A 144,179-nucleotide genomic window follows, 5' to 3' on the forward strand; every position below is an offset into this window, starting at 1 on the left:
ATCTGGTTCATTAATGCCCTTTAGGAAGGAAAATCTGCCATCCTTACCTGGTCTGGCTAACATGCATTTGCAGACTCTCAGCAATGTGGTTGACTCTCAACTACTGTCTGAAATTATCTAGCAAGCCACTCAGTTCAGAAACATTTGGGGCTGGGCAACAACTGCTGACCTTGCCAGTGACACCCACGTCCCATGAAAGAATTTTTAAGTCTCTTGTAACTCACTATTGGTTAACTAGCCTCTTTAGAGTTTAGCTGCTAAACATGAAATGGCAATGACAGATACCTCCTGTTTTTTTTTTCATTCTTGGCCATTTCCGAGGACCACGTTGTTGTGGGTCTGAAGTCTTGTAGGTCAAACTAGGTAAGAATGGTAGATTTCCTTCCTTAAAGGATATTATTGTGAAAACCCATCTAGTGATGGCACATGGTTAGCACTGCTGCCTCACAACGCCAGGGACCCCGATTCGATTCTGGCCTCGGGTGACTGTCTGCGTGGAGTTTGCACTTTCTCCCCTTGTCTACATGGGTTTCGTCCGGGTGCTCGGGCTTCCTCCCACAGTCCAAAGATGTGCAGGTTAGGTGGATTGGCCATAGTAAATGTGTGGGTTGTTAAGGGGATAGGGTGGAGAGCTCTTTCGGAGAGTTGGTGCAGACTCTGAGCCAAATGGCCTCTTTCTGCATATTCTATGGTTCTAGTTCACTAATCAATGATAGTTGTCATGGTCACCATTACTGAGACTATTTTATGTTCCAAATTTTAAAATTGAATTTTATTTCCACCAGCTTTGTGGTGGGATTTGATCCCCTGTCCCCAGAGCATTAGCCTGGGCTTCTGTATTACTAGGTCAATGATATTAACACTACCACTAAGCCACTCATAAGTCCAGTGGCATATTCAGCAATCCGATATCTAAGATTGCAGAACTATAAGGCACTGTACATGATTATTCTGGTTTACTAATGGGATTGAAGGGGTGGACCCGCCACTGGGACGTGGTAGCCTTCCACGATGCTTCAAATACCCTGGAGCCAGTGCATGAAGGAGTAGCGTGACTCTGACTTTAAAAAACAGCGGGAAGTTTTCCATGTTGGTAAGCTGCTTGCTATTAGATAGCTAAAATTCAGCAGGAGTCTTCACAAGCTTGGGATTTCCTAAGCCAGTTGTCAACAAGTGCCTAAGCTTTGAACTTGCAAAAGTCCTTGTAGGCTAAGGCGTATGCATTCCATGTCAGGCAAACAGAAAAGATTTTTCTGATAGAAAATTCACATACATTGATGGGTTTCACTTTTGTCACACTGGATTGGTCAAAGCAAAATAAAGCCTGTTTGGAGAATTCATGGTGGCAACGTGGGTATATTCCCAAAGAGATTTAGCATTTTAGATCAGGCTAAATCACATAAAGCTACCGTTTGCCCTGCTTTTCTCCCTGCCCTCGAATTATTGAAGTGTTGATCAAAACAATTTTCTGTTTTGAGACACTGAAGGGGAGAAATCATTCCCCAGCCTTTCAGCAGTTTATTATATGTAGACTCCGCTATAAGGCTCGCCTGCTTTAATACTTGAAGCAGATTTGATGCATCTTATTCAAAATAACAAAGTATTATATTTTTGTAGCGCCAATTGAATGGAAGTGTTTTGGTAATTGAAGTGCATTTTTGAGGTGTGTAACTTGTGACTTTGTTGTTTTCCATAAATTAATTGTATGTAACTTTATAAACGTTGTAAAGCTTCACAAGCTCAAGATTAGTTCTTTTCAAGATATCCATGCAATGGATCTCTTGGCTGAAAAAGCGCAGAACCTTTCATCTTGCACTCAGCAGGACAAACGCAAGAATACCAAATTTAAAAGATCACAACAATCTAAACTACGGGAGAAAAGGGGGCCGAGATACATTGTGTCCCATCGATTGGCTGATTGAATCAAACAATGTGTTCCTGCGGTTGTTTGTAATTGGCAGAGTACAGACCGTGCTCAACCAGCCCTCGCTTGCAAAACACAAAGCAAAATGTCTGTTGTTAGATATCATTCCACGATTGGGCAGCACTTGCTCAACAATCCCGAGTGTGCTGATAGCCACACTAAGCCAATTTAAGGTAATCGGTCAAGCTTGTAAAGTGGCTCATTCATACATAGGTACCCATTTTCTGCAAACAAATGGAAGCCTGGTATTGTCTTTGAATGACCTGAGAGCTTAGGTAGCCTATAGTTTCCCATTGTTTTCTTCATGGCAGTGCCTCGCCCAATCAGAGTCAACTTATCAACCAAGCAATCAGCATCCTTTTCTCCTGGGGTATAAATTATTGAGACTGTTTGAAATTTGGCATTGTCGTGTTGAGTGCAGGGTGAAAAACTTTGGCAGTATGTCTCTTCAACAATGTGAAAATGAGTAGCTGTCTTTCGCCCATCCTGATGTGCCTCCAAAGTTATTCACTCCTTTTGGCCGTGTGTCATGTTCTATCTTGTAATGCAAAAGATTGAGGAAATGCTATGATGTTCTGTGGTAAGATTACATCAAGGTCTGGCTGTGATTGGAGACTGATATAACTGCCTCTTAGCAGCATTCTCTAAACACATTTTGCAAGATATAGACATGTTCTCTGTGGCCAGTGAGCATTAACTCTGTCGATTTGGTTAGCAGCAGTGGCCATGCTATGAAGCTGATCAGATAAGTCAACCTAAAGAATTTCAAACAATGGTAACACAACTTGCATTCAGGTTTTTGAACAACAAGGAAGTCTAGGGTCATAAGAACATAAGAAATAGGAGCAGGAGTAGGCCATCTAGCCCCGCAAGCCTGCCCCGCCATTCAGTAAGATCATGGCTGATCTGATAGTGGTTTAGTTCCACTTACCCGCCCGCTCCCCATAACCCTTAATTCCCTTATTGATCAGAAATCTATCTACCTGTGACTTAAACATATTTAACAAGGTAGCCTCCACTGCTTCAATGGGCAGAGAATTCCAGAGATTCACTAGCTTCTGAGAGAAGAAGTTCCTCCTCAACTCTATCCTAAACTGACTCCCCGTTATTTTGAGGCTGTGTCCTCTAGTTCTTGTTTCCTTTCTAAGTGGAAAGAATCTCGCTGCCTCTACCCTGTCGAGCCCCTTCATTATCTTGTATGTCTCTGTAAGATCTCCCCTCAGCCTTCTAAACTCCAACGAGTACAGGCCCAATCTACTCAATCTCTCCTCATAAGCTAACCCCCTCATGTCCGGTATCAACCTGGTGAACCTTCTTTGTACTCCCTCCAAGGTCAATACATCCTTCCGCAAATAAGGGGACACTACTCCAGTTGCGGCCTCACCAGTACCTTGTACAATTGCAGCAAGACCTCCCTGCTTTTATACTCCATCCCCTTCGCGATAAAGGCCAACATTCCATTTGCCTTCTTGATCACCTGCAGCAAGACCTCCCTGCTTTTATACTCCATCCCCTTCGCGATAAAGGCCAACATTCCATTTGCCTTCTTGATCACCTGCTGCACCTGCAAACTGAGTTTTTGCGATTCATGTACAAGGACCCCCAGGTCCCTCTGCACAGTAGCATGTTGTAATTTTTCACCATTTAAATAATAGTCCATTTTACTATTATTCCTTCCAAAGTGGATAACCTCACACTTGTCAACGTTATACTCCATCTGCCAGATCCTCGCCCACTCACTTAGCCTATCCAAATCTCTCTGCAGACTTTCCGCATCCTCCATGTAATTCGCTTTCCCACTCATCTTTGTATCATCCGCAAACTTTGTTACCCTACACTCGGTCCCCTCCTCCAGATCGTCTATGTATATGGTAAACAGTTGAGGCCCCAGCACCGATCCCTGCGGCACGCCACTAGTCACCAACTGCCAACCAGAAAAGCACCCATTTATTCCAACTCTCTGCTTCCTGTTAGATAGCCAATCCTCAATCCATGCTAACACTTTACCCCCAACTCCGTGTACCCTAATCTTCTGCAGCGACCTTTTGTGAGGCACCTTATCGAACGCCTTCTGGAAATCCAAAAACACCACATCCACCGGTTCCCCTCTGTCAACCGCACTCGTTACATCATCTTAAAAATCCAGTAAATTCGTCAAACACGACTTTCCCTTCATGAATCCATGCTCCGTCTGCTTGATCAAACCATTTTTTTTCCAGGTGTCCTGCTATTTCTTCTTTAATGATGGATTCCAACAATTTCCCAACTACGGACATTAAGCTAACCGGCCTGTAGTTACCCGCCTTTTGTCTACCTCCTTTTTTAAACAGTGGCGTCACATTAGCTGTTTTCCAATCAGCCGGCACTTCCCCAGAGTCCAGCGAATTTTGATAAATTACAACCAACGCATCCGCTATTACTTCTGCCATTTCTTTCAGTACCCTGGGATGCATTCCATCCGGGCCCAGGGACTTGTCTACCTTTAGTCCCATTAGCCTACCAAGCACTACCTCTTTAGTAATAGTAATCGTTTTAAGGACCTCACCCCCTACAGTCCCACGACCATCAATTTTCGCTAAGCTATTTGTGTCCTCTACCGTGAAGACCGACACAAAAAACTTGTTTAAGGCCTCGGCCATTTCCTCGTTTCCCATTATTAAATCCCCCTTCTCGTCTTCTAAGGGTCCAACATTTACTTTAGCTACTCTTCCTTTTTATATATTTGTAAAAACTTTTACTATCAGTTTTTATATTTTGTGCTAGTTTAGTTTCATAATCTACCTTTCCTTTCTTTATCACTTTCTTAGTAGTTCTTTGGTGTTTTTTAAAGCTTTCCCAATCTTCTAATTCCCCACTAGTTTTGGCCACTCTGTACACATCGGTTTTTAATTTAATACTCCCCTTTATTTCCTTAGTTATCCACGGCTGGTTATCCCTTTTCTTACATTCCTTTTTTTATCACAGGAATATATTTTTGCTGAGTTATGTGGGGCAGGTAGGAAAGTGGAATTAAGGCCACAATCAGATCATCCATGCTCCTATTGAGTGGTGGAGCAGACTTGAGGGGCAAAGTGGCCCACTCATGCTTCTATTTCTTATGATCTACTGGTAAAGGATGGTTAAGTGTGAATCATAGTGCTGGTAAGAATGATGCTGCTTTTTAAATGATTGTACCACTCCCAGCACTCTTCACCGAGTCGGGATCTTTGGCCTGTGCATTTCAACATTGAGCGACTATAATATACAATTCGGTCAGGAACCTCCAAGGATTGACCAGTTCTGATCTAGTGAGTTTGTTTTTACAAATGTTCAAAGCTTCTCATCAGTTAGTTATGATTAATGAGTATGGAAAAGCTTTTTGAGCATTAATATCCTAATTAAGAGCAGTCTTTCTAGAAGTTATTCCAGGGCATTATTTTAAAAATCACGTTTGTCCTTTGTTGGAGTAGGACAAGATAATTTTTAAGATGGATAGCTGGAGTTATTCATGCAGAGAGTGATCAACACTTGGATTGGATTTTGAAGCTGTGGTGATGGAAGTGAAAATCTTGGAATTATGTAAGAAATGATTAGATGAGCCGTGTCAGTTATGCATGGATGAAAGAAGATGGGCTATATGGAGTGCCTGATGCCTAAGTATCTTGTGAATTGTAGCATGCTTTACCTTTCATTAGCACTCTGTTCTCCCTTGGGTCACAACAACTTTCAACTTGGTGACTTGATTTCATAAAGATGATCGAATATAAAATGTATAACTCAGGAAGAAATCGAAGGGAAAATTCAGTTCTGGCTGAAGTGGTTGAACATGATGCAACTTTTTTTTGTTTAAGTAAATTCTGAGAGATCCTGCAAATAGAGAGTTGATTAATGTAAATTTTTATATACACAAGATGGAGGAGAGAAACTTACTCTGCAAAGTTACCTCGTGGCCCGGAATCTGTAATTAACATTGGGACAGTTGTAGCAAAATGAAATGGGGAATGTTAACATTGGGATTGGTAAGTGTTAACTGAAGAGTGTCCGCGACAGTCTGATTTGTGGACAGGAACCTGTTTGCCGCCTCATGTCCGTCGTTGTTAATAGAGGTGACAAAGTCATGGATTCAGCAGCAACTGAGCCAAGGTTCGGCAGAGTTTGACAATATTACGGAGGTAGAGGTCAGTGGTCTGGAGGTTGGTGAGGGCATGGGCTCAATAGCTTAGGTCAGGGTCAAATAGGATGCCCAGGTTGCAGACAATGGGGTGTCACAGTGGTTAACACTGCTGCCTCACAGCGCCAGGGACCCAGGTTCAACCCAGGTTTCCCCTCTCAGTCCAAAGATGTGCAGGTCAGGTGGATTGACCATGCTAAATTGCCGCTTCATGTCAGGGGGATTAGCAAGGTAAATATGTGGAGTTATGGGGATAGGGCCTGAGTGGGATTGTTGGTGCAGGCTGGATGGGCCAATGATGCACTGTAGGAATTCTATGATGATCTATGAATTGCCGGGGAGTCAGCAACTAGGAATTGTATTTGTGGTAGCAACTAAAGTCAGTAACTTAATTCTTTCCAATTTTGGAGGAAATTTCTGCTCATCCTATACTAGATGTCGAGCAAGTAGCATGAAGAATCAGAGGCAGTGAAGTAGTGGAAATGGGTAATGAGGTAGAGCTTGGTACAATCAGTGCATATGCAGAACCTGATTCTGTTTTCAGATTACTTCACTGAAAGGCAGATATAAGAAATAGGAAGGGGCCATGAGTGGATTCAAATAAAAAGCTTGCATTCATCTCAGATTCTGCAAGGTTACCGAAATGTGAAAGTTAGTAATTGCAGCACTGTATGTTGTTGTGATGGGAGACTTTAATTTCCCAAACATAGATTGGAATATCCCGAGGGTAAGGGGATTGGATGGGGAGGAGTTCGTTAGGTGTGTTCAGGAGGGTTTCCTGACACAGCATGTGGACAAGCCTACAAGAGGAGAGGCTGTACGTGATCTGATACTGACCAATGAACCTGGACAGATGTCATATCTCTCAGTGGGAGAGCATCTTGGGGATAGCGATCATAACTCTATCTCCTTTATGCTTGCATTGGAAAAAGAGAGGATCAGGCAAGCTAGGAAAGCGTTTATATGGAGTAAGGGGAAATATGAAGACATAAGGCAGCAAATTAGAGGAGTAAATTGGAAGGAGGTATTCTTGGGGAAATGTACTGAAGAGAGGTGGCAGTTTTTCAAGGAATGTCTGTCTAGAGTTCTACAGGACAACGTTCCGAGCAGACAGGGAGGAGTTGGTAGGTTAAAGGAACCGTGGTGCACGAAAGCTGTGCGGGACCTAGTCGAGAAGAAAAGGAAAACGTACAAAAGGTTCAGAGAGCTTGGCGAAGGTAGAAATCTAGATGAGTATATGGCTTGTAGGAAGGGACTAAAGAGGGAAATTAGGAGAGCCAGAAGGGGTCACGAGAAGGCCTTGGCAGGTAGGATTAAGGAAAACCCTAAGGCGTTCTATAAATATGTGAAGAGTAAAAGGATGAGACGTGAAGGAATAGGGCCTATAAAAGGTGAAGGCGGGAAAATCAGTACGGAACCAGTAGAAATGGCAGAGGTGCTTAATGAGTATTTTGCCTCGGTTTTCACAGAGGAGAAGGATCTGGGTGGATGTACTGCGGGCTTGCGGTGGACTGAAAAGATTGAGTATGTGGACTTTAACAAAGAGGTTGTGCTGGAATCTTTGGCATCAAGATAGATAGGTTGCCGGGTCCGGTTGGGATGTACCCCGGCTTACTGTGGGAGGCGAGGGAAGAGATTGCAGAGCCTCTGGCGATGATCTTTGCGTTGTCGATGGAGACGGGAGAGGCATTGGAGGATTGCGGATGTGGTTCCTATTTTCAAGGAGGGGAATAGGGATAGCCCAGGAAATTACCGACCGGTGAGTCTAACCTCAGTGGTTGGTAAGCTGATGGAGAAGATCCTGAGGGACAAGATTTATGAGCATTTAGAGAGGTTTAGTATGCTCAAGAATACTCAGCATGGCTTTGTCAAAGGCAGATCGTGCCTTACGAGCCTGGTGGAGTTCTTCGAAAATGTGACAACACATTGACGAAGGGAGCTTTGGTTTATATGGTAGATGTGGTTTATATGGATTTTAGCAAGGCGTTCGATAAGGTCCCCCATGCAAGGCTTCTAGAAAAAGTGAGAGGGCATGGGATCCAAGGGGCTGCTGCCCTGTAGATCCAGAACTGGCTTGCCCAAAGAGGCAGAGAGTGGGTATAGATGGGTCTTTTTCTAAATGGAGGTCGGTCACCAATGGTGTGCCCCAGGGATCTGTTCTGGGACCCATGCTGTTTGTCATTTTCATAAATGACCTGGATGAGGAAGTGGAGGGATGGGTTGGTAAGTTTGCCGACGACACGAAGGTTGGTGGGGATGTGGATAGTCTGGAGGGATGTCAGAAGTTACAGAGGGACATAGATAGCAAGACTGGGCAGAGAAGTGGCAGATGGACTTCAACCCAGATAAATGCGTAGTGGTCCATTTTGGCAGGTCAAATGGGATGAAGAAGTACAATATAAAGGGAAAGACTCTTAGTACTGTAGAGGATCAGAAGGACCTTGGGGTCCGGGTCCATAGGCCTCTAAAATCGGCCCCGCAGGTGGAGGAGGCAGTTAAGAAGGCGTATGGTGTGCTGGCCTTTATCAATCGAGGGATTGAGTTTAGGAGTCTGGGGATAATGATACAGTATATAAGACCCTCGTCAGACCCCACTTGGAGTACTGTGCTCAGTTCTGGTTGCCTCATTACAGAAAGGATGTGGAAAGGGTGCAGAGGAGATTTACAAGGATGTTGCCTGGATTGAGTGGCATGCCTTATGAGGATAGGCTGAGGGAGCTCGGTCTTTTCTCCTTGGAGAGACGTTGGATGAGAGGAGACCTAATAGAGGTATATAAGATGTTGAGAAGCATAGATCGGGTGGACTCTCAGAAGCTTTTTCCCAGGGTGGAAATGGCTGCTACGAGAGGACACAGGTTTAAGGTGCTGGGGGGTAGGTACAGGGGAAATGTTAGGGGGAAGTTTTTCACACACACGGTGGTGGGCGAGTGGAATCGGCTGGCGTCAGTGGTGGTGGAGGCAAACTTAATAGGGTCTTTTAGGAGACTCCTGGATGAGTACATGGGACTTAATAATAGGATGGAGGGTTATAGGTAGGTCTAAAAGGTAGTGATATGTTCGGCACAACTTGTGGGGCTGAAGGGCCTGTTTTGTGCTGTAGTTTTTCTATGTTTCTATGTATGAGAGCCATGGTTTATTTTTGTCATTAAAAAAAGATTTAAACTGGAGTTGCTCGAGTGTCAGGACTGAACACACACATGTTGATGATACAGAAAAATGCCAATCAGAATAACTAAGTATGAATAAAGACTGGAAACCAAGGTGAAAGATATTCACAAAAGCTTAGAAACTGGAAGTAAATGGGTAATTAGAGAAAGGGATAGTCACTAAACAATGAAGGAGGCAATTTTATAACCGAGGACAAACAAATACTGTTGTTTGTAATATAAATGATCTGGTGGAAAATATAGGTAGTCTGATTAAGTTCGTGGATGAGATAAAAATTGGCGGAGTTGCAGATAGTGACAAGGATTGTCAAAGGATATAGATATATTAAACTCCATCTCCATGGCAGATGGAATTTATGATGTGGAGATGCCGGCGTTGGACTGGGGTAAACACAGTAAGGAGTCTAACAACACCAGGTTAAAGTCCAACAGGCTTATTTGGTAGCAAACGCCACTAGCTTTCGGAGCGCTGCTCCTTCGTCAGGTGAGTGGGAGATCTGCTAGCAAACAGGGCATATAAAGACACAAACTCAAGTTACAGAATAATGAATAATGATTGGAATGCGAGTCTTTACAGCTAATCAAGTCTTAAAGGTACAGACAATGTGAGTGGAGAGAGGGTTAAGCACAGGTTAAAGAGATGTGTATTGTCTCCAGACAGGACAGCCAGTGAGATTTTGCAAGTCCAGGCAAGTCGTGGGGGTTACAGATAGTGTGACATGAACCCAATATCCCGGTTGAGGCCGTCCTCGTGTGCGGAACTTGGCTATCAGTCTCTGCTCAGCGACTCTGCGCTGTCGGGTGTCGTGAAGGCCGCCTTGGAGAACGCTTACCCTGTACGCTGTAAAGACTCGCATTCCAATCATTATTCATTATTCTGTAACTTGAGTTTGTGTCTTTATGTGCCCTGTTTGTTGTTTGTTAGCAGATCTCCCACTCACCTGATGAAGGAGCAGCGCTCCGAAAGCTAGTGGCGTTTGCTACCAAATAAACCTGTTGGACTTTAACCTGGTGTTGTTAGACTCCTTATTAGATGGAATTTATCCAGACAAATGTGAGGTGATGCATTTTGGAAGATCAAATTCAGGTGTGAATTATGCAGTAAATGGTAGAAACCTTAGGAGCATTGACACGCAGAGGGATCTGGGAGTACAGGTCCACGAATCCCTGAAAGTTATAAGACGGGTGGATAAAGTGGTCAAGGAGGCACACAGCATGTTTGCCTTCATCGGCTGGGGCATCAAGTATAAATGTTGGCACGTTATGTTAGCTTACAGCTGTATAAAACTTTAGGCCTCATTTGGAATATTGCACATAGTTCTGGTCACCACACTACTAGAATGATGTGGATGCTTTAGAGAGGGTGCAAAGAAGGTTTACCAGGATGTTGCCTGGTCTGGAGGGTTTTAGGTTTGAGGAGAGGATGGATAAACATGGATTGTTTTCACTGGGAAGATGGAGGCTGAGGGGCGACCTGATAAAAGTCTACAAAGTTGAGAGAGGGTGGAGGCTTTTTCCCAGGTGGAAGGGTCGACTACTTAAGAGCACAGGTTTAAGGTGAGATGGTAAGTTTAGGTGAGATGTGCGGGGAAAGTTTTTCTCACACAAGATGGTGGCTGCCTGGAACGTACTAAGTAAGAAGTTTAACAACACCAGGTTAAAGTCCAACAGGTTTATTTGGTAGCAAAAGCCACACAAGCTTTCGAGGCTCTGAACCCCTTCTTCAGGTGAGTGGGAATTCTGTTCACAAACAGAGCATATAAAGACACAAACTCAATTTACATGAATAATGGTTGGAATGCGAATACTTACAACTAATCAAGTCTTTAAGAAACAAAACAATGTGAGTGGAGAGAGCATCAAGACAGGCTAAAAAGATGTGTATTGTCTCCAGACAAGACAGCCAGTGAAACTCTGCAGGTCCACGCAACTGTGGAACGTACTGCCAGTGGATGTGGTGGAAGCAGGTACGTTAGCAGTGTTCAAGGTGTAACTTGATAGACACATGAACAGAAGGCAAATAGAGGGATAGAAACCGCATATTGTCGCAAACTTGGTGGGCTGAAGGACCTGTTCCTGTGCTGTATTGTTCTTTGTTCTGAAAGCAAAATGCTAAAAAAAAATACTCAGCAAATTAGGCAACATCTGTGAAGAGCATAAAAGAGAATGAATATTTCAGGTCAGTGTTTTTTTCATCAGATCTCAGTTTGGATGAAAGGACATTGATCTGAAATGTTAACTCTATATCTACACAGATGTCTGACTTGCTGCAATGTTTATATAAATGAATGATGGAGCTGTTTAACAATATTTTGCCTCTATTTAGAGAGGGACGTGAAAGAGCTGCAGAAGTACCATAGAGGGAGATTGTTGAAGAGCGAAGGATAAATATTTTAAAAGGTGATCTCAAATAGGCTATGATGCTTAATGATGTCGCCATGCCTTGATGGTCTGTATTCTGGAATACTGCATTCTGGAGGCAAAGGTACTAACAATTCCCAAATAATTTGAAAACAAATTGTACCAATGCATTCGAAGGTATCAAATGTTACACTTCTCTTCAAAAGAAAGGATAATCTAAGTAGCGAAGTTAGATGTTAGAGATAAGTGGTAACATATAAATACGTAAAGTTGAGAAGTTTGGTCAGATGTCTGGGGGAAAGACTTTCTTCTGGTTGAGGAGTTGGTGACAAAGGGTTATGAGAACATAAGACATGTGTTGTATAGCCTACTCCTATTGAGGTTGCTCTGCCATTCTACAAGATAATGGCTAAACATCTACATCAACTCCACTTACCTGTTCTATTTCCATATCCCTCGATTCTATTCATGGAATACCTACAGTGCAGAAGGAGGCCATTCGGCCCATTGAGGCTGAACTGACAACAATCCCACCCATGGTCTACCCCTGTAACCTCACATATTGCCCCTGATACTAAGGGGCAACTTAGCATAACCAATCCAACTAATCTGCACATCTTTGAACTGTGGGAGGAAATCGGAGCACCTGGAGGAAACCCATGCAGACACAGGGAGAATATGCAAACTTCACATACAGTCGCCCAAGGCAGCTATTAAAATCTATCAATCTCCGTCTCTCATATAATCATCAACTTGAGTATCTGCAGTCCTCCAGGCTAGAGAATTTCAAAGATTCACAACCCTCTGCATGGACAAATTTCTCTTTGATACATTAGAGTATTGTTTTTATTGAGCAGACATGAACAGTGGAGCAGCAAAGGGGTTTGGCTGGCCAGCTAGTGCTTAGATATAAAAGGTGATTAAAAAGTTATCGGCATGTTTGCCCTTGTCTTGTGGGGTCTGGAATGCAGAGTTTGTTTTAGTTGTACAAAGCCTTGGTCAGACCCCACCTGGAGTACTGCATTCAGTGTTCAGACCCTCACTTAGGAGATATAATGGCTGTGGAAAGGGTACAGTGCAGATTCACTAGAATTTTATACCAAGCTATGAAAGGTTTAATTATGAGGTCATGTTGCAAAAGCTTGACTTACATTCCTTTTGGTTGAGAAAATTGAGTGGTGAACTAATGACAGTGTTTAAAATACTAAAAGATATTTGATGGAGCAGATGTAGAACTGTCTATTTCCCTGTTGGGCAAATGCAGAAACAAGTGGCACCATTTTAACATTAAGGCTGGGCGGTGGTGATATAAATGAACATTTTCACAAGACACAGAATCTGGAACCCTCTTCCCCTAAGGCTGTAGATGCTGAGAGTCAATTGAAATTTTCAAGATTGAGATCAACAGTTATTTGTTAAGGGTATGAATCATAGAATTCCTACAGTACAGAGGGAGGCCATTTGGCCCATCAGGCCTGCACCAACAACCATCCCACCCAGGACCTATCCCCACGTATTTGCCCCCTGACACGAAGGAGCAATTTTAGCATGGCCAATTCACCTAACCCACCCATTGGAGTGTGGGAGGAAACCGGAGGAAACCCAGGCAGACACTGGGAGAATGTGCAAGCTCCACACAGACGCTGACCCGAGGCCAGAATCGAACCCGGGTCCCTGGCGCTGTGAAGCAGCAAGTGCTTGCCACTGTGCCACCTGATCAATGGACACAAATCAAAGGTAGGTAAATGGATATGAAGTACAGATAACCCACAATCTAGTGGCATGAACAAACTTGAGCTGAATGGTCTCCTCCAGTTCCTGCGTTACCACCCAAGCAATGGCAGTAACCTTCAGGATGGCATTTGGTCATGAATTCCATTAAGGGTTCACCAAAGAGAAAAAAATTCCCAAATGCTGGTGAAGCTCTGATTCTCCACATCCTCATCCCAAAATACTCTTTTAAAAATTGTGGATTAGAAATAAAAACAAATTAATTCAGTCTTGCTTTAAGTTGCATCTCATTGTGTTGAACTATCTTGGCAGCAGTTTATACAGTTCAATTCTGCTGCTGTTATACAGGGAACATTTGGTCCTTAATTTTCACAGACTTGAGACTTTTCCAACTCAGGAATTTGGTGCAATTACTGAAACAGACGGTAAATTAACTTACAGGCAGATTACATACATCTATTTATATAAACTGCTTTTCCTATCCAGGTTTTTTTATACGTACTCTGTTGCAATGATAGTTTCATTTGTGTAGATGTGAAATACAAAAAAATGACAAATCCTGATGGCACTTTTTATTAATTTATCCACTTTGATTTTCCCTGAACCAATTTCTCTATTTGTGTAATATGTAACTGGGATGCAGACACTAAGGGCCTGATTTTACCAAAGATTCGTGCCCGGAAATCATGGTAAATTCGGGCGTCGGGTCTTTAATGCGATCTGCACCCGAATCCGAGCAGGTCGCGGCTTTACCGACACCCAATCGGTGCCCGAATCGGGCGGCCTGACAATTTAATGAACTGCCCACCCAACTCTATCGCCAAATCCCACTTTACCACCACGCGGCCCAATCCGGATCCGCGCTTTTAGCGACCTGCTAAATAAAAGTTGGAAGCTGGCGCTTCCTCAGTGAGTGTTGGCGAGGAGGAAGGTGCATGGCGTCCGAAAGCTCTCCGGTACTTACGGGTGTCTTTTAGTTGCAGCCATTCCTACGTCCCGGGTCGGTGGCGGCTCTGCGAGTGTGTCGGGGGGGGGCGGGGGATGGATCTCTGGTTGTGGGGGGGGGGGACGCAAACCATTCCAGGCACGTAAACCATTCATTATCGTTACTGTTAAAGGATAGGAATTGAAACATTTGAATGTTTCAATTCCTATCCTTCAACAGTAAAAAGCATCTCTTTTCAAACTATTGTTACACTTTAGAAAGTTAATAAACTAATTTTTCTGCATAAACTACCATTACATTCATTTGATCTAAAATATTAAACTTCTGACACTGTTTAAGTATATCCTAGATGTTCCTGGGACTAGAAATTTCTTCTAAAGAACTGTTGCTTCAGGATATATGCTACAAGTACTGGGTTTGTTATATATTTATTTTACAATATGTTGATGGGGAGACATCTCTGTGACAACAGGAATGAACAGACACTCAAAATGATATGGATGTACTTTGTTCTGTGTGGTCGAAGATTCTCAGAAATGCACATTTTATTTTTCACTTGAGCCCTGCAAGTAGACATAATCAGCCCAAAATAACCCAAGCAGCTCACATTCATTACTGAGACAAAAGTAGACAGTTGAAATAGATGCAAGTGTAATCTTTCGACAAAAGCTTTGAGTTTAATAGCGCTATCAGATTGTTAGAACAATATTTTCTCTAACAAGAGCAGGTATAATTATTGCCAACTCCTCCATGTGTCAGAGAGCTGCTCTCTCTGCTTTTTTTTCTTTCCTGCCCGGGCGCGCTGCTTCAGATTTTTTTTGAAGTGTGCATGTGCAGTTCAGAGCTCCGATCGTTCTGGCAGCGCTAAGCCCCGCCCACTGCGCGGATTGGACCAGCGCCGGCAAAAAGCGTATGGGTGCGCTGCAAAGAGGATTCCGGGCTCGGATCTGTATTATGCCCGGATCCCGCCCTTGGACTCCAAATGGCAAAATCGGGCCTGCCCCCAAAGCCCCAGACAAGTAGGATTTGACTTCCTCAAAGCTTCTATGGGCAAGTGATTTACAAACTTTCCACCTTTTAAAATTTTCATAATCGTTTTAGTTTATTTATTAGTGTCACAAATAGTCTTACATTAACACTGCAATGAAATTAATGTGATAATTCCCTAGTCGCCACACTTCCAGCGCCTGTTCAGGTACACTGAGGGAGAATTTAGCCTGGCCAATGCACCTAACCAAAGAACAAAGAACAGTACAGCACAGGAAACAGGCCCTTTGGCCCTCCAAGCCTGTGTCGCTCCTTGGTCCAACTAGACCAATCGTTTGTATCCCTCTATTCCCAGGCTGCTCATGTGACTATCCAGGTAAGTCTTAAACGATGTCAGCGTGCCTGCCTCCACCACCCTACTTGGCAGCGCATTCCAGGCCCCCACCACCCTCTGTGTAAAAAACGTCCCTCTGATGTCTGAGTTATACTTCGCTCCTCTCAGCTTGAGCCCGTGACCCCTCGTGATCGTCACCTCCGACCTGGGAAAAAGCTTCCCACTGTTCACCCTATCTATACCCTTCATAATCTTGTACACCTCTATTAGATCTCCCTTCATTCTCCATCTTTCCAAGGAGAACAACCCCAGTCTACCCAATCTCTCCTCATAGCTAAGACCCTCCATACCAGGCAACATCCTGGTAAACCTTCTCTGCACTCTCTCTAATGCCTCCACGTCCTTCTGGTAGTGCGGCGACCAGAACTGGACGCAGTACTCCAAATGTGGCCTAACCAGCATTCTATACAGCTGCATCATCAGACTCCAGCTTTTATACTCTATACCCCGTCCTATAAAGGCAAGCATACCATATGCCTTCTTCACCACCTTCTCCACCTGTGTTGCCACCTTCAAGGATTTGTGGACTTGCACACCTAGGTCCCTCTGTGTTTCTATACTCCTGATGACTCTGCCATTTATTGTATAACCAGCATGGCTTTTGTGGGAGGAAACCGGAGCACCCGGAGGAAACCCACGCAGACATGGGGAGAACATGCAGACTCCGCACAGACAGTGACCCAAGCCGGGAATCAAACCCAGGCCCTGGCGCTGTGAGGCAGCAATGTTGACCACTATAATAGATGAAGAATCATAACTTGAAATTTAATCTGAATTTCTTTTCTCAGAAGCTGTTTGGTTTTTCTACTGCTTTCTGCTCTCCAGACCTGCCACAATGAAGCGCAATGTTGGGCAACCCCAGATGTGGTCGTGTGGGTGGGCAATGTGAGGAACACTCCCATCCCACAAAATTAAAAAAAACACACTGCTTACGCTGGTTGGAAAGTCACACTAAAATTGCACATCTTCCACCAAAACGTAATTGTTTAAACTGGCCTTTGAAATGACTTTTATGATGGAATCTAAAACATTGGATAATTGGAAGCCTTTGAACTCACTCTCAGGTACAAATTATATTCAGATCTCCAAAGAATTCAGCTTCTTGATGGTGAATTTAACTTGTGCTATTTTAGCCATGCAATTGAATGACATCCTATCGTAGGAGTGGAGAAAACAAAGAGTTCCCATCATGGGCCAATAATATTCAAGAACCTGAGTATCCAAAACATGCTCTTGTGACTTTTCCAGAGGTGATTAATGAGTATGTCCATTGCTACGTCTCTCAAGAGGCGAATCTTATATTTTCTCTCAAACTCCAAATATGTGATCTTTTGAAAGAATTCTTGTTGAACAATGCACCCGTGCAAAGCTTTCTAAAGATGTTGTGCCACATGAAGTTTTTATTCCCAGCTTTTAAATGCAACCTTTAAAAACTCAGCAGGGTTACTGTTCCTTTAATACTCTGTTCAGGAGGAACAGCGATAGGGACAAGGAACTCTTAATTTAATGTGGATTGCTGTATTTAACTCTCATTTTCTCATTCCCCTTGAACTGATCATTCATCGGATGTATTGTGAAGACCTTGGCAGCCAAACGTTTGTGCAATCCGAACTGTAAAATAAATTTGGCACTGTTCGGAGATGGAGGAAACACGCCCGTGACATTCCTGAAGAATAACTAAAAGTAACACAAAACATATGTGGCTGTGTTTCGACAGAGGGATGGGATCCAGAGGGTGTAGGCAGGTTTCAAAACTCAGTAGAATGCTACTGTACTGAACCTTGACCACAGCCTCGGCAACTAATCATTCAAAGGTAGCTACAACTCCAAATTACTAAACTCTTCACTGGATTTTTTAGAAGAATTCTTCCCCATAACTGCAAGACAAGTGGGTCTTTTATTCATGACTTGAATATTATTAAATAAAGTTTGAATTGTTTTAACAGCTCAGTCTTTAATTTGAGAGAACACTCGAGGAGTTTTAGCTTAGTGAGTAAAAGAAGGTAGTACAGGTTTATGCTATCCCACCTCCTTCGTATTGTGGGGCCCTTTTCATTTTTGGACCATCAAGTTCCTACTTTTTTTAAAAAAACAGAAGGTCGGGGAGGGGTTTACTCACCTACTGCTCGCCGAGCCACCTAAAACATCACCCAATTTCTGAGCAGTGGACATCCCGCAATCCATGTCTGTGTGGGTTTCCTCCCACTGTCCAAAGATGTGCAGGTTAGGTGCATTAGCCATGCTAAATTGCCCCGTGGTGTCCAAAGATGTGGCAGTTAGGGAGAATAAGTGGGGTGAATGCGTGGGGTTACTGGGATAGTGTGGGGGGTGGGCCTGGGTATGATGCTCTGTCAGAAAGTCAGTGCAGATTTGATGGGCCAAATGGCCTCCTTCTGCACTGTAAGGATTCTGTGAATCCTGCCCAAAACAGGGTCTACTTCACATCTTTAGACTTGTACCCCACGCCTTTTGTAACAAGAGCACCAGAAGTATGCAGTGTTGGGAAATCACAACATTGGTCAGTCAACATGCATTGCTGATTTGACCCCAGTGGTACCATTTTGGAGCTCCATGCTCCAGCTGTTGGCCCCTGTTAATCCCATGAACTTGGAGATGTTAAGCAGCATGACGGACCCGCTCCACAGAGTTAGCAACTCCTTACAGCTTAGTTGTTCATTCATTTCACTTTTTTCTGGCTGCTTCTACAATTCTACAAATGCTTAATACTTTCTTTCAACTGTTAACGGCCAGAAAGAGTGGTTTGGCATGTGTTGGAAGGCCTTATTACTGAATACAAGACTTCTTTACAAACTAGTTGGCATGAATGCACTAGCAGGCATTCCTTTTGGAATACAGGATGACTGGAGCACTGAGCATAAGGCAAGCAGAGCAGGATAAGCCCCTTGAAGGGTAGGGTGTGGGGGGTGGAGAAGAGGTGTCAGCAGAAGAGCAGAACGAACAATTCTACCTGAACCTCAGTGCGGAACAATATGCGAGATGTCCGTGCTTCAGTAAGGGCACTGTCACTGAACTCTCACCCATTGCAGTCACAACTCCAACCTTGGAGCAAGGCGAGGGTTGTGTTGTCAGTGGCTGTGAAGATAACCCTAGTAATAAACCTTTATGGGTTGAATTTTTACTCGGGGGGTCAGGAACCCAATAGCTGGAACGTTTCTGGGTTCCTACCCCGCACTGTGTCAGTGTCAGCCACTAGTTGGCTCAGAGCTGAGCTCAATGCCCAATTAGGGGCATCAGGCATAGGCGGGAGGTAAGCACAGAGGGATTAAAAGGCAAATGGGCACCCATGACTGACTTTGCAGTTTCCTTCGGAAAGGGATGAGCAGGGAATATAGAGGGGCAGCGGTCATTTGTCTCCGCCACCCCCCGCCCCATCTGGAAGAAGGGGCTGTGCAAACCAAACCAAACAAATATGCGCTGGAGGTAAGGACAAGTGCCGGCGGTCCCTGATTCCTCTCAACTCCAAACTACTCTCCTCACAATTCTGTCTCTTCACTTAAACAACTTGAACGTAAATCTTCCCCTTATTCTAATTATTTCACACTGGTCATGAGCACTAATGGCTCCCTGCTCCCATCAAATCTGCTTCACACTTTCCCCCTGTTGGCCAGTTGAAAATTGTTCACTGCTGCTTCCCCATACTCCTAACAAGCTCTCCAATGAATTCAACAAGCAATTAATTGAACGGGTGCCATTTTCTGTGTCACCCTCTTCCTTACTATGTCTGCAGTCTGCATGCACCATGCCTGAAGGAAAGAAAGTCCAAGCTTCCAAGAAGAGTGGCATGAAAGCCCAGGAGAAGTCACTAATGAAGAGTGGTGAGAAGAGGAGGTGGTCCAGGAAGGAGAGTTACTCCATCTGCATCCACAAAGTGATGAAGCGGTTTCACCCTGACACCAAGACCATGAGCATCATGAACCCGTTCATGAACAATATTTTCGAATGCATCGCGGGTGAGGCTTCCCACCTGGCCCATCACAACAGGCAGCAGACCACCAGCTCCCGGGAGATCCAGACCGCCATGCGCCTGCTGCTGCCCGGGCATCTGGCCAAGCACGCCATGTCTGAGGGGACAAAGATGGTAACCAAGTACACCAGCTCCAAGTAAAACTGTACAATGCACAGAGGAACACACCCTTTGAAAATCCAACCACGTCACTAAGGTCCCAGAAGCCAGGGGTGCCCTCCGAGTGCATGATTTGTAGGGCCCACCCTCACTCTAACTCAACCCCAGAGGGGTGCCAACTGCAATTAAATTGAATTTGGGAGCTTTCATCACATGGCTTGTCCCAGTTGCCACATCTATCTCTGCGACGCACTGCCTTCCTGAACTAATTGGATGATGCTTGAAATGTCAGCCAAACAGCCTCCACCCCCCACCCATTCACAAACTTTTTATATCTAGTAGGGGCAGCACGGTGGCACAGTGGTTAGCACTGCTGCCTCACAGCGCCAGGGACCCGGGTTTGACTCCCAGCTTGGGTCACTGTCTGTGCAGAGTCTGCACGTTCTCCCTGTGTCTGCATGGGTTTCCTCCCACATTCTAAAAGATGTGCTGGTTAGGTGCATTGACCTGAACAGGCGCCGGACTGTGGCGACTAGGGGAATTTCACAGTAACTTCATTGCAGTGTTAATGTAAGCCTCACTTGTGACTAATAAATAAACTTTAAATTTTAAGGGGAAATATTGAAAGAAAATGAAAATAAAATACACCTTTTTATTGTCCTTATGATTTTTCTGCAGGATTGCACTGAGCAGTGTGCTGGGGTCTGATCCTCAAGTTGCTGGAGACTCCAGGCCAGCCTGGGAGGATTGGCAATCCTACCCCCACGGGCAATTGCAAGTTCAGAGCTAGGTATAATAAAAGCAAAATACTGCAGGTGCCAGAGATCTGAAATAAAAACAGGAAGTGCTGGGAAAAAAACTCAGCAGGTCTCTCTCCACAAGAACGGCTGAGTTTTTCCAGCATTTTCTATTTTTTGTTCAGCCTGGCGTGTCTGACTCCTTTCAGGTTGGAGATAGTTACAATGATTCAGTTAGCCACCCACTGTTGTATAAAGGAGTCACTGACACTCTCCATTCAAACAGAGCCAGCTGCGTTGTATTCTCCTGAGGCAGTGTCCAGCAGGTAGAGCCAGCACAGGGTTTGGAAAGCATTGCGGGCTTCCCCATGGTGCTATTGACCGCAAGCACATTGCTTCGCTGGCGCCACTTGTCAGCACTATCCTAGAGCAAAGCTGAAAGAGGTTCCGTCCCCCCAGTATCCAGCCGATGTGTGACTCTCTGCAGGAAATCACGATGGTCTTTGTCAGGTATGCTTTCGTTCTGCCTCAATCCATTGTGCCAGCTGCATCTGAGCCACCACTGTGAACCAGAGAGTGGCCATTGGTTGACTGTGGCTATCCTTGGATCAGGTGGCTGACAATTCCTGTGTGCAGTGTGCATAAAGTGAAAAAAATGTTGATACGTACAATGTGAAAGAGCAGCCCATTGACACGCTGAAATGTCCTACCCATTGCTTCCGCTGGACGAATCCTACATTATTTTTTATTCTTTCCTGGGCATGAGCGTCGCTGGCTGGCCAGCATTTATTGCCCAACACTCTCAAGAGTCTTTGTTCAGAGGGCAGCTGAGAGTCAACCATATTGCTGTGGCTCTGGAGTCACATGTAGGCCAGACCAAATAAGGACGGCAGATTTCCTTCCCTAAAGTAGATTAGTGAACCAGATGGGTTTTTCCAACAATCGACAATGGTTTCATGCTCTTCAGTAGATCCTTAATCCCAGACTTTCTTTAACATAGAACATAGAAAGCCACAGCACAAACAGGCCCTTCGGCCCACAAGTTGCGCCGATCACATCCCCACCTCTAGGCCTATCTATAGCCCTCAATCCCGTTAAATCCCATGTACTCATCCAGAAGTCTCTTAAAAGACCCCAACGAGTTTGCCTCCACCACCACCGAAGAACTTCCGTCTCCATCGACGATGCAAAGATCATCGCCAAAGGCTCCGCAATCTCCTCCCTCGCCTCCCACAGTAACCTGGGGTACATCCCATCCGGTCCCGGCGACTTACCAACCTTGATGCCATTCAATAGTTCCAACACATCCTCTTTCTTTATGTCCACATGCTCGATCCTTTCTGTCCACCGCAAACCAGCAGTACAACCACCCAGATCCCTTTCCACCGTGAATACCGAGGTAAAGTATTCATTAAGCAGCTCCGCCATTTCTAACGGTTCCGCACAAACTTTTCCCCCTTCACCTTTTAAGGGTCCTATGCCTTCACATCTCATCCTTTTACTCTTGACATATTTGTAGAAAGCCTTGGGATTCTCCTTAATCTTACCCGCCAAGGCCTTCTGTACGCCTCTCTTTTCTTATTCACCAGGTTCATCACAACCTTCGTGCACCACGGTTCCCGTACCCTACCAACACCCCCCTGTCTCATCGGAACGTTGTCATGCAGAGCTCCAGACAAACATTCCTTGAAAATCCTCCACTTTCCTTCGGTACTTTTCCCCAAGAATGCCTCCTTCCAATTTACCCGTCTAATTTCCTCCCTGATGACACTGTATTTCCCTTTACTCCAGAGAAACACTTTCCTAGCCTGCCTGATCCTATCTCTTTCCAATGCTATCGTGAAGGAGATAGAATTATGATCGCTATCCCCAAGATGCTCACCCACCGAGAGATCCTCCACCTGTCCAGGTTCATTAGCCAGCACCAGATCAAGTACAGCCTCTCCTCTAGTAGGCTTATCCACATACTGTGTCAGGAAACTCTCCTGGACACACCTAACAAACTCCTCTCCATCCAAACCCCTAGCCCTAGGGATATTCCAATCTATGTTTGGGAAATTAAAATCTCCCATCACGACAACTCTGTTATTCCTACATCTCTCCAGGATCTGTTTCCCCATCTGCTCCTCAACATCTCTGTTACTATTGGGCGGCCTATAGAAAACACCCAGCAACGTTACCGACCCCTTCCTGTTCCTAACCTCCACCCACAGAGACTCCGTAGTCAATCCCTCCACGGCGTCCACCTTCTCTACAGCCGTGACACTATCCCTGATCAACAGTGCCACTCCCCCCCCTCTCTTGCCTCCCTCCCTGTCCTTCCTGAAACATCTAAAACCCGGCACCTGAAGCACCCAGTCCTGTCCCTGAGACATCCAAGTCTCCGTAATGGCCACCACATCACAATTCGAAGCAGCAATCCACGCTCTAAGCTCATCCACTTTATTCACTACGCTCCTGGCATTAAAATAGACACATCTCAGACCTTCAGCCTGAGCACTTCCCTTCTCCATCACTCGTCTAACCTCCCTCTTACCCTGTTTACATTCCTTATCTATTTGCGAGCTAACCTCCTCGCTCTCAGTCCCCTCATTTCGATTCCCTCCCCCCAACCTTTCTAGTTTAAAGTCTCTCCAGTAGCCTTAGCCAACCTTCCCGCCAGGATATTGGTCCCCCTGGGATTCAAGTGCCACCCGTCTTTTTTAAACAGGTCACACCTGCCCCTAAAGAGGTCCCAATGATCCAAGTACCCAAATCCTTGTCCCTTGCTCCAGTCCCTCAGCCACGCATTCATTCTCCACCGATTCCTGTTCTCACTCTCCCGCGGCACAGGCAGCAATCCCGAGATTACTACCTTTGCATTCCTCTTTCTCAGCTGTCTACCTAACTCCCTATATTCTCTTTTCATGACCCCTTCCCTCTTCCTACCTATGTCAGCAGTACCTATATGCATCACGACCTTCGGCTCCTCTCCCTCCCCTTTCAGGATTTCTGGGACTCGACCAGAGACATCCCGGACCCCTGCACCAGGGAGGCAAACCACCATCCGAGAGTCCCGTCTGTGTCCGCAAAAACGCCTATCTGACCCCCTCACCGAAGAGTCCCCAATTAGCACTACCCTCCTTTCCTTACCCTTTTGCACTACTGGGCCAGGCTCAGCTCCAGAGACACTGCCACCGCTGCTTCCCCCAGGTGGGCTGTCCACCCCAGTAGTACTCAGACAGGAGTACTTATTATTAAGGGGCACATCCACCGGGGTGCTCACCATCAACCGAGCTTTCTCCTTCCTCACTGTTACCCAGTTACCCTCCTCCCGTGGTCCCGGTGTGACCACCTGCCGATAGCTCCTGTCAATGACCTCCTCACTATCCCTAACCCGGCGAAGGTCCTCGAGCTGCAATTCCAGTTCCCTAACATGGTCCCTTAGGAACCGCAGCTCAACACACCCAGCACAGATATGGTCGTCCGGGAGGCTAGGAGCCTCCAGGACCTCCCACATCCTACATTGGGAACAACATACTGGCCTCACACTCATAATTGCCCCTTTAAACACACAGGGAAAAAAAAGTGAATGAAAATTTTAAACTTACCTTTCCTCCTCCTGTTTTCTCCAAAGCCCTGCTCTCACTGGGTCTTTTTTTTTAGGTTAGAGGAGGAGGGAGGGTGGGATACTCTACAAGTGTAGAGTATCGGGATTCCTCTCTGTTCCAATTTATTGGGGAAAAAAAAAAAATCTCTCTCTCCCAGACCTCCCTGCGCGACCACTTCCGGGTTTAGATATTTTTAAAGAAAAAACCCGCGAAAAAGTAAGTTAAAAAATAACAGCGCTTACCCGCAGCACTCCTCTCGCGAATCTCTCCCTCTCTGCTGCACTTCCAAGACGCAATAATTCTTTTATTGAATTCAAATTCCACCATCTAGTCAAGCGATTATACCACTAGGCCATCACCTCCCCAATATTCGGCAGCATGGTATCGAGCTGTATGGGGCATCACCTTGCCATCATGAGAGAACAACCCCTGCTACCAACTACTCAGTGAGGAGCATTAGAATAACAACAAGAACGAGAAGGAAGGGGAAGGGAGTCAGCGACCTCGAGAGCCCCTTTCTGCCTCAGAACTACTGACTCCAGTAACCATAACCTCAGCAGGCAAATCAGCACAGGGTGTGGAAGGCATTGCAGGCTCCCCAATGGTGATATTGACTGCAAGCTGGTGCCTTGTGTCAACCCTACCCTATTTACCAACAATCCAACAACTCAGCTTTCCCCTGACATTGGACATCACAACATTTGCATGGCCACTATGCAGAAAAAATGCCAATACATAAAATTTCCAAACCAAATTGAGAAACAAAATCATGCTATATCACGTACAAATGTAAACTAATCAAAGGGATCCAGGGGTACAGATTCATAGCTCCTTGAAAGTGGAGTCACTGGTGGGCAGAGTGGTGAAGAAGGCATTCGGCATGCTTGGTTTCATCGGTCAGAACATTGAATACAGGAGTTGGGACGTCTTGTTAAAGTTGTACAAGACATTGGTAAGGCCATACTTGGAATACTGTGTACAGTTCTGGTCACCCTATTATAGAAAGGATATTATTAAGCTAGAAATAGTGCAGAGAAGATTTACTAGGATGCTGCTGGGACTTGATGGTTTGAGTTATAAGGAGAGGCTGGATAGACTGGGACTTTTTTCATTGGCGCGTAGGAGGCTGAGGGGTGACCTTATAGAGGTCCATAAAATAATGAGGGGCATAGATTAGCTAGATAGTCAATATCTTTTCCAAAAGGTAGGGGAGTCTAAAACTAGAGGGCATAGGTTTAAGGTGAGAGGGGAGAGATACAAAAGGGTCCAGAGAGGCAATTTTTTCACACAGAGGGTGGTGAGTGTCTGGAATAAGCTGCCAGACGTAGTAGTAGAGGCGGGTACAATTTTGTTTTTTAAAAAGCATTTGGACAGTTACATGGGTAAGATGGGCATAGAGGGATATGGGCCAAACATGGGTAATTAGGACCATCTTAGTGTTTAAAAAAAAGGGGCGGCATGGACAAGTTGGGCCGAAGGGCCTGTTTCCATGCTGTAAACCTCTATGACTATGATTCTATGAAAATGACTCTATGAAAATGACTCTATGACCTTCATTCCTTCAGAGGCTGCCTTTCGTGTGCTTTTGTTTGTCCCAGTTTTTCCATGCAGTGCTACCCCAGCGACTACACCCATGGCTGGAGGAAGGCTGCTGACTTTCATTGAAGAAAACTCCAGTTGGACTTGGAGAATGACCTCAAGCAGCTCTGGGTCTAGGGGCTTGGCTGCTGACTGCCCCATCTCTGCACTAATCTGGGCTGGCTGTCGTGACACCAAGAGCACTGGTGGAGTGGCAGAGGAGAGGGGACAGCAGGGTTCAAGCTCCATGGATCAATGGCCGTTCCACAAGGGCTACACCTCGGCAGTCCTGGTAACCTGTTTGAGATAGATTTCTGAATTGCTGTGAGACCTTGCAACCATTGGAACAATGATATCCAAAGCCACGATGGCAGGAGTTTGACCCAGCCCAGCAATGACTGAGCTTACGGGACTGTAGTCATCTTCCACTGTCAGACATTGGGTAACCTTTGCTTGTGCTATAGTGGAAGTTGCAATATCAGATGCTGAATCATGGTTGGGTCCACAAGGTGTACAAAGGGAGTTGCACTGGCACCATGAGCTCCACTCTGCAGTAATTCAAAACATTACCACTTGTATTCTGTCCTGCCAACCTGCCCTCATTGATTTCCATCAATTCTCCATCTCCCAATTTGCCTCATGGCCTTCATCCCATCGCTGTCATTGTTCATAACCATTAAATACAGCACCAGCATCTGAAAATATCCTGTCTGGTAACCCACACCCCCAAAATCCACTTCAGCATCAGTGTCTTCAACCAGCACCCTCCTGCACTTTGAATCTCTCTCCTAAAATCCCACTGCTTTGCCAATTCTCTGCCCATCTTCAAAATACTAAATGACAGCACAAGCAACACTCCCTCAGTCAGCCTCCATGTTGTGCCTGGAGTGGAATGTGAACCGGTGACCGTCTGACTTGGAGGAAAGAATGCTATCGATTGTGTCAGAGTTTTTCAATTGACAAGCACCTATAGCCATCAAGTTTGTCACCCAGTAATCATAGAATCCCTACAGTGCAGAAGAGGCCATTCGGCCCATTGAGTCTGCTCTGACAGTGTATCCCACCCAGACCCTCTCCCATGTCCCACCCCTACAACCCCATACGTTCCCCACAGCTAATCCATGTAACCTACACATCTTGTAGGGACAATTTATCACAGCCAATCCACCTATCACGCACATCTTTGGATTGTGGGAGGAAACCGGAGCACCCAGAGAAACCCACACAGACACGGGAGAACGTGCAAACTCCACGCAGTCACCCAAGGCCGGAATTGAACCCGGGTCCCTGGCGCTGCGAGGCAACAGAGCTAACCACTGCGCCCCCAATGATCATTGACTGAATTCAATAGAAATCAGTGAGGACAGATTGGCAGGACAGAATACAAACACACGGTAATGTTTTGAATGAATGTAGAGTGGGGCTTGTGATGCTCGTTCAATTCCCCTTGTACACATGAATGTCACAGTTGAAACTATCCTCTACACAACCAATACCTGTGGGGAACAGTCAGGACTGAGAACTCTTATCTCCCCAACCCCTACCTCTGGAATGGTACACCATGTCCCCAGTGTCTGACTGTGATCTGCAAAGTTAGCACGGAGCATATATTGGAGTTCCTCCTCTTGCATTTCAACTCCAGTTGGTGCACCTCTCCTTTATCCGTTTAATCCCACCCCCTCTGCATTATCCTTAGAATCTAACAGCATTGAGAGAGAGGCCATCCATTCTTGTGTGGCTCCTACACTGTTAGATCCTATGGATGGAGCAGGGCTGTGGGACTAATGGTGTTCCTCCTATAGCTGTGGGATTCTATATGGAACTAAAGCAATATAGAGAACCAAAAAGACCTTTAGGATTAACAGGCACCTGCTGAATAAAAATGAGGATGTTATAGCCACTGTGGCTCACGGAGGGTTAATGAGTTTGGCATCCAGCTACTCTGCAAAAGCAGCTCAGAGTGGCTTGTATGAAGCAGGGAGAGGAGCTTGCAGGTAGAGATGTGTGTGTGGGAGGGAAGGAAGGAGGGGAGTTTGTAGTTGGAGCTTTCTGGGTGTGTGTGTGTGGCTTGTATAATGCAGGGAGGGAGAGGAGGGTGTGCATTTGGGGTTGTGTGTGTGAGAGAGGGAGGCGAGTTTGCAGCTAGAGCTTTGTATGTGTCAGAGGAACTGTGTGTGGTTTGTATGAAGCAGGGAGAGAAGGGAGCTTGCAGTTAGATCTGTGTGTGTGTGTCAGGGAAGGGAGTTGTGCAGTTGGAGCTGAATTTGTGTGTGTGAAGGGAGGGAGGGAGCTTGAAGTTAGAGCTGTGTGTGTGAGAGAGGGGAGTTTGCAGTTGGAGGTCTGTGTCTGTCTGTGTGTGTGAGGGAGGGGAGTTTGCAGTTAGCTGAATTTCTGCGTGTGAAGGCAGCTGCTGAAAGAGTCAGCCGCCCACATCAGGAAGTGGTCGGATCTCTCTGAGAGGAAGGGGAAGTAAAGGTTCTGACTGAAGCAGTTTTTTTTCTTTTTTCACTCTAAAACCATTCCACCGCCGTTCATGTTGACGGAACAGAGTCCATGAACTGAACACAAACTCCCTTCCCAAAAGACCATTCAATAGTGTTGTGTAGCTACTGCTTTTCTGCAGGTGAGTTGTCTGTTTTGGATGTCTCCTCTCGGGGTGAGGGTAACTTGTTTGTGTTAAAAGTTTCTTTCAGTGAAGCCTGAGGCACAACTTTGTGAATCTGTGATCTGCTCCCATGAAGTTAGCCTAATTGATGTGACAACATCTTGTTCAGTGCTGTCTGGGGAAAGGGTTTATCTTGAGACAGTTGAGAGGAGTTTTCTGTACTGTTAATATTGGGGTAATCTGTTCAAGTGGGAGGAAGCAGTTCAACATTTCCTCCCTTAAGCTGTCACTGTGGCCAGGACAGTGACTCAGGCTGTAACCCTTAAATCTTCAGGTGGGTCAAAGCTCAGCTAGCTGATGACATTGTGTGTTTTTTAAAAAATTCAATATGTTCTCTCTCAACCGCTTGAGAAATATGTTGTTTTAACCCTGTGTGTGCTGGAGGACACACCAGCCCCTGCCAGCTTCCAGCCTGTCTCCTCATTTCCCCACTTTTAAAGTTGCAGTCATTTTATTTTTGAGCTGATCTCTTTTATTTTTGTTTGGAGGATGAGTTTTGGTGCTCGGCAGTCCCTATTTGCTTTGGCACGGGGCATTAGGAAAGAATTATTTCACCAGCGCTGTGAAGTTGGATTGCATTTCTTTGGAAAATGCAGTCTAAGTGGGGAGTGCCGGAGGAGCGGGGAGGATACTGCCACAGGATGTGATAGAAATGGCTGCTTGCTTGTGGTCACCAGTGGGTTGTTGCATAAGTGGAATGTATTAGTCAGTGGGGGGAAAAAAAACATTTTGTTCCTGATGTGTGTTTCAAAAAACAAAGAAAATTCCAGCACAAGAACAAGCCCTTCGGCCCTCCAAGCCTGCACAGACCATGCTGCCCGACTTAACTAAAACCCCCTACCCTTCCGGGGACCATATCCCTCTATTCCCATCCTATTCATGTACTTGTCAAGACGCCCCTTAAAAGTCACTACCATATCCGCTTCCGCTACCTCCCTCGGCAACAAGTTCCAGGCACCCACTACTCTCTGTAAAAAAAATCTGCCTCGTACATCTCCTTTAAACCTTAAACCTATGCTCCCTAGTAATTGACTCTTCCACCCTGGGAAAAAGCTTCTGACTATCCACTCTGTCCATGCCTCTCATAATCTTGTAGACTTCTATCAGGTCGCCCCTCAACCTCTGTCGCTCCAGTGAGAACAAACCAAGTTTCTCCACTCTCTCCTCATGGCTAATGCCCTCCATACCAGGCAACATCCTGGTAAATCTTTTCTGTACCCTCTCCAAAGCCTCCACATCCTTCTGGTAGTGTGGCGACCAGAATTGAACACTATATTCCAAGTGCGGCCTAACTAAGGTTCTATAAAGCTGCAACATGACTTGCCAATTTTTAAACTCAATGCCCCAGCCGATGAAGGCAAGCATGCCGTATGCCTTCTTGACTACCTTCTCCACCTGCATTGCCACTTTCAGTGGCCTGTGTACCTGTACACCCAGATCCCTTTGCCTATCAATACTCTTAAGGGTTCTGCCATTTACTGTATATTTCCTATCTGTATTAGACCTTCCAAAATGCATTACCTCACTTTTGTCCGGATTAAACTCCATCTGCCATCTCTCCGCCCAAGTCTCCAACTGATCTATATCCTGCTGTATCCTCTGATGGTTCTCATCGTCATCCGCAAATCCACCAACCTTTGTGTCATCTGCAAACTTACTAATCAATCCAGTTACATTTTCCTCTAAATCATTTATATATATATTACAAACAGCAAAGGTCCCAGCACTGATCCCTGAGGAACGCCACTTGTCACAACCTCCATTCAGAAACGCACCCTTCCACTGCTACCCTGTGTCTTCTTTGACCGAGGCAGTTTTGCATCCACCTTGCCAGTTCACCTCTGATCCCATGCGACTTCACCTTCTGCACCAGTCTGCCATGAGGGACCTTGTCAAAGGCCTTACTGAAGTCCATGTGGACAACATCCACTGCCCTACCCTCATCAATCATCCTGTTTCTGTTCAATGTTTTATATATTCTGCAACAGCACTTAACCATCCGGTTGGTGGCACAGTCAGTTGAGATTCAGAAAGTTGTGGATTCTGGTACCAGTCTTGAGGTGGCTATGAGGGAGTCTGAATGTCGGAGATGCCATCTTTTGAATGAGATGTTAAGCCAAGGCTCCATCTGCCCTATCGTGGAATCGCTACGGTGCAGAAGGAGGCCATTTGGCCCATCGAGTCTACACAAACAACAATCCCACCCAGGCCCTATCCCCATAATCCCACGTAACCTGCTCATCTCCTGACACAAAGGGGTAATTTAGCATAACCGATCAACCTCACCTGCACGTCTTTGGAGTGTGGGAGGAAACCGGAGCACCCGGAGGAAACCCACACAGACACAGGTGGATGTAAAAAAAAAACCCTGTGACGCTCATTCCAAGAGGAGAAAAGGTGTTCTGCCCAGTGTCCTGGCCAGTATTTACCCCTTAACCATTGTCACAAAGAATCCATCTGGCCGTTTATCTTGTTTGTGGGAGCTTGCTGTGCACAAATTGGCTCCTACGTTTTCACAGTGCTTCAAAAGTGTTTCAGTGAGGTTGTGAAAGGTGCTGTGTAAATAAGGTTGCTGACTCTCTAGTATCGACCTGGAGTTTCCAGGAATTGATGATTCGCCTCCAGGCCACTTCTGAGACCAACCAGAGAGAAAAGAGCATCGGGGCATTAAAATAAGACTACTTGTTTTATGCTTTGCATATCATCACTTATTAATGGGGATAGAAAGGCTTTTGGACTGAGGAGCAAGACTCGCCCTAGTTGGGTAGCCAGGAATCAACTGAATTCCCAATTGACATGGGAAAGGCGAACATGGTGGCCGACTGGCCAAAGGCTGGAGCTGGAGGTCAGGGCACTTGGAGGCCTTGTGATGAAACCTCCAGGAATATGGTCCACCAGAGCTGGCAACCCTATAAACAAATGAAGCCTTTTGAAAGTAAAATCAGAAATAGTGGAAAGGTTTAGTAGCCTAATTGGTATCTGGAAGGGAACAATAAGATCAATCATTGGTGTCATTTGTCTGGACACATCGTTGTCCAGATTCAAGATCACACCCTACATTGACATTTCCGACATTCACTGTATTTATTTGAGTTTCAGTATTCAAGGTTTTGCATTCCCTCAGACATGATTAAGAGTCTACGGTCTGTCCTGGCTGGTTGGTTCCAGTATTCCTGGCAGGGTTTTCCTGTGTCCATTATTACAAGCACTTAATGGCGCATTAGTGGCAAAAAACACTTTGCAGAGAGAGGTTCCACCCTCTCTTTTCCTTCCACAACTTCAGCGAGTGCATTCTCAGCATCTGTCATGTGGGTACACAGCCAGTGCAGCTGTAATTCCAGTCTTCCTGACGTCAGCAACCCAGATTTGGCATTGCCATTCATCTACTGACTGTAGAACATCTCATTGTTAATGCGTGCGTTCAGTCCAGGCACCATTTAATTCTGCTGGGAATTATTTTTACCTCATTGATGCCCGATATTTTGGGATGGGAGAGTTTAAACATTTCCCAAATTGAAACATGCCTCTGTGACTTGATCAATATCTCCAGCCAATAATGAAAGAAGGTTTATCATTTATTAATGTCACAATGTTACATTAACACTGCAATGAAGTTACTGTGAAAATCCTCTAGTCGCCACACTCCGGCGCCTGTTTGGGTACACTGAGGGAGAATTTAGCATGGCCAATGCACCTTACCAGCGCATCTTTTCGGACTGTGGGAGGTAACTGGAGCACCCGGAGGAAACCCGTGCAGACTCCACACACACAGTGACTCAAGCCGGGAATCGAACCGGGGTCCCTGGCATTGTGAAGTGGACAAAATCTGTTTTTTGAGACTTTATTTTCTGCCTGTGAATTCAATGGAAAATTACACTCAGTTCTTTTTGTTTTAGAGACTGCAGTCTTCTGCTGCTTCCAATGCTCACTGCCCTCGTTAGGGGATTGTAAACCCCTCACCACCACCCCCCCTCCCCCTCCCCACCCTCTCTCCCCCCCCCCCCCACCCTCCCCCCGCGTTAAACCTATTGACACTCCCAATGTACATTTTTGTTCACCAAAGCAAGTAATGCTGGAAAGTACTGAGTGCCTCTCAGTGAGACAGTGTTCCCCTTTCCTTTGAGCTGATGGGTTTATCCCAGTTATTAGGGAAAAGCCAAAGTACTTTTATACTTCAAAAGAAATGCTGACAAATGGGTGCCACTGACAAGACCAACATTTATTGCCCATCTCCGGTGCCCTTGACAAGCTAGTGGTCAGCTGCCTTCTTGAACCACTGTAGTCCATGTGGTGAAGACGCTCCCAAGGTGGGTAGCAAGATGTTAGAGCAACAATGAAGGAATGGCAATATATGCCCAAGTTTACTATAGTGAGTGACTTCGTGGGAAGCTTGAAAGTAATGATGTCCCCATGCACCTGCCGCCCTTATCCTTTTTCATGTTCTTTTCTGTTCTGGAATCCCTACAGTGCAGAATGAGACCATTCAGCCCATCAGGTCTGCACCAGCTCTCTGTCAGAGCATTTTACGCAGGCCCATCCCCCACCCTATCCCCATAGCCCCATACATTTAGCATGGCCAATCCCCCTAACCTACGCATCTTAGGACACAAAGGGCCAATTTAGCATGGCCAATCCCCCTAACCTGAGGGGCAATTTAGCATGGCCAATCCCCCTAACCTGAGGGGCAATTTAGCATGGCCAATCCCCCTAACCTGAGGGGCAATTTAGCATGGCCAATCCCCCTAACCTGAGGGGCAATTTAGCATGGCCAATCCACCTAACCTACACCTCCCTTTAGGTGATGAGAGGTAACAGATTTGAGATTCAAGATTAAAACCTAAACCCAAACTTCACTCCTGTTAAGTACACAATATTCTTGTGTTGATGCCATTGAGATACCTGCTATTTCTTTCTTAATTAACACAGCGAAGCATTGGATTCAGTTTTTGTGAGTTGTGCTCTGAAGTAGTTCACTGAGTGCGGTCCATCCCAGTGTTCACAAACTTCTTTTACGTAATGAGAAAGATGGGAACTTTGGCTTGTATTCGTCCATGCATCAATAAGTTGGTCTCCAGTCCCTGTGGAAGAGAAGTGATAATGTGGAATCTATTTGATTTTGCTGCTCGATATTTTGATATCTTCACTCCCCAGCTGTCAGGTCAGCCTGTCCCAGCAGTGGGAATAGCTGGAAAAATAATTGCAAATACTGTATGGCAGATCATTATAAGGTGCAGAGTTTAGGGCTAACCTCATGGTTTGCATGTTGATTTGGTGAGTAGCTGAGCCATACAAACTACAACAATCCCCAGGGTTCAAGTTAATCAATGTCTGGTACGATTGATTGGTTAGGGAAAATCAGTCAGTGTTTCCATTCCTGATCAGTATCTAGAAACCTTGAATGTTGGTTATGGGATGGGTCAAACTTGGCTGTGATAATCTTTGTCGAATATTCACTGCTGAGGTTCCGCGATGACAATCGTAGAAAATGTGGGAACAGGCTTAGGCTACACTGGGCCCCTCATGCCAGCTGTACCATTCAATAAGATCATTGATCTCATTATAGCTTTAACCCCACTCTCCCGCCTGCCTACTTGTAGATTTAAAAAATCTATCCAACTCTCAACTTTGAATTCAATGGCCCAGCCTACACTGCTCTCTATGGAAGAGAATTCCAACGACTAATGGTCTTCTGAGAGAAGAAATTTTCCTCCATCTCCTCCTTTAATCGGGAGATCCCCTGTTTTTAAACTGTGCACCACAGTTCCCCCAGAAAGAGAAACATCCTGTCAGTATCTATCCTGTCAAAGCCCCAACCAAGATGGCTGCCCTTGGACCATTCATACTCTCACAAGATGTCACAGTCTTGGGGAGGGAAGAAAATCGGTCCAAAATGCATAACATAGACTTGAATATATATTTTCCAGGGCTCTGGGTAGAGAACAAGGGAGTGGAACTAATTGGATAGCGCTGTCAAAGAGCTGGCATGAGCGCAAGGGGTTAAATGGTCTCTTTTTACATGGAATAGAAGTTGAGATGAAATGGTGATATTTAGTGCACTATGCATCAATCATTGCAAACTATAAATAGTAAGTATTGATGAAAAGCCAGATGTAAAATAAAAGTATATTTTTCAGGTTTATTCCTGTTGCGAGTGAGGCTAATCTAGGGTCCAGCTGTGAATACAGAGTGCATGGTTAGGATGGCAGGTACAGCCTCACAGCACCTTATATGCCATCCAAAGGTCAGAGACAGTTTTATGGGTAACACGGTAGCACAGTGGTTAGCACTGCTGCCTTGCAGCACAAGGAATCCGGGTTCGATTCCGGCCTAGGGTGACTGTCTGTCTGTGTGGAGTTTGCACATTCTCCCCGTGTCTGCGTGGGTTTCTTCCAGGTGCCCTGGTTTCCTCCCACAGTCCAAAGATGTGCGGGCTAGGTTGATTGGCCATTCTAAATTGCCCCTTAGTGTCCCGGGTTGCATAGGTTAGAGGGGTTAGTGGGTAAATATGTAGGGATATGTGGATAGGGCCTGGGTGGGATTGTGGTTGGTGCAGACTCGATGGGCCGAATGGCCTCTTTCTGCACTGTAGGATTTTCTGATCTATGACCTACCGGGATGTGGGTTGGAAGTATCTCCCACACACAATTGGGCACCTATTTAGGAGTCTTGGCAGAGGGGGGGGAAAAGGGCAATCAGTAGGAAATATTAATTTGAAAAGGTCCCCACAACTGTGACCCAGATGTTTCTGAAAAATATCCAAGAGATAGCTTAGGAAGTGTAGTAAATGTGATGGCCACTTATGTGGTTTGTGAGTTGGATATAAATATTTTATCTAAAGCGATGTAAAGTCCATTAGTGTATGCCTCAGTTGCTACAAGTAACCGATGATTTCATGCTGCTCTGTCTCTGTCAATGCATGGCCGCACTGGTTACTGAATCCTCCGTCTGCTTCAGTTCCAGAACAGAAATGGCTTACCACAGCTTCCTGCTGGAACCAATCAGCTGTCACGCTTGGAATAAAGACAGGACCCGTGAGTATCCATTTTGCAAACACATCAAACTGTCCTGGCCCCCCAGAAATAAAGTAAATGCAATCAGATGGCCTCATTTCGATTGCTACCCAACCTCGGGGAGCTTTTAACATCTGCAGAACTCCGTAGCCCCATGCCCAATACTGCTTGTGGGGCTCCACTGAAAGGATTTGGGGAAAAATAAGTTCTTTTTAAAGGTATTCTAAAAACATTTGCATTTTCAAATTGATTGTCAAAGAGCCACTCGGATGATGGAGAGTTAAAATTGCAATGTGTTAACCCAAAATGTTGTATCACTGTAGACCGTAAGTGAGAAATTAGTTAGCCTGCCTCAGCGCTTGATAAGCATGTCACGCTCACCGTGGCTTTCTGTTGTGAACCGATGGAGCTAAATAACTAAGAGTTTTCAAACACTCACTCTTGCAAAGAAAGTCAGCTCCAATAAAGCTGCAAAGTGGGTCAGGTTTTAAACCGGAAACTGCAAGAGCAAAGTTCAGAAAGAGAATTCAGGGGGCTAGTCGGGAGTCGATTTTAAGTCGGGTAGAACAATGTGGAGTTGCATAGCATGTTTGATATTTTCAATTGTTGCTCAAAATGGGTGGCACAGTGGTTAGCACTGCTGCCTCACAACGCCAGGGACCCGGGTTCAATTCCGGCCTCGGGTCACTGTCTGTTCTTCCCGTGTCTGTGTGGGTTTCCTCCAGGTGCTCTGGTTTCCTCCAAAGATGTGTAGGTTAGGTGGATTAGTGGGGTAAATGCGTAGGATTATGGGGATAGGGCGGGGCAGGGCGTGGATGTGCATGTGATGCTACGTTGGTTCAGGCTCAATGGGCCGAATGGCCTCCTTCTGCACATTGGGGTTCTCTGAAAATCTGGTGACACTGAATGAACTGAGTCTGATTATAACTGTAGATTTGCATGTCCTGAAACGAAACAACTTAACAATTTCATACCTGGTTTATTCTCCCCAAGCATTTTCTCTGTCTGCCTCCGAAAAGGTTAAAGAGAATCCAGTTCAGATAACAAGAATACCTCATAGTTATATCCAGGCAGTGAGATATTGGGCAATATAGTCACAGGCTTAAACTCGGGTCAGTAATGAGGAAAATGGGCGTTGCACAACTGAAGAGAATATCTAAGGCAAGGCCATAATAACAGTGTGGCTCAATGGAACTTGTCACATTAAGTAGAACGAATGTGCAATATGGAGCCCTAGTCACTGGGTTAAAGATAAATTAGCTTTTAGTCCGAGTACATCCATTGCAGGGCCTTTGCTCAACCAGTTTGAAAAATAGTGCTTTCATTGGATATGCGATGTAACTGCAATTACTGAGAAGAGTAATGAGTAATCAAAGATATCCACATGAGATTGTCACTGGCGAGTGGCTTCAAACGGCTGAAGTTAGTGAGTTCCGTACTCTCGGCAGCAGCTTGCAAAATTTTCAAAGGCGTGCTTTGTTCATTTACTGGAAAATATTCAACATAAAAAGACTGATTGGAGGAAGCTGATAGAATTCACAGATCGAGAAGGGTACGCGCTTACTGAAACAGCCTGTGCTGTGATGTATAATCCAGATGGACTAAACACAAGAGGAAGTTTGCGGAGAATCAAATGCAGACGGATCCAGGATCACTGTGGCACTCGATGCTCATCAGGAGTTTGAGTCTTGGTCCCGCTTGCACACTCGTACTGTACTTTCTGTTGGACCAGTGGTGACTTACTTCAACAGTTGCTCAGGCCCGCTTAGCTTTAACCTTTCCTAATACATAATATTGCTGCACTTTTGACAGAATCCCATCTCAGTCAGTGCCCAGCGAACCACAGCTTTTCTATTTGGCTGTGGTGAGTTAAAGTTTATTTTAGTGTCACAAGCAGGCGTACATTAACAGTGCAGTGAAGTTACTGTGAAAATCTCCTAGTCACCACACTCTGGCACCTGTTAGGGTACACTGAGGGAGAGTTTAGCATGACCAATGCACCTAACTAGCACATGTTTTTGGAGTGTGTGAGGAAACTGGAGCACCCGGAGGAAATCCCCTCAGACACGGGGAGAACGTGTAAACTCCGCACAGACAGTGACCCAAGCCGGGAATCGAACCCCAATCCCTGACACTGAGGTAGCAGTGCTAACCACTGCACCACCCAGGGAATCGCGTGTGAACCCTCGGTCATTTTATTAGTGAGGAGGTTGAAAAGTCCCATGGTGCTAGTTAAACATTTACAGTGAACTTCCTACATAGAAAAAAAACCCACTTGGATGCAAAGGTACATGCATTTTTTTTGATGAATAATCACCTCAAAACAATTTTAAAGAGAGACAAATCCCATAAAACAACATGAAGCGCCTCTATTTTTAGCTACCATCCCGCTGGTTTTATTCAATTATTTCCATTCAAATTCAAAACATATTTTCCCTCAGCAATGTTGGAGCTTGCCTGGAGGTAGAATGCATTTCAACTTGCCTCGGACTTGCTGAGTGGCACTGGTATGCTGAAGGATTGCTCAAACAATTACTGAAGCATTTGCTCCAGCCCAGGCTTGCATGATCACCCTGTCCTATTTCAGACAAAGACATTAACTAGAAGGTAGTTTGGACATGTTCAGACAGAGCTGAGATTTGATTACAAAGTGTGCCTCCCTTTTCCTCTCCGCCCCATTTTGATTTTGCAAGTGTTTTAATTTCTCAGTTTAACTCCCTCAAAGGCCATCCACCATCTGACATCTGAGAGAGCACACAGCTGGCCTACTCATATTAGGCTTGCCAACTCGGGTTGGGTGTACATACAATTTAGGAGTAGACCACTTGGCCCCTCGAGCCTGCTCTTCAAGGTAGATTCTTTATAAAGTTTATTTTATTAGTGTCACAAGTAGGCTTACATTAACACTGCAATGAAGTTGCTGTGAAAATCTCCTAATTGCCACACTCCGGCACCTGTTCGGGTACACAGAGAAAATTTAGCACCTAACGAGTACATCTTTCAGACTGGGAGGAAACTGGAGCACCTGGAGGAAACCCACGCAGACATGGGGAGAACGTGCAGATTTCACACAGACAGTGACCCAAGCCGGGAATTGAACCCGGGTCTCTGGCATTGTGAGGCAGCAGTGCTAACCACTGTGCCGCCATGCCGCCCTTAAAGATATACTTAAAGATATCTAGATACCTATACTTAAAGATATTCAAAGACCCTGCCTCAGCCTCCTTTTCAGGAGAATTCCAAAGTCTCCGAACCCTCTTGGAGAGAAAAATTTTCCTCATCTCTGTCTTAAATGGGCAACCCCCTTATGTTTAAACAGTGACCCTTTGTTCTAGATTCTCCCACGAGAGGAAACATCATCTCCACATCCACCCTGTCAAGACCCCGCAGAATCTTATATGTTTCAATCAAATTGCCTCTTGCTCTTCTAAGCTTCAGCAGATACAAACCTACCCTGTCCAGTGTATTCCAGGAGATTTAAACACGTCATATCCTACAGCCTTAAAGAGTCTACTGCAACAACAACCCTTTATTCCCATCTCCAATATCTTTCATAACTAATAAACAAAATGTTCAAAGAGAATTAAAATAAACCATTTGTCTAAAGGTCTTACGATGCTTCTCCTGGTTGGGGGCAGCGGTGTCACAGGAGATTTAATTTTTAATTCCTGAAGACACTGGGATAATCCTGGCAAGGTGGCAACTCTGAATTGACGAGGCTGTGCCAGTGTGCCAGCCACCTGCAGGTACACGGCGTGGTTAAGGTGCCTATTCTGTCGATTTTTACCAGGCCTTCTCCCACCTTCAACCATTAGCAGAGATTAGCAAATCTTTCTTTTCTCCCATCAGAAGACGTTTTTGTTTTGTTACGCTGCCATGATCAATCCAAAAAGTGGAATAATTATCAGTTAATATGCTAAGATTGACCCCAAAAACTCTGTCTGAAATCACACTGGAATATAATAGCGTGTAAAGATGTTGGCACATTTGTATGAAATCTGGTTGAAAACAACCGAAGAAGGAACTTGAATACAGATAGTGCCTTTCATGAGGTTGGCACAGTGGTTAGCACTGCTGCCTCACAACGTCAGGGAGCAGGGTTCAATTGTGTGGAGTTTGCACGCTTTCCCCCTGTCTGCGTGGGTTTCCTCCGCATGTTCCGGTTTCCTCCCACATTCCAAAGGTGTGCAGGTTAGGTTGATTGGCCATGCTAGATTGCCCCTTAGTGTCAGGGGGATTAGCAGGGTAAATACGTGGGGCTACAGAGATAGTGCCTGGGGTGCGATTGTTGTCGGTGCAGGCTCGATGGGCGGATTGGCCTCCTTCTGCACTGTAAGGAATCCATGATTCTAAAACTTGTCAACATTGTGAAGCACTTTATAGCCACTAAAGTATGTTTTGAATTTTCTTTACTGTCACAATTGTAGGAAGTGTGGCAGTCAATTTGTACAGAGTTAGGTCTCACTAAACAGCAAGTGGGTAATGACCATACCATCTGGCCTAGTTGTTTGAGGGAAAGTATTGGCCAGAACATCGTGGAGAACGTCCCTTTTCTTCTCTGCAATAGTGCTGTGGCTCACCTGAGAGGGCAGAGGTTTAACAACTCGTCCGAAAGCCAGCCCCCTGACAGTGCTGATGTGTCAGCATAACCTGTGTACTCATCGTTTACCGTCCTGTCAGAACTGCACTCAGCAGAATTCCACACAAACACATTAAAGATATCTGAATGAAAATGTCACTTCCACCTGGATAGCCTGGGGAGACACATTCTCTTCAGATATTTGTCAAACAATAAGAGCTATTCACTAAATAGATTCCTACACTTAGTACCGTATTTGAAAAAAGGGGGAGAAAAAGATCCAATATTACAAAGTTGTGGTTTACAATTTTAAATCTAAAAGAGTGACAGCTGATGCCTGAGCCCCACTGATGATCTATTTGGGCCTGGTGAGACTCTCCATTTAAACATAAAACACTCAGTTTACTGTCTCCAGTCAACATGAAGGAGATGGAGTCCCTGCCCATTGCTAAAACAATCCTGCATGCACACACAAACATTTTAACTCCATTTTTAAAGTTACAAAGCCAATGCTGAGAATGGACCAGGCAAACCCGAATCCATCTCCTTGCTTGCTCCAAAAACCAAATTCAAATTGGGCGGCACGATGTAGTGGTTAGCACTGCTGCCTCACAGCACCACGGACTTGGGTTCAATTCCCAGCTTGGGTCACTGTCTGTGCAGAGTTTGCATCTATCAGCAGGTTAATAACCCAGCATCTGCATTTCTCTCTTGTACTGAAGGCCTGCAGGGAATAAAATACATCCAGGCCTTTAACTAGAAGAACCGGAAACACTCAGGGCACCAGCACAAAGCTATCTGTCAACAACAGCAATCGGACAATTCCAATTCTCACCCCCCCAAAATGTGGCTTTGACTTAGAACATATACAGCACAGAAACAGGCCCTTCATCATTCAGTACAGTAGTTAGCACTGCTGCCTCATAGCGCCAGGGATCCAGGTTCGATTCCTGGCTTGGGTCACTGTCTGTATGGAGTTTGCACATTCTCCCCGTGTCTGCGTGGGTTTCCTCCGGGTGCTCCAGTTTTCTCCCACACTCTGAAGATATGCGGGTTAGGTCAATTGCCCCCTAGTGTCAGGGGGACTAATATTGAGTTATGAGGATAGGGCCTCGGTGGGATTGCTGTCAGTGCAGGCTCGATGGGCCAAATGGCCTTCATCTGCACTGTAGGGATTCTTTGGATTTGGAGTCTTTGGAATCCAATTCATGGTCCCCACAAAAGAGACAAACAAGATCCAAGCTGACAAGACAAGGCATTGCACTCCATCTTGGGTTCGATCTGACACTTGGTCTTGGCCAAAAGGCCAACAAGACAAATCACACGGGGGTCAGGGACCCTGCCCCTTCAGAGCTCTGTCATTTCATGTGAAGGCATCCCTGACCTTTGTTGTGTACCTCTGTTGAGGCAATGCGACTAAGAGTTGGTGCTGAGGAGAACATTTGATGAGTGTGCAATACTGACCAGCAACACATCAGAAATTCAGACAATATTTTCCAAAAAGTAAATTAATGCTGAGAAAATCAGAGTTTGTTGCTTTGGCAATTGCCTCTCTGCACTGCCAAGTTCGTTGCTGCAAGTATGAATTTGAGAGCAGTATTTATACAGTGCCTTTAATGGAGAAACGCATCCCAAAGCCCTTCCAAAAGGCAGAATAAAAATGTGGCTACAAAGCCAAAGAAAATGATATTTAGATAATGGGGTGACCAAAAATCAGGTCAAAGGGATGGGCCAAAACAGTGAACGTATTCAAGAGGCGGCTGGATATAGCACTTGGTGTGAATGGGATCGAAGGTTATGGGGAGAAAGCAGAATTAGGCTATTGAGTTGGACGATCAGCCATGATCGTGATGAATGGCGGAGCAGGCTCAAAGGACCAAGTGGCCTCCTCCTCCTCCTATATTCTATGTTTCTATGTTCCCTGGAGGTCATTAATGGAGAGGGAAGTGGGAAGCTAAATGGATTTGGAGAGGGGCTCACAGAGTGGAGATCGAAGTGGTTGAATGGATGACCACAGATGGCCTGGTGAAGAGGGCACAAGAAGTTGGAGTCTGAGGAACTGAAGTTTGGATGGTGAGGGACTGGAAGATGGGAGGAGGTTACAGAGATGGGGAGCTGAGAGGTTTACACGTCAGAATGAGAGTTTTAAGTTGGAGGACCAAAGCCATTGTAGGTCAGGGAGGATGGGCTTGATAGGTGCCTCACAGGACTTTAACTTGGTGTTGTGAGACTTCCAACACCGGCATCTCCATGAGCAGGACACTTGGTGAACGATATTATATGGTTTTTGGGTGTACAGAGGATATTATTCTTTCATATTATCTTTATCTGAAGAAAGTATAGATAATGTAGTACATTCCTTATCCAGAATACAAGTTCAAGCATATCAGGTTCTTTATTTATCAAATTAATGATACAACAGAGCCCTTTGCAGATACTGGTACAGATCGTAACTCATGTGGACTTGTCAGGAAGATGTTTGCACTGCTCACAGTGGCTTCAGAAAGATGACTGAAGTCTCTCAGAACTCCAGTATCTTATGAATAATCACATCCTCCCAATGTGATGCCGCTGTATGTGATTAATTTCCCTTCAGCTTCTTGCACGTTGCAGCCGGTGTTTTTTGCTCATTAATGGGAAACTATCGCTCTTCCTTTCTTTATCTCATTCCAAAACATCCAACTGGAGCTCTTGGGTTCTGATGACTGCCTGGCTATCTTTCTTATCTCTTTGTGGTGTTGGTGAGGTACCAACAGTCTCTCCTTATGAGGCTGTGTCAGGTTTTGTTTTATAATACACCCAGGGGATGTTTCATTACATTTAATGGCAACACATAAAGATAAGTTGCTGTTTGTGAGACCCTCGCTGTGCCAGTTTTGGCTGCCATGCTTCCTACATTCCAGCCACGCCCAGGGATGAAAAATACTTCATGAGCTGCAAAGTGCGAGCTGCCCTTCCTCCTGGCACGGGTGCAGCCGTTCAGAGGATGTTGGGGAACTGTTTTTTTTTGCTGTTTCTGCTAGAAACCACAGAATGATGACACAGAGCAGCAGGGCCTAGGCTTGCGGCTGGCCTGGACCGAGGAGAGGAAGCAGCAAGCAGCTCCCTGCTCGCTTGATGCACAGTCTGTTTGCAGAGCTGACGGAATTCTTTTTACTCTTGTTAACGCTGCATACCGGATGGAGGGGGCTTGGCGTGGCAGTGAGGCAGCAACAAGCTCATTCCCTCTCCCTGTTACCAGTCCTCGATGCTAAAATTCTCCTCCTCCTTTTCAAATGACCCCCTGCCCCTTTCTGAGCCCCGAAACCCACTCAGATCTTGGCTCACCCTCAATTCTGGCCTCTCGCACATCCCAATTTTAGCCACTCCTCCATTGTTGGCCTGAGCTGCCTAGATTCTAATTTCTGAAATTCCTTTCCTAAAGCCCTGTCTCTTTCTCCTTTATGATGCTCCATCAAAGCCACCCCTTTTTTAAAAATACTTTTCCAATTCAATCAAATCAAATCCAATTCAGAGTCTCAACAAGTTGAGACATTTCCGATCCAGGCTGACAAGACAGGGCGAGCGACCAAAATCACCCTGTCCTGGGCCTGATCTACATGAGCCAAGCTGATTGGAGAAGGGGGAGGTTCCTCCTCCAAGACTTGAGCTCATTTGCATCTTAGCCAAAAGGCCGAGATGCCGCTTTTAAAAATTGCTTCATATGAAACATATGAAGCTTCAGTGTAACCTAATGACCTCAACTAAGTGCAGCATCCAATCCATACCACACTTGATCCTTTGACCAGGCTAATGGTCCTGTTATCTCCTCAGTGTGGCTCGACATCACATTTCGATTATGCACCCATGAATTATTTACTGGATGAAAGGTGCTCCATAAATTCAGGTTGGTGTTGTTGTCCTCGACCCAAAATGACCAGAACTACTGAACCAGAAGGAACTTTCCAGCACCTCAGCTGAATGTGAGGGAAGGCAGAAGGGATTTCCCATTGGTGCCACCGTGAAGCCTGCGGGAGGGGCTGCATTTCAATGGCACAGTGGTTAGCACCGCTGCCCCGCAGCACCAGGGACCCGGGTTCAATTCCAGCCTCAGGTCACTGTCTGTGCGGAGTTTGCACGTTCTCCCCGTGTCTGCGTGGGTTTCCTCCGGGTGCTCCGGTTTCTCCCCACGGTCCAAAGATGTGCAGGTTAGGTTGATTGGTCATGTTAAATTGCCCCCTCGTGTCAGAGGATTGATTACCAGGGTAAATATGTGGGGTTACAGAAATAGGGCCTGGGTGGGATTGTGGTCGGTGCAGACTCGATGGGCCAAATGGCCTCCTTCTGCACTGTAGGGATTCTATGATCCCGCCAGGGTGAATGGTCAGAGAACTCTACCCCCCCCCCCCCGCCTTGTTAAAACGGGAGTGGGGCAACTAAAGCCAGTGACTCTGCTTCCTCTGGTAAATGTTGATTAACTTAGTAAGGGAAGAGCTTGTATAGCCTTTTCATGACTTCCAAAAGTGTCTCGAAAGGCAGTTATGAAGCTGGCATACTAATGATGGGCTGAAGGGCTTCCCTTTGTGCTGTGTGACTCTGAGAAATCTCCCAGTCCCTGGTAGAAATGACTCTGGTGAATGACAGAAATAACTTACATTCGTGTAGCGCCTTCCATGACTTCAGAATATCTCAATTGGCTCAGCAGCGAAATGAGGTATTTTTTTGAAGTGTAGTCACTGTAACGTAGGAAGTGCGGCCCTCGAGGAGGCCGGGGTGCGCGGCCCTCGAGGAGGCCGGGGTGCGCGGCCCTCGAGGAGGCCGGGGTGCGCGACCCTCGAGGATGTTGAGGGCTAGGAAGCGAGGGTGGAACCAGTGAAGTGTCGGGGCGCCCATGTCGCAAGAGCTCCCCAATGCATTCCCGCTGCCAGACCCTTTCCCCGAGGCGGGAGCGACAGTAACTTGGTTACCCACCTATCCACTCACGGGGGGTCTGGCAGCCAATTTAAATAATTAAAACTGCAGAGGAAATGTGGCAAGCAGCAGATTTTTACAAAAGTGATAATGATCAGAGATAATCTTTTTCAGTGATGCTGGCTGGCCAGCACACCTCCCTGCTCTGTAAATCTCAGCTATTTATTGTAATAGCTTTGAGGAAATTCTGACCGCTTAAGTCGGTGGGAAAATCTCGCGAAGATTTGTGCGGATACCGAACGATGGCCGGAACATTACCGCCCCGCCCGCCATGGGAATCGGAGCAGGCAAGGGGTGGACAGTGGGAAACGTTCCGTTAAACCCGAGCGGGATTTTCCGGTTTCAGGGCGAGCGCGGCCGGAAAATCTCTCCCTGTATGTCCGGAATTCTCCCGTCTCACCTGCCACAGGAGGGCGAGACAGAAAATCTGGCGGATTGTTCACAGGTCCGTTGAGCTTGGGTGGGAATTTCCGGTCTTGGAATGAACGCGGTCGGAGAATCCTGCTCTATATTATTACTGTATCTTAGTAACTTATCAATGATTTCCATTTGCTTTCTTCCCAGAAGGGTCAGACATCCAACAATCTGATTAAAAGTGGTCAAAACGACACCCATAATTTCACACTTCTTCAAATATGGAATGGGCAATAAATGCCGGTCTCGCCAGCGATGCCCACATCCTGTAAATGCAAACATTTTAACATCTCGAGCCGGACAAATGATTAGGCGCGCAGGGCACTGAAGGTGTTGGCATTGAAAGCCAGTGCGGTGATTAATGCAGCCATGAATACTGTTCAAAGGAAGGCTTTGTTTAAGTAAAGATTGCAAAAAAAACTTTCCACAGTCAAAACCTCAGTAGGAGGAGGAATATTAAGTCAAAGGGGCCAGTTCTGGAATGTCAGTGTTTTTGTAAAAAACATACTTGTTCTCATGCTTGTGTAGCTGAGTTAAGTGGTGCGGAACCTTTTAGAGATTTGAATTTTTAAAGGGCCATCACCCAATTTTTATTCTCAGCACTTTTGTGGGTCAACCTTAGCTTCGTTGGTCGTACATTTCAATCCGCGTCTGGAATTTGTCTGTTCACATCCACTCCAGAGATTTGTGCGTGATCTAAACTGGCAGTCCAGCGCAGTACTGAGGGATTAGGTAAAGTCGCCATGATCTCAGATGACCATCAACTGTGACTGGTTGTGATTTAACCGATGGATCACCACACCTCAAGCAAGGGGCCAAGGTTGAAAAGCCGGCACCTTCATGGATAACCTCAGCCGGAACGGGAATTGAACCCGTGCTGTTGGTATCGCTCTGCATCATGAACCAGCTGTCCAGTCAACTGAGCTAAATCAACCCCCACTGAGGAGCTGCTATGCTGTTGAGATGTTATTTCTCGGATGAGATGTTAAACCAAGGACCCATCTGACCTTCCAAGGTGGTATTTCGAAGAAGCATAGAATTCTTACAGTGCAGAAGGAGGCCATTTGGCCCATCGAGCTTGCACCTAAAACAATCCCACCCAGGCCCCTGTAACCCCACGTATTTACTCCGCTAATTCCCCTGACGCTAAGGGGCAATTTAGCATAGCCAGTCAACCTAACCCGCACATCTTTGGACTGTGGGAGGAAACCGGAGCACCCGGAGGAAACCCACGCAGACATGGGGAGAATGTGCAGACTCCACACAGACAGTGACCCAAGCCGGGAATCGAATCCAGGTCCCAGGTGCTGTGAGGCAGCAGTGCTAACCACTGTGCCACCATAAAGAAGGGCTGAGGAATTGTTCCTCGTGCCCTGGCCAACACTTCGCCTTTGTACGACATTATTCAAATAGACTTGTAGGTGGGATCCTGCTGTGCAGAAATTAGCCCCTCAGTTTCCGACATTGAAACAGTGACTGCTTTTCAAAAGTGCTTCATTGGCAGTTGAGAACATCCTACGGTTGTGCAAGGCGCTATATAAATACAGCTTCTGTCTAAGCCGTACATCCAGTTATATTTTGATCATTCCCTGTTTCCGGCCTCTTGGATAGTTTATCCTGATCGTCCGATTTAAATTGTGTATCACAGCTTGCATCTGTGAGACCAATGATGACGCAGTTGGCCGTGATGTTCTCCTGAAATCCAACTATGCAGCATTGACTAAATTAAAATATGCAAAATTCCTTGTTACAAGAAAAAGGGGAAAAGGCAAGGGGATGTTGAATCAAAGAGCTGGCATACTAATGATGGGCTGAAGGGCCTCCCTTTGTGCTGTGTGACTCTGAGGATTCTCCCAGTCCCTGGTATAAATGACTCTGGTGAATGACAGAAAGAACTTACATTCGTATAGCGCCTTCCATGACTTCAGAATATCTCAATTGGCTCAGCAGCGAAATGAGGTATTGTTTTGAAGTGTAGTCACTGCAACATAGGAAGTGCGGCCCTCGAGGAGGCCGGGGTGCGCGGCCCTCGAGGATGTTGAGAAGGGTCAGTGGGCTAGGAAGCGAGGGTGGAACCAGTGAAGTGTCGGGGTGGCCATGTCGCAAGAGCTCCCCAATGCATTCCCGCTGCCAGACCCTTTCCCCGAGGCGGGAGCGACAGTAGCTTGGGGGGGGGGGGGGGGGGAGTCTGGCAGCCAATTTCAATAATTAAAACTGCAAATTGAGGGCCATTTTCCCCAGGCTGCTGGAAAAAGAAGAGCAGCCCCTCCCGATACGTGGGAAGGCAGCCAGCTGTGTGGCCTTACTCCTGGTGCTGGGCTTTCAGGCTCAGCCCCAGGCTCTATATCACAGAATTGTTATGGCGCAGGAGGAGGCCATTCAGCCCATTGTGTCAGCACCGGCTCTCCAAACGAGCATTATGGCTCAGCCCCATTGTCCTGTCTTTACCCCGGACCCCTGCACATTGTTTCTATTCAGATAATCGTCTAACATCCTCTTGAATCTGCCTCCTCCACACTGCCAGGCAGTGCATTCCAGACCTAAACCACTCACTGTGTGCAAGAGATTTTTCTCACCACAAATTGGCTCAAACTAAAGTTTAATTTATAGTTTAACCAGTTTTTGCATTACCATGACTATTTAACTTCAGACCAACACTCCCGAGTTGCCTTGGTAACGACTCAAATGCTGCACATATTTCAAATATTCTCAGTGGAGGAAACAGAATAAAGATAAAGAATCTGATGTTGCAATGATTGTTTCCTCGTTTTATTCAGACAGTTAAACTCGGTTCACTAATTTTTGATCTTTGGACCATACATTGGTGTCCTTTGTGCGTGATTGCTGTGTGAAAATTTAACTCGTGGTTTCCAAAGCATTAATAAAGACAGAATAAGGACAGGCGGTTTAATCAGCTGTCACTGGACAGAAGGAATGTGATGGCTTTAATAAGGAAAAAAAGGCAGAGTGGGAGCAAAACATTCGGGTGAAGCATTAGGTTCTATCAAAAAACCCCTTCGTTCAACTCCACATAGATTACACAAGTGGGGATGTCCAATGTATAGATGAGACGGTAAGGTAACAAAAGTAGAAAATTCTAGAAAATCTCTGGAGGTCTTGCAATAGAGAAAATTCTAGAAAAACCCTGGAGGTCATGCAGCCTCCATAGAGAAAATTCTAGAAAAGCTCTGGAGGTCAGGCAGCGTCTGTAGAAAAAATTTTAGAAAAGGTCTGGCATCCTCCATCGAGAGAGAAAATAGAGTTAACATTTTGAGTCCATATTACTCCTCTTCAAAGCTGAAGAAAGGTAGAAATGTGATGGACTCTAATCCGAAAAATGTACGACAGAGATCTGGATGCACCTTCAATTTACCCTGTCATTTTTTACTCCCCTCCTGCAGAATCTGAATAAGATCTAACTGGCATCATCTCTCCTGCAAAGGACAGCATTAGTTCTCGGTGTACGTGCTGACGGGTATTGGTGGCCATCTTGTGTTGCCAGGAGACAGGGTGTCAGGAGAATCCCAGCCTGTGACTCTAGTCTTTGCTGTCCTGCCTAGCAGATTATTCTAAAGATTCAGTACATTTTGAGCAAAATAAAACGTTTCCTCAGCATTAGATTTGACAAAAGAACGTGGCAGTTTATGAATGAATCTACAATTGATTTGCCAGCAGAGGTGGTGAATCACCTGAAAATAACAAACAGAAAATGTTGGAAAAACTCAGCAGGTCTGGCAGCATCTGTGGAGAGGGAGAGAATAAGAGTTAACGTTTCGAGTCCGCGCGACATTTTTGCAGAGCTAAAGAAAGAGGAAGTAATGTTGATTCCTGGCAGCGCGGTGTTCTGAGGTTCACTGGGCCCTGGTAGTAGTTCTGGTCTATAACCATGGGCAGATTGTGTTCTGACAGGCAGTAAGGAGCCACACCCACCTTCAGTTTCTTTGTGATTCGAGCTTCTCTAAACAATCTCACTCATTTCTTTCATCATTGCTCACGTCTGGCTTCCTCTTTCAGTGCTGAAGCTAGCTGCCCTTATTTGGAAATAAGATTAACTTCCCGTTCTCTTTCCTACAGCCAACTCATGTTTTGCAATTTATAGTTTGCTTGATCTTTGTTATTTAATGACTGACTTGGTGTGACACACTGAACAGCTATTAGCAGGTTAATAACCCAGCATCTGCATCTCTCTCTTGTACTGAAGGCCTGCAGGGAATAAAATACATCCAGGCCTTTGGCAACCGGAAACACTCGGGGCACCAGGCCAAAGCTATCTGTCGATAACAGCAATCAGCCAAGTCCAATTCTCCCCCCCAAAATATGGCTTTGATTTAGAGCATGGAGATATACAGCACGGAAACGGGCCCTTCATCATTTGGGACAGCACAGTGGTTAGCACTGCTGCCTCACAGTGCCAGGGACCTGGGTTCAATTCCCAGCTTGGGTCACTGTCTGTGCGGAGTTTGCACTTTCTTCCCGTGTCTGCGTGAATTTCCTCCGGGTGCTCTGGTTTCCTCCAAAGGTATGCGGGTTAGGTGGATTGGCCATGATAATTTGACCCTAGTGTCAGGGGGATTAGCAGGGTAAATATATGGGATTACGGGAATAGGGCCTGGGTGGGATTGTTGTTGGTGCAAACTCGATGGGCCGAATGGCCTCCGTCTGCACTGTAGGGATTCTATGATCCCAACTCGTCCATGCCGACCAGGTTTCCTCAACTGAACTAGTCCCATTTGGCTTCGTTTGGCCCATATCCCTCCAAACCTTTCCTGTCCAAATGTATTTTAAATGTTGTAATTATACCCGACTCTGCCACCTCCTCTGGCAGTTCATTCCATATACGCACCACCCTATGTGTGAAAAAGTTATCCCTCAGGTCCCTTTTAAATCTTTTCTCTCTCGCCTTAAGTTCTCACCCTCTAGTTTTGGACTGCCCTACCCTGGGGAAAAAACTTTGGCTATTCACCTTATCTATACCCCTCATGATTTTATAAACCTCTATAAGGTCAGCCCTCATTCTCCTACACTCCAGGGGAAAAAGTCCCGGCCTATCCTTATAACTCAAACCTTCCAGTCCCAGTAACATCCTTGCAAATCTTTTTTTCACCCCATCCTGTTTAATAACATCCTTCCTATAGCAGGGCAACCAGAATTATATGCAGTACTCCAAATGTGGCCTTGCCAATGTCTTGTGTTTGATACACTTTGTTATTCCATGTTACATAGAAACATTGAAACAGGAGTAGGCCATTCAGTCCCTCGAGTCTGCTTCGCCATTCAATAAAATCATGGCTGATCTGTGGCCTAACTCCATGTACCTGCCCTAGGCCCATTTCTCTTGTACCCCTGCTCAGTCCATCTTAGACTTAAACCAAGCAATTGAACCAGCATCCACTGCTGTTTGAGGAAGAGTGTTCCAAACTTTCACCATTCTCCGCGTGTAGCAGTGTTTTCTAACATCTTTCCTGAATGGCCTGGCCCTAATGTTACCTTTTTCTCAATTTAATCTAGTAATGATGCTCAGAATCAGAAGTGCAGTTGAGGAAGCCATTCATTCTGCCTAGTTCTTCCTCCCCGGGGGATCTGGCACAGTGGTTAGCACTGCTGCCTCACAGCTCCAGGCACCGACTCTCCAAAAGAACTGAAGAACATCTCACCCAAGCCCAACCTTCTGCCCTATCCCTGTAACCTTGTGCGTTTAGCATGGCCAATCTCCCAAAGCTGAACATTTTCAGACTGTGGGAAGAAACCCACGCAGACATGGGGAGAACGTGCAGACTCCACACAGACAGTGACCTGAGGCTGGAAGTGAACCCGGGTCCCTGGTGCTGTGAGGCAGCAGTGCTGACCACTGTGCCATCGTGCTGCTGTGAGGTCTCAGTTAAAATACAATTGGAGTTGTATTGACACAGATCAGGAATTGCAGAGATTTATGTTCGAAGTGGACACCACATTCTTCTGCAGGTTAACATTGAAAATGGGGCAAAAGCATTGGATTCTGAGCGGTTAAGTAAATGGTTCATTTTTTAATTGGCCACAATCCAGTTACTGCTAGACAGCTGGGGTTGAAACCATAATCAGTAGAGCCTTTCTATTTTACGAATATACCTATCTCAGTAAAACCTCTTCTTTCAAAGCCGAGAGTTTCTCCTTATAACCCAATCTAACTCTCACTGCTCTGAGACTTTGTAATTGGAGTTCCAGGTGGCGATACACTCAGTCATTTATAGAATGGAAATGTCAGTTCAGGCCATGATTTGGTTCAATACGACTGTTTGTTTTTGGTCTCAAATTCTTTCATCCTGGCCCATTGCCAAGATGAGACTCTCAGGATCTAGACTTGACTAGCGTGGATCAACACATGTTGACTGTTCTTGTCTCAGCAAGTTTGCACAAAGTCTGGTGTTCTTAAGGCTGCAAGGGTTGACCTTGTGCATTCCACCAAGTGTACGGGTAGTATGATTGAAACCAGGCAAGAAACAACAAGTTGCATTTATTGGGCACTTTGCAATGGGAGGAAAACAAATTTGTGTAATGAGGAGGAAAGAAATACAGTAGATGTGGGCAGAAGGATAGAGAACTGAAAGGTATAGGCAGGAGTAAAGGGGTTAATGGAGAATTGGCGGGGGGGGGGGGGTGGGGGTAGGCTGGGGTGGGGGAGGGGGGAAGGAACTAAGTCGAGAACCCTAGTGGGAAGGAGTGCAAAGGCCGAATAGTGACAAGTGAGGGCAGAAAAAGAGGAGAAACCTGGTAGGATGAGGAGCAGGGAGTGCATGGAAAGGCCAGGGGCAGGAATTGATCACCTGGGTAAGATGAGGCAAAGCCTTTTGGAGATTGGAGAACATTCTGGAATCAATACCTCGGGGCAAAGGGAATAGGTGAAGCTTATGTAAATGGAGTGAATAAGGATGTGACACGGACACAGTCATGAATATCTCTTGTCTCTTATGGTCCAGTGTTAAATAAGATACCAGTATTTAAAATCTCACTACCGATAGTTAAAACTGGTTAATATTATCACTACCCATTTTCTTACATTTACAAACTGCATTATTGTAGGTTTTGTAAATCTCCCTGTCTCTTTTTCCTCCCCATCTCTCCTAATAGAGACGCATTCTTTAGCTTCTCCTGCATTCCAGTACCAATAGCCAAAATGGCCGTTCACTGTGCAAGTCCTGATGGGAAGTAATTTGGGGGGGGGATGTCACAGGTCAAGCAATTAAAAATGGCAACCCTCCTTAAAGTCAAGGAGGGTAGCAGTCAGTGTAGTGTCAGCACTTGTCATATAGCTTCATACTAAACTGGGAAATTAACTCGGGTTAAAAACAAAATATGTGGATGTCACAGGGAAAATTTGGGTTAAGATCTCAGGGTTAGACAACTTTTGTCAAAAGCAAGGATTCTCCTGATGTTTATGGCTGTCACAGGTCGGCCATTGAAAAGCTACAGTTGGCAACAATCCAAATTGCACTTACTCAAAATTACATTTTTTTTTCAAAGTATTGCGATTCTTTGAAGAATATGAAATATTTTAATTTGAGCTTCATGTGTTAACCCCAGGCTGTAATAAATGTATAAAATGCAATTTGCATTGCGTCCTAATGAATCTGTAGACAGTTGTTATGGTTTCCATAGAGATTGAGAACTTTAAAAGTATATTTGAATTCCCAGTAACTGACTGGAAGGCTTGTCGTGTTGAATTCCGAGTGGGCCACATTCCTCCATTTTACCTTCAATTAGAGACAGAGAGACCTAAAACATAACACTCTTACTAACCTCATATTTCTGACACTTTATCAGCACCTTAGTCTACAAAGTTGGAAGGAATTTTATTACATCTATTTTATAATGGTGCTGCCTAATAAGTAAGGAATTTAGTAAATAATCATAGAATCCTGCAGTGCAGAAGGAAGTCATTTGACCTATCGAGTCTGCAACAACCACAATCCCACCCAGGCCCCTATACCCCCCCCTATACCCATGCATTTACCCTAGCTAGTCCCCCTGCCACTAAGGGGCAATTTAGCATGGCCAAACAACCTAACCCACATATCTTTTGGAATGTGTGAGGAAACCGGAAAACCCGGAGGAAACCCACGCAGACACGGGGAGGACGTGTAAACTCCACACAGACAGTGACCCAAGCCGGGAATTGAACCCAGGTTCCTGGCGCTGTGAGGCAGCAGTGCTAACCACTGTGCCGCCCAGAATAGTGAATCTCTGAACAATTGTTGTGGAATTTCATTGTTTCATGGCTATGAGATTCACCAATTTTCTTCCTTCCTCCCCCGCTACCCATAGATATTGAATCTTTGCTACAGTATAGGATCATACCATACAGGGATTCTCGAATATCTTGTCTATACGCCCAATCTTCATGTGAACCTTGGCAGTGGGTGTTGATAAGCTCTTCAACCACATCTGTCCTCGCATGATGTTGCCTGGCAAAAGTGACAGACGGGTCTAAACACTTACACCCCCCACCCCCCCCCAACCCCCGAGCTCGCACCTTCCCACAGCCACGTAACCTTTGGGAGGGGTGAAGCATAGAGAATCTCTGGAGAAAGAAGGAAAAATGCCTGGAAAATTCCTCTCCAACAAACACAACTTCACTTCTCTTCCAGTGTGCATCACTGGATAGTGACTGAAACTGTGGCTGATTATCCTTTTCTTACCCTTTCTTTCTTTATGTTACAGTTATATAAAACGTTGGTTAGGCCACATTTGGAATACTGTGTCCAATTCTGGTCACCACACTACCAGAAGGATGTGGAGGCTTTGGAGAGAGTGCAGAAAAGGTTCACCAGGATGTTGCCTGGTATGGAGGGTACTAGCTATAGACTGGGATTGTTCTCCCTGGAAAGACGGAGGCTGAGGGGTGACCTGATAGAAGTTTATAAAATTATGAGGGGTAGAGATAGGGTTAGAAGCTTTTTCCCAGGGCAGAAATGACAATGACAAGGGGGCACAAGTTCAAGGTAAAGGGGGAAAGGTTCAGTGGAGATGTGCAGGGGAGGTTTTTTACACAGAGGGTGGTGGAGGCCTGGAATGCGCTGCCAAGTGAGATGGTTGAGGCAGACACATTAGCCACGTTTAAGATTTATCTGGATAGACACATGAACAACGGGGAATAGAGGGATACAGGCGGTTGATCTAGATAGGACAGCATAATCAGCGCAGGCTTGGAGGGCCGAAGGGCCAGTTCCTGTGCTGTACTGTTCTTTGTTTTGTTGTTTGTTACCCCTTTCCCTAACCCAAGGGCACTGAAGCCAGTGTTGCACTCCGGCACTGCTCTGTCACGGGTCCGTTTTATTTTCAGGCCATTTGCTGTTGAAAGAATATAACTCGAGTACTGCAGAAATGACTGACTTTTCTAGCTTGTTAATGTATTGCTACAAATAGTTGGAAATCCTGCCAACTAGGTGTTTTTAAGCTGTCCCTTATAAAATCCATGGGATAAAGTGAAAGCACAGCATTCTAAAATCCCAATATTCTGACAAAAAGTCTAAGGACTCGAGGTATTGTCTCTGTTTCTCTGCTGGTAGATGCTGCCAGACCCGCTGGCTTCTGCCAGCGTTGATTCAGATTCCAGCACATGCAGTATTTTTCTTATGTTACCCCTCTTAAAATAATTTGCAGGTTAAGAATGATTTATGAAGCATGCAAAATGCATCACACACTATCGACCGCGGGGCCCTGCTTGCATTATTTAACATCTGCTGCTCCCCTGGCTCCTTCAGTAGCCTTGGCAATGGACACTAAACTCATCCTTCACGTAAAATTGTTCTCTACGAGTTAAGCGGTGAAAGGACTGCACAGCAGATTATGTCTTTGAAATCTGGAAATCTCCATCGTGCCAGTATAAAGCTCAACCCTAAATTGGCATTGAAATATCGAAGGACAGCTTTAATGCTTGAGAATGATGCCTTGAGGGTGGGTGCGAGATCTTAGCTCTATGTGCTGTGCACAAGGCATTGAACAACAGGAAGTTATGCACAGAAAAGCCACATTCCTTAGTTCAGAGTTGCAGCACGGAATTCCTCTTTTAGCCAAAAGTGGGAAAAAGTCGGATTTCCTGATTAGTTAATGATGTTGAATTAACACAGACCTTTGAGACGTCTAATTGGTTTAGCTGCTCATTAATGACAGGGAAAAGGGCCATTTGTCATTAGAAGGGAATTTTACAGTTAACCCTCCTGGAGTCCCAAATCTCACATGCTCCCCCCCGCCCCCTCAAAAAGAAATCTCGCAGTCTGGCCCTCAAAGGCCAGGATTTTCTAAGAGATGCGCAGTTTATCTTTGTGTGTGTGTGTGTGCAGTTTATTAGGGACACCTTAGGATGGCACAGTGGTTAGCACTGCTGCCTCACAGCAAGAAGTTTAACAACACCAGGTTAAAGTCCAACAGGTTTATTTGGTAGCAAAAGCCACACAGCACCAGGGACCCGGGTTCAATTCCTGGCTTGGGTCACTGTCTGTGTGGAGTTTGCACATGTTCCCTGTGTCTGTGTGGGTTTCCTCCGGGTGCTCCGGTTTCCTCCCAGTCTGAAAGACATATTGGTTAGGTGCATTGGCCATGCTAAATTCTCCCTCGGCACCATTTTGATAAGATTTATGCAATCAACTGTCTTCTCGCCATGTTTCTCAAATGCTTCTCCACGAGTAGATTTAATTATCCTTTTGATTTTCCTTTTGAATATATCTGGAATTAGGGAGAGAGAGGGCAGGCTGTTTACTGTGACCCCCTTGCAACTTTGTATATTCTTCACAGGGTGTTGGGAGTTAGTGTAAAGGCAGTGGGACAGTACATTCTTATCTGCATCCGAGTGATGGCAAATCGTAGAATCCCTACAGTGCAGAAGGAGGCCATTTGCCCCATCGAGCCTGCACCGACCACAATCCCATCCAGGCCCTATTCCCATAACCCCATGCATTTACCCTAGCTAGTCCCTCTGACACTAGCATGGCCAATCCACCTAATCCACACATCTTTGGACTGTGGGAGGAAAACAGAGCACCCGGAGGAAAGCGACACAGACACGGGGAGAATGTGCAAACTCCACACAGACAGTGACCTGAGGCTGGGATTGAACCCAGGTCCCTGGTGCTGTGAGGCAGCAGTGCTAACCACTGTGCCACCGTGCCGTCCTGCTCCAACTCTTTCTATGGGTTTCGCTGAGGATTTGTTACCCTGTGTGTAAAAACAGTTCTCTTCTCACTGTTAACTTCCTGGTTTCAATGCTTTGAATAGATTTGAACTCTTCGTGTCGGGGGTTCCTGACTTTGTTAGTTTAGTCTTGTCACGTGGTTTACATTTCCCAATTCCTTCCTCAGAAATTGCTATTTGTCCCAACAACCACGAGGTCCACATTTACAAGAAAGAAGGATCCAAGTGGAGCAGGATTCACGAGCTGAAGGAACATAGTGGACATGTGACAGGTGAGGCACTGTACATGACTCTCTACAACATTAATACAACATCCCAGTGGTCATGCATGTTCCCCGTGTTCAATTTTTAACATTTTTGTTAATTACCCAGGAGCTTGGGGAGCTATTAGTTCCCTGTGCCTTTTCCATTGCCAACCAATCAACACCCTTCTCTCCTGTAGTGCAAATTGTTGAGTTCGTTTGAAATTTGGCATTCTTGCATTTGTCCTGATGAGTGCAAGATGAAAAGCTTCAACAGCATGTCTCTCTCTTAAGCAATCGTCATTTCCACAGTAGCTGGAGTTCTTGAAGCATGCAATGAATCAAAATTCTTTATTAAAATATAGTAAATAAGGAAGAAAGAACATTGCATTTGTATGTAGCCTTACACAATCTTGGGATATCCCAATGTTCAACCAATGATTTTCTTTTGACGTGTAACCATTGTGGTAATAGTGGAAAATTGACATCCCAAAATTATAGAATCCCTACAGTGCAGAAGGAGGTAATTCGGCCCATCGAGTCTGCACCGACCACAATCCCACCCAGGCCCTATCCCCCGTAACCCCGTGTATTTACCCTGCTAATCCCCCTGTAACTAAGGGGCAATTTAGCATGGCCAATCTGCCTAACCAGCATATCTTTGGACTGTGGGAGGAAACTGGGGCACCCGGAGGAAACCCACACAGACACGGGGAGAATGTGCAAACTCCACACAGACAGTGACCCGAGCTGGGAATCGAACCCGATCTTAAATCTGTGTGCCCACAGAGGATTCTGTTCTACCTATTCCAAATTCTAGTTTTGATAATTTACCATAGAGTTGTTAAATGATTGTTGCCAGAATGCATGCACAACTAACAAGTTTGCTCCACTATACAGTGTACTGCGGTACAATCTATATTGTACTCCAATGTGGAACATATATGGCAGAGATAGTCAAGTTTAGCATACAAAGTATGTGCTGGTATAACATATGCACAGTATACTATAGTATAACACATACAATCATATGTTCTAGCATGACATATAAGCATGTGTGAGTGTAATATATCCACAGTCTAGTTCTGTATGGATTATTCCAGACACTTTGCTCAAGTGCATTCCTCTATAGATAACACATGTACACAAATCCCACACAATACAGAGATTATTCCGCATTCCACACTACATATGGAGTATACAAAATTAAATTATTACATTGCAAAATATACCCCAATATCATGTTGAAGACTATAGGATTTTCCAATTGTTGCTGTATTATAATTAATCACTTTAGTAATTAAGTTCATTAAGGTAGACAAGTCCCCAGGGCCTGATGGGATATACCCCAGAATACTGAGAGAGGCAAGGGAGGAAACTGCAGGGGCCTTGAGAGAAATCTTTGTATCCTCACTGGCTACAGGGGAGGTCATGATGTGGAGATGCCGGCGTTGGACTGGGGTGAACACAGTAAGTGTTTTAACAACACCAGGTTAAAGTCCAACAGGTTTATTTGGTAGCAAATACCATTAGTATTTGGACTAATGGTATTTGCTACCAAATAAACCTGTTGGACTTTAACCTGGTGTTGTTAAAACTCTTACAGGGGAGGTCCCAGAGGATTGGAGAATAGCCAATGTTGTTCCTTTGTTTAAGAAAGATAACAAGAATAATCCAGGTAATTACAGGCCGGTGAGTCTTACATCAGTGGTAGGGAAATTATTGGAGAGGATTCTTCGAGACAGGATTTATTCCTACTTGGAAATAAGTGGACGTATTAGTGAGAGGCAACATGGTTTTGTGAAGGGGAGGTGGTGTCTCATGAACATGATCGAGTTTTTTGAGGAAGTGACGAAGATGATTGAGGGTAGGGCAGTAAGGCCTTTGACAAGGTCCCTCATGGCAGACTGGTGTAGAAGGTGAAGTCGCTTGGGATCAGAGGTGAGCTGGCAAATTGGATACAAATCTGGCTCGGTCAAAGAAATGGAGATGCCGGCGTTGGACTGGGGTAAACACAGTAAGAAGTCTCACAACACCAGGTTAAAGTCCAACAGGTTTATTTGGTAGCAAAAGCCACTAGCTTTCGGAGCACTGCTCCTTCGTCAGGTAAGTGGGAGTTCTGTTCACAAACAGGGCATATAAAGACACAAACTCAATTTACAAAATAATGGTTGGAATGTGAGTCTTTACAGGTAATCAAGTCTTAGAGGTATAGACAATGTGAGTAGAGAGAGCGTTAAGCACAGGTTAAAGAGATGTGTAATGTCTCCAGACAGGACAGTTAGTGAGATTTTGCAAGCCCAGGCAAGTCATGGGGATTACAGATAGTGTGACATGAACCCAAGATCCCGGTTGAGGCCGTCCTCATGTGTGCGGAACTTGGCTATCAGTCTCTGCTCTCACACGACAACACAGAGTTGCTGAGCAGAGACTGGTAGCCAAGTTCCGCACACATGAGGACGGCCTCAACCGGGATCTTGGGTTCATGTCACACTATCTGTAACCCCCACGACTTGCCTGGGCTTGCAAAATCTCACTAACTGTCCTGTCTGGAGACAATAACATCTCTTTAACCTGTGCTTAATGCTCTCTCTACTCACATTGTCTGTACCTTTAAGACTTGATTACCTGTAAAGACTCACATTCCAACCGTTATTTTGTAAATTGAGTTTGTGTCTTTATATGCCCTGCTTGTGAACAGAGCTCCCACTTACCTGACGAAGGAGCAGCGCTCCGAAAGCTAGTGGCTTTTGCGACCAAATAAACCTGTTGGACTTTAACCTGGTGTTGTCAGACTTCTTACTCGGTCAAAGAAGACAGAGGGTAGCAGTGGAAGGGTGCGTTTCTGAATGGAGGCCTGTGACAAGTGGTGTTCCTCAGGGATCAGTGCTGGGACCTTTGCTGTTTGTAATATATATAAATGATTTGGAGGAAAATGTAGCTAGTTTGATTAGTAAGTTTGTGGATGACTCGAAGGTTGGTGGATTTGCGGATAGCGATGAGGACCATCGGAGGATACAGCAGGATATAGATCAGTTGGAGACTTGGGCGGAGAGATGGCAGATGGAGTTTAATCTGGACAAATGTGAGGTAATGCATTTTGGAAGGTCTTATACAGATAGGAAATATACAGTAAACGGCAGAACCCTTGAGTATTGATAGGCAGAGGGATCTGGGTGTACAGGTACACAGGCCACTGAAAGTGGCAATGCAGGTGGAGAAGATAGTCAAGAAGGCATATGGCATGCTTGCTTTCATTGGCCGGGGCATTGAGTTTAAAAATTGGCAAGTCATGTTGCAGCTTTATAGAACCTTAGTTAGGCCGCACTTGGAATATAGTGTTCAATTCTGGTCGCCACACTACCAGAAGGATGTGGAGGCTTTGGAGAGGGTACAGGAAAGATTTACCAGGATGTTGCCTGGTATGGAGGGCATTAGCTATGAGGAGAGGTTGGAGAAACTTGGTTTGTTCTCACTGGAACGACGGAGGTTGAGGGGCGACCTGATAGAAGTCTACAAGATTATGAGAGGCATGGACAGAGTGGATAGTCGGAAGCTTTTTCCCAGGTTGGAAGAGTCAATTACTAGGGGGCATAGGTTTAAGGTGCGAGGGGCAAGGTTTAAAGGAGATATATGAGGCAGATTGTTTACACAGAGGGTCGTGGGTGCCTGAAACTCATTGCCGGGGAGGTAGTGGAAGCGGATACAGTAGTGACTTATAAGGGGCGTCTTGACAAATACATGAATAGGATGGGAGTAGAGGGATATGGTCCCCAGAAGGGTAGGGTGTTTTAGTTAAGTCGGGCAGCATGGTCTGTGCAGGCTTGGAGGGCCAAAGGGCCTGTTCCTGTGCTGTAATTTTCTTTGTTCTTCTTTCTTAACTGTAAAACAGAAATGCCTAATAGCTTGGTATGAAGCTTGGAATGGCTCCGGCTCTGACCAAGACCGCAAGAATCTACAAAAGGTCGTGAACGAAGTCTAGTCCATCACAATAACCAGCCTCCCACTCATTGACTCCGTCTACACTTCCCGCTGCCTCGGAAAATAAAGGACCCCACGCACCCCGGACATTCTCTCTTCCACCTTCTTCCGCTGAGAAAAAAATACGAAGTCTGCGATCACATACTGACCAATTCAAAAACAGCTTCTCCCCTGCTGCCATCAGACTTTTGAATGGACCTACCTTATATTAAGTTGATCTTTCTCTACACCCTAGCTATGACTGTAACACTACATTTTGCACCCTCTCCTTTCCTTCCCCCCCATGTACTCTATGAACAGTACGCTTTGTCTGTATAGCGCGCAAGAAACAATACTTTTCATTGTATCCCCATACATGTGGCAATAACAAATCAAATCAAAAAGTAGTGTCAGAACAGTTCAGTGACATCTTCACTGTACAAAACCTGTTTGGGTGCTCGGAATTAATACTGAGCTTATAATACAGAACCTGACCATTTGGCCCTAATGTCTGCGCTTGTGTCTATGTTCCACAGCAGCATCCTCCCACCCCTTTACATCGAACCTGATCAACATGTCTGTCTGCTCTTTCCCCTCTCACGCAATTATTCCCCTTAACTGTGCTGCTCCCTCTAGTTACTCAATTTGGTCGTGAATTCCACATTCCCATTACTCTCTGGGTAAAGAAGTTCCTGCTCAATTCTTTCTTGGATTTATTAGTCCCTGCCCTATCCCTGCTCTCAGTCAGTCCTCATTACTGTTGACGGGTTTTCTTGGTGCAGCCATAATAGAAACTGGCAACAGCAGGTTAAAGTCCAACGGGTTTATTTGGAATCACGAGCTTTCAGAGCGCTGCTTCTTCGTCAGGTGATGAGACTCAGAGACTCACCTGATGAAGGAGCAGCGCTCCGAAAGCTCGTGATTCCAGTTAAACTTGTTGGACTTTAACCTGGTGTTGTGAGACTTCTTACTGTGCCAACCCCAGTCCAATGCCGGCATCACCACCACATAATAGAAACGTTAAGATGCTGTTGAGAATCTGTTCTTTAGACTTTGTGATCAATCCAATCCAATGCCGTTATTGTTGTTGTTGATTAGGGATTGGTTGGGCTCCGGAGAGCAATCGGATCGTGACCTGTGGGACTGACCGGAATGCCTACGTCTGGTCCCTGAAGGGCAACGTTTGGAAGCCAACTCTTGTCATCCTGAGAATCAACCGTGCGGCCAGATGTGTGAAGTGGTCTCCAAAGGAGAACAAGTTTGCCGTGGGCAGCGGATCACGACTGATTTCCATCTGCTATTTTGAGCAAGACAATGATTGGTGAGCTTGCAGTGACTAGGAAATGAATCTAAGCTCTTGGGGAGTGACCTGCGGCACACTCGCTGAAGTGGGGTTAATGCGTCGCCTGAAGTATGAATGAACCTTTCGAAAGTGATCAGTATTATATACCCGGCATTAAAGGATGCTGGGTGTCTGAAACAGGAACATCTATCTCCGAGCACTAACATTCCTCACCCTAACAGCCCTAACCATCCACTCTGAGGGGTCCAGTGTTACCCAAGAAACTATCACAATGTGAAATTCTTCAAATGTGATGTGGGAAACTCCCTCTCTGCAATGTTTCCTGGTCGATAGGTCTCTATTAATGCCCCTGTTAAACCAGCCAAGGAGAGAGGTGGGAGGGGGCAAACTACCAGTAACTCCATCCGCCCCGGCACTCCAAGTGCAGCCCGGACATAGCTCAGTATCTCCTCTCCATTGGATCAGCCAAGGAGATTGGAGGCAGGCTAAGAGGGGAAATAATGGACATGTTTACATCTGGAAGGGCTGGGCAGCAGCCCCACATCCCTACACAGCTGGGTTTGAAATATATCCTCAGTGGAAATCCCCTCTGTCTGATAGTCCCGCAGCAGCTGGGTTTGGGCAGGCTGAACCTGCTTTCTATTCCTTTTCACTGACACTGAGAGCAGCTACAGGGACTTCTGGTGGGGCAAATGGAAAATATGTCACTGGTTCAGTGGAAGGCGCCATTTTGTGTTTGGCACTGGGCCACCTTAAAGTCATGATGTGGAGACAATCACCAGGCAAGACTGTTCTCTTCCTGTTGGGGAGCACTTCAGCGGTCACGGGCATTCGGCCTCTGATATTCGGGTAAGCGTTCTCCAAGGCGGCCTTCGTGACACACGACAGCGCAGAGTCGCTGAGCAGAAACTGATAGCCAAGTTCCGCACACACGAGGACGGCCTCAACCGGGATATTGGGTTCATGTCACACTATTTGTAACCCCCACAGTTGCCTAGACCTGCAGAGTTTCACTGGCTGTCTTGTCTGGAGACAATACACATCTTTTTAGCCTGTCTTGATGCTCTCTCCACTCACATTGTTTTGTTTCTTAAAGACTTGATTAGTTGTAAGTATTCGCATTCCAACCATTATTCATGTAAATTGAGTTTGTGTCTTTATAAGCTCTGTTTGTGAACAGAATTCCCACTCACCTGAAGAAGGGGCTTAGAGCTCCGAAAGCTTATGGTATTTGCTACCAAATAAACCTGTTGGACTTTAACCTGGTGTTGTTAAACTTCTTACCACCTTAAAGTGGCAGAGTAGAAAATGCTTAACTCTGCACCCAGCTACATCAGAGCTGACACTGGCACTCAGTATCCGAATAGGAAACTGTTCCCTTTCCCAGCACTAACAACCCACAGACAGACAAGGTAAGAGTTGTTTTGATGAGGTTGAATACATTGGCAATTAGTGTCTGCTGTCTGATTAACCCCCTAAGGAGCAGCCCATTGCCCATGTAAACCGCACTCTCACCTAGAGATCGGTGTGTGTGTGCGCTGTGTGCGGGTGTGTGTGCGCTGTGTGCGGGTGTGTTTGCTGGTGGGTGGGTGTGTGTTGTGTGTGGGTGTATGCTTCAGGAAAGGGATGAAAGAAATACACAATTAGATGGAAGCTGGGTGTCTGCATTGTCTCAGGGTTTGATCTTGCTTGTATGTTACAGGTGGGTTTGTAAACACATCAAGAAACCAATTCGTTCCACTATACTAAGTCTGGACTGGCATCCCAACAATGTCCTTTTGGCTGCTGGATCATCTGACTTCAAATGCAGGTAACGTGCGCAGAATTTCACTACATTTCACTTCCAGACAGACATAGGAAAGTTGAAAAATTAATATTCCGTCACCACGTATCATTAGATTTCATCATCGTAACTCACTGATAGTGAATGTCACCAGAGAGTGAAGAATCCATTTGGTCACTGCACTGGCTTCTGGTGTTGATGCGGAATATGTTCAGGGTGATGTGTGGATTATGTATCTGCACCACTGCTATGCAATGCATTAGCTAGGAGCCACATCTGATTAATCTGGAATGCAGATGTGGCTAAATGAATTCTAGTCGGTAAAAAGTCACGCAGATATTTAGCCTGTAATCTCATACTGGCACAACATTGGCAGGTGAATGTTAACATTTGTGTGATAAAATGGTGAGAAAAAGGGCATGTGGGACTTTTTTGATCATTGTGAGTATTTTACTTCCTTGATTACTGAATGATGCTGGAGTGTTTGCTGAGTAAATCATAGAAAATCATAGAAATCATAGAAACCCTACAGTGCAGAAGGAGGCCATTCGGCCCATCGAGTCTGCACCGACCACAATCCCACCCAGGCCCTACCTCCACATATTTACCCACTAATCCCTCTAACCTACGCATCCCAGGACTCTAAGGGGCAATTTTTAACCTGGCCAATCAACCTAACCCGCACATCTTTGGACTGTGGGAGGAAACCGGAGCACCCGGAGGAAACCCACGCAGACACGAGGAGAATGTGCAAACTCCACACAGACAGTGACCCGAGCCGGGAATCGAACCCGGGACCCTGGAGCTGTGAAGCAGCAGTGCTAACCACTGTGCTACCGTGCCGCCCGGTATGTGTTGTGGAGTATTAGCCCTGTGATATTACAATGTCACCATCTCACCTGCCCTGCACTCATTGCTGAGATAATGAACAAAGCTCCCAAGTTAGGGAACTAAAAGGGTCGATAGAAAGAAACTGTTTCCATTGGTTCAGGACTAGTGGGTGCAGTCCCAAACTTAGTGCCAATCCTTCCAGGAGTACTATTAGCAAACACACTTCACACAAATCACAGAATCAATCAAAGAATCCCTACAGTACAGAAGGAGGCCATTCGGCCCATCAAGCCTGCACCGACAACAATCCCACCCAGGCCCTATCTCCGTAGCCCCACATATTTGCCCTGCTAATCCCCCTGACACTAAGGGACAATTCAGCATGGCCAATCAACCTAACCTGCACATCTTTGGAGTGTGGGAGGAAACCGGAGCACCCGGAGGACACGGGGAGAACATGCAAACTCCGCACAGACAGTGACCCAAGCCAGGAATTGAACCCGGGTCCCTGGTGCTGCGAGGCAGCAGTGCTAACCACTGTGCCAGTGGTAGAATTGGGAACAACTCCCTTCCACAAACAACAATTGGCTAATCGTTAATTTTATATTGAGAGTGATAGCTTTGGTGAAGAAAAATCTATCAAGAATATGGGGCAAAGGTGGGTAAATGAAGTTAAATTGCAGATCAGCCATAGTCTCAAGTTAATGGATCAAGTTTGAGGAACTAACTGGTTTACTTCTGTCCCATGTTTGTGTAGTTAATTATATCTTCAGTTTATCCTCTGCTCCACTGTAGTCATGTACAAATCATACTAGAGAATACCATATAGGTGTATATTGTGTGTATGTTTTACGAGAATATATTGTATATCTTATATAAGCATATGACTCCTGTGTGTTCTACATTGCATATTATGCTGGAAATGTGAGCTGTATGGTTACTGGGACAAATAGCAGTGTCTGAGGAAGCAATTAGAACATGTAATCCACGTGACATTACCAAATGACCAATTCAGGAACCCTCTCGTGAAGAGTTCAAATTTATGGGGAAATTTGAAAACCAAGAAGTTGGGAGTGAGAAGTGAAGTTTTTAGTAACAAGTCAAGAGAGAAAGCCATGGGAAGAGTCGGTGTTATAGGTCCAGGAGAATATTATGATGGCACAATGGTTAGCACTGCTGCCTCACAGCACCAGGGACCTGGGTTCGATTCCCAACTTGGGTCACTGTGCGGAGTCTGCACGTTCTCCCTGTTTCCTTCCACAGTCTGAAAGACTCCCTCAGTGTTCCTGAACTGGCGCCGAACAGTGTGGTGACTAGGGGATTTTCACAGTGACTTCATTGCAGTGTTAATGTAAGCCTACTTGTGACTAATAAATAAACTTTAAAAAAACTTTTTACTGCACTGTATGGAATCTATGATTTTACCAAGTTAATCTGATTGCAGCCAAGATGTCATTAGGGCTATTAAAATTGGTTACAGTTACTCGGAGCAGAACGTGGGGGGTGGGGTCAAACTTGGGTGTGTAGAGCTTCACAGATGAGCTATTCTCACCACCTCTGGTCAAGAATGACCAGTTCACGGAAGTAAGGCCAATAATTCATTGAAGCTTGTGCTAACCACTGTGCTGCCCAGTTAACCTTTCTTAACCCAGTTCCGTTACAACCTGTGCTTTTAAAATGAACACCTTAAAATGTCAGCAGCATTGAATTTGCGATGGAAACCTCTGGAAAACAGAGCCAGAGTTACATATTTACATTTAGCACAGCTCCAGTCCAGTTAGAATCTCCGAAATGCACAGAGCTTGGCAACAGCTTGCTGAAGGAATGGAGCTTTGTCGCCAGCACTCTAACTGCACGCATCCTCTCTCGTCGCCAGGGTCTTCTCCGCCTACATCAAGGAGGTTGAGGAAAAACCGTCCCCCACGCCCTGGGGTTCGAAGATGCCCTTTGGGGAGCTGATGTTCGAGTCCAGTGGGACCGGAGGCTGGGTACATGGAGTCTGTTTCTCAGACAGTGGGAACCGCCTGGGTTGGGTCAGCCATGACAGCACCGTTTGTGTCACCGATGCCAACAAGAAGACAACGTAAGCCTCTATCTTAATTCACGCACACTTGATGCACACATTTGATACACTTGAACACACATTGACATACAAAACATTCCTGATCACATGACGCAGTAGGGTTTAGTCATTGTGATATTCTGTCGCTAAAAAATAGCGCCAGTCCCATTTTAACGTCAACTGGTTGCTCGTGCACAGCCCCTTACAATAAATACATTGATGGTGGTCACACGGTGACAGGATTAAAAATCATCTGGCAATGGTGAAAATAATCACAGTAAACCTTTTGATGTTGAAAGATTGCCGTTACTGCTTTCAGCAGGGTTTGTGTAGCTCCACATGTCTGAACAAAGCTAGCTAATGATTCCAAAATCCACATGTTGCGGATGTCGAGAGGCCTCTGCAACGTTCTCTCATTGGACCCCATCGTCAAACATCTGCCGGTGGATATCCTAAACTTTCTATTAACGTACAGCAGCATGAGCAAGAATGACTATTAAATAATGGACTTGAAAGTGGACCTTATTCTGCTGATTTTTCTGGCCTAACCTTGGGTATAACATACATCTAAGGATGACGGTGAGATGTCTGACCTGTTGAATAATTTCTCAGGCATTCCCTAGCAGTTGCTTAGAACAGGCATTTCAGGACCCTTGCATATTATGGGGAAGAGGGGGAATCAGGATATTTAATTTGATGATCAGCCAGGATCAAAATGAACAGGCTCAAAGGGCTGAATGGCCTACACCTGTTTCTATGTTTCTATGTCATTGCAAGCCTAACACCCATTTAGGTACCCCACCCCCCTTGGGAAATTGTTGCCCCAAAAGTCCAGGCAGGCTCTAGGTTAGTCCTATTTGGCTTTATCCAGAGTGAGTACGGCCCAGGGACTGGCTGCCACCATCATGGTAAATTTTAATCATTTTATGTAAAATTCATATGGAGCCGGGGAGAGCAGGGTTACCTCTTCCTGCTGCTCATGGATCCTACAGGCCCCGACCTGTCCCTCCCTGCAGGCGTCCTCCTCTTCCTGCTTGGTGTTCACCTGACGTTGGTGCCAACATGGCTGCCGGCCCAAATTCCACTGGCAGCGCGGAAAGACTGCCTGTGAAAGTACAACAGGCAGTTGGCCCAGATTATTTAAACCAGCTTGAAGCCGGATTTCAGACCAGCCACTGTCCTCCTCGTGGATTTCCATACCTGAGGACAGGCACTGGTGAATGGCTAACTTGTTTACCTTTGACGATTAAGCACATTGTTTGTGACAGCTCATTGCTGCTTTTAAAGACCATATTTAACATTGTTCTCTCTTCAAACCTGGGCCCTGGACAGTTGTACAGTCCCAAAACAGGCTAGGAGATCCTTAACCCTACTCGCTGCTTAGTTCACCAATTGCGGATGAGATGAGGAACATCACAATAGGCCTCAGGCTCCTGCTCCCGAGCTCTGTCCACTCCCGCAGTGTACACTGCAAAGTGCCTGAGGGGAGGTTGGCGAAGGATAGAATTGGCCTCAGCTGTGATGTGTCCAGCTGTTGAGCAGCTGTTTCTGTGTTGATGAGGAATGGCAGAGTCTGGCTGGGAGCTGAGTGGATAGCTCAATCCCCCCTCAACACAAGTCGGTGCCTTCAGAAGAAAGAATGTGGGAAGCGGGAGAGGGAGCGGTGGAGGACAGATTTGATTTGAGTTGTACGGGAGTACATCAGGGTTTGATAGGGTAGACCAGATCATAACGAGGATGCAGGGTATGCAAGAAATGATTTAAAGTTTAAGGTTTTGGGTAAGTGAGGTGGCGGGGGTTGGGACTTACACAATGACAATGTTCTGGAACTCTCTGTTCCATCTTCTGATGGAAGAAATGGAGATAAAGTTTGCACTGTGGGGAGCCAGCATTAGTCTCGATGGGCCGAATGGCCCCCTGCTGTACTAGAATGACCCGATGACACAGCTTTTTAGCATCCAGGTGCTCTGGTAATATGTTAATTATTTTTCTCTGGCTTTGCCACTGACTCGAACTGTTTCCTCTTGCCTCCAGGGTTGCCACCCTCGACACAGAATCTCTACCTCTCTTGACTGTTACCTTTATCACGGAGAACAGTTTAGTGGCAGCGGTAAGTCGCCTGACGGTAGGAATACACTCGCGACCCTCCAACTGGATCTGGGAACTGAGTGTTCCTCTGTCCCCTCACCACGGAAAGACCCAAGCTGTCTGGAGGGAAATTCTTTTCCAACATATTTCACACTTTAGATGTCAGAGAGTGAGGGGTGGGGGAGGAAGGGAAGGGTGGAGGCGGCAGGGAGGAAATTCCAGAGCTTGGGAATGAGGCAATGGAAGGCACGACCTCAAATGTTGAAATGATTAAAATTAGGAATTCTCATGGGCAGAATTCGATCTGTACAGATACCAGGGATGGTTGGCGGTAGATTATAGAGCGAGAGAGTGAGCTTTAATACCCTCCCCCATGGTGAGTCTGGCGGCAGAGTGTGCAGTCATTGGGCAGGGGCTGCTTGGTGTGTACACGTGACCTGTGCCAAGCTAATAACCAGGAGAGACTGTCCAGGCTGAGTTACCCTGGGTAGTATTTTGAATGTCAAGTTGACCCAGCACCCCAGCTAGGAAGGGGGGGAATATCAGTTGGATTGCTGCTAGGTCACCCTTGCTGTGTGTGTGGAGATGTGGGCTGCAGACAGGATTGGGCTTTACACTAGATACTGAGTGGAGGTCAGCTGGTTGACTGGGCTTACACCTGGTGGGCAAGACTCCTAGTCCCTGCTGCTGTCAGTCCAGTGTGAGTCAATGCCTAGTTAAGGATATTACAGGGAGAATATTTTCAAAGTTTTACATTGACTCAGTTGAGTGTAACGTTTTGAATACACGCGCATCAACAAGAGATGAGCTCAGGCAGTGAGACTCTAACATTCAGTCCCTCGATGTAAATGAATTGCAGTTTAATGGACTGAGGATTAATTCAGTGTCTGCTGCTTTCTCCCAGGGCCATGACTGTTACCCGGTGCTGTTCACCTACGACAGCACTAAAGATACGGTGACATTCATCAAGAAGCTGGATACCCCCAAGCAGAATGTGCAGTGCGGGATGTCAGCACTGGCAAAGTTCAGGAACCTGGACAAACATGCATCAGCCGATGACAACAACGCTCACCTCGAGAGCCTCCACAAGAACAGCATCAGGTAAGGAGTGCGACGCACTGGCAAATAAATCCTCCCAAAATGTCCCACTCCATACCCGCATCTAACTCCGTCTGTCATTCTTCTGCCCATTGGCACCACTGTGCAATCTACAACTATCCCTCATCATTTTCTACCATTATTGGCCAAGTTTTGGCAAATGTTCTGGTCAAGACTGAATCCAGGCCATTTATACCCAATGGGAAAGAATTGAGCCAAAATCTGACCCTTGGGAGTTATTTTGTGGGACATGGGTGTCGCTGGCTGACTGGCATTTATTGCCCATCTCTAGTTGTCCAAGAGCCAAACCGGGTAAGGACGGCAGATTTCCTTCCCTGAAGGACATTAGTGAATCAGATGGGGTTTTTCCGACAATCGACAATGGTTATCAGTAGATTCTTAATTCCAGATATTTTTTATTGAATTCAAACTCCATCATCTGCCGTAGTGGGATTTGAACCCGGGTTGATACTCTTCTGGCTTTGAAGAATGTGAGGTAATCTCATCGTCTGAGGAGGTGTGACAGGATAGATGCTGAGAGATTGTTTCTCCTAACTAGCATCGACACTTAATGGGTTATAGTCTTAGGATAAGGGGACAGCCATTTCGGACTGCGGGAGATATCGAATACAGTCGGAAAGTTGACACACTCAGTTTGTCTGGATTATGTATTTTTTTTCCATCCAGCGCAGTTTAAAGTTTATTCAAGTGCTTGTTATGGGTGACTCAGTAAGTCTACCACACCCACACAAACTGGCTCAAGAACAAAGCAGGCAGCCCATTATGTAACGTCTAAAATTTGCATTTTCCATTGATTCAGTTATTTTGCTGTGTTTTATTTTTGCCCAAGTTTCTGATGTTTTATCCACGACTTTACCTGCAGTGATTCGAATCTGTCCTAGGGGCCCTTGCTAATATCTCTCTTGTGTGGAAACAAGATTGAACTCTAAATTGAACTGCAAAGGGGCATCCTATTCTCTCCGAGTGTCCTTATCTAACGAGTGCACGCCATGGACCGAAATGCAAACTGATATAGCACTTGGGGCAAGAAAGCAGGATTAAGTTGGATGATCAGCCATGATCATAATAAATGGCCTCCTCCTGCTCCTATCTTCTCTGAGGCTAACCTACTGTAAATAAAAAATCTTATCAAACTGCCCCAGTTCCATTTTGAAGGAGATCACCAATATGGTAGATAAGGAACTATCCATAGATGTTCTCTATCTGGATTTCCAGAAGGCATTGGATAAGGTTCCACACAAGAGACTCTGAGACAATCCCAACCACGCCCTATTCCTGTAACCCCACATATTTACTCTGCTAATCCCCTGACACTAGGGTTAATTTAGCATAGCCAGTTCACCTAACCCACACATCTTAGGATTGTGGGAGGAAACCCACACCCACACTGAGAGAATGTGCAAACTCCACACTGACAGGGTGGCACAGTGGTCAGCATTACTACCTCACAGCACCAGGGCCCCAAGTTCGACTCCCAGCTTGGGTCACTGTCTGTGTGGGTTTCCTCCGGGTGCTCCAGTTTCCACCCCCCCCCCCCCCCCCACACACATTCCAAAGATGTGCGGGTTAGGTGGATTGGCTATGCTAAATTGTCCCTTAGTGTCAGGGGGACTAGCTAGGGTAAATGCATGGGGCTGTGGGGAAGGACCTGGGTGGGATTGTGGTCGGTGCAGACTCGATGGGTTGAATGGCCTCCTTCTGCTTTGTGGGGAATCTATGACAGTGACCCGAGGCTAGAATTGAACCTGGGTCCCTGGCGCTGAGAGGTAGCAGTGCTAACCATGCCTCCCCACAGGAGAGTGGGGGTACAGATCAGCCACGACGGAACTGAATGAGGAACAGGCTTGAGTGGCTGAATGACCAATTTCTGAAGTCCCTCAGTTGTGTGATATGCTATAGTATGTGTCACCTCAACTCCATTTAAGGTGCTATTTGCCTGTCTCTGAACTAGTTTCAGGACAAACATCCTTAAATCTATACACATTGCTAACTGGCTGAATTCCTGTTTCGTGGTTAGTACAGATGAACCAGAACTCTACTGAACACTGCATTATCTGTTAGAGACAGGATATGAGTCATTCAAGTCCTGGCCCTTGGTTTTAGAACCGATCCCCCCCCCCAATTCTGCTACTGTTTTTACTTTACTATTAGTGAGTGGACTAACCAGTTGCTGGAGTTTTGAGTGTAGTGTGCTGTCAGACTGTCTGATCTTTGACTCTACTGTCCTGCCTCTCCCAGCAACTCACTTATTATTTAGCAGCAAGATCACCACCATCTATTAGTGCGTTTCAGCAGACAAATGATTTTTGACAGAGTGGTTAGCACCGCTGCCTCGGGTCACTGTCTGTGGGGAGTTTTCACATTCTACCCATCTGTGTGTGGGTTTCCTCCGGGTGCTCTAGTTTCCTCCCACAGTCCAAAGATGTGCAGGTTAGGGGGATAAGCCATGGTAAATGTGTGAGGTTACGGGGTTAGGTGGGTCTGGGTAAGATGCTCTGTTGGAGAGTCAGTGCAGAGTTGATGGACCGAATGGCCTCCTTCTGCACTGTAGGGATTGTATGATTTGCTATCACTCAGATACAGATAGGAATGTGTTGTCCTGCTGTCTTTACACTAACTCCCAACACCCTGTGAAGAATTTAGAAAGTTACAAGGGGATCACAGTAAACAGCCTCCTCTCTTTAATTCCAGATATATTCAAAAGGAAAATCAAAACTTGGTCCTTAACTCTGCAATTTTCCTTACAGCCAAATCTCCGTTCTTGAGGGGGGAAAGAAGAATTGTTCAAAGTTTTGTACCACTGGTATGGATGGTGGAATGGCAATCTGGGATTTTAAGGTAAAGTTACACAGACCTCTTTCTCTCACTTTCCACCACACCCCCCTCTCCCCAAATGCCAACCAATCAAGTTCAGGAACAACCTGTAGATCTATGATCACATCCAAGGAAGCACTTGGAACCTGCTACTATAAGATGGAAGAATATGAAGTCAGTGTACCCATTTAGAAAGATACGTGCATGATGCGTGCTTCTATAGCTCTTGGGGCTAAAGGGATCAAGGGGTGGCGGGGGGGGGGGGGGGGGGGCGGAAATCAGGGTATTGAATTTGATGATCAGCCAAGATCAAAATGAGTGGTGGGGCAGGCTCGAAGGGCCAAAGGCCCTTCATGTGTGTCGGTAGCCTGTGTTAAAGGTGCTGGCTGTGACAGTATTGATGTGGAGATGCCGGCGTTGGACTGGGGTAAGCACAGTAAGAAGTCTCACAACACCAGGTTAAAGTCCAACAGGTTTATTTGGTAGCAAATACCATAAGCTTTCGGAGCACAGCTCCTTCGTCAGATGGAGTGGATATCTGTTCTCAAACAGTGCAAACAGACACAGAAATCATATTACAGAATACTGATTAGAATGCAAATCTCTACAGCCAGCCAGGTCTTAAATGTACAGACAATGTGGGTGGAGGGAGCATTCAACACAGGTTAAAGAGATGTGTATTGTCTCCAGACAGAACAGCTAGTGAAATTCTGCAAGTCCAGGAGGCAAGCTGTGGGGGTTACTGATAATGTGACATAAATCCAACATCCCGGTTTAGGACATCCTCATGTGTGCGGAACTTTGCTATCAGTTTCTGCTCAGCGACTCTGCGCTGTCGTGTGTCGTGAAGGCCGCCTTGGAGAACGCTTACCTGAAGATCAGAGGCTGAATGCCCGTGACTGCTGAAGTGTTCCCCCACAGGAAGAGAACAGTCTTGCCTGGTGATTGTCGAGCGGTGTTCATTCATCCGTTGTCGTAGCGTCTGCATGGTTTCCCCAATGTACCATGCCTCGGGGTAGCACTTCAGCAGTCACGGGCATTCAGCCTTGGATCTTCAGGTAAGCGTTCTCCAAGGCGGCCTTCACGACACACGACAGCGCAGAGTCGCTGAGCAGAAACTGATAGCCAAGTTCCGCACACATGAGGACGGCCTAAACCGGGATGTTGGATTTATGTCACATTATCAGTAACCCCCACAGCTTGCCTCCTGGACTTGCAGAATTTCACTAGCTGTTCTGTCTGGAGACAATACACATCTCTTTAACCTGTGTTGAATGCTCCCTCCACCCACATTGTCTGTACATTTAAGACCTGGCTGGCTGTAGAGATTTGCGTTCTAATCAGTATTGTTCCACTGGAGCAAGCTGAGAGGGAGTGATTGGAGGCAGCAGTGCTGGTGAGAGATTAATTGAATTATTTATTTATTTAATTAGTCAGTTAGTGTGTGTTTTTTTTTGGCCTTTACTTTTGCAGTTGTATTTTAAGTTTAAAGTGAAAACTGGAAGTGGGCTGCTAAGGAGTCTGGGAAGGGTTTTTATTTTAACTTTAAAAGTCAGTTACCTGGGAGGTTCCCCCTCATTGTTCCACTGGAGCAAGCTGAGAGGGAGTGATTGGAGGCAGCAGTGCTGGTGAGAGATTAATTGAATTGTTTATTTATTTAATTAGTCAGCTAGTGTGTGTTTTTTTTGGCCTTTACTTTTGCAGTTGTATTTTAAGTTTAAAGTGAAAACTGGAAGTGGGCTGCTAAGGAGTCTGGGAAGGGTTTTTTAAGCGCGTGAAGTATAAAAGGTAGGCTGCAGTATACAGCGGGCAGCGTCGGGAGCGGGCAGCGTCGTGAGTGGGAAGCAGAGTGTGAGCTATAAGGCTTTGGCTCACAGGGCTTAGGCAGAAAGGGCGAGGCAGGGGTGAGTTTAATTCATTCTTGCTGTTTCTACCTGGTACTGGCAAGGTATCTAGAGGGGATGGGTGTGCAGGCAGTGCTATGTTCCTCTTGCACTATGTTCGAGGTGAGGGACGACGACAGTGTCGCTGCTGATTACATATGTGGGAAGTGCACCCATCTGCAGCTCCTCCAAAACCATGTTAGGGAACTGGAGCTGGAGTTGGATGAACTTAGGATCATTAGGGACGCAGAGGTGGCCATAGACAGAAGCTTTAGGGATACAGTTACTCCGAGGAATGAAAACAGATGGGTGACGGTGAGAGGGGCTGGGAGGAAGCAGTCCGTGCAGGGTTCCCTGGTGGTCGTTCCCCTTAGCAACAAGTATTCCGCTTTGGATATGGTTGAGGGGGATGACATACCAGTGGTGAGCCGCAGTGAGAGGATCTCCAGCACTGTGTCCGTCTCTGTGGCTCGGGAGGGTAAGGGGCAGAGCGGGAGGGCAATAGTAATTGGGGACTTGTTAGTTAGAGGGATAGATAGGAGGTTCTGTGGCAGCAAAAGAGACTCACGGATGGTATGTTGCCTACCGGATGCCAAGGTCCGTGACGTCTCAGACCGTGTTTTCCGGATTCTGAAGGGGGAGGGGAAACAGCCACAAGTCGTGGTACACATTGGTACCAATGACATAGGTAAGAGAAGGGATGGGGATTTAAAGCAGGAATTTCTGGAGCTGGGCTGGAAGCTGAGAGCCAAGACGAAACATGTGGTCATCTCTGGTACGTTGCCGGTGCCACGTGATAGCGAGTTGAGGAACAGGGAGAGAGTGCAGTTAAACATGTGGTTGCAGGGATGGTGTAGGAGGGAGGGTTTCAGATACGTGGATAATTGGAACACATTCTGGGGAAGGTGGGACCTGTACAAACAGGACGGGGTGCACCTGAACCAGAGGGGCACCAATATCCTAGGAGGGAAATTTGTTACGGCTCTTCAGGGGGGTTTAAACTAATTTGTCAGGGGAGTGGGAAAAGGAGTTGTAGTCCAGAAGTCAGTGAGGGTGGTGAGGTATTGGGGAAGGTATCAGGGTCAAGGGTGGGTACCGGTAGACAGGAAGGTGGGTTGAAGTGTGTCTACTTCAATGCAAGGAGCATCCGGAACAAGGTAGATGAACTTGGGGCGTGGATTGGTACTTGGGACTACGATGTTATGGCCATTACGGAGACGTGGGTAGAACAAGGACAGGAATGGTTGTTGGACGCTCCGGGGTATAGATGTTTCACTAAGTGTAGGGAAGCTGGTAAAAGAGGTGGAGGAGTGGCATTGTTAATCAAGGATAGTTTAACGGCTGCGGAAAGGCACTTCGAGGGGGATCTGCACACTGAGGTAATATGGGCTGAGGTTAGAAATAGGAAAGGAGCGGTCACGTTGTTAGGTGTTTACTATAGGCCCCCAAATCGTAATAGAGATGTGGAGGAAGAAATTGCTAAGCAGATTATGGATATGTGTAGGGGTCACAGGGTAGTTGTCATGGGGGACTTCAACTTTCCAAATATTGATTGGAACCTTTGTAGGTCAAATAGTTCGGATGGGGCAGTTTTTGTGCAGTGTGTACAGGAGGGTTTCCTGACACAATATGTGGATAGGCCGACAAGAGGTGAGGCCACATTGGATTTGGTACTGGGAAATGAACCGGGCCAAGTGTTAGATTTGGTTGTGGGAGAGCACTTTGGAGATAGTGACCACAATTCGGTGTCTTTTGTTATTGCAATGGAGAGGGATAGGGCCGTACGGCAGGGCAAGATTTACAATTGGGGGAGAGGTAATTATGATGCGATTAGGCAAGAATTAGGGGCATAAGTTGGGAACAGAAACTGTCAAGGAAAGGAACGAATGAAAAGTGGAACTTTTTCAAGGAACAAATACTGAATGTCCTTGTTAGGTATGTCCCTGTCAGGCAGGGAGGAAATGGCCGAGTGAGGGAACCATGGTTCACGAAAGAGGTGGAATGTCTTGTGAAAAGGAAGAGGGAAGCTTATGTAGGGATGAGGAAACAAGGTTCAGATGGCTCGATTGAGGGTTACAAGTTAGCAAGGAATGAGCTGAAAAAGGGGCTTAGGAGAGCTAGGAGGGGACACAAGAGGTCCTTGGCGGGTCGGATCAAGGAAAACCCCAAGGCTTTTTACTCTTATGTGAGGAATAAAAGAATGACCAGGGTGAGGTTGGGGCCGGTCAAGGACAGTAGTGGGAACTTGTGTATGGAGTCAGTAGAGATAGGCGAGGTGATGAATGAATACTTTTCTTCAAATGTTCACCAAGGAGAGGAGCCATGTTTTTGAGGAAGAGGTGTTACAGGCTAATAGGCTGGAGGAAATAGATGTTCGGAGGGAGGATGTCCTGGCAGTTTTGAATAAACTGAAGGTCGATAAGTCCCCTGGGCCTGATGAAATGTATCCTAGGATTCTTTGGGAGGCAAGGGATGAGATTGCAGAGCCTTTGGCTTTGATCTTTGGGTCCTCGCTGTCCACGGGGATGGTGCCAGAGGACTGGAGAATGGCAAATGTTGTTCCTCTGTTTAAGAAAGGGAATAGAAATGACCCTGGTAATTATAGACCGGTTAGTCTTACTTCGGTGGTTGGTAAATTGATGGAAAAGGTCCTTAGAGATGGGATTTACGACCATTTAGAAAGATGCGGATTAATCCGGGATAGTCAGCATGGATTCGTGAAGGGCAAGTCGTGCCTCACAAATTTGATAGAATTTTTTGAGGAGGTAACTAAGCGTGTTGATGAAGGTAGGGCAGTTGATGTCATATACATGGATTTTAGTAAGGCGTTTGATAAGGTCCCCCATGGTCGGCTTATGATGAAAGTGAGGAGGTGTGGGATAGAGGGAAAGTTGGCCGATTGGATAGGTAACTGGCTGTCTGATCGAAGACAGAGGGTGGTGGTGGATGGAAAATTTTCAGATTGGAGGTAGGTTGCTAGCGGAGTGCCGCAGGGATCGGTGCTTGGTCCTCTGCTCTTTGTGATTTTTATTAATGACTTAGAGGAGGGGGCTGAAGGGTGGATCAGTAAATTTGCTGATGACACCAAGATTGGTGGAGTAGTGGATGAGGTGGAGGGCTGTTGTAGGCTGCAAAGACACATAGATAGGATGCAAAGCTGGGCTGAAAAATGGCAAATGGAGTTTAACCCTGATAAATGTGAGGTGATTCATTTTGGTAGGACTAATTTAAATGTGGATTACAGGGTCAAAGGTAGGGTTCTGAAGACTGTGGAGGAACAGAGAGATCTTGGGGTCCATATCCACAGATCTCTAAAGGTTGCCACTCAAGTGGATAGAGCTGTGAAGAAGGCCTGTAGTGTGTTAGCTTTTATTAACAGGGGGTTGGAGTTTAAGAGCCATGGGGTTATGCTGCAACTGTACAGGACCTCGGTGAGACCACACTTGGAGTATTGTGTGCAGTTCTGGTCACCTCACTATAGGAAGGATGTGGAAGCGCTGGAAAGAGTACAGAGGAGATTTACCAGGATGCTGCCTGGTTTGGAGGGTAGGTCTTATGAGGAAAGGTTGCGGGAGCTAGGGCTGTTCTCTCTGGAGCGGAGGAGGCTGAGGGGAGACTTAATAGAGGTTTATAAAATGATGAAGGGGATAGATAGAGTGAACGTTCAAAGACTATTTCCTCGGGTGGATGGAGCTATTACAAGGGGGCATAACTATAGGGTTTGTGGTGGGAGATACAGGAAGGATATCAGAGGTAGGTTCTTTACGCAGAGAGTGGTTGGGGTGTGGAATGGACTGCCTGCAGTGATAGTGGAGTCAGACACTTTAGGAACATTTAAGCGGTTATTGGATAGGCACATGGAGCACACCAGGATGATAGGGAGTGGGATAGCTTGATCTTGGTTTCAGATAAAGCTCGGCACAACATCGTGGGCCGAAGGGCCAGTTCTGTGCTGTACTGTTCTATGTTCTATGTTTTCTGTAATTTGATTTCTGTGTCTGTTTGCACTGTTTGAGAACAGATATCCACTCCATCTGACGAAGGAGCTGTGCTCCGAAAGCTTATGGTATTTGCTACCAAATAAACCTGTTGGACTTTAACCTGGTGTTGTGAGACTTCTTACTGTGACAGTATTAACAGGAATTTAACAAAACTGCTTTTGTTGTGGTTCCTTGGCCGTTCACACGTTGGGTTTAGCTAATCTCGCTTCTCAGCCTTTTGGCTAAGATCAAGTGTAGTATGGATCGCCTGCACTTGGTTGAGGTCATTAGGTTACACTGAAGCTTCATATGTTTCATATGAAGCAATTTTTAAAAGTGGCATCTCAGCCTTTTGGCTAAGATGCAAATGAGCCCAAGTCTTGGAGGAGGAACCTCCCCCTTCTCCAATCAGCTTGGCTCATGTAGATCAGGCCCAGGACAGGGTGGTTTGGTCGCTCGCCCTGTCTTGTCAGCCTGGATCTGAAATGTCTCAACTTGTTGAGACTCTGAATTGGATTTGATTTGATTGAATTGGAAAAATATTTTTAAAAATCTGGTGCTTTCCAAATACCACTCCTGCTACAGCACCGTTTTAAAAACCAATCCATGGTGCTGACTTTAACCATCTGGCCACCAGATGGTGCAGTGGGGCCCTGTCACCATTAAGAAGCAAATCTTTCCTGTGTGTCAGCTTTCTGGGCTGCACCTGGTATTGAGTTACTATTGGAACTGGGAGCACAGCGCAAAGCTGCTCAACGATTTGGCACAAGCTGAAAAATCTCATAAGGCTGGTTTGGGAAAGTGAAAACATCCTGCTGTTCCTGGAAGTTGAGATTTTTTTGTCCCCAAATGTGTTTAAAAGGGAATAATGTGAGAAGCATTGTTTGGTATCTGGCCTGTTATTTATCCAGCCTGAATCTGCTCTGGGAGCCAAAATTGGAAACTGCAGCATTTTTCTTTAAAAAGGGCATTGGCTGCAGCCTCTCTATTTTAAAAAAAAACTCTGAACCTGTCTTATTTTTCTTTTCACAGACCCTGGAGGCTGGTTTGAAAGGTTTGAAGATTGTCTGAACCACTGGACTTAATCTCTTGGAAATCTGCAAGTCCTTAACTTGTCCTGCCAGTCTTACTCACTCGCTTTACGCAACATGATTTTGACCAATTTCGATAAGGCAAACAAAAAAAAATGTTGAAATGGGTCTGACCCTTTATCAGAATCCATGTACCTAACAATATTCTGCAGTATTACCTGGTACTCTTAAAGGTACAGGAGTCTCATTCAGTGAACTGCCTCGCAAAGACTCTGTGCTCTACTTTTGAATGCTGCATCTGGTGCCTTGGGCAAGTCCCAGTTACTATCCTCAGGGGTTTGTCAATTTAAACTTAAGATTTTTCTTTTACTGATAAACGGAGCAAGAATCTGGGCTGTTTAATTATTTTCAGGCTGTCTTTGCTGGTCATAAGATGAAATTATATCAAAGTTCTTGCAATAATAAAATTAATTAATCACGCACCTCTTAGTTTTCCTTTTTTTTCCTGGTTGCTGTTGTGGATAAACAAATCCTCTGTTGAATTTGGAAGTACAGGTGAAATACTGCGTTGTAGCACTGCTGCCTCACAGCACCAGGGACCCGGGTTCGGTTTCTGGCTTGGGTCACTGTCTGTGCGGAATCCGCACGTTCTCCCTGTTTCTGCGTGGGTTTGCTCCCACAGCCTGAAAGAACTGCTGGATAGGTGCATTCTCCCTCAGTGTACCCGAACAGGTGCTGGAGTATGGGGACAAGGGGATTTTCACAGTAGCTTCATTGTAGTGTTAATGTAATCCTAATTGTGATACTAATAAATAAACTTTGAACTTTAGGGGGGGTTGGGTCTGGACAAGCAGGATCCGGTATCACAAGGGATTTTGAGACGGTCAAGGGGAAATTCAATATAGGTGTTCAGAATTGTATCATAAAAGGTATTTTTGATGAGTAAGCGAGGAGAAATTCTTTCCACAGGCAGGGAGGATAGGTTACCAAAGGACACAGATTGCAGGTAATTGGTATTAGAACAGGGGGTGGAGAGAAGATTTTTTTAAGCAGCAGAGTTGTTATGTGGGTGAAAGGGAAATGGAGGGAGATTCAATAGTAACTTTCAAAAGTAGAATTGGATATAATCTTGGGAAAAGTAACATTTGCAGGGCACCAAAGAACAGCAAGGGAATTGGGACTAATTGAATAGCTCTCTTTAAGAGCTGGCATAGTTCAATGGATCAAATGACGACCCTGTGTGTTTCATGATTCCATTCAATCCATTAGCTCCATCGTTGCAAATTATTTACAAGCTATTAGCCATCATCTGCTGCCACCTTGTGGTGTCAGTCAGAACTGAATGGACTAACAGCACTGCAGGAATATGAGAATGAGTGGCAGAAGGCCATTTAATCCCCAAGCCTGTTCTACCACTTAATGAGAGCCTGGCTAATCTGTGAATTAACTTCATATCCCCCACGTGCCTCACAATCCCTAATACCTCTAGCTAACACATCTATCAATCCGTTTTAAAAATGAATTAATCTGGCATCAATTGCTCCTTGCAGAAGAGATCCTAATTTCATTCCTGAAATTTTTTTTAAGAGTATTACCCCGCCCCCCCACAGAGCTAGACTTCCCCCAACAGCAGCAATAGTTTTCCCCAAATTACCCCTTAATATCTTAAACTTTGATCAAATCACCCCTTAACCTTCTAGGTCCAGGGATTGATCTTCCTAATTTCAAGCTTTCATCTGTTAAAACCAAGGCTCCTCGTTGAATGTCTTTAAGGCAAAGAGATTTTGAACAAGGGGCGGCACGGTAGCACAGTGGTTAGCACTGCTGCTTCACAGCTCCAGGGACCTGGGTTCGATTCCCGGCTTGGGTCACTGTCTGTGTGGAGTTTGCACATTCTCCTAGTGTCTGCGTGGGTTTCCTCCAGGTGCTCCGGTTTCCTCCCACAGTCCAAAGATGTGCAGGTTAGGTTGATTGGCCATGCTAAAATTGCCCCTTAGTGTTTTGAGATGTGTAGGTTAGAGGGATTAGCACGTAAATATGTAGGGATATGGGGGTAGGGCCTGGGTGGGATTGTGGTCGGTGCCGACTCGATGGGCCAAATGGCCTCTTTCTGCACTGTAGGGTTTCTATGATTAACAGCAAAGGAATTAAGGATTATGGTGAGTGGGTAAGTGGAACTGAGTCCATGAAGAGATCAGCCGAGGATTACAGGTATCTCCATGACATACACCACTCCTCAGGTTGCTGTTCTCGTCACATCTTGAGATCCACACTCAGTGCCTTGCGCCTCCATATACACGCCCTCGATATCTCTCTCCAGCAGCACCGACTCGCTCTTTCACAAAGCTGTCCCCTGGTCCCAGTTTCATTTCATTCTTCATCTCAGATGCATTAACAAGAAACTTTTTCTCTTCCTTTTAGGTGTTGAGGAACACAAACTCCAACAACTTATCGATACCAACACCCATACAGGATCCTCCTAACCCCAGCCCTTGCTGCTTATTCACCATCCCCTCTGAGGCTGTGCTGTACTCAGCAAAGAACACTGTTTCATACCCTTACGTCCTCACCTCAGTGAAGTTTGTGCTCCGCATGATGAACTCTTCATCCACCGCCTTTTGTCTCCGTGCTCACTTCCTTGGACAGGAGCCCTCCCCCTGTTCAGCAGATCCTTCCACCCACCTCCAGCATTCTCCCTCCCAACCTTGCTGCAGTTCGGTCACTTAGGACCAACCCTGACTTTGTCATCAAACCTGCCGACAAGGACAATGTTGTTGTTGTCTGGCGTACTTCTCAGAGGCTGAGTACCAACTCTCAAGCGCTTCCTCCTACCTCCCCCCGGACCACGACCAACAAACATCAAGCCACTGTTTCCAGGATTCTCATCTCCTCCGGAGATCTTCCCTCCACAGCTTCCAACCTCAGTTTCCCAACCATGGACAGCCCGCTTCTATCTCCTTCCCAAAATCCACAAACAGGACTGCCCCAGTAGGCCCAGCTTGTTCCTGTCCCACTAAACTCATTTCCTCCTTTCTCTCTCTTGTCCAGTCCCTTCCCACCTACATTCGCGATTCCTCCAATGCATTTTACAGCTTTTCAGACTTAACATTGAGTTCAACAACTTCAGAGGATGAACACTCTCCTCCACCTTCACCCCATTTCCATTTATTTTATTTCATTTCTTCTTTTCATCTCATTCCTCCATTTTTATCACCCTTCATTCTCACTTCCATTTCTCCACTCCTCAATTCTCTCTCTCCAACTTGCACCACCCCACTCATTTCTTACTATCTTGACTCCATTCGCTTGTCCAGTCCTTTCCCACCTACATCCGCAATTCCTCTGATGCCCTACGCCATAACAACAACTTCCAGTTCCCCGGCCCAAACCGCCTCATCCTCATCATGATGTCCTATCCCTCTACACCTCCATTCCCCACCAGGATGGCCTCAAAGCTCTTCGCTTCTTCTTCGAACAGAGGCCTGAACAATCGCCATCCACCACCACTCTCCTGTCTCCTTAGCCCTTCAGGGCAACTGCCACATTCCTCAGGCAGTCCCTTAGCAATCTGTACCTCTGTACTGCCATTCACACATTCCAATCAATTCATGGACACTTTTAGCACCTCAGCCACCTTTATCATCATTTACATTTCTTTTGTAAATATACTACGGGGGAGGGATATACTATCCCTCCCCCATAGTATAAATCCCTTCTGATTTTCTTTGCTCTGACGAAGGATCATCTCGACTTAAAACACTGGCACCATACTCTCTCCACAGATGCTGCCAGACCTTGAGATTTTCGAGCATTTTTGGTTTTTGTTGCAAGCGATTTATCTGTCCATTGGAAGATGGAGTACCTAAAGCTTGCTTCAAATAATTTGATATTCACCCACTTCAGCCAGCACCTGATTTTACAAGACTCATTTCACTCCTGTTTGTTGGCAGACAATTTCCATAATTTGTGAATCTATTCAACATCCACATGGATTGGCTAGCCCGGGGTTGACAATTAATTGCATTAAATTGTTCACTGGAGAATATGTGGAATGATCATCACACATTTCTATCAACTCTCAGAATAGAAAACACTCTGCCAGACTAATTACAAGAATCTGAACGGTCTAACGCTCTTATGGGTGGGCTAACAGAGGGCTTTAATTATGATAGGGTAGAGAAAGATGTTTCCACTTGATGGGGAAACTACAATTAGGGGTTATGATGGTTACCGATAAATCGGTTAAGAAAATCAGGAGAAACTTCTTTACCCAAAGCATGGTAAGAATGTGAAACTTGCTGCGACCCTAGACCAGTTGGGTTGAATTACATTTTTCATTCATGGGTTCTGTGCTGTCAAAGCCAGCATTTCTAATTGTGCTGTGGATTCAATGTAATTTTCTTTACTGCCTAAAGGCTGAAGGCACAGTTAAATTTATTTACGATAAAATGCACAGAAGCAAAAAGGATATTAGACAAACCATGAGCAAACCTAAATACATAAATGCCAAATCTGAAATCCTTGCATTACTTTTTAAATACATTCTTGGTGAGTTTTTGATGGGGATCACAGGAGAGAACTTCCTAAGTTCCTATTGACTCTGCATGAAGGCTAGACAAAGCTGACTGAAAATTCCCAAGAGTTAAGGCATTATCATCTTTCAAGATCAAATAATTTATCAATAGCCTGGCAATCCAAATGATTTTAACACTTGAGTAGATCGAGACCGTTGATATCCGCCAATTAGAAAACAACCCCAGTTCAAAATTAAAGAGCTTACAAATTAATTAATCTGAGAACAAAAGCTTACTAAACTGTGATGCAGTGACGCCATCTGTGGCCACCACTGCACTTTTCCAAGGAAGCACTCAGACATCAACTCAAGCTGATGCAAACACACCTCCAAGGGACAAGCCTTTATATATCAGCACAGACTCAACAAAGGATAGATAGCAGCATCTTTGCAAATGAAACAAAATGTTACCACTGAGCTATTAGGTTTTGAAGCAAGCACGGATGACTGGTTCAAAACATGATGATTTAATGTTTTTCCTGATGGGTCACTTAAGCCCAGCAAGCACATGGCTGCATTCCCATTCACAAGCCCTGGTTGCCTAATCCAGTTGCAATGATTATTTGTCAATCCTTGGTTTGAATTCTTCCCCCCAGTTACAGGAGTCAGAAAGCTGCCAGCTGTATTCCCAGGTACCATTCCTTATACATTTTCCTGAACCGGCAATAGGCTATAGTCAATCGAGGTGTTTCATAATACAGTTTTACTGATTTACCCAAAATGTGACAGCTAAATCTCACCTGGCATCCACTTCATTGGCTGTAAAGGGCCGAGACATCTGGTTTTGTTTTTTCATCTCACACATGGTGTAGAGATAAACAGATAATAAGAACAGAAGCCTCCTTGGACTATATGCTCTCTCTTAAGTGGAGGATACCAAGATCAATTGAGCTACATCCATTGAGGATTTGTTGCAGTCTGACACTTCAGTACAGATCAGAAATAGATCAAGGGAACCTCTTTGCTGATTGACTGCCGTCAGCTCCAAGGTGCATTTATTCACTGAGTTGCTTCAAGATCAATCTGTTGGACATTGGGCATCATAGTCACAAGGTAAATGGGGGGGGGGGGGGGAATAACAGCCACGCACTCAAACTCATCAGCCTATAGTGAGGCAGTTCAAAAGATAGCAACAAAAACTAGCACTTTTTGCTAATTAATTGTTTTAATAATTTTCTGTTGAAACCTTTCTTCAATACAGAGCCACCTATGCTAAAATGTGCAAATTCATTGTCTCTCATCTCTGATGCAAACCGGATTATTCAATTTACCACTTCAATTTTATCAAATTCATTTTTAAACTGGCAAAAACTGTTACTGTAACTTTAATCTGAGTCAAATGATGAGGAAATCAGGAACAATTTTCCATGGGAGACAGATCCCCTTCCACAGCTTATATTTCCTATTTAGGCAACAATCCAACTTAGTCAAAGTTAAAAACCTATTCTACACATCTCATAAGAATGATGCCCTTGTACTATAAAACAAATGTATACACCACAAGTATTCTTGCTATCAGAAGGATGTTGCTGTGTTAGCATATGGAAAATGCAATCTTTTGGGGGTTAACTGCAGAACTAATCTAGAAGTATATCATAATTCTGGGATCATACTTTTAGATAACAAAAATACTTGGGTTTACAGTAAATAAGTATAGAAAATGTCAGTGCCTAAAGGCTGATTAAAACATACAAAATACATTTCTGTTCAGTGTGTAATTTGGTTAGGCGTGAGCAGAGTTCGCAGAATACACTTCGATTTCACTCACTCTGCTAGTTTATCTCTCCTACCCTTTCTTTGCCCTTGCCCCCAACCCCTGAAGGTAAAGATTCTTTGCTGAGGTACAGTCCCACTTTCAAAAGGCAGGCTCCTGTGCTGCATCCAATTAGCTACTGTTTACATGCGGGTCTGGACGTTTGGCAGGCTTTTTGGACAGAAACTATTGCAGAGCTGAGCGCAATTCTCTCCTCACATTGTGTCCTTATTTTAAGTAGGGCTTTTTGGATAGCAATCATGAGCAGGGAAGTTGGGTTTGAATTTTCCTTCTATAGCCCTGGAACCCTGAGGCCAACCTGTAGTGCTTTGATGCAGCCATGGCTGAGACCAGCTAATTCAAATCAAATGAATTATTTCTAGTTTGAATGGCTCAGTTGCCTGTGTCATACTGAACACCCCACTGGAGAAGCCCTGCAGTGTACAATTCTTACGATATAGAAATATTAAGTCTTAATTTGCTAAGGAAACAGAAACTCTGAACAATTGGGCACAGAAAATCTAACAAATGCTACCTGTGTTTTCACATTGTCAGCAATTTAACTGAGATTGGCCTCCCTTTACCACCCAAGGTTTGATCATCATATGTTTCCAGCTGTTACAGTACACAGTGTAAATTGCTGTGAAAGTTACGCTGGTCTAATATAGACTTCAGAAACACTAGCATTGTAGTAGTTCAGGGACATTGTTAGGCAGCCTCTTCTAAAAAATGGTTTGATTCAATACCCCATAAGCAGTTGCAGGGGGAAAAAGAATGCAGCACTGGGATTATGTCTGCTGCAACGCCAACTATAGCAAAGCAGTTTTCACATTGTTCTGTCAATCTTTAAACAAACTTCAATAAAAGTGGAACATTTCAGCTACACACATCAAAACAGTGGAACATTTTAGCATCACCAATTACATCCTTGTACATATTGGATTACAATATCGGTTAAAGGGCATGCAAGGCACCTACCTGCAAAATGATACCCCTTGGGTTACAGTGGATTGCAGATGAGACAACTGTTAACAATGCTGGGTTAATTCTAGGCAGATGCAATCTTCTATTAAGCACAGCCACAGACATAAGCTTAAAGGAAATTGCTAACAAGTTGCCTGCAAAGCTGCAGAGGAGTTGGAGCAGCCGGTTTCCTCAATGCCATTGTCACGAAATTTACATTACTTACTGCTGCAGAATCTTTAAAACTGATTGATTCTAAGCAATGGGCATCTATGAATACTAGCAGAGCAATAGAAAGATTCCTGGATATCATCGCTGAGATGACCAAGGGGCATCTTGGTGCCACTGCCCAGATTTTCAATAGCTTTTGGTGGTACTAATCCCAAACATGATACACGTTGAATAACATCGGTCATTGATTAGGTGTGAGTCATAAATGTGTTGTTTTTCTCTATCATAAATAGAGGAATTGTAAGTAGAACATTGTTGCTTTGATTTGATCCAGCCACTTTATACCTATATAACAAAAAATAAAATTGGTCTCTCCTGCATCATTCAGTTGTGGAAATAGCCAAATTCCAGCAAACCACTACTGCTTCTTGACAATTCTTGCAAATTAACTTTCTGTATCATGTTGAACTACTGAACTTTAATAAATATAAAGGCAAAACCTTCACATTTTCAATTTACAGCTGCAAAATAGAAAAATTCTATGGTCCCTTCCATTTATTTAACAACCAACACTTGAAATGTACTTCGTTACTGCTGCAATTGTCAAAATAAAGAGGTGTTATTATAAGAATTCCACCCATTGCCAGAATTTCTGAAACACACTGCCCATCAGAAGGCACAAGTGGATTTCAGTGCTGGTTTGCTGAAGTTTAGCCATTTAGACAATAAACACAAACTCAAAAACCATCAGTTTGCCAGAGCCTTTCTACAATCTTAGGCTCAAAGTAGCAACCCCACCCCATCTGATAGAGTTCAAGCAATTGGAGCCATGCTGGCAAAGGAATCAGGAAAGTAGTAGTGTCCTAAATATCACTTCCCTGGGAAAGAAACCGTCGCACTCACAAGATTCAAAAACATGTGGGATACCAGCTTTTATTTTGAGAGTAAATGACAAATATTCACTCAATATTTAAACCCCTAGGATTAAGTTAAGAATCATTCTTAGTGTCACACTCAATGAGCCATCCTTATTTGGAGCAAGTTTTTTAAAAAAAAGTCTTCAATTTCCTCCCCTCCCTCAAAATATTGAAATTTGAAGGACCACAACTTCACAATATCGAGTTTGATTTCAGCAGCTCAACAAACTTTCAAGAAATTCTAAATACAAGAGGCTAGAACGAATGTTTTAAAATTGGACTGGGTGGGGTTGCTACCTTACCACTCTTTAGAAACCTATTTCCCTGGATGGAGGAACAAAAGGTCTCGCTATCGTTTCACTTGGGTGACATAACTAGAGATGAAGTCAATAGGAAAATAGCTAGACTGGCAATATTATAGTGGCTTCTAAACTCAACTCTTGGCACATGTATACATGCAAAGCTAAAAGGCTCCAGGGCTGCATCAGGCAGCTGTTTTTGGCCAGAAAGGGGAAAAAATACATACTTACTCTAATTCTTTACAGGAATTAAAAGCCACTGGGGAAAAAAAACCTATATTTTTTATCCAATATTATAGAATTAAGCTACAGCTACAATTTTATTTCTTTAAAATTTTCCTTTCATATTTCTCTTCACTTTCTGTCCTGCAACGATAGAAGTCTGTAGCAGCATCACAATACAGTCAATTGCAAGTGTTCTCCGCCAACATGTGCCAGTTCACAAGTCAAAGGTCACTCGCTCTTAAGAATCAGGGGAGGATTCTCATTGTCCTCGTCCAATCGCATTGTGCCAATATTCAAATCATCATCTGCTTCAACTCCGCCCACTGCTCCTTGGTCCTCCGGGTAGGCTGCATGATATAAAAGCACAAGTTGCGGTCATTGCATTTTACCACAGGAAGCAAGCTGGGCAGAACTCTGAGGCCCCACACCATCAGCAAACATCAATGGGAGGGCAAATGTAGGCAAAATTCTCCTGATTTTCCCAGCTGGCTGCACACTGTGTGCAGAGTGTTGCTGACAGCATGGAGCATTGCAAAGTTCCACCTGTTATGTTTAAGTGCACATCATCATTACCGCATGAGAAGAGTTACTGAACCTTAACAATTGAGAGAGTGGACAAACTTCAAATGAAGACACTAGCAGTTAAATGTATCGCAGTGATCCATGAGTCCACTGTTACAACAAAGTGGCAGCACCCATAAATTTGGATCTTCCACACAACTGGCTAGTTTACATTAGCTAATGAATAGCCTGGAGCATAGATCTAATATTTTGGATGCTTGCTCCTCATTATCAAGGGTACAGGATGACACCTGCAGAAATCCATCAGGAGAGTACACGGTTTGAGTAGATTTAAGATAAACTGGGTTATGCACGATCTATTGAAGGAATTGCTCAGTCTTTTGCTATTCCACATGCTTTCCGTAACAAAAAAACTATCCTCTAACGAGAATGTAGTTAACATCACAGAGCTTCTGCAGTGATGTTCCAATAAACTGAAAGCGATTTCCATTTACCTGTGAATTTGATATGCACCAGGATTATGCATTCAGCACAAGGATTCCTCACCTAACTAACAAGCTGCATTACTAAATTCAATGGAACCAATGATGATTCAAAACAACAGACTAATGTGGAATTGAGCAAGTCTGGTCAAAATGAATGCAAAGTATAATGCAAACAATAAAAATCATAGATACCAAGGTCTTAAAATGTTTCAAGTTGAAGTCTAAAAAAACATTCACTACAGTGTAATACACCCCAGCTAAAGTCAAATTCTCAAGATCAAAATCACAATTAAATTACTTACAGCCATGCCTTCGCTAGTCACCATTAATGTGCTCTGAAATGTCAGAGCAATTATGATGAAAGTTACTTTGGCTGAGTTAAATTTCTAAACAACTGAACATTAATGCACAAATAAATCAAAGGACAGTTAATGTAGATTCCATATTCACCAGAATAATACAATAAATACATCCTCACTCTCTTTCAATCTTCTGTTCCATTTTATTTGCTCTAATCTGTTACCCTAGTGATTAATATTCTGAATACAATTTGCATCGACTAAGAATGCACCTCCAATTAAATGATGCCTTTGAAACGACTCACAGAATGACAGAACTTACAATACGGAAATAAGACATTTGGCCCAGCTGGTCTATTCCAGTGTTTACACTTGATTATCACCATATTATTCTATCCCTTTCTCCCATACGTACTAACCTAACTTTCCCTTAAATGCACCCACGCATCAGAAATTGGGTAAATATGATTGCTTCAGACCACTGCAGCTCCTTACCATGTCGTGTTGGCGACGAAGGGGTATAAGTAACTTTGGCAGCAGGTGAACTATATGTCTGTGACACTAATGACCGATCGTGCGGTGAGGGCTCCAGAATCTCATTGGCTGGCTCCACACTACCGTCTAGCCTGCAAGAGACAACACAGAAATCAAGTTTTTTTAAAGAACATAATGTGAAGTCAATTCACCTTCATTGTTTTAGAAAGGTACCAGTATTAATCGGAATCACTGGATTGAAAGGAAATGATGTGGAGATGCCGGCGTTGGACTGGGGTAAACACAGTAAGGAGTCTAACAACACCAGGATAAAGTCCAACAGGTTTATTTGGTAGCAAACGCCACTAGCTTTCGGAGCGCTGCTCCTTCGTCAGGTGAGTGGGAGTTCTGCTCACAAACAGGGGATAAAAAGACACAAACTCAATTTACAGAATGATTGGAATGCGAGTCTTTACAGCTAATCAAGTCTTAAAGGTACAGACAATGTGAGTGGAGAGAGCATTAAGCACAGGTTAAAGAGATGTGTATTGTCTCCAGACAGGACAGCCAGTGAGATTTTGCAAGTCCAGGCAAGTTGTGGGGGTTACAGATAGTGTGACATGAACCCAAGATCCCGGTTGAGGCCGTCCTCATGTGTGCGGAACTTGGCCATCAGTCTCTGCTCAGTGACTCTGCGCTGTCGTGTGTCGTGAAGGCCGCCTTGGAGAACGTTTACCCGAATATCAGAGGCCGAATGCGTGCGACCGCTGAAGTGCTCCCCAACAGGAAGAGAACAGTCTTGCCTGGTGATTGTCGAGCGGTGTTCATTCATCCGTTGTCGCAGCGTCTGCATGGTCTCCCCAATGTACCATGCCACGGGACATCCTTTCCTGCAGCGTATCAGGTAGACAACGTTGGCCGAGTTGCAAGAGTATGTACCATGTACCTGGTAGATGGTGTTCGCATGTGAGATGATGGCATCCGTGTCGATGATCCGGCACATCTTGTAGCGGTTGCTGTGGCAGGGTTGTGTGGTGTTGTGGTCACTGTTCTCCTGAAGGCTGGGTAGTTTGCTGCGGACAATGGTCTGTTTGAGGTTGTGCGGTTGTTTGAAGGCAAGAAGTGGGGGTGTGGGGATGGCCTTGGTGAGATGTTCGGCTTCATCAATGACATGTTGAAGGCTCCGAAAGCTCGTGATACCAAATAAACCTGTTGGACTTTAACCTGGTGTTGAGAGACTTCTTACTGTGCCTACCCCAGTCCAACACTGGCATCTCCACATCATTGCATATAAGATGAAGCAGAGCATTCAGATCCAAACAGATTACATCAAATCAATGGGATTAAGAAGATTGTCCAAGTCTCTCAATCATGTACAACTGATTATTTTTTTAAAAATTTCTGTCTCAGTGCCAATTCTGTAATCCTTATAGTTATTTTATATTCACATTACATGCGGTGAGTCAGTTGGAATAGGCACTATTTGCCAGATGCAAAAATACAGCTTGATCTTCCTTGTGATGATACTGTGCCGTTTAGAAATGTATTTACAGCATATTTCTTGTAAGGGGTATGTTTAAATTTCAGCTGTTTTACATGGTGCCCATTTGTCTGGGCAACAGGCAGCTCAAATGTTGAGAATGCAGGATAATGAATGATTTTAGCTAATGGTGTGTTTCTTTAAACAGAGTTAATACATTTCTCTTGGGGTCAGAGTGGAGTTTTGATTAAGTTCATTGACAGAGGCAGAGTCATGTGCTAATGAAAGGAAATAAGCTTGCAGGGAAGATGCACAGTTTCTCTTCTATTTTTAAACAGTCAGTTACTGCCTGGTTCTGAAAGAGGCAAGGGGTGTCTTTCTGTCTCTTTCTCTCTGGAGGTTGCTGTCAGGGGCGATCAGAAGATGAGTTTTTGTCTCTCTCTTTCCAGATTGTTTAAAAAGCTCAAGGACTGTTAACAAGTGCAAGCACGCAAGCCTGTGTTTTTGCTAACTTATTTTGGAGGAGTTTAAGTCTATAAGAGGAATGTTACTTGAGTTGGAACTCATGGGGATAGGTTAGTAGTTAAGAATTGTATATCTTGTCCTGTTTAAGCACTGTTCAAATGTTAATGTTAAGTTGATTCATTTGTTATAGTTAATAAAGTAATAAATTGTTCAATAAAGTTGGTTTTGATAAAAGCTTCCTGGTGTGTCAATAGAATCACACTGGAGTGAAACATCTTATACACATACTAATGCCAAAATAGAAAAGCTCTTGGGGGTCTAATCTGGTTTCATATTACATCTTGGGGTTTCTGATTGGTAGCCTAACACTGCTGAACAATGAAAGTTCAACTTCAACATATTTTCTGGTTCCATTGGTCTCTGAGTGCCGTCATTCCATGGAAGATGGTCTAGGTGTTACAACAGTGTGACATTTTTGTTCAATTTTTTTTTGTTTACAGAATCTGTAATGCGGTTACAATGCATGATTTTTTCCAAAGGTAGACTTTGTTTTTGCCTCAGATTTGGGCTTTCCACGTTCTTCTATTTCTCAGTCAATCAAACAAAAACATGTTGAAAATACTGGATTTCGTGGTTAGTGGCAAAGCAGACTTTCCCCTTTCCCAACATAATACAGGGCGGACCAGTGGCACAGTGGTTAGCACTGCTGCCTCACAGCGTCAGGCTCATGGGTTCAATTCTGGCCTCGGGTGACTGTGTGGAGTTTGCACATTCTCCCCATGTCTGCGTGGGTTTCCTCCAAGTACTGCTGTTTCCTCCCACAGTCCAAAGATGTGCGGATTAGGTTGACTGACCATGCTAAATTGACCCTAGTATCAGGGGGATTACCAGGGTAAATACGTGGCTTTACGGGAATAGGACCTGGATGGGATTGTGTTTGATGCAGACTCAATGGGTCGGATGGCCTACTTCTGCACTGCAGGGATTCTATGAACATCAGCTTAAATCTCGTGCGAAGGAAATTTCCAGGCATTTGGAATGCCATCAGGCAGGAGAAGTAACCAATCAGACTAATTATCGCAGACAGCAAACCCAGAGTTAAAAGCATCTTATCCCAAAAAATAGCATCCTGTACTTCAATTTTTATGTAAATGTCAAGATAGCAAAACAAAGATCAGATTTAAATAAAAGCTAAACTATCAATATAATTAAAAGTACCAAAAAATTAAAATGCAATTTTTCAAAATTATAATGAGGAATTTTGATATTCAACAAATATTTAAGGAAAGCTTTTCAGGCCAAATTAGGGTGTTAAACAGTAATTATGAAGTTTGTATGCAATTAAAACCTCAGTTACACCTCACCTAACAAATTGCACCCCTTTCAAGGATTTTTACAGTGACTTGAACAGTGCAAGAATGAAAGTTCTTGTCAATTCTTAAATTTCAAATTGATTCCAGTCTGGGGTGGTGGAGGATGCGCCTCAACAGCTTACCCTCTGGAGAAGCATAGAATCACTGACAGCAGCTGCTTGTTATTCTGCACATGTATGCACTCCAGAAGTTGCTATCAGTTTCAATGGAGAAATGACAGCTAACGTTGACAGTTTCAACAGCATTACTGACAAAATCTGGACGAACCGGCTTCATCTTACAGCGAAGAGTTCCAAATAATCATTTCATGCAGCTACTTCTGGAACGTACTTCCAGCACGCCAGTGTCATGTTGCTTACTTGTGCTGTTTCATTAGTGTACACTCGCCCCCTTCTTGTGGGTCCAAGTTATACATGTAGAGATAACCATCCGCCGCTGCTACCAGTAGCCGAGGAATCTTCTGAATTCTAGAACAACAGAGCCACATTTCAGAAAGCAGGGGAGCCATTGTTTTATTTCTCTTACTTGAAGTGAAGAAAAGAATGAATAACAACTTCAACTGCTTGTTCAAATAAAATGCATCTCATCTTTCCTTACTTATCTTCTGATTGCTTTTTTTCAGTTCCTGACTTCTCCAATTCCTTCTAAATGTATCATTTTTTTTTAGATTTCTTTGCAGTTCATCTTCCTTTAGTTCTCTGATTTATGCTGCTCTATTGGCTTCATTTTTAAAAAATTGTTTCACTGTCCCAGACCAACAAGCAATAAACATTGTACCAAGAGTGGCAACTTCTCCATCAGACTGTAACATTGAACAATCACAACTTGCTGTCTACCCAATTGGTTTATACCACCAATAATTCAAAGAATGAAATGCTCCGATTGACAGTCCATAAAGATCTGTGCATTTATTTTTATAATAAATTCCAAGATTGGCTTCTTTAATCCTTGCTGCTTGGTATCTAATGTTTAGCAAAATATTATACTTACGTTGCCAATGCACAGATATTTCTGTGCCCCGAGAATGGCAGTCGGACTGTTGCGAATGCCCTGCCCTGGTTGAACATCTCAGTGACCTGGGAAGGCAGATAACTTGTGGAAGCCATGAGTACCTTCCCAAAGTAACCAGTCCATGTGGTTGGCTCTTCCTGTGGTCTAAAACGAGAGGCATTCAGAAACACGCTGCAACCAGTTCTCCCTCCTCATCCCATCTCCCCCGAGGCCCACATTTTCAGAGGCAGCGTTGCTGAATAAAGATTTTGTTTCAAATCCTACGTCACTTTTAAAAAATATATATATATATTCCCTCCCAAATTTATTGGCTGCATGGGTAAAGAGGTAAACTGCTCCCAGAGCCATTTCTGAGACAGCTGCTGGGAAGTGTAGAACAACAATGGAACACAAAAACATCCCGCCTTACAAGCCTGCTCCACAATTGGTGACAAGCCTCCTGATTTTCTCTCTTTACAAGTAGGGAAGTCTGATTATGTACGTACATCTTACAGTTAAAATGAATACTTAAGTGTTCAAAATTATCACATGGGAAGCGTCTGTCCGTGATGCGTGGGAGGGGGTAGGTGGCTAGGGTGAGGGAGAAAGACTATTACCCACAGCTGGATATTTTAAATAATGATAAACTGCAAATTGCATAGCATATTCTGGGAAGTGTTTGAATTTAGTGGCATCACAAACATAATACTGTCTTGTTCTGATGGTGCTTCACTGAGAATGTTTCACATGTGAGGCTTGCCAGTAAATTATTGACATTTCAGTATTTACTTACTTTTCTTTTTGTGTCTCCAGTTTGAAGATATGTACTGTCTCTGTGTTACTGGATGCAGACAGGAACATTCCATCCATACTGAATGCTAGTGAACAAATACTCACACACCTAAATACCAAGAAAGAAAGTCAGTGAGGAAACGAGAACCAGCTTATCAAACTGAAGGCTAGAAATTAATGTCAACAATCTTCTTTCTATGCTACATTTCTGCTAAAATATCAGAAAATCTTTCTGGAACATTGTTCTGGAAAGGATGGAGAGAAAACAGAACTAGAGACCAGTTCCCATGTGTTAGTTAACTTTGAGTGACCCTAATGCAGACTCGAATAGCAATCTTAAATATAATTTTAACGAGTTTGAACCTGCGCTGCCTTGCCTTATTGCCTCAATTTAACTTAAGATAACATTCAGATTGACTTTTTCCATTAGTTTTATTACAGTATCTCAAGTACCTTCGTCCACATTACAAGTTTCCTTTTAAGCCAAAAAGCTCAGTATTTTCTCATAGCTCATCCTCACACTGGAGATTAGTCGTGTGTCTCTTAACTTCCTGCCTCCAGCACCCGACTGTCTCTGGGCCTCAATGACCAGTGGCGGCATTTTCCAGCTGCACATGTCCCAAAACTGGAAATTCATGTCCTAGGTCAACAAACCTTTAAATAGTCCGCCAAATTTCCTGTTGCGCCCACTACAATTCCCACAACGGAGGGCCAGAAAATTCCGGCCCAGAACTGGAAAATACTCAAGATGTGAGACCAGAGCACTATGTGATTTAATCACAACCTTTTCTGACTTGTACTGAGCTGCACCTGTCATTCAGTTCATTGTTCTATTGGCTGCTCTGTATGATTTGGGAATCTGCAGCAATAATTTAAGGCTCATTGACCTTTCTTCCTTAGTAATTTCAGTACTATTCATCGACATCACCCCATTTTCCTTATGTACAATATTTTACACATTGCTAACATTAAATTTCTATCATTGTCTTTCCCACCTACTTGTTTTACTCCACTCAGAGACTGCCAATTTGTTCTTCCCTCTTCTAATTTTGTATCATCTGCAAATTTTACATTGCATTTGGTTTCGGATTCCAAGTTATTGGTTTCAAATAGAAACAGTAGGGGCCCTAAACTCAGAGCAACAAGCTCACAACTTCCTCCACCCAACCCAATATTATCCCTTTTACAAGCAACCAGATTTCTTTCTTCAGCAACTCTATTAACCAGTTACACCATTTATCAAGAATCCCTCCAGATTTCAGCTTAATTTGCAGCTGATTTTGAGTCAAATGTCTTTTGGAAGTTACTGTAGAAGACTGGAAAAAATATACACTGGAAATAGTGAACCACCCAAAGGTTTAATGAGAATAAGGAATTTAAAATAAATTATTAATAAATGAATAGTATTGGAAAAATTAATGGGAATACAATAGCCAATTTACGTGGACTTAAAGGACTACATCCAGAGCTTTAAAAAGGTAGCTAGTGAGATAGTGGATGCATTGTTTTGACTTGCAGAATTCTCTACGTATGGGCCCTGTGAATTGCAGAGTAGCAAACATTACTCGCTATTTAAGAAAGGATGCAGAGAAAACAGGGAGCTATAGGCCAGTTATCCTGACATCAGTTGTAGAGAAAGAGTCAGAATCTATTATTAGGAACACGATATCAGGACACTTAGACATCATAATATTGATCAAAGAGAAACAGTGTTTGACAAATCTGTTTGAATTTTGATGGGTGTAGATAAAGAAGAACCAGTTGGTTTAGTGCATTTGCATTTTCATTTTCAAAAAGCATTAGATAAGGTAGCACTCAAGAGACTATTACACAAAACTAGGGCTCATGGAATTGGAGGACTGGATTGATATTAGCAGGGATTGAGGATTGTTGAAGAGATGGAAAATAGGTCCTTTTTGGGTTGCCAGGCTCTAAACTAGCGGGGTGCCACAAAGATGTGTACTTGAACATCAGCTACTTACAATCTAGATCAACAATTTAGATGAGGGGATCGAGTACAATGTATCAAAGTTTGCTAACAATAAAAAGCTTGGTGGGAAAGAAAGCTGAGAGGAGGATGCAGAAAGACTGCAAAGGGACACAGACAGGTTAGTGAGTGAGAGAAGAATGGAGTTCAACGTGGAATTATCTATTTTGGTAGGAAAAACAGAAAAGCAGATTATTGGTGAGACTAGAAAAAGTTAGCATGCGGAGGGACCCGTGTCCTTGTACACAAATCACAGCAAGATAACATGCAGATACAGCGAACAATTCAGAAATCAAATGGTATGTTAGACTTTATTACAAAGAGACTGGGGTGTAAGAACAAAGGAGTCTTCAATTATGTAGGACCTTGGTGAGACCACATCCGGGATACAGTTTTGGTTTCCACAAAAAAGGAAGCATGTACTTTCTTTACAGAGAGTGCGACAAAGGGTTCACCAAACTGATTGCTGAGACAAAGGGAACTCCCCATGTGGAGAAATCGAGTAGAGATCGAGCAGACCAGGCTAATATTTCCTTGATTTTTGAAGAACAAGAGGTGATCTTGTTGAAACCTCTGAAATCCTGAAAAGGCCTGAATGGATGGATGTTGAGAGGATGTTTTCCCAGTTTGGAACTAGGGGGTCACAGGAAGGGTTGACCATTTAGGACAGAGATGCGGAGAGATTTCTTCACCCAGAGGGCTGTGAGACTTGGAATTTCCTACTCCAGAAGATTGTGGACGCTAAGTTGTTGATTATATTCAAGACAGAGTTTGATAGATTTTTGGATACAAGGGCAATTGAGGGATATCAAAAAAGTGTGGGATTATGGAGTTGAGGTAGAAAATCAGCCATGATCTTATTGTATAGTGAAACAGGCTTGAATGGCCTACTTCTGCTCCTATTTGTTATATTCTCACGTTGTTTATATTTCTCACAGTTGACTTGGTTGTTATTTTCTGAGACGTCTAGCAGGTTTGACAAACTGGATTATATTAATCTAAAACCACAGTGGCTACTGTTTACCATATTATTGTTAATAATGTATAGATAGCCATCAAGTTTAACCGTGCCCAATTTTCTTACCTCTTAACCCCCCTTCGGAATTCAAAGAGTTTCTGTCCCTCTGGAATGGAGAACACTCGGATTACTGTTCCCTACAGACACAAGCCAAAAACAAAACCAAAATCAGCAAAAGAAACATGAAAGCAAAAGTTATACTAAGCAAAGCTGACTAAATAAGGAAATGATTGTTCAGCAGTATATAAATATATTTACTAAAAGAAAACTCTAGAGTTGTTTATAAGATTAACTCAAATGTCTTCACTTACATAGAGCGTAGACTTTATCAACAACCTAAATATAAAATGGTTTAATAGCAGCCTAATGCAGCTGTGCATTACACCAGAGTGAAAACGAATGGATATTCAACCATCATTGTTATGTATTTGTTCCTTTTGGCTCATTGTAGAGACCTGTAGCAATGTATGCAAACGCAAGTGATGTCACAAGATGTAGTGCAGGAAGCAAAGAGAGAAGCAGCAGCCATGGAAGTGATCACACACCATAATAAAAGCTGCTTTCCTTTTTAACCCAGTGCTTCCAAGTGTCATGCCTCTAAATACATAACATAAACTGACGATGAGGGCTATGGACGTGTGCTTACTGAGCCAAAGAAGTTTTAGCGAGAAGTTGGAAAAAGAAAACTTTTCACACGTGCATGCTGGAGAATTAAAGGGCTGGTGTGGATGTGAGTAAAAGATACTCTGCAAACAAATTTTAAAACTGACAAGAGACATGCTGAAGCTCAAATTAGTACCTTGTGTGTAAAGAAAAACAAGGTAGCTGCTAGAAGCATGATTGTGAAGTACACATACATAAGTAAAAAAGGCAGAAGTTTTTGGCATTGTTGGGAGTTTTTGACAAAAAAACATGGAATGGTGAAGCTCTTTTACCCAGCGTTTTGACTGTTTTGTGCAGGCAAACAGAATAGCTGAAGATACTATGGTGTGTACTTTCCTGAGAATGATGGGGTGGGGAGACTTTTCATCTGCTCAGCAAGTCCAATGCAACCTGATAAACCAGGCACTAAAACATACAAGCAAATTGTGGTTATTTTGCAAGCATATTTTGCGCCTAAACCCTTGGTGATTGCACAACGCTTTACATTCCATAAAAGAAAGCAAAGAGGAGGGGGAGTCAATTGCACAATTTGTGGCAGTGTTTAAAAGACTTGCTGAATATTGAGAATTTGGAGATGTGCTTAATGGTATGATTCGTGACAGATTTGTTTGAGGTCTACGCAGTAAAGCAACACAAAAAAACCTGTTAACTGAGAGCAATCTCACTCTGCAGAAAACCTTTGAAAATGCTGTTTCTATGGAGCTGGCTCCAAAGGAAGCCCAACAATTGAGCTTGTGTACTTAAGCACTCAAAATGTCCACTGAATCGACACCCTAAGAGCTTGTACATGTTATTGGTGTGCAAAGCCAGGGCATTCTGTTGCTGAATGTTGGTGTAAAGACATGTCGAAGTTGTGGGGAATAAAGGATGTGGAGATACCGGCGTTGGACTGGGGTAAACACAGTAAGAAGTTTAACAACACCAGGTTAAAGTCCAACAGGTTTATTTGATAGCAAATGCCACTAGCTTTCGGAGCGCTGCCCCTTCGTCAGATGGAGTGGAGAAATGCTCACAAACAGGGCATACAAAAACACAAACTCAATTTACAGAATGATGATTGGAATGCAGTCTTTACAGAAAATCAAGTCTTAAAGGTTAAACAATGTGAATGGAGGGAGCATTAAGCACAGGTTAAAGAGATGTGTATTGTCCCCAGTGAGATTCTGCAAATCCAGACAAGCTGTGGGGGTTACAGATAGTGGGACATGAACCCAAGATCCCGGTTGAGGCCGTCCTCATGTGTGCGGAACTTGGCCATCAGTTTCTGCTCAGCGACTCTGCGCTGTCATGTGTCATGAAGGCCGCCTTGGAGAACGCTTATGCGAAGATCAGAGGCCGAATGCCCGTGATCGCTGAAGTGCTCCCCAACAGGAAGAGAACAGTCTTGCCTGGTGATTGTCGAGTGGTGTTCATTCATCCATTGTCGTAGTGTCTGCATGGTTTCCCCAATGTACCATGCCTCGGGACATCCTTTCCTGCAGCGTATCAGGTAGACAACGTTGGCCAAGTTGCAAGAGTATGTACCGTGTACCTGGTGTTCTCACGTGAGATTATGGCATCTGTGTCGATGATCCGGCACGTCTTGCAGAGGTTGCTGTGGCAGGGTTGTGTGGTGTCGTGGTCACTGTACTCCTGAAGGCTGGGTAGTTTGCTGTGGACAATGGTCTGTTTGAGGTTGTTTGAAGGCAAGAAGTGGGGGTGTGGGGATGGCCTTGGCGAGATGTTCGTCTTCATCAATGACATGTTGAAGGCTCCGGAGGAGATGTCGTAGCTTCTCCGCTCCAGGGAAGGCCTTGGCGAGATGTTCGTCTTCATCAAATGACATGTTGAAGGCTCCGGAGGAGATGCTGTAGCTTTGACAAACATGGGACATGGACAGAGTACCCTTCGCCGTCCAATATTTCCCCGGAGGGGAGAAGCTACGGCTACCTGCCACCCTTAGCACACTGCTGCATCCATGGCAATGGCCTGAAAAGGATTGGCACCATGTGGATTTTTCAGGAACTTTCAAAGGACACATGTTCTTCGAAACGGCTGATGCTCACACCAAATGGCCAGAGGTCACTGTGATGACATCTACCTCATCTGAGGAGAATACTGAGAAGTTAGGAGAAGTATTTAGTCTTTCAATTTCCTGAACAGCTGGTAAGCGACAACGAACCTCAATTTGTCTTGCAGAAATTTAAGAATTTCCAACAAATGGTATTTAACACATTACTTCTGCACCGTATCAACCTGATACTAATGGATTTGGAGAATGCTTTGTTCAAACCCTGAAACACACTGACGGCAACCAAGGAACAAGGTTCGCTTATCAAACGCCTTACAAATTCTTGCTGGTCTCCCGGAATACCACACATTCCACGACCAAGACCTCTCCTGCCTTATCCATGATAAAAAGGCAGCTGCGTTCCGCATTTGATCTTTGAAAACCTCCAAAAACTATGGAGATTGCGTGATACAGTAACAAGCACAAATGGAACAGTGGGAAGGCAAAGTGGAACAGAATTCTCTACCAAGGACAAAGAATGTTGGCTCAGAACTACTCTAGTGGGGGGGGGGGGGGGGGGAAATGGGTTTCTGCAACATTCCTTGCACAGACTGAACCTGTCTCTTACACTGTCCAGACCAGAGATGATATATCTGGAGGAGACATGCAGACCAGTGCTCGCTGGAAAAACAGATCCAGTAAGAGTGGAACCTGTTGGAAATTCAGGTTCAGATTTATCTAGTCGAGACTTTCCTACAACCCCGGCACCACCAGACTTTGTTGAGGAAGTCAATACCTCATCTTGGTTCAGAAGCAGAGACAACCTCTAGTTCCTATGTCAACATTGGTTAAACCAACCACTGATGACATCAATGGGAGATGAAGACACCAGAGCTTCACATCAATGTGAAGATGAAAAAGATACCAGAGTTCACCATCAATCATTCTGAGTGTGACAACCTCTAGACCATCTGACTTATTAATAGTGACTGACTCATTGACTTTTGTTCATGTTGAACTTGTTTTGGGGACGTTTAGATTAATTTGTTCCTATTGGCTCATTGTGGAGCCCTTCTGAAGTAATGTGTGCAAACGAAAGTGATGTCATAAGATATAGAGCAGCAAAGAGAGAGAGAAGCAACAGCCATGGAAGAGATCACACACCACAGTAAAGACTCCTTTTGTTTTTAACCCAGTGCTTCCAAGTGTCATATCTCCAAATACACAACAATTATATTCTTGGTCTTAGTGAAGCTGACACAAGCATGGCATTTTTCAATGGGGTGGAAAGTACATTGATAGGCCAATAATACTGGGCCAGTCCCACGTATGCCTTGTTTAACCCATCAAAAAGTTACCTCCTTTTTGCATCTCCATATGTTGTGAAAATATTGTTCTTGTTAAAACTCACCTTTTCAGAGGCTGTCGCCAGTTTCGTACCACTTGCATCAAATGCCAGAGCAGCAAGTGGACTGTCATGAGCTGGGATCATATTAGCAGCTCTCTTTAAAACAAAAGAAAAGTGAATGAAAAATTGCCTTACGTAAATATTATGCTTACTGAACACAAAGAAGGTTGAAACAAAATCAATCCTCCTTCTCTTGTGTGCATATTACTTTAAGTAATGACAGCTCAGGGTCAAACATGACTTTACGAGCAAGGGAGTGAATAATTCAGAATCTCATGCTAAAAAAATCAATTATATATGATATGATTAATAACAAGCATTTACTTAGAGAAGGCCTTCAACATATTGCTATTGGAATGCAATGGCCATGAAAAATATTGTATGCCAGATACCTGAAAGCTTCATATCCCAAAATATATCCATTACAATGTTTTGTAAAAATTATGCAATGCAAGTAAAACAATACCGAGTGCCAGGATCAAGCTTTAACAAGTAATTCAAAGCCATGGGTTGTGCAGTTGGACTGCAACTCAACTCCTACTCATCTCAAATTGCATGCATGCTATGACAGCACATACAAAATCCAAATAACTCAAATGAGTTGTTTTGTTTCTATACATAGTGACAATATACACAGGGATCAATTGGACTAAAGCAGGGTCTTTCACTTATAGAAAATGGTTATATTAGATAGGAGCATCATTGTCCCATATATTAATGGTTATATTTTCATGCACCAATTGTGATATTCACTCTGGAGAACTTGGCTTTGCTAGAGACTGATACCCAAAAGAAATGAAATTGAAAACTCCAATTCAGAATTATTAGTAACCAGAGAGGAGAAAGTGAATATATGCTTTCCATGCTCATTCTCCCAGAGTTTGATTTCAACCTTGATTCAGTAGCAAACTGACAAGGCTTTAAACCAACGTGGTGTCCAGTATAGTTAAAATACAGCTTTTTCACAAACCAAACTCCAAAAGAACCAATTCTAAGACTCTCAAACAGCTGAGTATACAGGACAAATACAGGGGTATTTTCAGCCTTGTAACTCACACTAGCTGATAAATGGGCAAGAGAGTCCCAGAAATCTACCTTTACTAGCATGGTTATTATACGCACTAACATCACTTCAGCAGGATTTCAATGAATGGCTTTGAGGACTGAATAGCCTACACTCCTGTTTCTATGTTAATAGGTTATACTCACAAAGGACAAAGAATAATACAGCACAGGAACAGGCCCTTCGGCCCTCCAAGCCCGCGCCGCTCCCTGGTCCAAACTAGACCATTCTTTTGTATCCCTCCATTCCCACTCCGTTCATGTGGCTATCTAGATAAGTCTTAAACGTTCCCAGTGTGTCCGCCTCCACCACCTTGCCCGGCAGCGCATTCCAGGCCCCCACCACCCTCTGTGTAAAATACGTCCTTCTGATATCTGTGTTAAACCTCTCCCCCCTCACCTTGAACCTCTGACCCCTCGTGAACGTCACCACTGACCTGGGAAAAAGCTTCCCACCGTTCACCCTATCTATGCCTTTCATAATTTTATACACCTCTATTAGGTCACCCCTCATCCTCCTTCTTTCCAGTGAGAACAACCCCAGTTTACCCAATCTCTCCTCATAACTAAGCCCTTCCATACCAGGCAACATCCTGGTAAACCTCCTCTGCACTCTCTCTAAAGCATCCACGTCCTTCTGGTAGTGTGGCGACCAGAACTGGGCACAGTATTTCAAATGCGGCCGAACCAACGTTCTATACAACTGCAACATCAGACCCCAACTTTTATACTCTATGCCCAGTCCTATAAAGGCAAGCATGCCATATGCCTTATTCACTACCTTCTCCACCTGTGACGTCACCTTCAAGGATCTGTGGACTTGCACACCCAGGTCCCTCTGCGTATCGACACCCTTTGTGGTTCTGCCATTTATCGTATAGCTCCCCCCTACGTTAGTTCTACCAAAATGCATCACTTTGCATTTATCTGGATTGAACTCCATCTGCCATTTCTTTACCCAAATTTCCAGCCTATCTATATCCTTCTGTAGCCTCTGACAATGTTCCTCACTATCTGCAAGTCCGGCCATTTTCGTGTCGTCTGCAAATTTACTGATCACCCCAGTTACACCTTCTTCCAGATAGTTTATATAAATCACAAACAGCAGAGGTCCCAATACAGGGCCCTGCGGAACACCACTAGTCACAGGCATCCAGCCGGAAAAAGACCCTTCCACTACCACCCTCTGTCTTCTGTGACCAAGCCAGTTCTCCACCCATCTAGCCACCTCCCCCTTTAGCCCATGAGATCCAACCTTTTGCATCAACCTACCATGAGGGACTTTGTCAAACACTTTACTAAAGTCCATATAGACGACATCCACGGCCCTTCCCTCGTCAACCATTCTGGTCACTTCTTCAAAAAACTCCACCAGGTTAGTGAGGCATGACCTCCCTCTCACAAAGCCATGCTGACTATTGTTAATGAGTTTATTCCTTTCTAAATACGCATACATCCTATCTCTAAGAATCCTCTCCAACAACTTCCTGACCACGGACATCAAGCTCACCGGCCTATAATTTCCCGGGTTATCCTTCCTACCCTTCTTAAATAACGGGACCACATTAGCTATCCTCCAATCCTCTGGGACCTCACCTGTGTCCAGTGACAAGACAAAGATTTGCGTCACAGGCCCAGCGATTTCATCTCTCGCCTCCCTGAGCAGCCTTGGATAGATTCCATCAGGCCATGGGGATTTGTCAGTCTTTATATTCCCTAAAAAACCTAACGCTTCCTCCCTTGTAATGGAGATTTTCGCTAACGGGTCAACACTCCCCTCCGAGACACTCCCAGTCAACACATCCCTCTCCTTTGTGAATACCGACGCAAAGTATTCATTTAGGATCTCCCCTACTTCTTTGGGCTCTCAGCATAATTCCCCACTTTTGTCCCTGAGAGGTCCGATTTTTTTCCCTGACAACCCTTTTGTTCCTAATGTATCAATAAAATGCCTTGGGATTCTCCTTAATCCTGTCTGCCAAATCTCACTTTACAAATCAAAGCACAGTCACCAGAGTCTATAATCAGCTACTGCATCTTAAAATAAAAATATACTTTCTTAAATTAAACAGCATTATTTAAGGAACTCAGCACGAAAACTCTGCCTGGTATTATCAAACCTAAATACATTACCGTGACCAAATACTGCGGACTAAAATAGAGTTGCGCTGTTTTTTTGAGAACCAGGCACACGACCTGCAATCTTCCCAAGGCTGGTGCCAGTAACAACAGGCAGCATGCAAAATTGCTGCTGCCACTTCAATTCCATGATTGTTGGCTGCCTCGCTGTTCTGCCAAAGGCCGTAAACACAGTAAGAAGTCTAACACCACCAGACTAAAGTCCAACAGGTTTATTTGGTAGTAAAAGCCACTAGCTTTCGGAACAGGCTGTTCCTTCGTCAGGTGGGTGGGAGTTCTGATCACAAACAGGGCACAAAGACACAAACTCAATTTACATGAATAATGATTAGAATGTGAGTCTTTACAGCTAATCAAGTCTTAAAGGTACAAACAATGTGAGTGGAGGGAGCATTAAGCACAGGTTAAAGAGATGTGTATTGTCTCCAGACAGGACAGCTAGTGAGATTTTGCACATCCAGGCAAGTTGTGGGGGTTACAGATAGTGTGACATGAACCCAATATCCCAGTTGAGGCCGTCTTCATGTGTGCGGAACAATGCTCCCTCCACTCACATTGTCTGTGAGACTTGATTAGCTGTAAAGACACACATTCCAATCATTATTCATGTAAATTGAGTTTGTGTCTTTGTGCCCTGTTTGTGATCAGAACTCCCACCCACCTGACGAAGGAACAGCCTGTTCCGAAAGCTAGTGGCTTTTGCTACCAAATAAACCTGTTGGACTTTAACCTGGTGTTGTTAGACTTCTTACTGTGTTTACCCCAGTCCAACACCGGCATCTCCACATCATGACTGCCAAAGGCCAAGCAGCAATTGCTCATTTCATGTGGTGCAGCTAGTCTTCCATTTCTAAAGACAGTCTGTCCTTCTTAAAGGAAACATTACTGGGTGACTAGAAGCAGATGCTGAATACTGTTGCTGAAATTTGAAACAAGGAAAATGGAACATTAATGCGCACAGTCCAGGAGCGTTAGAAGGAGAGATCAACAGGAGAGATACCCTGGGTCTGTGGGGGAGGAGGCCCTCAAGGGGCCTCATAAGAGCTCGGAGACAGGTGACTAACGAGGTCACATCCTGGCACCTGAAACTCAGAGCCTGGCAGCAGTGCCAGATGAAACCTAATAACCTGACACAGGTTCACAAGGTCAGTGAATGCATCTTCACAAGACATTTCCTTGTTGCCACTCCACCAACTTCTCACTGTCCAATACACTACACTCCCATCATTCACTTAGCAGCACTTCCCGGGATTCATGACTCACTTAAAATCTAAATATTAAATTTCACCTTCACACATCTTCCCATGTCATCATCTCCACAACTCTCACCACCTCCATGTTTCTAGCTCTTCAGCTATGGCAGGCATATCACCCAAACACAGTGCTGCACAATCACAGATATTCTTCCCTCTCTCTTGCAGGACAAACTGCCATAGCATAGAAGGAAGTAGAGCAGAAACAACAGGGAACAAGAACATCTGCATCTCCTGAGCCCTACAGAAGAAATGGTTCTCAACATCATGGGCTAGCTGTCACAGAATCCATGGCATTTGGTGTTGCTGAGGGCATTCTGGGTGACAGCATGTACTTGCCTTATACCCCATCTCAACTCCCAGCTCACCATCATCCTCAAACATAACGATCAAGCTATAGATCTCTTGCTTTCCAATTCATCCCCTTCCTTCACCATAACTTCTGATTTTCTGATTTCAAATACCAAAAGGCTGCTTGCTGTGCAGCAGTAGCAGACCCAGAAGGAGGGGAGAAAGTAACTTTACAACAATTATGAAGTCCTGCCACTTGTTCTGATGCTCAAATAAGGGCACTGCACATAATCTAAAGGCTTGCATAGAATTGGAATCAGAATGTAGTGAATCCCAGGCACAGGTAGGCTGCAGCCTGGCCAGGGGTAATGGAGGGTGTATCAGTTCATAAGAGGGTGAGTTCTGCTAAAGGAGCTCAGATGAGGGGGTCAATGGGTTGGCATACATGAGAACAATGATGGGCATGCACACCAAGATGCAGGGTATGTTGGCTGGTGTCAGATAGCCTCCTGCAATGGTCCAGGAGCATAAAAGAATCCAGTTCCAAGTTGGCATAGGGCGTAGCACAGAGTTTATCCTCTTCACAGCCTACCTGTTCCATCATGTGTAAAATTGACAGAGACGCTGCAGCTCAGATACCTGTAGCAGCTTGTGTGTGGACAGATCACCTACTCAACAGCCCTGTCAGTGAGCTACACTCCATGTCATAGAATCCTATAGTGCATAAGGAGTCCATTCAGCCCATCCATCTGCACCGACCACAATCCCACTCAGGCCCCAACCCCATGCATTTGCCCTAGATAGTCCCATAGAAACATAGAAAATTACAGCTCAGAAACAGGCCTTTTGGCCCTTCTTGCCTGTGCCGAACCATTTTTTGCCTAGTCCCACTGACCTGCACTTGGACCATATCCCTCCACACCCCTCTCATCCATGAACCCATCCAAGTTTCTCTTAAATGTTAAAAGTGACCCCGCATTTACCACTTTATCCGGCAGCTCATTCCACACTCCCACCACTCTCTGCGTGAAGAAGCCCCCCCTAATATTCCCTTTAAACTTTTCTCCTTTCATCCTTAACCCATGCCCTCTGGTTTTTTTCTCCCCTAGCCTCAGCGGAAAAAGCCTGCTTGCATTCACTCTATCTATATCCATCAAAATCTTATACACCTCTATCAAATCTCCCCTCATTCTTCTACGCTCCAGGGAATAAAGTCCCAACCTATTCAATCTCTCTCTGTAATTCAGCTTAAGTCCCGGCAACATCCTTGTGAACCTTCTCTGCACTCTTTCAACCTTATTTACATCCTTCCTGTAACTAGGTGACCAAAACTGTACACAATACTCTAAATTCGGCCTCACCAATGTCTTATATAACCTTAACATAACACTCCAACTTTTATACTCGATACTCTGATTTATAAAGGCCAATGTACCAAAGGCACTCTTTACAACCCTATCCACCTGTGACGTCACTTTTAGGGAATTCTGTACCTGTATTCCCAGATCCCTCTGTTCAACTGCACTCTTCAGAGTCCTACCATTTACCCTGTACATTCTACTTTGGTTTGTCCTTCCGAAGTGCAATATCTCACACTTGTCTGCGTTAAATTCCATTTGCCATTTTTTAGCCCATTTTTCTAGTTGGTCCAAATCTCTCTGCAAGCTTTGAAAACCTTCCTCACTGTCCACTACACCTCCAATCTTTGTGTCATCAGCAGATTTGCTGATCCAATTTACCACATTATCATCCAGATTATTGATATAGATGACAAACAACAATGGACCCAACACCGATCCCTGCGGCACACCACTAGTCACAGGCCTCCACTCAGAGAAGCAATCCTCCACAACCACTCTCTGGCTTCTTCCATTGACGTGGAGATACCGGTGTTGGACTGGGGTGAACACAGTAAGAGTAGCTAATGGCGTTTGCTACCAAATAAACCTGTTGGACTTTAACCTGTTGTTAAAACTCTTACTGTGTTCTTCCATTGAGCCAGTGTCTAATCCAATTTACTACCTTCCCATGTATACCCAGCAACTGAATCTTCCTAACTAACCTCCCATGAAGGACCTTGTCAAAGGCCTTGCTGAAATCCAGGTAGACAACATCCACCGCCTTCCCTTCATCCACTTTCCTGGTAACCTCCTCGAAAAACTCCAATAGATTGGTCAAACATGACCTACCACGCACAAAGCCATGTTGACTCTCCCTAATAAGTCTCTGCCTATCCAAACATTTGTAGATCCTATCCCTTATCACACCTTCCAATAACTTGCCCACCATCGACGTCAAACTCACTGGCCTATAATTTCCCGGATTTCTTTTGGAACCTTTTTTAAACAACGGAACAATATGAGCCACCTTCCAATCATCCAGCACCTCCCCCGTGAATACTGACATTTTAAATATGTCTGCCAGGGCCCCTGCAAGTTCAACACTAGCTTCCCTCAAGGTCCGTGGGAATACCCTGTCCGGTCCTGGGGATTTATCCACTCTGATTTGCCTCAAGACAGCAAGCACCTCCTCCCCTTTAATCTGTAACGGTTCCATGACCTCCCTACCTGTTTGCCCTATTTCCGTAGACTCCATGCCCGTTTCCTCAGTAAATACGGATGCAAAGAAACCATTTAGTATCTCCCCCATCTCTTTTGGTTCCATACACAGTCTACCAGTCTGGTCTTCAAGAGAACCAATTTTATCCCTCACTATCCTTTTGCTCCTAACATACCTATAGAAGCTCTTTGGATTTTCCTTCACTCTGTCTGCCAAAGCAACCTCATGTCTTCTTTTAGCCCTCCTGATTTCCCTCTTAAGTAGCTTCTTGCACTTTTTATACTCCTTGAGCATCGGATCGGTTCCTTGCTGCCTGTATATTTCATACAACTCTCTTCCTCTTAATCAGTGTTACAATCTCCCTCGAGGACCAAGGTTCCTTGCCTTTAATCATAGAAATCATAGAAACCCTACAGTACAGAAAGAAGCCATTCGGCCCATCGAGTATGCACTGACCACAATCCCACCCAGGCCCTACCCGCATATCCCTACATATTTTACCCACTAATCCCTCTAATCTACGCATCCCAGGACACTAAGGGGCAATTTTAGCATGGCCAATCAACCTAACCCGCACATCTTTAATCCTGACAGGAACATACAAACTCTGCACTCTCAAAATTTCTCCTTTGAAGGCGTCCCACTTTCCATTTCCATCCTTACCAGAGAACAGCCTGTGCCAATCCACACTTCCCAGATCCCTTCTCATTTCATCAAATTTGGCCTTTTTCCAGTTCAGAACTTCAACCCGAGGACCAGATCTATCCTTATCCACGATCAGGTTGAAACTAATGGCATTATGATCAGTGGATCCAAAGTGTTCCCTCACACTCACATCCATCACCTGCCCTAACTCATTTCCCAATAGGAGATCCAATATCGCATCCTCTCTAGTTGGCACCTCCATATACTGATGTAGAAAATTCTCCTGAACACATTTACAAACTCGACCCCGTCTAAACCTTTAACAGTATGCGAGTCCCAATCTATATGTGGAAAATTAAAATCCCCTACTATCACAACTTTGTGTTTCTTGCAGTTGTCAGCTCTCTCTCTGCTGATTTGCTCCTCCAATTCTCGCTGACTATTGGGTGGTCTATAAGACAACCCCATTAATATGGTCATACCTTTCCTGTTTCTCAGCTCCACCCATAGGGCCTCTGTAGACAAGCTCCCTAATCTATCCTGCCTGAGTACCGCTGTAACATTTTCCCTGACCAACAATGTCACCCCCCCACCTTTTATCCCTCTGCCTCTATCCCGCCTGAAACATTGGAACCCTGGAACATTGAGCTGCCAGTCCTGCCCCTCCTGTAGCCAAGTTTCACTAATGGCTATAATGTCATATTTCCATGTGTCTATCCATGCCTTCAGCTCATCTGCCTTCCCCACAATACTCCTGACATTGAAATAGACGCACCTCAAAAGGTTATTTCCACCACACTCAACCCTTCCATTTGTGATTTTGTTTGAACTAACCTGTCTTTTTACCCCTGCTCCGGCACTCTGGTTCCCATTCCCCTGCAAATCTAGTTTAAACGCTCCCCAATAACACTAGCAAACCTCCCTGCAAGTATATTGGTCCCCTTGTAGTTTAGGTGTAACCCGTCTCTCTTGTACAGGTCCCACCTGCCCCAGAAGAGGTCCCAATGATCCAAGAATCGGAAACTCTGCCCCCTACACCAGTTCCTCAGTCACGTGTTCATCCGCCCAAATATCCTACTCCTACCCTCACTGGCACGTGGGACAGGTAGCAATCCTGAGATTACTACCCTCGGGGTCCTGCTTTTTAACTTCGTTCCAAGCTCTTTGTGCTCACTCGTTAGGACCTTCTCACTCTTCCTACCTACATCATTTGGACCGATGTGTACCACGACATCTGGCTGATCACCTTCCCACTTTAGAACGCTGTGCATGCGATCAGAGACATCCCTGACCTTGGCACCCGGGAGGCAACAAACCATGCGGGAGTCTCTGTCCCGACCACAGAACCTCCTGTCCGTACCTCTGACCATTGAGTCCCCTATCACTACTGCTCTCCTCTTCTTTCTCCCACCCTTTCGCTCTGTAGAACCAGACTCAGTATCACGAGTTCCGGCTGTCGCAGCTTGTCCCAGGTAAAGCATCTCCCACCACAGTATCCAATTCAGTATACCTGTTGTGGAGGGGTTTGGCCACAGGGGAACCCTGCTCCACCTGTCCTTTCACATTTCCATTTCCTCTCCTTACAGTAACCCAATTTCCTGTGCTCTGCTGCTTAGGTGTAACTACCTCCCTAAAGCTACTGTCTATAAACTCCTGATTCTCCCAAATTAGATGGAGGTCATCAAGCTCCTGCTCCAGTTCCCTAACACGCTTTGCTAGCAGCTGGATGCATCTTTTGCAGGTGTTGTCGTCAGGGATACTGGAGGTCTCCCTGATCTCCCACATCCTGCAAGAAGAGCATTCCAACATCTTGCCTGGCATTTTTTTTTACTCTGGGGGAAAACAAGAATAAACTTTCTGGGGGAAAAAAAAACCTACTCTCGATTCTGCCTGTTCTCGGCGAAGCCCGTTGAGCCAAAGCCCTTCAGCTCTCACTCTGCTTCCTGCTCACTCCGCTGCACGCTACAACGCTGCCCGCTGAATACTGCGGCCTGCTTTTAAACCTCCCGCACGCTAAAAAAAAAAACACTCCAAAAAACCCTTCCCAGAACATCCTGCAGCCTATCCGGTTTACAGTTTGAAACTTTAAAAAATAAAGCCCGCAAAAATGTAATTTAAAAGGTCAATTTCTCACCCTAGCACTCCTGCAACAAATCGCTCCTCCTTGCCTCGCTGCAGAAGAACAATGACCTTTCCCTCAGAGGAATTTGTCCCAATTTAAATAATTTCCAGCAGCAAGCTTTTATAATTTTAAAACTAATTATTATTTATTATCACACACTTTCCCCAGAGTTTTAATAGTGTCTCAAACATACTATCCCCCTGACACTAAGGGGCAATTTAGCATGGCCAATCCATCTGGACTGTGGGAGGAAACCAAAGCACCCGGAGGAAATCCATGCAGACATAGGGAGAACTCCACACAGACAGTGACCCAAGCCAGGAACTGAACCCGGGTCCCTGGCACTGTGAGGACTGTGCCACCATGCCGCTGTGTCAAATTCAGAAATCTAGCCAAACATCTCCAGAAAAACTTCAGAATACTTCATGACATTCCACAATAGCAGGATGTCTTGCTCACAAGTTGGGTGCCTGGCACTTTAAACATCTAGTACCTCTGGGCCCATTTTGCAACTGAATACTTGATCTTCAGCGATTGATATACAATTTTGTTTAATGTGTCTACACGTAGTTCAAATTTGGAAAATAGGTTCCACATCAGCAGGTAGGGCTAGGTGACATCATATCACCAAGCACTTCTGGTGCTTGCAGAAGGTGCACAGCTCAAGTGTTCTTCTCAAGATGGTGCACAATGTGGGCTACACTGTAAGCAACCGACAGCACAGTTTGCACTCCTAGGAGGGTGATGGCTTCTCTAGCACTGTCATAAGCAGCGCTACTGAAGGAGGAGCCCAAGACTCCGAAAGCTTGTGCTGCCAAATAAACCTGTTGGACTTTAACCTGGTGTTGTGAGACTTCTTACTGGTAAATCAATCAACAGTGGCATTCAATCCCACTGTTTTGTGATGAGTGTAACTATTTTAGGTGTCTGGGCTGTCAATGAGGAAAGGGGCAAAGACTCTGGATACCTAACTCTCATATAAAGGAGAATTGAACATTCAAGTCACTGAGAGTAATGTCTTCATAAATGAAAGAGCCACAACAAAGTCAATTTGGGCAAAAAAAAAGAGTAAAATGGAATAAGGTTACAGATTCCTTGAAACATTAACTGAATAATCATTCTTGTGTGTCATGGACGTAGTTTGTGTTTATTCTTGTCTGTGATAAAAGTGCTTTCATGTGCGAGGTTAATGTGACCTTTCCCTCAGAGGAATTTGTCCCAATTTAAATAATTTCCAGCAGCAAGCTTTTGTAATTTAAAAACTAATTATTATTTATTATCACACACTTTCCCCAGAGTTTTAATACAGTGTCTCAAACATACTATCAGACACAAAACAAATAGAGAACTGATGCTGCAGTCCGGTAAAAAAAACAGGCCTAGAAATTTGATGACACTGTGCCAATTTTGCAGGACTAAAGAGTCTATGCTATAAATACAATGGGCAGGAAATGCGTGCTCATTATAAACTCAGTGTGCCACTCATCATGTTGCAGACATCAAAAAAGGTATCATGGGCCCATGACCGAAAAAGGCAATAGTAGGGTTAGCACCTGTTTGAGTCACTGTGATACTGGTTTGCCTAGAGGCAGTTGGTAACCAATGCTTCATTTAGGAAAATTAGGTGTGGGGCTGGATTCCATAAAAGGACTGCTGTTATATGAATGCAGAGGCAGGAGGATTGGGACTGCTCTTCCCAAGCCCATATTAGAACTGATTGCCAGCCACACCCTAGAATCACAAACTCAATCACTCCCAATCACCATCATCACCTTCCTGCCCAATTGTCCCCCCTTCCAGGCGAACCACCCCAGCCCTTCAAATTCTCAAGCTCAACAGCAAGAGCAAAGACATGCCGTTGTCACTGGAAACAGACCGCCTAGCCTCAGTTCCAATCCCCTTCCCTGCAGTTACCACAGGCTAAACTTAATCAAGCAGAAACTCAATGTTCTATATGATCCTGAGCTGAGCTTCCAGCTTAAGCTGAGATCCAGATCACCCATTTTAACTTCAACTGTTGGCAAGAAGCTCAATGACAAAACCTTCAACTCAACATTCACCTACACAATCTCGTTTACCAGCTTTCCGAATTCTGCCCAAAAAACAACAACTCCTTTATCCTGCTTATCATCCTACACCAATGCCATCCCCCATATCTTTGTTGGCTTCCCAATTCCCAATAGATTAATTTCAAAATCAGTGTTCTCATTTTTAACTTCGTCTCTGGCCTTAATTCCACATTATGCAAGCAACCTCTTCCAGCCCTACAAGCCATCTTGCATCCTTTGCTCTGCAGACTTTCGTCTGCTGTATAATATCGCCCATTCCCTTCACTCCACCGTAGCAGCAGAGCTTTCAGCCATCAAATATATGCCACATGAAATTCTATTCCTCAATCCTCCATCGTGCATTAACTTTTTTTTAAATGCCAAAAAAACTTCAACATCTTCTTTAAACACCCCTACATAAGTGTTTAATTTGTTGTGCCAGATTAAAATTGATTTCACTGGTGATGAAGTTCAAGCTGAGAACACAGCCAAGTAATTTGCAAAGCAGCAATATTAGATGATAAATGAACCATTATGTTTACATTACAAATAAATTTAATGTGTGTATGCTGAAACTATGTTATTTAATCCTTGTATCAAATAATACTGCACAAGTTAGATTCATAAATATGTAACTTCTTACCAGATTGATAGTATCGAACACCTGTACCTCCCCGATTGTTGCACTTCCAGGATAAGCAAGGTAGCAATTATCATTATTAATGGAAAGTGCACATAGCCCTGAAAATAACAAAATTGTCTTGAATTTCATAAATACTTCAGGATTAAATATACATTGCAGTGTGGGGGAGTGGGAGGACATCATATTTCTGCACTTAAGCTAACTAATGAGAATTCCAGAATAAAACAATGCAGCGCAATTTATAATCTATCCAAAACTGTAAAAACCTTGAGAACACAAAGATACTTCTGTTCTCACCTTGCTCAATTAGGTCACTGCCCTCAGCAAACTCCTTCAAAATCCAGCAATAAAAGAGTTCAAAGTCATAAGACAGTGCAATAAAACAAATCTGAACAGTACAATGCTGATTATATGTATGAACAGAAGTTATTGTTGGGTTGGGAGCCTGATTTGCTTGGTATTTGTTTTGCTGTCTACATGCTGTGCTTAACTCTCAACTTTTAAGTAATATTTGAGGTAGTCAGTATTGTTCAATTAAGAGTGATTTGATGTATTTTTATGTATGAATTTTAGCCAACAAGTAGGATAAACACTTCATATGGATAATTTTCTCATGTAATATGTTGGACACTGTTTTTAATTAAATAGGTTAATTGCTGTTGTTGGCTGAAAAATATATGCTTACAACTCTAAAAGAAACCTGGTACATAAAGTCACTACCCCACTTTTTGGTATTAAAGCTGGTATTTACAGTGTAGGAATTACCTGAGGGGTTTGGTGGCGTTTCTCGGATGGTATGCAGTACTTTCATATCTCGGATATTGTGAATGTACAAACTCTCTTCCAAGCATACTATCAATCGCTACACGAAAGAAAACAAGTCAATATTAGCCTTGGAGAATCGCAACAGCAAATCAAAACTAATTTAATACACCCTAGTGTTTTAAAATCAAAGAGAATTCTATCCTCAAAACTTTTCTTTAACAGTGAATGGGGTTGGGGGCGCAATTATTGAAGGTTTGAGGAGGAATCATATGTGAGGTGTGAGCTATAAATCATTACACCCTCCACAGGTGTAATGATTTCATCTTACTAACCACTTTAAATGTCAGCATGCCAAGTATAGTCAAGCTACTGTCAAATTACAACAACAAAAACAGAAAATGCTGGAATATCAGCAGGTCTGACAGCATGTGTGGAGAGAGAACAGCTACATTTCAAATCTGGATGACTCTTCGTCAGAGCTGTAACAAAGAGTCATGCAGACTTGAAACATTAGCCCGGTTCTCTCTCCACAGAGGCTGTCAGACCTGCTGAGATTTTCCAGTATTTTCTGTTTTTGTTTCAGATTCCAGCATCCTCAGTAATTTGCTTTTATCTACTGTCAAGGTTCACCTGGACACAACATTGTTCCAATGAATGTCCCATGGAATACATCTTGATTGCTAAGTATCTTCTGTTGGTTTTGTTTAGACCCGAGTCTATCAACAACATAGGCCAGAATTCTCCAGCTATTCATGCCCCGCCGCTGCTGTCAGAAAGGACGAAGAATATCCATTCTCCAGCCAAATTTCCATTCTCAGCAGCGGGATGGGAGAATCCCGCTGGCATGAATGGCCGGAGAATCCTATCCATAAACTGTAGTTAAAGCTAAACAGCAACAAACGTGAAAGCACTTTGTAAGGGTCTCTAACCAAAGCACATAGATTTAAGGTAACTGGCAAAATAACTTCGGCGCTGAATTGTTATGGTCTATAATGCACTGCTCGAAAGGATGGCGGAAACAGGTTCAAACCTATCTTCCAAAAGAAAATTGAATAAATACTTTAAAAAGGAACAGATTGCTGTGATATGGGGAAAGAACAGGGAGTGGGACTAATTTGATTACTCTTTGAAAGAGTTGGCACAATCACAATGAGTGAAATGACCTTCTTCTGGCTGTTTCATTCTATGATTCAACATGATTGCAACTTCACCATTTGACACTCAAAGAAAAAAAACAGACAAGCACTTAACACAGGCTTCCTGGTAATCAATGGAAAAATAGAAAATTAATGAATTCTCAAAATATTACAAATATTCTTAATTCATGTGGATATCATGTGTAATTTGTTTATCAATTTCTGTTAATTGCATTCAAATGGTAAGCATTAACTGAGGGCTCAGGAGCAGGTTGAAAGATTGTTAGTTGGAGGTGCATATCATGTGAAATACATCTCTGTAAATAAAAGCTTATAAGTGTATAAAAGATTTGCCCGTCGTATCCTTCACCAAATTCTAACATTATGCACCAATGTCCAATTACCAATTCACAATCTCTGACAGAGAAAATAACCCAGAAACTCTATAATGCATATATTATATGAAAACATAAATTGCGTAGAATGATTACATCTCTTGGTTAGTGATGGTTCAATGAGATAATAAGCTAAAAATCTCCATCATCCATTATTCTCTATGCAATTCACTGGGAAAAGCCTAATAATGATGTGGAGGTGCCGGCGTTGGACTGGGGTGAACACAGTAAGAAGTCTCACAACACCAGGTTAAAGTCCAACAGGTTTATTTGGTAGCAAATACCATAAGCTTTCGGAGGACTGCTCCTTCGTCCATTGATTCGTGACGAAGGAGCAGTGCTCCGAAAGCTTATGGCATTTGCTACCAAATAAACCTGTTGGACTTTAACCTGGTGTTGTGAGACTTCTTACTGCGAAGAGCCTAAAACACAGATCATCACATTATTCGATGCTGGAAATAAAAACAGAAAAGGTTGGAAACATTCAGCAGGTCTGACAACATTTGTGGAGAGAGAAAGAGTTAACATCTCAATCTGTGACCTTTCATAATTGGAAAACTAAAAACATAATAGATTTTGAGTAAATAAAAGGGGGACGGTGAGAAATGAACAAAAGGGTATATCTGTAATAGTGTGGAGGGCAGGAGAGATTAAATGACAAAGGGACAACGTACAAGCCAAAGTGAGTGGTAATGGGACAAGTAACACAACAACATTATAGCAGCAGTAAGCCAAATAGCCCCTTGAGCCTGCTCTGCCATTCAATAAGATCATGGTTCACAAGATATAGGAGCAGAATTAGACCATTCGGCCCATCGAGTCCACTCCGCCATTCGATCATGGCTGACATGCTCCTCATCCCCATTTTCCTACCTTCGCCCCATAACCTTTCAACCCATTACCAATTAAAAATCTGTCTAACTCCTCCTTAAATTTACTCACTGTCCCAGCATCCACCGCACTTTGGGGTAGTGAATTCCACAGATTCACAATCCTTTGGGAGAAGTAGTTTCTCCTCAACTCTGTTTTAAATTTGCTACCCCTTATGCTAAGATTATGACCTCTTGTCCTAGAATGTCCCACCAGCGGACGTATCCACTCCACGTCTACTTTATCCTTTTATCATCTTGTATACCTCAATTTGATCTCCCCTCATTCTTCTAAATTCCAGAGAGTATAGGCCTAAATTGTCAATCTCTCTTCATACAACAAACCCCTCATCTCTGGAATCAATCTAGCGAACCTCCTCTGAACTGCCTCCAATGCCACTGCATCTTTCCTCAAATAAGGGGACCAAAACTGTGCACAATACTCCAGAAGTGGCCTCACCAATGCCTTGTATAGTTGCAACAATACTTCTTTACCTTTATATTCCTATCCTTTAGTTTTAAATGGTAACATTCCATTTGCTTTCTTTATTATCTGCTCTACCTGCATGCTAGTTTTCTATGACCAATGAACGAGGACACCCAGATACCTTTGCACCAGAGCACCCCGAAGTCTCTCCCCATTTAGATAATAAGTTGCCTTCCATTTGTTCGACCAAAATGCACAACCTCACACTTATCCACGTTAAATTCCATCTGCCAGATTTTGCCCCACTCTCCTAACCTATCTATATCCATTTGTAAGGTTTTTATTTCCTCATTGCAACTTACTGTCCCGCCTATTTTTGTGTCATCTGCAAATTTGGCTATAGAGCCTTCTATCCCTGTATCCAAGTCATAAATATAGATTGTAAATAGCTGGGGCCCAAGGACCAAACCCTGTGGCACTCCACTAATTACTTCTTGCCACCCAGAAAAAAACCCATTTATCCCGACTCTCTGTCTTCTGTCCATCAGCCAATCATCTATCCAAGCTAATAAATTATCCATAATCCCATGTGATCTAACCTTGTGAATTAACCTTTTGTGCGGCACCTTATCAAATGCCTTCCGGAAGTCCAGATATACTACATCTACAGGATCCCCATTATCCACTTTGCTTGTTACTTCCTCGAAGAACTCTAGCAAATTAGTCAAACATGATTTGCCTTTCATAAAACCATGCTGACTCTGATAGATAGCGTTTTGATTTTCCAAATGTCCTGATATTACTTCCTTGATAATCGATTCAAACACTTTCCCAATAACAGATGTTAAACTAACTGGTCTGTAATTTCCCAAATTTTGCCTCCCTCCCTTTTTGAATAAGGCCGTTACATTAGCATTTTTCCAATCCATTGGAACCTTTCCTGTGATCAGGGAATTTTGAAATATTATAAACAATGGATCCACCATCTCCGTCGCCACTTCCTTTAATACCCTAGGATGTAGGCCATCAGGCCCAGGAGACTTATCTGCCCTCAGTCCCAATAGTTTGCGGAGTACCTTTTCCCTATCGATGTTAAATGTTCTATGTTCTACCCTTTCTATTACCTCTGACTTGCCCATTCCTATAGGAATGGTACTAATGTCCTCCACCGTGAAAACTGAGGCAAAGTATTGATTTAGCATCTCTGCCATTTCAGTGCTCCCCACTATTAACTCTCCGGTTTCATCTTCCAAGGGACCAACATTCACCCAAGTGACTCTCTTCCCTCTTATATACCTATAGAAGTTTTTGCTATCCTTCTTGATATTTTGCGCTAGTTTTCTTTTGTAATTTACCTTGGCTCTTTTTATTACTTTTTTAGTATCCTTTGTTTATGTCTGAAAGTTTCCCAATCTTCCAGCCTGCCACTGGCCTTTGCAATATGGTATACCTTAGATCAGTGGATCTTAGTCTAAGCTCCACTTTCTAGGCTAGTCCCCATAAGCCTCGACTCCCCTTTAGTTCAAAAATCCATCTATTTCAGCCTTGAATATATTCAATGATTCTGCCCCCATACTTCTCTGGGGTTTAGAATTCCAAAGATTCTTGGCCCTCAGAGACAAAATTCCTCCTAGTCTCCATTTTAAATGGGTGACCCCTTGTGAAAATATGCTCCAAATTCTGAATTCTCTCTTGAGGGAAACATCCACAACTACCTTGGGGTTTAACAGGTTAGATGCTGCAAGAGGGAGTCATTGGGCTTATAGCGAATATTGGTTGTTAGCCTATCCTCAAGGGAGGGAAAGAAAGAGCCGGAGATAGACCATGCGAAGGTGAGAGAAGGATGGAAACCAGAAAAGAAGTTGAAGAAGACTGATGAAGTAGGGCTGGAACAAGAAATGTTCCATGAACCCCACACAAAAAAAAAACAGGCATACGTATGACCCATGTGTGTCCACACTGCAACACTATTCATTTGGAGGAAATGAGTGGAATTGAAGGAGAAGTGGATCTGTGAAAAAGGAGTGCCAAAGGCATTAAAAGGTAGGAGACCTGGGAAAATTGGCCAATTCTCTCTGGTGCTTTTAGTCACCGCTCTCATTATGTTTATGTTATTAACTACCCCCTCCCCCTGCTACGGCCCTAGAGGTGACTCGTCCTGTTGAGTTCATCAAATGACAACTAGCTTTGCAAGGTTTACAAGTTTTTAACAACACTTTTTGAGTATTTATTCAGTACATGAATTGCTTTTGATCCATTAAAAGAAGAAATGCAGCAAAACATTCAGGAACATTCAGCAACGGGCATTGGCAACTAGGCAACTTGAAATGGCACTGGCGTTCAGGGAAGGACTAGTGTTAGGCAGGATCAACAAAGGGAAAATAAGTGAGACATACCAGCAGTTGAGCACAGAAGGAGGCTCAGAGTGACTCAAAGAATGCCAAACAAGAAAATTGTTTTTGCACAAGTTTGGTGAGTGATACTATGAAGGAAATCACTACAATACCATGCTTAGAAGTGAAGCCAGAAGGACTGAGAGGCATGTAAGCCTAAACAAGTTTGTGACAAGACATATGTAATTAAAATATGATGGGAAGTGTTACACTGAAGGAAGTGTATGCTTATTTAAGATTTTAAGCATATTTTAGTTATGTTTAAGCAAGACTAAACCCGCAAGTCCTGCCACAACCCAATGGATGGCTTTGAAAAGTTATGCCACAGATCCTCACCTGTCTATTTAGTTTGACTGCCAGGATCGTATTGGAATAACTGTAATTGCAGATCTCTGTTCCTTTCTTAAAGTGACAAACCTTCAACTTTCTGGGTGCTTTAAGGCTCACAATAGCTACTAGACTGCTGGAAAACAGCCGTTCCACAATACATACGTCTTCTGTGTCAGCTGTAAGTAGACATTGAGTAAAAGAAAAGTCACATTAAACAACTGTGATGAAATGTAAAAACTGCTGGAAAATAAATTTTATTCAGTGACGTGTAATCAACAGCAGCTCACTTAGCTGATTTCTCTCCCAAAAAGACATTCCATTACTCATTATTGTATTTCAATTAATAAACACAAGAATTATATTTATCAGGGCATGTGCTTATATTACATTTTCTATTTAAAAATTCCCAGGTCAAAGGACATTATCTTACAATATAACTTTCCCCCAGCCAGGTCTGTGAACTAACAATAGTCAAATAGATTGCCTGCTGTACACAATTATCGTTGGCACAGGTCTCACAAAATTGCACTCACAATATCATTCATCTGTCAAAGTGTAGATGTGCATCCTTGAACAATTTCCTTTCTTTATATATTTTCTTTGCAAAGTGACAGAGAGGAAATGCATGCTACAAGTATTGTTTATATAAGCAGATTTTTAAAAAAATCTAGAGCATACTCATTACACTGTTACAGATGCAAAAAATTGATCTTAAACAGTCTGGCCTTGCAGCCTGGGTTCTTCTAATGGGAGCGTAAAATTTACTATCTACTGATTTCCAATTCACCTGAAGAATTTACACACAATCATCCATAATTCCAAGAAATCATACCGACATACTTGAGCACTCAGTTTAAATTGGCAGGCCAGATTAACTGAATGTCACAGTCATTCCACAGACCCATAACATCACAGACGATCTGCTCCTATAAGAGCTTCCTTCTGCTTACTGTGATGTTCTTGATGTAAACTATTATTTGCAGTCTCAAGCCAGCTTCCAGTATGAGTAATGTTCACACTTAAAACTGTCCAACGGATTTGATTCAGGTGGGTCAGGGAGAGGTTTAGTACAAGCGGAATTTCAAACGTTGTGCACGGTGTAGTGTTTCGTAGGTTTGAGTAAAAATGCATTGTGGCACTGCCTAAGCTTTACTCTGCACCTAAAAATTCACGTTAAACCTCAATCTGGAACTAACTAAAATGCTGGCCAGAGGCAAGCATTGCAGTGCTGCCCATACCCTGGCTCACATCAAATCCCTTTCACCCATCATCCCTGTGTTTACTGATTTACATTGGGTCCTGGAATATCTTAAATTTCTTATCCTTCTATTCAAATCCCTCCATGAACTCACTGCTCCGAGCTCTATGCATTCATCTAATTCTAATCTCTTGTACATCTGATTTCCTTTGCTGACCATTGGTGGCTTTGGCTTCAGCCACCTAAGCTCTAACTTATGAAATTCCCTCCCTAGCCCTCTGTACCCCTCTCCCCATAAGATGCTCTTTAAAATCCACCATTCTGGCCAACCTATAGTCACCTTTTCTAACCTCTTTGATGTGGACGTAGGTCAAAGTTTGTCTGATAACACTCTGGTGAAATGTTGTGGGACATTTTGTTAAAGATGATAAATAAATCCAAGTTCTTGCTATTTGTAGGAATTGCAGTACTGGATGAGTTGACAGAAGATCATGCCATAAAGAGACTTAAACACAGGGATGACCATTTTGAAATATGATACAATAGGGGACCACTGTAGATCAGTGAATGCAATGATGATGGATTAATGTGTGAATCAGACACTTGGAGCAGGGATAGAGCAAAGGCAGCAGTGTTTGCTGAATGTGCTGAAATTTACAGAGGGTGGAGAATGGGAGGGTGGTCAGGAGCATTGGAATAGTTGAGCCTGGAAGTGGCAACGGAATGGATTAGGATTCAATGGAAGATAGGCCAAGGAGACAGGCAATGCGATGGATGTAGAAGCAAGCAGGCTTTAAGGGGGAGATCAGATTATTGAATATGATGATCAGTCATGATCATAACAAATGGAGGAGCAGTCTCAAAGAGCTTCTAGTTTCTATGTTTCAAAATTCCTACAAGCTTTCCTAAAAAAAGGGGCAGCATGGACAAGTTGGGCTGAAGGGCTTGTTTCCATGCTGTAAACTCTATGACTCCAAGCACGGCCTCCCTCATAGAATAGAATCATAGAATCCCTACACTACAGAAGGAAGCCATTCGGCCCATCAAGCCTGTACCAACAACAATCCCGTAACCCTCATATTTACCATGCTACCATGACAGTAAGGATCAATTTAGCATGGTCAATCAATCTAATCCACACATCTTTGGTCTGTGGGAGGAAACCGGAGCACCCGAGGGAAACCCACACAGACAAGGGGAGAATGTGTACATAAGAACATAAGAAATAGGAGCAGGAGTAGGCCATCTAGCCCCTCGAGCCTGCCCCGCCATTCAATAAGATCATGGCTGATCTGACGTGGATCAGTACCACTTACCCGCCTGATCCCCATAACCCTTAATTCCCTTACCGATCAGGAATCCATCCATCCGCGCTTTAAACATATTCAGCGAGGTAGCCTCCACCACCTCAGTGGGCAGAGAATTCCAGAGATTCACCACCCTCTGGGAGAAGTTCCTCCTCAACTCTGTCTTAAACCGACCCCCCTTTATTTTGAGGCTGTGTCCTCTAGTTTTAACTTCCTTACTAAGTGGAAAGAATCTCTCCGCCTCCACCCTATCCAGCCCCCGCATTATCTTATAAGTCTCCATAAGATCCCCCCTCATCCTTCTAAACTCCAACGAGTACAAACCCAATCTCCTCAGCCTCTCCTCATAATCCAAACCCCTCATCTCCGGTATCAACCTGGTGAACCTTCTCTGCACTCCCTCCAATGCCAATATATCCTTCCTCATATAAGGGGACCAATACTGCACACAGTATTCCAGCTGCGGCCTCACCAATGCCCTGTACAGGTGCATCAAGACATCCCTGCTTTTATATTCTATCCCCCTCGCAATATAGGCCAACATCCCATTTGCCTTCTTGATCACCTGTTGTACCTGCAGACTGGGCTTTTGCGTCTCATGCACAAGGACCCCCAGGTCCCTTTGCACGGTAGCATGTTTTAATTTGTTTCCATTGAGATAGTAATCCCATTTGTTATTATTTCCTCCAAAGTGTATAACCTCGCATTTCTCAACGTTATACTCCATTTGCCATATCCTCGCCCACCACTCAGCCTGTCCAAATCTCTCTGCAGATCTTCTCCGTCCTCCACACGATTCACTTTTCCACTTATCTTTGTGTCGTCTGCAAACTTTGTTACCCTACACTCCGTCCCCTCCTCCAGATCATCTATATAAATGGTAAACAGTTGCGGCCCGAGTACCGATCCCTGCGGCACGCCACTAGTTACCTTCCTCCAACCGGAAAAACACCCATTTATTCCGACTCTTTGCTTCCTGTCGGATAGCCAGTCCCCAATCCACTTTAACACACTACCCCCAACTCCGTGTGCCCTAATCTTCTTCAGCAGCCTTTTATGGGGCACCTTATCAAACGCCTTTTGGAAATCCAAAAACACCGCATCCACCGGTTCTCCTCCATCAACCGCCCTAGTCACATCTTCATAAAAATCCAACATGTTCGTCAAGCACGACTTTCCCCTCATGAATCCATGCTGCGTCTGATTGATCGAACCATTTCTATCCAGATGCCCTGCTATCTCCTCTTTAATAATGGATTCCAGCATTTTCCCTACTACAGACGTTAAGCTGACCGGCCTATAGTTACCCGCCTTTTGTCTCCTTCCTTTTTTAAACAGCGGCGTAACATTAGCCGTTTTCCAATCAACCGGCACTACCCCAGAATGCAACGAGTTTTGATAAATAATCACTAACGCATCCACTATTACCTCTGACATTTCTTTCAATACCCTGGGATGCATTCCATCCGGACCCGGGGACTTGTCCACCTTCAGTCCCATTAGTCTACCCAGCACTGCCTCTCTGGTAACATTAATTGTATTAAGTATTTCTCCTGCTGCCAACCCTCTATCGTTAATATTTGGCAAACTATTTGTGTCCTCCACCGTGAAGACCGACACAAAAAACTTATTTAAAGACTCAGCCATATCCTCATTTCCCACTATTAACTCCCCCCTCTCGTCCTCCAAGGGTCCAACATTCACTCTAGCCACTCTATTCCTTTTTATATATTTATAAAATCTTTTACTATCATTTTTTATATTAATTGCTAGCCTAGCTTCATAGTCTATCCTTCCTTTATCGCTTTCTTAGTCTCTCTTTGTTGTTTCTTAAATTTTTCCCAATCACTTGTTTCTCCACTATTTTTGGCCACTCTGTACGCAGCTGTTTTTATTTTAATACTCTCCTTTATTTCCTTCGTTATCCACGGCTGGTTCTCCCTTTTCTTACAATCCTTGTTTTTTGCTGGAATATATTTTTGCTGAGAACTGAAAAGGATCTCCTTAAAAATCCTCCACTGTTCCTCAGCTATCCTACCTGCCAGCCTGCTCTCCCAGTCTACCTTAGCCAATTCATCCCTCATCCTATCATATTTCCCTCTGTTCAAACAGAGGACACTGGTTTGAGACCAAACTTTCTCCTCTTCCATCTGAATCAGAAATTCGACCATATTGTGGTCACTAGACCCAAGAGGGTCCTTCACAATAAGATCCTTAATTCTACCTACCTCGTTACACAATACCAGATCCAAAATAGCTCGTTCCCTCGTCGGTTCCGTAACATGCTGTAAACTCCACATCGACAGTGATCCGAGGCCGGAACTGAACCCAGGTCCCTGGCGCTGTGAGGCAGCAGTGCTAACCACTGTGCCACCATGCCGACCAACGATTTGTTAAATATAAGCATTCCTGCTTCCATAGAGACCAATTTAATTTTTAAAATTATCTTTGATATCTGGCCTCCCCAAAATGAAAACATTTTGATTTGATTTATTGTTGTCACATGTATTGAGATACAGTGAAAAGTATTGTTTCTTGCACGCTATACAGACAAAACATACCATTCATAAAGTACATAGGGGAGAAGGAAAGGAGTGCAGATATAGTTTTACAGTCACAGCTAGGGTGTAGAGAAAGATTTTTTGTATAACATGGCTACAACGGTCTAATTACCTCACTGCCAACACTTGCACTGACCAGAAAGATAATGCACTCTTGAGGAGGGCAATTTGATTTTTACTACATTAATACAGTACAAGGAACATGACAATTTTTACATTTACACTGCATTGTAAACATTGCTTTGGATATTTGCAATTCAAATTGGATCACTTACTGCATTCATAGATCTGTTCTAATTTATCCACCGATGAAAGTGAGAAAAACTTGTAACCCGATTTAGTGCCAACTGCGAGAGACCTATTTTAAAAATTAAAAAAATTATTTTCATTGGAAACTCAAAAGCAGGTCAGTTTTAATCAACGGCTGCTCAAAAATAACAGCTACTTTAATCTAATTATACGGCTGAGGACTGGACTTATCCTGCCACATATGTGGGTCTTTTCCACATTTTGTACTCACCTCCTGTACCTTGGTCCACTCTCACAGCCGAGTTTGAGAACACATTAGGACTGATAAATAGTTTATTCAGTTACTCGCTCAGGATAATGGACAGAACAACCTGTTAATTATTTTAGTTGCTGAAAGCATTCCATTCCTTCATAAATTGCTCTCCCTTCTTCAATGAGTAGCATCACATCAGACTTTGTTTTAGGCTTAAATGATTAAGCAAATTTACTTAACATAAAGATGAGCAAGTGAATCAAATTATTACAGCACATTCATATATTATAGAAATGCTTCTAATTCGTTAGTCAATAAAATATCGAGCTAAATGATGAGACTGCTCTTTGCAAATAACATTTTTGCATTTGTTTTCCCTGGTCTTTCTTACATACAGGATGTACTCTGAATTTTATTTCTTGGAATTTCCAAATTGACTCTCCCAGAGTTGAACAGTACAGATTGTTAAATGTCCTAAAGAAAACTAACTAGTACATCCTGAATTTGGCAAAAAAAACATAACTGCCATACACATGACTAAATAAATCCCACAATCTGCATTTGTACAAAAGTAACATGGATCCTCCCTCGATATTTAAAGTAATTGGCAAAAGAAGCAAAAGCAACATGAGAAAAACCCTTTACATGCAGCTATTTGTTAAGGTCTGGGATGCAGGAGACAGGTTTGATCAAAGCATTCAAAAGAGTATTACCTGAAAAGAAAGAGTGTGCAAGTTTATGGGGGAAATGGTGGAGAAATGACACAAGGTGAATTGCTCATTCACAGACAACTAAGGAAATTCACAACATCTGTATTGACTTAAATGTGGACAAGATTCTAGCTGCAGCCAGTTTTATCTGCTTTAATTCCAACTGATGTTGGAATTAAAGAAACCTTTATAAAGGTAAAACCGGATTCCTCCATTTTGTCACACTCTCCACAACTAGACAAGTTCAATGTCTTGGGACATCACAGACCAACCAACCTTGTCATTGCCTGATATCCAGACACCTGTACTTTCCCAGTCCCTGGAAAGTTGTCACAATCTTCCCAGTTTGTATTACAAAGTACCACATTTGGTGGGTGAGGTAATGCCTTTACCCATGAAACGGATAAAGTGGGAAGCTCTTGGTAAAAGTGAAAGCTCGAGAGCTTCCCACTTTATCCATTTCATGGATAAAGGCATTACCTCACCCACCAAATGTGGTTCTTTGTAATACAAACTGGGAAGATTGTGACAACTTTCCAGGGACTGGAAAAGTACAGGTGTCAGGATATCAGGCAATGACAAGATTGGTTTGTCTGTGATGTCCCCATACTCAAAAACATACCAATACCAACACTCTAGGTCAGTGGAGCAGGAATCCACTGATTTCAGTCCGAATGTTTTTTTTCCTACCGGTATGACTAAATATGCACATCAAGTCAGGGCAAGTGAAGTGAGGTGCATGCTGATTGTACACACGAGTGACTGAGCGTGCTGAGCATTCCTCTGCGTCCAAAATATAAATATTTCTTTTGTTTTTGCCATTTGAAGTTAATGACAGTTCTATTAATATAGATTAAGTATGTTCTATAAATTATAAGATATTAAGTGTATTAAGTGTATTTAATCTAATTCATGATATCATGGTTAATGAACAAGCCCAATTTCAATCTTGCAGCCCCACTGAGATGAAAGAGGCCCACTCATTGGAGCAAAAGACAACAAATAATAGACTTCTCACAAACCAGGAATGCACTCAACTATATTTACGTCCATTTTTAAACCATGAAAGTAGAAAAGCGCAAGGTCAATGTGACCTGAAAGGCAGAGGTCAGTTAGCAAATCATACACTTTCTTAATCCCTGGATAAAACTGCAACTTTATCTCAAGACCTCAATAAAATATGGAACATTCTAAACAACAGGAAAATAAAGATCCTTGGCAGGAAGCTGTTGAATAGTGGCATCATCAAGTAAAGGGTTCACAGGCTGAATGAACTCTTTACAACACAATTGCTGGACCTTACTGAGGCAAAACAAAATTGTGTTGTCTACTCAATTCTAGTCAAATCAAGTCCAATAAGTGGATATTTTAATGACAATATTATGAAGAGGTTGTTGCACAGGGTCATTTTTTTCAGCACTGTCGGGGAGCAGTGGTAGTTTTAAGTAGTCAGTTTGCGCATTGTTGGATATTAGAAATAAAGTACAGATTCGAGTTTAGTGTTTTTGTGTAAGAAAGGGTAAAACTCTAGGTAGATTTACGTTAAACAAAGTATTGGGTTTTTTGGTTTCATTGTGCTTAGAGAGTTTACGATGTGAAAAGTAAGTAAGAGGTTGGAGAAAGAATAAACTGTTGCTTAGCAACCAGGGACATCCTTAAGAAGAAAGACCTCGTCAGTGTAATTTAACTGAACCCAGAGCAGAAGGGGTTTGACAGTGAGTGAGGGAACAGCTCTGCCAAAAGCAGAAAAGCAATACAATGGAGCAATGGGCAAGAAAGCAAACTACAGAAACTAAAGAACAGCTATGGAAACTAGCTAATGAAAAGAGAAGTTTCCTGGAAGACTGAAGTAAAAAGGAAAACAGGAACTGGAATTTGACACTAACGTTAAAGCATAACTGTAAAGTGCTGACTGGGTCAAATTGGCTCGGGAGAAGCAAGATATCTGAAGCAATCGTAAGGTTGGTGTCCTTGCTGTAGTCTGTGAAACAATAGTAGTCTACGGGGGCTGAGTATTTGAGAGATTACGTGGAAGTTTGAACACACATGATAATTCAAGACAGAGAAATACTGAAACTAGTGTTGAAAATTCTGATAGTGGTTCTTTGTTGAAAACAGCTGAGAAAAAGCACTGTATGAACGAAGTTTCTAAGGCGAGTTTGGAAACACTTTTGTGGAAGCCTGAGTCCAGAGAGGCCAGTTGGCTCACAATATAATCATCTGGGGGCATTTGTGAAGAAATCCATGGAAGTTCAATTGGGTGGTATCTGTCACTTGGTTTCAGAGTGGGGTGTATCTGACCACAGTTAGCCTGTTGGTACATAAGCACAGTGTATTTACTGAAAACATTACAGCATAAGATATACTTTGCGACCAATGTTATTCTTAAAATCTGTGTACATTTGTGAAGATAAGTGGAAGTGAAGGAGTACCATATTACAGTCAAACTTTTTTGTTGTTTAAAGCTATTCCTGTGATTCTGTTCATCTATCTTTCCTTTTTTAAAAAAAGTAAAAGTTATGGTGTTTTGCACCAGGGTCCCATTCTGGGACCTTCCCGGCCAGTAGTAACATCAACTAAGAGCCCCATCACATCTTACAAACTACAAGACCATAAAACCACCAATAACAAACCAAACCCATATTTTACCTTAAAAGTTATACAAATCACACTTGTAGGTTTGTTATGCTGTTTATTTTGCAGCAGCGTGAAGCAGTTTTACATAGAGTTAGAGACTTTGCAGCACAAAAATTTCCAGCCCAACTGGATTGTCCAGGTGTTCATTCTCCACACGACCTTCCTCCCATCCTTCTTCTGAATCTATCAGTATAACATTTGATTCCTTTATCCACATACTTATCTAGCTTTGCCTTATTTGCATTTATACTATTTGCCTTAAATACTCCAGTTCCACATTCTAATCATATTCTAAGTTACAACTCATTGAGCCCCCCTGCAAAAAATGTTAACTCTTTTCACATGCTGTTTGACCTGCTGTACAATCCTATTTGCTCCAAAGTGTTGCCTTTAGTCAGCTAATAATCAAGGCCCAAACCTCAGCAAAGGGAAAAAAAGGAGATTCTTTATTCACTCAACCATGTGGCTTTGGATTTATACAGTTTGTGGCAAAAGTCTTATTCTGCTTACAAGCGTTTGAACAACTAACTTATGATGGTCACCTCCCACTACTTCAGGAAACCATAACTAATGCAAACATACTCAACATAAGGTCTGTTAAAGACTTTGTGGAAACATAGATTATGCCACAGAAAAGGCCACTTGGCCCATCATGTCTGTGCCACCTGAAAGGTTAGTGAGCCAGCCTAATCCCACTTTCCAGCATTTGGTTTGTAGCCCTACAGGTTACAGCACTTGAGATGCATATCCACACACCTTTTAATGAGTTGAGGGTTTCTCCACTTCCAGGCAGCAAGTTCCAGACCTGAACAACCCTCTGGGTGAAAAAAATCTTTCCTTGTATCCTCTCTAATCTTTCTATCAATCACTAAATCTATGCCCCTAGTCACTGATTTCTGCTAAAGTAAACAGGTCCTTCCCATCCATTCTATCCAGGCCCCTCACAATTTTGCGCAGTTCAATCAAATCTCCCCTCAGCCTCCTCTGTTGGGAGAACAACCCAAGCCTAGCCAATTTTTCCTTACAGCTGCAAGTTCCAATCCTCGCAACATCCTCATAAATCTCCCCTGCACCCTCTTTAATGCATTTACATTCTTTCTGTAATGAGAGGACCAAAACTGCACACAGTACAAGGATTTTGGGGACTGGGTTTAATTCCCACCACGGCAGATAGTGAAATTTGAATTCAATAAAAATCTGGAATCAAAAGTCTAATGATGACCATGAAACTCTTGTTGTAAAAACCCATCTGGTTCACTAATGTCCTTTAGAGAAGGAAATCTGCTGCCCTTATCCAGTCTGGCCTACACGTGACTCCAGATCCACAACAATGTGTCTGACTCTGAAATGGCCTGGCAAACTACTCTGAACAAGGACAATTAGGGATGGGCAATAAATGCTGGCCCAGCCAAGGGTACCCATATCCCATGGATTAATTTTTAAAAGACCTTCCTAACTAGCTTATCAACTTGGCCTGCTACCTACAGGAATCTATGGACATTCACCCCAAGGTCTCTCATTTCCTCTACATCTCTCAGTATCCTCTCATTTATTGTGTAATTATTTGCCTTGTATGATCTTCCCAAATGCATCATCTCACACTTCTATGGGTTGAATTTCATTTCCCACTTTTTCTGCCCACCAGACCAGTCTACTGATATCTACCTGCAGTCTATAGCAATCCTCCTTACAATCAACTGTGCAGCCAATTTTAGCATCACCTGCAAACTCTTTGATCATTTGCCCTACATTATGTACAAATCATACCACAAAAAGCAGGGGGCCTAATACCGAGCTCTGTGGAATGGAAACAGCCTTCCAGTCACAAAAACATCATTCAACAATTAACCTTTAGTTTCTGCCACTGAGTCAATTTTGCATCCAGCTTGCTACTTTTCCCTGGATCCCATAGACCTTCCCTTAATAATCCATGCCAACAGTCCTTGATTAATCCATGTCTTGCTAAATAACAGGTTATCCTGTCCCTCAGAATTGATTTCAACAATTTGTCCACTACCAAGGTCAAACTGACTGTTGAAAAAAAGGAGCAAGGGGTAGACTGAATAATTACAGGCCAAAGGAATGGCATTAGCAGACCTCCAATCCTCCAGCACCTCACCAGTATCCAGTGAGGACTGAAAAATGATGATCAGACCCTTTGCAATTTCCTCCCTGGCTTCTTTTAATAGCATAAGACCCTGGTGATTTATCCACTTTCAAGGGTGCTAATTGGACTATTATTTAAATAGTAAAAAATTGCAGCATGCTGCTGTGCAGAGCAACCTGGGTGTCCTTGTGCAGGAATCTCAAGGAGTTGGATTGCAGGTGCAGCAGGTAATTAAGGAGACAAATGGAATTTTGTCCTTCATTGCTAGAGGGATGGAGTTTAAAAACAGCGAGGTTATGTTGCAGTTATATAAGCTGCTGGTGAGGCCACACCTGGAGTACTGTGTACAGTTTTGGTCGCCTTACTTGAGAAAGGATATACTGGCACTGGAGGGGGTGCAGAGGAGATTCAATAGCTGATTCTGGAGTTGAGAGGGTTGGCTTATGGAGGAGAGACTGAGTAGACTGGGGCTATACTCATTGGAATTCAGAAGAATGAGGGGAGATCTTATAGAAACATATAAGATTATGAAGGGAATAGATAAGATAGAAGCAGGGAAGTTGTTTCCACTGGCGGGTGAAACTAGAAATAGGGAGCATAGCCTCAAAATAAAGGGGAAGCATATTTAGGACTGAGTTGAGGAGGAACTTCTTCACACAAAGGGTTGTGAATCTGTGGAATTCCCTGCCCAGTGAAGCAGTTGAGGCTACCTCATTGAATGTTTTTAAGGCAAGGATAGATACATTTTTGAACAGTAAAGGAATTAAGGGTTATGGTGAGCGGGTGGGTAAGTGGAGCTGAGTCCACAAAAAGATCAGCCAAGATCTTATTGAATGGCAGAGCAGGCTCGAGGGGCCAGATAGCCTACTCCTGCTCCTAGTTCTTATGTTCTTAATCCCTTTAGTACTTCCTCAGTCCCTGCGTTTATCACATCTAATACTTCACACTCCTCTTCCTTAACTACAATGCTTGCATTTACCTTTCTTTTGGGAAGACAGAAGCAAAGAGTCTTCCGCCTCTACACATAGTTAACCTTTTTGATTTTTTATGGGCCCTACTCTTTCCTTAGTTAGTCTCTTACTCTTAATGTACTGATAAAACATCTTTGGATTCTCCTTGATTTTGCTTGCCAATATTCTTTTATGCCCTCTCTTTGCTTTCCTAATTTCCTTTTCGATTTCACTCCTCTTGGCTTTCTGCAATATTGAGTTCACCGTGTCTGCCTTTTTCTGCCTAGTCTTGGGCTGCAAGCTCCTTGATATCTAGGGATCGCTAGATTTGGCCATCCCACCCTTTTTCTTTGGAGGCACATTTATTTTGAACCCCTTGAATGCCTGCCACTGATTTACCTTCAGTAGCTATATCTAGTCTACTTTTGCTAAATCACTTCTCAGCTCAGTAAAACTGGCCTTGTCCCCATTTAGAACTTTAACTCCTGTTTTTGTCTTTTTCCATAATTATTTAAAACTAACTGACATATACTCTCACACGTTCACTCCTTCCACCTGCCCCACCTCATTTCCTAAAATGAAGTCCAGAACTATGCACTCTTGTTGGGCTTGCTACAGACTGGCCAAAAATGTTCTCTTGGATGTACCTTAAGAATTCTGTCTCCTCCATTCCTTTCACACTAAAACAATCCCAATTAATATTGGGATATTACTGCCCTTTGTTCGTGCACTTCTCAAGAGTTTTGCCTACATATTTGTTTTTCTATCTCCCTCTGACTGCTTGGTACGGTACACTCCTAGTAGTGTGACTGCCCCTTTTTTGTTTCTCAGCTCAATCTATATGGCCTCAATTGATGTTCCTTCTAACATATTATCTGTCCTCACAACGGTAATTGTATCTCTAACCAAAATTGCCAACTCCCTCCCTATCTTGTTTGAAAACCGTGCAACAGCTATATCATCATGCTGCCACGTTTCTGCCCCCAGCTCATTTGCTTTATTTGCTACACCCCTTGCATTGAAGTATATACCCTTGAGTACTGCCAAGCTCTATTTTCTATATCTTGTTTCCTGTCTTCCAAACTCACTCACTGATTTTCTGCCTTCCATTACCATTTCTGATTTTTCTCCAACTGAGACTATCCTCAGGTTCCCATTCCCCGCCAAACTAGTTTAAACCCCCCCAAAAGCACTAGCAAACCTCTCAGCAAGGATATTGGTCCCAGCCACAATGAGGTGCAAACCATCCAGCGTGTACAGATCCCATCTTCCCCCATAACCAGTCCCAGTGCCCCAGGAATCTGAATCCCTACACAATCTCTCCAGCCATGCATTCATCAGCTCTAACCTAATATTTCTATGCTCACTAGCACGTGGCACTGGTTTCCGGATGTTACTACCTCAGAGGTCCAGCATTTTAATTTCTTATCTAACTCACTAAAATCTGCTTTCAGGACCTCATCCTTCTATCAATGTCATTGGTACCAATGTGAATCAAAACCTCTGGCTGTTCACCCTTCCCCTTAAAAATGCCCTGCAGCTACTCTGTGATATCCTTAACCCTGGCACCAGAAAGGCAATATACCATCCTGGAGTCATGTCTATGGCTGCAGAGACGCCTATCTGCTCCCATAACTACAGAACCCTCTACCACTATTTCTCTTTCACTCTTCTTCCTTCCCAACCATGTAACCGAGACACCTGTGGTACACCAAACTTGGCTCTTGCTGCACTCCCCTGACTTGCTGCATCTTCATTACTAGCACTGCGATTTTAAACAGCATTTCAAAACTGACCAGGGAAACTATGTGCACTGATGTAAATATGCATTCACAAAGCTCTGCTTTAGCTGGTAGTATAATTCAAGTTGCTGACTTTGCAGTACTCCAAGCAGTTGGGGGTTCCCAACTGGCATCTGTAATCAAATATCATATCGGCACGATGGCACAGTGGTTAGCACTACTGCCTCATAGTGCCAGAGACCCAGGTTCGATTCCCGACTTGGGTTATTCTGTGGAGTTTGCATGTTCTTCCTGTGTCTGCGTGGGTTTCCCCCGGGTGCTCCAGTTTCCTCCCACAGTCCAAAAGACGTGGTCAGGTGCATTGGCCATGCTAAATTCTTCTTCAATGTACCCAAACAGGCGCTTGAGTGCAATGACTTCACTGCAATGTTAATGTAAACCTACGTGTGACCAATAAATAAATTTTAAATCTTAAAGTGAGATCAAAACCACTGCAAATGTTAACAACTCCAGCAAAAGTAATCAAGAAAAGAATGTCCATCTTCCTCAGCAACTTGTAACAATAATTGTTGATGATACATAAATAAAAAACCTTTCCTCTTATCAACAGTTTAATAGGCTCAAACCTATCATCTATATTTGATGCATGCTCTCTCCCTCTAAGGACAGCTTTTACATCCATCAGGACTTCATGGGCCTTGTTTTTAGAAGTAACGACAACTAATGCCAACTGCATGCCCTTGGAAATGAAAGGTTGAATGGAATATGAAACAGACAGCAATTTCTCAAAAATTAATGTTTTTCAAATCACTAAAGACAGATCTCTCGATATTTCTCCCAAAATCAAGTAAAAAGACATTCCACACTCATCACCTACTGAAAGTTAGACAAGATCTTTCTTTGATCCATCTTTGTAGAAAATCTGATAGAGATGTCTTCATTAAATCCTCATGAAGAACCTAGCAATGGAAGTTTATTTCTGTAGTTTATTCAGCTACAATATCTTGTACACTGCATTATGTATGGGAAGGTGACCACAAATGACAGAACCATTTCTTGACAAATACAGCAGGAGGGATACTCAAGCCATGATCTATGGCAGGGTTTCCCAAACTTTTTGAGCTGTGGAACCCCTAGTTCCACCAAGAGCATCGGGGAACACCAAGGCATTTGCATAATGGTGCCCCTTTGGCTGAGAAATAGGTGAGAACAGAGAAATCAAATATAAATAATTCTAGCTAAACCTATGTATGTATTAATCTGGTAATAAGTAAAAAGTTCTCTCATTAAAAATATGCAAGTCTTTGTCACTGTTAATGGGAGGAATGATGCAAACACAATCACCCTCACACTTGCCCGCACAAACCCACTCACATCCTCGCCCACACAAATGCACTCTTAGGCCTCTCTCTGAGACAGAACCTCCCCTCACTTTTCTCCAGAGGCTAGGAGGCACCAAACTCCTTACCCAAGCCCAGAGAATCCCACCTCCACTCCTTTCCCAAGGCCAGAACTGATTCCTCTCACCCCCTTTCCCAAGGCCAGAGCCTCACCCTCTCTCCTTTCCCGAAGCCAGAAGCTCACTTCCTCTCCTTTCCCGAAGCCAGAACTGCATGCCTACTCCTTTCCCAAGGCCAGAACTGACTCCCCTCACCTCCTTTCCCGAGTCCCAAACCCTACCCCTGCCGCCTGTAGGCCGTATGCCATCCTCCTCCCAGCTTCAGGCCAATTCATCTCTTGCCTCACCTCAGCCTCGCTGTTTGCAACAGGCTATTCTGCCCAGCACCATACCAAGATAGAATAAATCAAATGGGCCAATCAGAGCAAGGACTCTCAGAGCATTGGATGCTGAGAGGCTGACTGGTGCTCCAAAAGGTCTTGCTCTCATTGGCCCATTTGATTTCTCTAATTCTTTCTAAACTTTGCGTGTTTAAACCAGCTTTTAGCAGTCATGTGGTAGCCACCTTTCACTGAACCCCTAGAGACCTTACATGGACCCCAGTTTGGGAACCCCGTTCTATGAGATTTCCGTAGCACATTTCTTGTACAATTGAAAATTCAGAGTATTCAACAGAGAGCACCAAAACGGGGAGCATCAAGCCAGTAAAAATGGTCCAATTGTGGAGGAGGCAAGAGGTTGAGAGAGACTTGAGACATTTGAAGGCAGGGAGTGAGATAAAGATGTTCTGGGAGAAAAATCCAAGGCACAGTGGCATTGTGCTTGAAAGATCATCGACAATAGTGGAATAGGGGATTTGGGGTTCAGATGAGCTGAAGATGTGCGCAGGATACAAGCTAGAAAGTCAAACAGACCACAGTAAACAGGTGGAAAGATTTGAAGTCACAATGTGGTTGGTTCCTGCAGATGAAACACATAGTCAGTACAGTACAAAATAATGAATTGCAGGGAACAGTCAGAATACATAAATTTGATTTGCATTTGAAGCTACAGAATGAAGTTAAAATGTGATATTTACCAACCAATTTGTTCTTGCCCAAATTCAAGAAGGTCTAATTTAGTCAAGAACAAAACAGATGCCAGATTTGAAAGTGGGTAAAAGATAACTCACTAGAAAATGTTTGAGCATTTGTAAATGACAATGCAAAACATTAATACAAGATTATATTAATGCATATTAGTTAGAAGATGTGCGTTCAAGCTCTACACCAACTGGCATGTCAGTGCAATACTGTGAGGCAGCTACATTGTTGGAGGTATGTTAGAGGAATAATTTGATTAGGAATAGTCAACACGGTTTTGTGAAGGGTAGGTCGTGCTTCACAAACCTTATTGAGTTCTTTGAGAAGGTGACCAAAGAGGTGGATGAGGGTAAAGCAGTTGATGTAGTGTATATGGATTTCAGTAAAGTGTTTGATAAGGTCCCCCACGGTAAGCTATTGCAGAAAATACGGACGCATGGGATTGAGGGTGATTTAGCGGTTTGGCTCAGGAATTGGCTAGCTGTAAGAAGACAGAGGGTGGTGGTTGATGGGAAATGTTCATCCTGGAGTTCAGTTACTAGTGGTGTACCGCAAGGATCTGTTTTGGGGCCACTGCTGTTTGTCATTTTTATAAATGACCTGGATGAGGGCGTAGAAGGATGGGTTAGTAAATTTGCGGATGACACTTAAGTCGGTGGAGTTGTGGACAGTGCGGAAGGTTGTTGCAGGTTACAGAGGGACATAGATAAGCTGCAGAGCTGGGCTGAGAGGTGGCAAATGGAGTTTAATGCGGAAAAGTGTGAGGTGATTCACTTTGGAAGGAGTAACAGGATTACAGAGTACTGGGCTAATGGTAAGATATTTGGTAGTGTGGACAAGCAGAGAGATCTCTGTGTCCATGTGCATAGATCCCTGAAAGTTGGCACTCAGGTTGATAGGGTTGTTAAGAAGGCATATGGAGTGTTAGCTTTTATTGGTAGAGGGATTGAGTTTTGGAGCCAGGAGGTCATGTTGCAGCTGTACAAAACTCTAGTGTGGCCGCACTTGGAGTATTGCATACAGTTCTGGTCGCTGCATTATAGGAAGGATGTGGAAGCATTGGAAAGGGTGCAGAGGAGATTTACTAGGATGTTGCCTGGTATGGTGGGACGGTCTTATGAGGAAAGGCTGAGGGACTTGAGGTTGTTTTCGTTAGAGAGAAGGAGGTTACGAGGTGACTTAATAGAGGCATACAAGATGATCAGAGGATTAGATAGGGCTGATAGTGAGAGCCTTTTTCCTCGGATGGTGATAGCTAGCACGAGGGGGACATAGCTTTAAATTGAGGGGTGATAGATATAGGACAGATGTCAGAGGTAGGTTCTTCACTCAGAGAGTAGTAAGGGCGTGGAATGCCCTGCCTGCAACAGTAATGGACTCGCCAACATTAAGGTCATATAAATGGTCATTGGATAAACATATGGATGATATTGGAATAGTGTAGGTTAGATGGGCTTTAGATTGGTTTCACTGGTCGGCGCAACATCGAGGGCCGAAGGGCCTGTACTGCGCTGTAATGTTCTATGTTCCGGCTAGGAATTTCTTGTTCTGCCACCATAATACTGCCAGAAGTTACATTAGAGCTTAGAGGAAATTATCCACCATTGTCTTTTGGGTAAGATGTGCAAGTTAGGTGGATTGGCCATACTAAATTGCCCCTTAGTATCCAATGTGTGTGGGTTAGATGGATTAGTCATGGGAAATGTGTGGGTTTATGGAGATTGGGTGGGAGAGAGGGCCTGGCTAAATTACTCTGTTAGAGAGTCAGTGCAGGCTCAATGGGCCAAATGGCCTCTTCTGCACTGTAGGGTTTCTATGATTTTATGATAAGCCAAGGTGTTCAGAACCCATGACACTATTTGAAGAATGAAGGTGGGGAGAGATGGGGATTCCTTTGTGCTCTGGTCAACATGCATCCCACACCCAATACTGCCAAAATAGATCAACTGGCCATTTATTTTATTGCAAACTGCAAGGTCCCACAATGAAGGCAACAATGACCACACCACAGAAGTAATTCAAAAGTAAAGAGCTGCAGATGCTGGAAATTGAAATCAAAACAGAATGTGTTAGAAATACACAGCAGATAAGACAACATCCATGGAGACAGAAATACTTTCAAGTCAACCTTTCAAGTTGATAATGTTTTAGAGTCATAGAGGTTTACAGCATGGAAACAGGCCCTTCAACCCAACTTGTCCATGCCTCCCCTTTTTTTAACCCATAAGCTAGTCCCAATTGCCCGCATTTGGCCCATATCCCTCTATACGCATCTTACCCATGCAACTGTCTAAACGCTTTTTAAAAGACAAAATTGTACCCACCTCTACTACTACCTCTGGCAACTTGCTTCAGACACTCACCACCCTGTGTGTGAAAAAATTGCCCCTCTGGACCCTTTTGTATCTCTCTCCTCTCACCTTAAATCTATGCCCTCTAGTTTTATACTCCCCTACCTTTGGGAAAAGATGTTGACTATCTAGCTGATCTATGCCCCTCATTATTTTAAGGACCTCTATAAGATCACCCTTTAGCCTCCTGCGCTCCAGGGAAAAAAGTTCCAGTCTATCCAGTCTCTCCTTATAACTCAAACCATCAAGTCCCAGTCGCATCCTAGTAAACTAGAAAGAGTGCAGAAAAGATTTAATAATATCCTTTTTATAACAGGGTGACCAGAGCTGTACACAGTATTCCAAGTGTGGCCTTACCAATGCCTTGTACAACTTCAACAAGACATCCCAACTCCTGTATTCAATGTTCTGACCAATGAAACCAAGCATGCCGAATGCCTTCTTCACCACTCTGTCCACCTGTGACCCCACTTCCAAGGAGCTATGAATCTGTACCCCTAGATCTCTTTGTTCTATAACTCTCCCCAATGCCCTACCATTAACTGACTAAGTCCTGCCTTAGTTCGATCGACCAAAATGCATCACCTCGCATTTAAAGTAAAGTAAAAGTAAAGTTTATTTATTAGTCACAAGTAAGGCTTACATTAATAGTGCAATGAAGTTACTATGAAATTCCCCTAATTTATCTAAGTTAAACTCCATCAACCATTCGTCAGCCCACTGGCCCAATTGTTCAAGATCCTGTTGCAATCCTAGATAACCTTCTTCACTGTCCACTATGCCACCAATCTTGGTGTCATCTGCAAACTTACGAACCATGCCTCCTAAATTCTTATCCAAATTATTAATATTAATGACAAATAACAATGGATCCAGCATTGATCCCTGAGGCACACCACTGGTCATGATGTGGAGATGCCGGCGTTGGACTGGGGTAAACACAGTAAGAAGTTTAACAATATGAAGTCCAACAGGTTTATTTGGTAGCAAAAGCTACAGGAAGGGCTGAGGAAGGGGCTTAAGGCTCCGAAAGCTTGTGGCTTTTGCTACCAAATAAACCTGTTGGACTTTAACCTGGTGTTGTTAAACTTCTTACTGTGCACACCGCTGGTCACAGGCCTCCAGTTTGAAAAACAACTCTCTACAACCCACCCTCTGTCTTCTATCATCAAGCCAATTTTGTATCCATTTGGCTACCACACTCTGGATCCTGTGAGATTTAACCTTATGCAACAACCTGCCATGCGGTACCTTGTCAAAGGCCTTGCTAAAGTTCATGTAGACAACATCAACTGCACTGCCCTCATCTACCTTCTTGGTTACCCCTTCAAAAAACTCCATCAAATTTGTGAGACATCATTTTCCAGTCACAAAGCCATGCTGACTGTCCCTAATCAGTCCTTGCGTCTCTATACACCTGTATATCCTCTCTCAAAATACCTTCTAACAACTTATCCACTACAGATGTGAGGCTCACCGGCCTGTAGTTCCCAGGCTTTTCCCTGCAGCCCTTCTTAAACAAAGTCACAACATTTGCCACCCTCCAATCTTCAGGCACCTTACCCATGACTATCGATGATTTAAATATCTCTGCTAGGGGACCCACAATTTCCTCTCTAGCCTCCCACAGTGTCCTGGGATACACTTCATCAGGTCCCGGGGATTTATCTACCTTGATGCGCTTTAAGACTTCCAGCACCTCCTTGTCTGTTATATGTACACTCCTCAAGACATCACTATTTCCCCAAGTTCCCTTTGTCAGAAGGGTTCTGATGCTGCCTGGCTAACTAAATTAAGTATTTCCAATATTTTCTGTTTTTGCTGGGACACACTTTCAGATATCCTGAGGGTGCAAATATGCTATATTAATACAGGCTCTTAAAGCTTAGATCTCCTAACTGAAACGATTTTTAAATTTGCCTGATTTCATATATCAGCAAAACTTCAAGTGGAAAATAGTCATAGGCATTCATTCACAGAAAGCGAACAGAAATCTGCACTATACAACTGACAACTTCAAGTATTTTGCAGCACAGGGGATCTGGTGACTGCATTGTTGCCGACATTATACATGTCCTCAGCCAATTAGTGTGCTGGAGTGATGACTGGGAATACCAAGTCATTGCAGTAAACAGCTGAAAAGGCTGCCAGCACTCATAAGTAATGGCAATAGTGTCAGGGGTCAAATATGCCAACCCTACCAACCACCACCCCAAAAAAGAACCTGGAAGCACTTTTTGATAATGTTGTTCAAATTGCACAGTGAAACACTGTTGAGTAAGGATGTACTCAGTGCATGGAGAGACAGTCAGCCAGACTGCACACACCACAACTCTACATAAATTCTGCAGTTGTGTCAATGTTTAAGTATTTAAACTGAAAACAAGATGAACAGTTGGCTATTCAACTTACAATAAAGGCTTGTTTAACTTAGAACCTGTCAAGACTAAGAAATGGGAACTATTACAATGCATTGACAATGAAATTAAGTTTTCATAAACAAACCCTCACCCCCCCCCCCCCAAAACCTGAAACTTGAAACTTTTTAAAATATGCTGTGAATTGTTCACTGTGAATACTTGCAAAACAAGGATTGAATCAGTCCCAAGAGCTAAAAATAACATTCCTATAAATTCAACAATGTTCTTGTATACTTGTATGTGGGTAAAGTTAATGATTTTGCATTCTGCACAGAAATGAAATGTTGAAAGACAAAATAGGGAGAGTCATTTGCATTTATAGCATGTAAGCAAACTTACGACATCCTAGATGTCCTATCACACTCAGTATCTTCCTTTAGAGCCTCTGATCATTTCTCAACAGGCCAGTAAATATCTTTTTATCTCCCATGCGGAGGGAGAGTTGTTTACGAGGCCATTCCTGAAACAAAGCTCTTCAAAATTCCAATATGGCACCGTGGTTAATGGTTATAACAATTACAGGCAACTGCAGTTTGCATCTGCCCCAACTCTGACGGACTTGCATTAATAACCTTGATTTTAAGGTAAGGACTGAAACAGAATGGGGCTACTGGCCCATGAAAATGATGATGTTTTGAGTATTTGCTTCACTTACTTTCACACATAAAGCTAACAAATCTGATTTAAATTCACCATAATTAGCCAAGCTCTGCTTCCACTGCAAGACCATTTAATGGAAATGCAATCCACTTCTGTGCATGGAGCTTACATTTTCCCCTGACCATCATCTCAGAAATGTTCAATTACCAATCTTAAGGAACACTCAGCAGATCAGACAGAGACAGACAACAGCTAACATTTCAGGTTGATGGCTTTCAGCAGAACCAAAAGACGTTTTTAAACATACACACACATGCACGCACGCAGCCAAGCAAAACATTTGGCAGCAAAAGGAGCAAGCTGTTATTTTTAATCATTCTACATTTTCACACAACACATTCAAAATTTACTGTTAAAACCCAGCAAAGAAAACTGAAAGGTTGTCCATGTAAACAAGCCCTCAAACTTTCTCCCTCTCCTGATGTCGGTGACTCATGCTGCAGTACAATTTCATAGGTACTTGCCCAACTCACTGTTTTTCAAGTGAAACCTAGATGCAAGTGTTGACAGACTTGTGATGGTCATCACAGCTGAACTTGGATCTCATCCTTAACCAGCGTCAATGCATCTGCACTGGCAATGAAAAGAAAGACTTGCATTATATAGCAACTTCCACAATCTCAGGATATCCCAACACACACAATTAGGAAAGCTGAAAGGAAAAAAGGAGTTTGCACGTTCTCCCCATGTCTGCTTCGGATGCTCTGCTTTCCTCCCACAGTCCAAAGATGTGCAGTTAGGTGGATTGGTCATAGTAAATTGCCCCTTAGTGTCCCAAGATGTGTAGGTTAGGAAGATTAGTGGGGTAAATACGTGGGGTTACTGAGATAGGGCCTGGGTAAGATGCTCTGTCAGAGAGAGTTGGTGCAGACTCGATGGACCAAATGGTCACTTCTGCACTATAGGGATTCTATGGAAATACCGCGGATGCCAGAAATCTGAAATAAAGACAAAGAAACTGCAAACGCTCAGAATCTCAGTGGAGAGAGAAATAGTGTAAATGTTTTAGGTCAATGACCTCCCATCAGAGCAACAAGCTTCTGATGAGAAGTTAACTCTGAAGTAAAGAAAGACTTGTATTTAAATAACAGCTTTAGCAATTT

General features: G+C 44.0%; 3 protein-coding genes and 1 pseudogene across 3 annotated transcripts in view; 3 read left to right on the forward strand and 1 right to left on the reverse strand.

The window, feature by feature from the left end:
- The first annotated feature begins 19,420 nt into the window (after nucleotides 1-19,420).
- LOC144510367 (histone H2B 1.1-like) lies at nucleotides 19,421-19,786 on the forward strand. Its single transcript, XM_078239806.1, has one exon. It carries the CDS (start codon nucleotides 19,421-19,423, stop codon nucleotides 19,784-19,786), a length of 366 nt encoding a protein of 121 aa, XP_078095932.1.
- Nucleotides 19,787-27,653: 7,867 nt separating this feature from the next.
- arpc1b (actin related protein 2/3 complex, subunit 1B) lies at nucleotides 27,654-80,007 on the forward strand. The gene is made up of 10 exons (XM_078240135.1): nucleotides 27,654-28,272; nucleotides 35,269-35,345; nucleotides 56,598-56,702; nucleotides 61,731-61,953; nucleotides 63,638-63,745; nucleotides 66,426-66,632; nucleotides 68,646-68,721; nucleotides 69,604-69,800; nucleotides 72,566-72,656; nucleotides 79,528-80,007. Exons 2-10 carry the CDS (start codon nucleotides 35,282-35,284, stop codon nucleotides 79,564-79,566), a joined length of 1,110 nt encoding a protein of 369 aa, XP_078096261.1. The 5' UTR covers nucleotides 27,654-28,272; nucleotides 35,269-35,281; the 3' UTR covers nucleotides 79,567-80,007.
- On the forward strand, nucleotides 78,718-78,924 carry LOC144510968 (U2 spliceosomal RNA; annotated as a pseudogene).
- Nucleotides 80,008-87,893: 7,886 nt separating the features above from the next.
- Nucleotides 87,894-144,179, reverse strand: part of wipi2 (WD repeat domain, phosphoinositide interacting 2) — a 66,574-nt gene continuing 10,288 nt past the window's right edge. Inside the window, exons 2-12 of the mRNA XM_078240148.1 lie at nucleotides 126,792-126,874; nucleotides 121,457-121,626; nucleotides 115,901-115,997; nucleotides 115,136-115,233; nucleotides 102,377-102,469; nucleotides 98,379-98,449; nucleotides 95,309-95,416; nucleotides 94,516-94,680; nucleotides 93,885-93,992; nucleotides 90,229-90,359; nucleotides 87,894-88,774 (exon numbers count right to left, since the gene is read on the reverse strand). Of these exons, the coding sequence (XP_078096274.1) occupies nucleotides 88,656-88,774; nucleotides 90,229-90,359; nucleotides 93,885-93,992; nucleotides 94,516-94,680; nucleotides 95,309-95,416; nucleotides 98,379-98,449; nucleotides 102,377-102,469; nucleotides 115,136-115,233; nucleotides 115,901-115,997; nucleotides 121,457-121,626; nucleotides 126,792-126,874 (1,243 nt within the window). The 3' untranslated portion in view covers nucleotides 87,894-88,655. The remainder of the gene's footprint in view (nucleotides 88,775-90,228; nucleotides 90,360-93,884; nucleotides 93,993-94,515; nucleotides 94,681-95,308; nucleotides 95,417-98,378; nucleotides 98,450-102,376; nucleotides 102,470-115,135; nucleotides 115,234-115,900; nucleotides 115,998-121,456; nucleotides 121,627-126,791; nucleotides 126,875-144,179) is intronic.

Source organism: Mustelus asterias, chromosome 23 (assembly GCF_964213995.1).
Source record: "Mustelus asterias chromosome 23, sMusAst1.hap1.1, whole genome shotgun sequence".
NCBI classification, from domain to species: Eukaryota; Metazoa; Chordata; class Chondrichthyes; order Carcharhiniformes; family Triakidae; genus Mustelus; species Mustelus asterias.

Bases quoted from the DNA above. Each gene is read 5' to 3' on its own strand.
- LOC144510367 (XM_078239806.1), top strand. From the start codon at position 19,421: ATGCCTGAAGGAAAGAAAGTCCAAGCTTCCAAGAAGAGTGGCATGAAA.
- arpc1b (XM_078240135.1), top strand. From the start codon at position 35,282: ATGGCTTACCACAGCTTCCTGCTGGAACCAATCAGCTGTCACGCTTGG. The intron at 61,954-63,637 runs GTGAGCTTGCAG...TGTATGTTACAG, and splicing joins TTTGAGCAAGACAATGATTG to GTGGGTTTGTAAACACATCA. The intron at 66,633-68,645 runs GTAAGCCTCTAT...TCTTGCCTCCAG, and splicing joins GATGCCAACAAGAAGACAAC to GGTTGCCACCCTCGACACAG.